Source organism: Myiozetetes cayanensis, unplaced genomic scaffold (genome assembly GCF_022539395.1).
Source record: "Myiozetetes cayanensis isolate MyiCay16 unplaced genomic scaffold, myiCay2020 scf2-11, whole genome shotgun sequence".
Taxonomy (NCBI): domain Eukaryota; kingdom Metazoa; phylum Chordata; class Aves; order Passeriformes; family Tyrannidae; genus Myiozetetes; species Myiozetetes cayanensis.
In genome coordinates this window covers 85,699,445-85,843,623 of record NW_026087411.1, presented here as the reverse complement: position 1 = coordinate 85,843,623, position 144,179 = coordinate 85,699,445, and the positions used below count along the sequence as shown (strand labels likewise).

The window sequence follows — 144,179 nt, the reverse complement described above, 5'->3', positions numbered from 1 at the left end:
TAACAATAATAAAATGTAACAAACCAAACCATGTGCAGGGGAACATCTGCTGCAGAACATGAAACTGCTCTGCTCACCTTTACGTTAATGGGCAAAGATCATGAAAAATGGAAAACTAATCCAAAGTCTTAAGCAATTTTCATATACACACACCCCATGCACTTCCCCTCCCCCCTCCCCCCCAGTCTGACACTGTTCTAAAAGCATTTGGTATCCTGTCTATGGGATGTGTTTATAAGCTGTTTTCCAATCCATTGGCTGATGATGATATCAAATACAGTAAAAACAGACCACACCACCAATATCATCATCAGTCTCTTTCTTTTAATTAAAACATTGTAATTCTGTTCTGTATCCCAAACAGCAATGTAAGAGGAGCATTTTCAGATGCTGAGCATAACATATGTTCTCTTAGTCTCCCTTTGATTAAGAGTCTTTATTCAGGTCAGGTGCCCTCTTCACCATGATGCTACAAATTTAATCATCCAGCTGAAAAAGCACAATAGATAGTGTATAAAGACGCAATGTATAAAAAATGTATAAACTTTATAAAGTTCTCTTTTTTTAAATAAAAAACGGGGGAACTAATATGCAGAGGCCTTAATCTTGACTTGACATGGGTTACACCTGAGTTCTTTGCTGTTAACTTTCAAATGAAAGATGGGGACTCAGTAAGTCCTATGAGAATCCAAGAGTTTAGAAAGCAACAATGTCTAACATGATTCCAACAGATTCCATCCAAGATCCTGAAGGGATTTTACAAGCAATAACAAACCACAACAGTACAATAATATGTCAGAGAGGTGTATTTTATTTTGATTTTACAGATGGAAAAGCTCAGGTAAAGTAATGTACCAAAGATCAGAAAATGCATCAACAGTAAAAACCAATACAGGAGCTCAGAGTCACCAATACTATAGTTAAGAGAAATGTAATTTGCAAATTCATAGCATGACCATGTAGGCTGTGAAGAAATTTACTCGTTGAATAACACTATAAAGATGCAACATACTACTTTTAAAACAAGATATTAGGACTTCTGGCTTCTGTGTTGAAGACACTAACTTCCTGAAGAGTTTGAATGATTGTTAAAGTAAAAAAAAAAAAAACCACATTGAAGAACAAGTGAGAAATTTTCATTGCTTATGGATATAAAAGGGTTGGGAACATTCTTGTCTTTTCTCATGTGCCTGTGCCTCAGACTGCATCTGGAGTCACGTTGCAAAAGAAAGGTGACAGGTGAGGAAGTTCTTCTCCCATAAATGTTTTTTTTGATCCAGTGGGATGAGAAAGTGCATGCAGTATTCCCTTTATGACAGCTATTTTATTAACTTTCCCAGTCTTTTTCTTAATGGTTTGATAATTTTTTTCTCTGTGGGTCTTAGGTATTTTTCGATATTTCATTCGTTTGGTTTGGTTTATTTTGTTTTGTTGAAATCACTTTGTTAGAGGTGGGAATGGAGAAAAGGAAGATGACAATGGAAATCATTTATAGTGCTGTATTGACTGTAGCTACTGTATTGGACAGTTTTTGCTGAACTGCAGCCAAAGTGAATCCATTTGGAGAATATAATCTTCATCTCTTTATCTTTTGATAAGCAGCTACACTGCTGCCAATACCAATTTCAATGTTAGTATATGGTTTTGTGCTTAATGCTTTTAGCTATATTCTCAGCTACCTAAATTCAGGTACTTTTTCATTATATGGGTAAACACTCTTGAACCCTCGAACATCTGAGCAATTCTCTGGTTTGGAAATAGTTTTGTGCCAGGTAGTATTTAATAACTGCAACCACAGGATACCTGTCATGGAGCATCTAAACAACCTCAGCATTTCAGCCTGTAGCACTTACGAAGCTCATCCCAGGCAAAGGTGGGGATGTCGGGGTGGCTGCACCAGGGCAGGCCAGGTGTGAAGGAGGGTCAGGCTGCACAGTCAGACCACGCCAGAGGAGGGGAGCAGCTTCTCACACTCACATTAAATGCAGCAACTTCCACACAACCTTTCTCTTCTACATTAGTAACTTTCATCTTTCCACTTTTGCCACATGAGCTCTTGAATGGAGTTTGCACCCCAGGGATTACAAGCCATCTCAACAGACTCTAAATCCAGTCTAGACTGGAGATGTTTTTCTCTGTCACATCATTAATCACTCTAACATCTTCATCCTCCTTTGCCCTTTCTTTCATGGTTCCTTCCTTTTATCCTTTTTCTTCATGCAAAAATAAAACTGTTTCTTATTTTCATATTATTAAATCTCCTACCCACAGTTCAAGTTCCTACAATGTTAAAATTTCTGTTCCCTAAAGAGGACCCAAAAAAACCCCAAGAATCAGCACTACATATTTTATTCACATCCAGATACCTCCCTTTGTATGTTGCAAAAGGTTTCTCATTCTTTCTCCACACTGTCTGTTTAAGGTTTAAGGTCCAAGAGGCAGGAGTTGCTTGTGGGTACCCCAAGACTAGCTGGGAGGATCAGCACTACTCTAAAACTGCTATTAGAAGTATATTTATAACAGTGATACCTAAAGATTATAATTTAGTAAATTTGTTAGCAATTTGCAAACATAATACTGAAAAAAAAATCCCAAGGCTAGAGTGGCGAAGCTTAAAAGCTTATGAAAAGTTACTGAATGATACCCTGACACATTACAACCTATAAGGGAAAAAGATCATTCAGATCTTGAACAAATCTTAGAAAAAAATTATGGCATAGATTTCAGTGGTGAGACAGAGTTCAAACATATACTCCTCTTTCTCATAAAAAAATTTAGTAATCTTGTAATCAAACATACTTCAAGCAAAACCCAACACACCAAAAGTCTGTCTCTGAGGAGCAAAACCACTCCTGTCAGGTGTAGTAAGGCTGATGGAGTTCAGTTGTGACTTCTTACAGTAAATAAACTCTACGAACTGAGACATGAGACAGAGGATTAAATGGATTAAGCAAACATCTTGATTGTTATCATGCATACACTGTTTGCCAAAAGACGAGGGCAGATCCTTTGTAGCAACTCATAATTCCTATAGGCTGTGTACCCATTGAGATGAAAAAATATGAGATGCTAAGCATAGTTTATTTCTTCTACAGAAATTGTTTCAAACGTTCACTGGGTTTCTCACACATCAAAAGCAAGTAAATGACATACAGAAGATCGGTGAATTATGTCCTCAGAAACTACACAGGTTTAGATTAACTTTAAATGCAAGCATTTGTTTATACAGCATCGTATTACACTGCAAGCAAACCACATTGTCAGCAGCTCTGATGTGTGACACATCCTCACGTGATCATAGATGCTTAAAGACAGGCATCTCTTCACCCAGGTTTTAACTTTACATATTTTTATCTACCTCTTCTACATAGTGTCACTGCACAACCTTACTGCCTTATCTTCATGACTACCCCCTTCCTCAACATTGAACTTGACCTGAAAGTGCCACGTGAACAACCGAGTCCAGGCAGCAGCAGACAGTCCCACCCAGCAGGTACATCCAGCTCTGGGGCAGGAGGTATGTGCCACATGGGCATGGCCTTCTACTGAATAAAAAGACAGTGTCCATGAATGAGAGAAATTCAACAATGTGTGAGTAAATACAAAGAGCAGCCTCCTACATGACATACACTTGGAATGGCGTTCAATGTTTTTGTTTTTCACTATTTCCATTTTCTTTTACTCTGACTGTTCACTGTAAAGCTTCCTAACTGCTTCCTTCATATTTTCTTCAAACCATCTCAATTCAGATGCCCTCAGCATGTATTACTTCCCTGTTGCCTTCCTCTCCTCTGGCCTATTCCCTCATCTTTTTTCCCCTATCATTACCTTTCTGTCACTAATTCTCTTTTTAAAAAATCAGCCTCAGAAACTGAAGCATTCTTCTGTTTACTTCATGGAGAACAAGCTGAAAATTGTGGAAATAGCAGGATATTTTCACACAGTCTCTCTGCTTGTAGGATTTATCCTTTCCTCAAACAGCTTCTCTTTCTTGAATACTTTGTAAAAAATGTAGAAAATACGAGTTTTTCCTAGGGTGGTTTGTGTGATGATGATATTTGGTAATGAAGGATCATCCAGGATGGTCTATAATTCCCTGAAAGATGCTCTAACAGTTGTTGTTTTCCTAAGAATATAAGGAAATATATACTGCATACCTGTACATTGTTATACACTAATATTGCTATGTTAATTGGTGAATATACAGTTTCCAACAGCTTTCATTAGAAGTGTTTCTCCAAGCTATTTTTTTTCCTTTCCTTCTTATTTCAGCTTCTGTGGGAGAAGCTCAGGGAGAAAATATTATCCATCAACAGCAATAAATTAAACAAAACAATAAGAATGGGTAAGAGCTTTCCTTATGTGAACAAATGATCATCAGAGGCTTTAGTGAAAGGGTATCTAATGTGAGAACTCCAAATCTGTCCACTTCCTCCAGGGCTGAGTTCAGTTTTGCAAGACAGCCACTTTTTGTCTTCCATCTCCACTCCACATGCTGCCTCATATGCGGCACAACAGCCGCACTCCTGGTGGGTTTCAAATTGCTCATTGGGAACAGATTTATAAGATAAAAAGTAGGGGAAAAAAGCACAAGTGACCACGGGGTGCAGAATATACAGCACAGATATAGATGGGTATTTTAAGGGACACCGTGGTGCAAAAGCCAGCTGCTCTACGATGCAGATGGCAAAGCCCAAGCCAGAGTTCAGGTTGCCCTTGTGGCAGCTGTCACACAATACTCTGCAGCTGCTTCCTACTGCAGCTTCTCAGATCATCACTGATTGCATAGCCCAGCTGATAAATATCTTTAGTACTAAGGGGGAAAATAATTACTTGTTTACAAGTTAAGGCATGCTTTGAAAGTTCATATACGGTAAATTATGCAGTCTGTTTTGTCATACTCTGGTGGTGTGGTTAGAGAGTAAGTTTTGATAGCTAAAGTGTTACAAAACATCCCTATTAAGCAACCATGGATTCAGATGACTATACAGAGACAGACCAATTCCTGTTTAGTTTTAGATAAGTTCATACGGTGAAAGAATACCACTAGTGTGAATTTTCATAGTTTTGTTGCTATAGTAATGTCATAACTTCAGCCCATGGGAAAAATGGGTCACCACTACCGTGTCAAGAAAACATGGCAAATAAATGGTTCATACAGTGCTCACTGGTTGTTTTACGAAATAATTTCATGCTCAGATCTTGTATAGAGTCAGAAATACTAGCCTATATTAACTGGCTGGCTCATGTAGCACACACCCTGACCTGGGATACTCTAATATGTTGACGTTCCCCTTACACACAGGAACAGCATGTTTACCTCTCACCCCTTCTTTTCTGCATGCAGCTTTTGGTGAGGTCATTTTAGGGAAAAGGGAGATAAGTGGTGCACCTCAAGGTGCTAGTTCCTAGGTTGTTCAGGTCAAGGACCTTAACTGGGAATGTCATTGCTCCCTACTAGATCTTATCACTCGGTTTCCTCATGAAAAGTGAGGTTTTCTATGAGAAAATAAGGAATGGGTGAGAAAAGGGAAGGTGTGGTGAATGATGAGATCTCATTCGGATACTCAGGTAACCCATGAGGAATCAGGTGATGTGGCTGGAGTTACAAGGCTGGAAATATTCCCAAGTTCCCCAGGATAGGCATAGGTCAGGTCCCCTGACCTGTTCTTAGGACTTTAGTTTATCCCAGGGCTGGGACCATTCTGTTTTCAGTGCTGTAATAATCCTTTGGATAAAATCCTGGCTTTACTGCAATCTGTTAACTCCTCCAGTCCTCAACAAGGCTACAGTTTTAGCCTTCATTATTTTTTCCCCTAAATACATATATGTATGCAAAAAAGAAAGAAATCAGGGATGTTGCTGTTCTATGTCCATCAACTCACTGAACACATTTAATAGATTTGCTTCCTTCTACTCAAACCAAGAACTTAATTGTTCATTTTTATTTAAAGTGATATTGTGATTATTACAGAAGAATCATGAGGTGGGTTTTTTCATAAGAAATTGGTATTACATTTTTGAAAAATATATTTGAAAATCAGAACTTTTTATTCAGAATTATTTACACTTACTAGTTTCTGAATGGCAGTATTTTGTCTCAGCTGGAGAGCAGAACCATCACAGAAGCAAATAGAAAATCTAATATGGGTAGTACACTTGCTGTGACAACTGTGCTAACAATCTTTTGCAATGAGTAGATGTATAACTGTGTTTGGAGAAGGACCTCACCACCTGCACGTTCCATACATTCACTAATTATAAATGTCTATTACTAAAATCCTAAAAATCCATCTGAGTTTCACACCCCTTTTTTCTTACTGCTCCCAGTATCCTTTGTACTTTATCTGAATGGGCAGTTGAATATACTACTGTTTTCACAGATGGCAATAGCAAAGAATATTTTGTTATTTCTCATCTTTATTTCCAGAGACTTTCCCCTTTAATTAACCAGATGAAATTACATTTAATATCAGTTCAGAAAATCTATAAAGTCATCATTAACTTTATTTTTTAAAGCATAAACGCAAGTCTATTGTAAAAAATATATTATGAATAAACTTTTGAAATAAATATTTTAAATAAATATTGAATTAATTTTAAAACCTTAAATCATAAATTATTAAAAATACATTAAGAAATATGTCACATCTTAATAGTCCTGATTCTAACTTCTGATTTCCTTGCATTCATTTTAAAGCTTATGAAATACTGACATTTTTCAAAGTCAAACCCTACATTTAAGTAGTAAGGAAATAGTGTATCAATATTGCAAAATCCATAGACTGTGTTCCTCTGAAGGCAACATGCCTTTGCAGTACTTGTTTTGCTATGCTCACATGTACATAGCATTCTAATGCCAGGAAATATCAGCGTGATAATAACTGCAAGTATGTAATAAAATTTAGGATGTAGAGCATGTCTGTGTATTCCAGAATCACATACACAGAATATTCTGAGATGGAAGGGACCCACAAGGATCATCAAGTCCAACTCTTATGTGAATTTGGTAACATCAGACTGGCAACTGGGGTTCCACAGAGCTCCATTTTATGCCCTGTGCTCTTCAACATCTTCATAAATGACTTGGATGCAGAACTGGAAGGGATACTGAGCAAGTTTGCAAATGACACAAAACTGGGAGGAGCTGTCGATTCCTTGAAAGCAGGGAGGCCCTGCAGAGAGACCTGGACAAATTAGAGGACTTGGCAATCAACAACCATAGGATGTTCAACAGGGGGAAGTGCCGGATTCTGCACCTGGAATGGGGCAACCCTGGATGTACGTACAGACTGGGAATGAGATGCTGCAAAGTAGTGCCATGGAAAGGGGCTTGGAGGTCTTGATCAAAGGCAAGCTGAATTTGAGTCAACAATGCCCTGGCAGCCAGGAGGGCCAACTGTGTCTTGGGAGGCATCAGGCAAAGCATCTCCAGCCAGTCAAGGGAGGGAATTGTCCTGCTCTGCTCTGCACTGGGGTGCCCTCACCTTGAATATTATGTGCAGTTTTGGGCACTGGAATATAAGAAAGATATTCAGCTGTTGGAAGGCATCCAAAGGAGGGCAATGAAGATTGTGAAAGACCTTGAGGGGAAACCGTATGAGGAGTGGCTGAGGTCACTTGGCCAGTTCAACCTGGACAAGAGGAGACTGAGAGGAGACCTCATTGCAGTCCACAACTTCCTCATGAGGGGAAGAGAAGGGACAGACACTGGTCTCTTCTCTATGGTGACCAGTGACAGGACCCAAGGGAATGGCCTGAAGTTATGTCAGGGGAGGTTTAGGTTGGATATTAGAAAAAGGTTCTTCACCCAGAGGGTGATTGGGCACTGGAACAGGCTCCCCAGGGAAGTGGTCACAGCACCAAGCCTGACAGAGTTCAAGAAACATTTGGATGATACTCTCAGACACATGATATAATTCTTGGGGATGCTCCTGTGCAGGGCTAAGAGCTGGATTTGATGATCCATGTGGATCCCTTCCAAATCAGCATATTCTGTGATTCTGTGAATGGCCCATACAGGGATAGAACGTATTAGTAAAAATGTTAACAAAAAAACCCGATACATTCATTCATTGTAAGGTATTAAACAATATGATGGTGACTACACTTATTCTGCAGGCTATTGGATGGCCACATTTAATGCTTTTGCTAGCTCAAGTAGAGCTTGATATCTGTTCAATCCAGTTTGCCTTTCAGGCATTTCTAGAGATACTTATAGCCTCTGCACATATATAATGCTTTCTGTCTGAAAATGAAACCCTTATCACATTGATTTTTCAAAACTGCTGAAGTCTTAGGCATTTGTGCAGCCTGCAGTATTTTGAGGAAAAGTCATCCTAGTTTAGGAGTTGTGAACAGTTCAACAGTTTTTTTGTGAACATTGAGATCTGCAAAAGGTACACGTGATACGCTGAGCATGGAAGTATATGGAAGACAGACCAAAGTATATATGCTACTTTCTCTTTGTTTTTATGGTATAGAATTGTATTTAGGATTTTTTTGTTAGTAGCACTGCGCTCAAGTTATAAAGTCTTTAAATCAATGTGATGAGATAGCACAAACTTACCATGTGTGGTAACCTTACACACACACACACACACACGTACACTGAGCCTCATATTCTGCTACTTTATTGGAGGCATAAAGGAGCCAAACTTTTAAATTCACAGTGTAAAAAGAAGTTCTTCAGAGTATGTCAGATATCCTGATTTTTATAATTGCCTGAAAAACACCCGTCAAAACTGAGAATGACCTACTGGTATTGCTGTTATGTTGTATTCTTTCTGCATTACCATAACCATAGATCTGCCATAAAACCCATTTTTTTCCCATTAAGTACAACATTATTTTTGTAAGGCCATAACTGAGGGGGGTTTAGATCCAAATCTCCTTTTTGCACAGTGTAATATTCATACATACAGGATCCATCCTAAAGATTGCCAACCAACTACTTGTGCCAGATCCTTCTTTAACCTTGCAATTCTGTTACACCCTAAAGACTCCTTTATTATACTGATATTTTACATGCACAACTTATGGCACTGATATTTTTCTCCTTTTCTTTAAGGTGGGATGTCCCATTATGCTGTTGATATACCATGGTAATCATCCATCAGAGCTCTACTCGCCTTATCTTTGGTAGAACATTTCTACCCATTTTTATAATTGAGATTTGGTTGACACTCCAGATCCATATAATATCTTTTAGAAAATTACATGACTGGTCAGGGAAAATTCGTATCAAGCTGCCATCCATACTAATTTTTGACAAGCCTAACCTTTTATCTGCCAGCTCATTGCATGTCCTGAGAATTCATTACAAAGACAGAGCTAATGTTGACTGGGGCCTTGAACTTTGGAGTCTATGCAAAGTGAGAAGGGGCATATTTGTTTTCATACTGAGAGGGCTGTTTATGCTAATCACACAGGAAACAGAGAAAAACTGAAAAATGGCTGGTTTACTGGAAGAGACTTGGAGTGATGTTCCACTATTACCAAACTTGTTCTCTGTGAAGCTGGCATTTATAATCTTGATGCTGGCACTCATATCAGACTCTTAAGGGATTTGAAAAAACTGTTGTCATGTTTGCTCATATTCTATAATATGCTTTGGATAGATGATTCCCACAGGTCTAATACGTTTTTCTTGCTCAAAGGAAGGGTGGGATTACTTGCTTGAGCCAAAAAGGATACTCAGCATAAAGATGCTGGCAAACAAGTGACTGTGGAGTTGATGATCTTGTTACTGCTGCAATGAACTCAGTGTTACTGTTTTTACCTAAGCCAAAAAGTTAAGACTGTTTTCTGCAAACTGAGATGAGAAAATTCACAGCCTATACTTATGTTCCAAAAAAAGAGACTTTTTTTCCAAGTTTCCTTTGTAAGTATGCATTTTCTAAGTTCATCCATAATAAACAAAGATAGGTTAATTTGAATAATAAATACTGAGGCAATGGGTCTGGGAGATAGGTTTCTTAAAATTGCTGACCAAATTATTATAGAATTGGTAGATAAAATATTTAGCATGTCTCTTGTGGCGGTGAATTACAATTTTACTCAGCAGTGTATTGAAATTAAACTGCTACACAGAGAAGCCTGTCTTCTCATTTAAATAACTATTGACCTGTGGGGGTTTTCTTTGAGTGAACCTGATGGCAACAACTGTACATTGTCAGTAATAACGCAAGGTTATCTTTCTGCATAAAATGACTGGCTTCATTTTAATCAAGCAGAAATGAAAAGAATTCAGGGTAAGTGAAAACAATAATTAGACTCAAGGAAAGACTTCCATATGAATGAGAATTGAAAAGTTTAAATTACAAAGGACATGAATAAGAGGAGACATGAAGAAGTAGACTGTTAAGGACTGTTATATTTGCCAACTGCAAGCTGTGGGGATTCTCCCACCTTCTTCTTCTTGAGAATCTTTGTGGAAACCTAGAAACTGAAAACATGTTCAGTCACTTGTCTAACTCTGCTATGTCAGTCCAAAATTTGTGTACTTCCCCCTTAACTTAGAACGCATACGCATGCTGCACCTTTTATGCCACAAAATCTGGAAGTACCTTGTTATCCACTTCATAAACATTTTCCATAAATATTTTAAATGTTCATCATTACAGTTAGTCTGGGAGAATGAATGAAACACCTCAGAAGTGTTTGGCAGAGCCTCCCACTAAAAACTTAGAGATGGTGCCATTGAGAAGACAGAAGCAGAGAAAGGGAAAAGTAAGCCCCAGCTTACCCAGTTTGGAATGAGCCCAAGGTCTCTTCTTCCTGATATGTGGGTATGGCTACTGCTTCCTCTGCCAGGAAAAATTCTCCCTTGGTAGTCTCTAAGAACTAAGGAGAAGCATCAGATTGCTGGTAGATATGTGGGTAGGCATATTGACCTTTCTTCTCACAAGGGTTGCACAACGTACATGGCACAGGATGACTGACAACGTATGCACCTGAGCTAAGGCTTTCTGCATCATGTGTGTCAAGTATATTGCTCTCCTTAAGAGACAATATGGACATAGCCCTTATCTATTTTTTCTTGTCATTGTCACACTTGCATGCAGTCAGCTGTTATTTTTTGAACACTGTTGCGCAAATCTCCTTTCACTTGGAATATATGAATGATATTTAAGAACATATTCCATATGAAAAACTGAGACAATAATACACTAGAGAACTGTTTCAATGTACTGTGAAAGTCAGAAAATGAGCTTTGTTTCACCAAGTTAAAAGACCTTTCTGGCCTGAGCTGTTCCTTCTAGGACCACCTCAATGCGGATGTTCCTGCACATTGGTGCAAAGAAAACACAGGAACCTCTTTATATCACCATTTTTTTAATCTCTTTAAAACATGTTTTGCACAAGAGACTGTTTAAGAAAGTGCAACACAGAAAAGCAGGTGTGCAAACAAAAGTGTATGAAGGAGGTGAGCATAACTCCTCATCTTTGTACTGTCAGAATTTACAGTTCTTCTATGATCTCTGTACCTCCTCTGTCTCTTATCAGGCTACCAGGCCACACTGCATCATGCATATATGCATACACATGAGTAGGTGTGCCTGTGTGGGTGTGCAGGAAGCAACAATTATGAAGTAGGACAGTTGTGTTGATAGTAATGGCAGGTTTGTGTGGGTGAAGGTAGATGGACTGTGTAATATAAACCTAGGACAACAGGAAACAATGGCTCATTAAAGCCGTATGTAAGAAACAGACAACTCATCTATTAAGTCATGATTGATTCATGTGCACCATATCAAAATTCAGACTAATTACTGTTGAGTCATGCAGACAAGGAGACGAATCAGAGCTGGTGCAGGTATTGCCAAGATGGGATCCAGCAGCAATTACCTAGGGTGGGGAGAAGGGAGGTGCCACTTCAAAATCGTGGGCAAGGCTGAGGGCCATAGGATGAGATCAAAGTATCAGTTTTTATTTTAATAGAAAACATTTCCTCTTCTGTCTGGATACAAAGAAAACCTTAAAAATATAACAGGTTACCTGCTGTTTAGTGTACAGCCTGAAATATTATCTTCATTAGGAGTAAACTGTCATGCTGGGCCTCTTTCTGAAACCTGTTGCCAGCTAAAGAAGGAACATGTATTGTGGGGACAAGCAGGAGGAGAAGCAAGAAAGTCAGACCCTGCAGGTTTATGCAAAGCTTGGCCTTTGTTTGCCTCTGGAGGGGCCCTGCCCATCCTGGATGTGATAATCCTCATGGAAAAACCTATCTGCTCACATTTTCTTTCTTCCCTTTGCATGGTGACTTTGCAAAACTATGAAAAGATGATTTATGCATGACGTACAAGAGGGCTATGAGTCACAGTCAAGCAGTACAAGTTCTTTCAATGACATGTACCACACTAGACCAGCTATTATTTGAATTCACTGCCTTGGCTGAAGATTCCTCCACTGCTTTGCACAGCAAACAAATAAAACACGGAGTTAACTAAGCTACCTACTGGGAACACAGCCACATGTCCCTAGGAGACTTGCCCCAACCCAGTGAGGGATGAAATTAAGTGCACTTTAGGGAGCTGGTAGCACTCAGGAGAGTTCAAAGTGTCAAAGTGTTCTGTCAGCACTGCCTAATGAATCAAGTATTTCCCTGTGTCTAGTCGTTCTGCAGCAGAGGCACAAAGCTCACACAGTTGCAATGGAGTGAAGTCTCACTCCCAAACTGGGAAGTACTGTGATTCTTCCTTGGCCTGTTGCCTCTCCTGTGTCCACGTGTGCCACGATGGAGCCTGTCACTGCAGACCAGGTTTTTGTGGGTCTTCAGCACCTGTTCTTTTCTCTATCAGAAGTGTGACAGTCCTGTTGGCTACTCAAACCAGTATTGACAGACAGCCAGGCTTCTCCTATATGTGTTTATAGTGGCAGCTCCTAATTTTCTAATTTAAAATTTATGGAAGTATATGGAAACATATAGAAATACATACACCTTGACACAATAATGTAAATTTAAAAAATCATACTTAACAAATATATAACATATTGGAAATAAAACAAGCTTAGTAAGATTTTTGTCTTGTTAGTATGTGATTAGATGCATCTTTGGCTAATAGATATCCATTATTACTTTGAAAGAAAAGTTAATTCTTTCAGTCACTGTCTAAAATAAAAGTGATATTGTTACTTCATAAGTAACTCTAACTTCACAATCTTTGCTTAGGGAGTATTGATTTGAGATTTTGAGAACCTGGAATTGAAAAAATTGAAAAATAAAACAATTCACTGAGAAATGCTTATGATTAGCTTTCCTTTAGTTAACACAAAAATAAATATAAACACAAAAGTAACGTTGTTAACTTAATATCTGCACTGTGTAATATTCCGTGCATGTTGCCTTTTTGGTTGTATCTGAATATAGGAATAATGATCACTGATGGTTTTCAAGAGTAAAAATTACCTGAAAAGAGGTAAAAATATACAGTGTGTAATAACAAAAGCAATAGGACAAATTGGAATAGCTGCTGCCCTTGCAGGTTGTTATCTTGAGCTAGAGAGACTGGTTAGGACATGTTGGTCTGCTTGTTGAACATTAGGAATTACCATAACTGGAATCAAGCAAGCTAATCACCATTACTAATAATGACTGTTTTGTTCTTAACAAAAGGAAGGGATCATTCAGGATAAGCAGCAGTGCAAGGAACAGATAGTTCCTTCTTTTTCTTACTCCTCTGTAGAAAGTTTATGCTGCTGCTGGTAGCCTTGCGAGTGAGTCTGTTCTTGGTGAGCCTAACAAATCTTGGTCTCACAAGGAGACAGGGAGATAAAAGCTGTACAGCTGAGGGTGGGACAGAAATCCAATTATTGGTTACCCTAGGGGACACGTCTAATCTGTTTGTTCCCTTAATAAAAAGAAACGTCTAATTTGAACATATCACAAATACCTGAAACAATGTGTAGAAGGACTGATAATTTTTACTGTGAAAAGATAGACCCTGTTTGCTATATTACAGATAATTGATGCAGTTTATTACCCTTATACTGTTTATTAACTTATTAAGTTATCTATGAAATTGCTGAGAGAAATCATGAGGATTGACTTTTCAATAAACCCCCTCCATTTAAACTGTATTCAAGGGAGTAACTTTTTATATTGTCAAAGTTGGAAATCTGGTTTAAATAAATCCAAATAATATTGCTTATGCAAATCTTGATCTCACTAAATTAATGAAGGGTTTCTGACTTATAAGTAGCTATTCAAGAATGCATTATCTTGTTTTCATAATCTTTTTTCTGTTAGAAGAGTGGGTGTCATGTGAGTCATTTCTTTTTGAGTTGCATAAGCCAAAGGCTTGTGTATGACAGCTGGCCAAATTAACTTTCTAATTAATATCAATATTCTAACATAAATAGCTACTTTTCTTAGTAGAAAGAAAAGCACCTTGCTATATTGTACATAATATGAAATCAGACAATAAGAGTACCAAAAAATTACTACATGGCATTTGCATCTGTAATCTGAGAAGAGATACAGTCTCAAACATTTAAATAAAGAAGGTTTCAATCCAAGAAAGAGAAGACAAATTACACAAACAACCTTGACAGAAGATTTTGAATGGTCAAGGTTTGTTTTGAGATGAAAGCATTCAAAATGTTCCCAGCAGAAAAAGTTTCCACTAAGAAAAACTTCTGCACCTTTTGAATAAATGGAAAATTGGTGCCATGAAGTAGTCACAGCCCTGGGGACAGTAACAGGCCTGACTGTCCCTGCCCACCTCCCTGGGGCTCCCCCAGCCTGGACCAGCACCCCATGTCAGCCCCCTGAATCCATCAGTCCCTGCCCCAGGGATGCTGTGGGCTGGTTTCCAGCCCTCCAGAGCCCTGCCCTGCCTGGCCATGGGCCTTGCTGAGCTGGGCCCCACATTCTGGGGTGGCCACAGCCCATCCCTGGATGCCACAGTGGCCCTCAGCTGCTCTGCTCCTGGCCGGCGCAGTGGGATGGGCCCGGGCTGCCAGGCCCTTCCCGGACAGACCCCTGGGGACTCCCGGCTGTTCCCAGCTGCAGGGAGCTGCCCTGGGGGCCAGAATAGGAAGGCTGCATCACAGAGCTGCTTTTGGTTCTGCAAAAGCATACACCTACATTCCTCAGCCAGATTTCTTCACAGTGTTTTTTTTAACCGACAAATTTATGTTTAAAACATAAATGCATTAGAAAGCCTGACTTCCTGAGATAAAGAGCATATGCATGCCAAAGCTTGAAAGGCAGACATTTCTCATCCTTCCCCTCAATCAGAGGAACAGTGGCTGTCAGATTTTATGGACTGTTTCTTGACCAAATAACAGGTACCTTCAAAATCTGATTTTTTTAATAATTTTTAACTTCCAACAGAAAACTTCCAGAAGGTATGTCAAATGAATCACAATGCCCAAGGCTTGCCTAGTACTTCTAATGCAGATTAGAGAGAATGATAGGGAAAGCTGAAGCAAATTAAAACTGAAATATACAACAACACACAGTACCCCAAATGCAGCCTCAGAAGCACCGAGTGGAAGGATGCCCTCCCACAGCCACTATCCGTGCCCTGGGCAGTGCCACACAGTGCGTGACAGGTCTTAATCCAGGGGCTACCTTCTGACTTCAGCTCAACTTCTTGTCAGTGAGGTCCCCTTCTGCAAACTTGCCTTCTATCCAGTCAGTGCCCCAGCTGCATGGTTGCATGATATATTCACATCCCAGCTGCAAGGCCCAGCATTTGTCTTTGGTAATCTTTGTGAGGTTTCTGTTAATGAGGTTTTCTCCAGCCTTTCAATGTTCCTCTCAAAGACAACCCTGTCCTTCAGCACGCTGCCTGTTCCTTCCACCTTGGAGTTACGTGCCAACTTGCTGCGGGTGTGTTCCACCCTATCATACATGTCATCAATAGACATGTTAAACAGTTTTGGCTCAAGCATCAGTCCCTGGGGAACACAATTTATAACTAGACACGAGTTGTACTACAAACCTCATGAGCTCGTTTCTTCACCCATTTTACAGTCTACCCACCTGGAAAAAACCTCCTCAGTTTGGCTATGGGAGAATGTTGCAAAAATCTTGCTAAAGTTGAGGTCAGTAACATTCGCTGCTCTCCCATTACTCACAAACCATTACAGCCATTTCCTTACAGAAGACAGTCATGTGGACCAGGCATGATTTGTTCTTCATAAATCCATGATGGCCATTCACAGTCCCTTTCTCAGCATTCATGCACTTGGAATTGTCTTCCAAGAAATTTGCTTCATAACTTTCCCAGAAACTGACTTTGGGCCAAGTGTCCTATGGTTGTCCTGTAGATAGAGTTTTCTTTCTGCACTTTTGAAAGTGCCTTTTTCTGATGACTGGGGAACTCCCCTGACCATCATGGCCTTTCAAGGGTGATAGAGCTTGGTTTTGCAATAAAGTTTGCCAGTTGTGCTGTCTGGGCCTCTAGGTATCTTTATATCCGAAGTGATTAAGTAGTCCATAACTTGATCCTCTTTTAGTATGGCAGTATGTCTGTCCCTGAAAATCATTCAGCCAGCAGAGACCTAGAGAAGCCTGAGGAAATACCTACTCAGTAAAGACTGAGACAAAGGTACTTATTTGTGTTTCCCAACCTCTTTTTCAACCACTCCATTCAGCAGCCAGTCACGTTTTTGCTGATCTTCATTTTGCTGACGATGTACCCGTACAAGATTGTTTTACCTTTTATATTTCTCATCAAGTTCAAATCCAGCTGAGCTTTGGCTTTTCCCTGCATGCCTGGGCATTGCCTCTGCACTCCTCCCAGGTAACCTGGCCCCACACTTCTGTACCTACATGCTGGCTCGATTCCCTGCTTAAACCTTTTCAGGATTTTTGAAAAAAACCCAAACTATAAATTTGTTAAATACCCCAAGCTTCGTGGTTATAAAATGAGTAGGTATTATCAAGAGCTATTTTGAATAGCTTTGATGTGCATGAGTCAAGAATATATCATTTGCCTTCCAGATTCATCAATAAAAATAATTCTAAAGAAATTAAAATACCTATCTAAAATTTGTCATCTTCCTAGATTTCCTATACATATTTTTTACAATTAAGTCTCCAAGATTCTCTCCTGCTTCCCTTGTGTACAGATATAAAGATAAATTAACATGCCATCAGCCTGTGTAAGGGAACATAGTGAGTCATCCAATAAGTAACACTCCTTTACCATAGTAATCCTATTTTGTTGACTATTAGAAATTCAAATTGCTTAATTTTTTGTCTTCATTATTCATCTATTTAATTTTATTCTAATATGTCTTTTATTCTGATACATCTTGTATTCTGATACACCTAATGTGTTTTAATATATATAATATGCTCTAATACACTTTAGTACAGATACAAGAGTTGTCATAAAAACTATTGAATCACCAAATGGTGGAATCATGCACATTTTTATGGTTTGTTACAACCATCATAAGTCAAACACAAATCATCTCATTTACTGCTTTGACTACCATGTAAAACAGGAAAAAAATCCTGAAGAAAGTTACAGAAAAAAAAAAAGGAAATTGCACAGCATTTTCTTGCAAGTGTTGGAAAAATCCATAGAAACCAAATTATACAAACCATGACATAACACATTTTCAGCTCTGTTATTGTCTGCATTTATGGCATGAAGATTATTTACCCTATGAACTGTAAAACTCTTTAACCATGCATTGTGCCTTCCATCACCTGCTCACATCTCACAGGCTGAGCAGGAGAAGGATGTGTCACTGTGAAGCTATCCAGGTAGTACCTAGGTAAGGACAGCAGCTGGGAGGATTAATTGTTCATAGGTGATGTATGACTCAGTGCTTCTGTTTGGAACTGCTGCACCTTTGAGATGAGGGAATGAGAGAGAAGCTGTCTCTCCCATCTGAGTTCCCACGGCAAGCAGCTCTGTAACCAGCGCTGGACTTGCATCCTGCTTTTCGTTCTGCTATGTTGCATTGGCCCCTAATCCTGACAGTCCTAGAGGAGCTAAGAAAGCTATTTAGCCTGATCTCCCATTCCCAAAACTGACAGCAATATATTAATGTGACATATATAATTTTTTTAAAAGGTACTTAGGGTATGTGGGTTACAAAATGTTACAAAATCCAGATACTTTCACAAGGTAAACTTGTAGCTGCAAGTCAAGTCAGAGTGTGAGCTAAAAGACATATGGATGTAGAGTCAGCCTTCTGAATCTCCTCTGCTTATATCAAGGGAGGGCCACTGCCAGTCAGACTGAAGGTGTCTCATTAGGATTCCCATTGCTGATCTCAGGGCATTAATGTAAAATCTTTAGCAAACAAATATTGGTAGATCCATTCTTTCACCCTAGATATGCTTTGGTAAAGATCAGAGATGTGTAAAACACAGAGATTAATGGCTGACCCTTTGAAATGAAAATCTAAAAAAATGAAAAAAGAAAATGTATGTGTTTGGCAGCTGCAGCAGGTATCTGCAGCAGACCCACCAATAAGGACAATGTTGTTCATATGCACTCCTAAGAAATGTATGAAGCAACTATTTCTGGAGTGTTAGATACATATTGTATTTATGATTATTGAGGCCACCACAACTGTAGGCTATGTTCGCCCACATTTTTTTCTATTTCCTCATAGTGATACATCCCAGATGTCATCACTCACCAAGCACACAGCTGTGGATCATCAGCCCAAGCTGTGGATTCTCCTGGAGAGTCAAGGACATGAAGGTTCAGTGTTGCAATTATTTTCCAGAAATTATGATCCATGATCAGTGCCAAAGTGCATGTATTGATTTTGCAAGCAGAGGGTTGGTTAATCTGTATTCATGTTATGAAACTCAGGAAGAATATTCATATATATTTGATTCCACAGAAATCTGGATTTCCTGAAGATGTGCGAGGTAGAGAACGATGGATTTCTAGCCTCCTTGTTCTCCTTGCAGGATTAGTACATCATTTCTTCTTCAAGGTATTGAAGTACAATAAATTCTTGACAGAAGAGAAAATTACCAAACTCTTGAACCTTTTATCTGTTACTTCCCAGGGTCCAATCAGCAGAGCTTATGCTGGTGTAGCTCATTACAGGTTGACAATAGGACATTGGCACCTTTTCTGTATCACCTGGCAAGAAGGTGGTGCAGATGAGAAGCAGATGCCAGGATGCCACATGGAGCTCAAATGCCTGGAGCCTCAACATGCACCAGCCCATGCTGGGCATTTGCTTCTGCTGCTCTGAAGTGGGACAACCCTTGCTTCCTAAAACTGTTATCTGATTTTCACCCTGGACTCAGTAGTGCTTCACGTTGCTCAGAGAGCCCGGCATTGCCAGGGAGGGCTGATCCTGCTGTGTCTGTGCAGGACCAAGAACATGCATGAACAGTAAAGTTGCTGATCCCAGAAAGTGCCGGAATGATGGCGTGCACAATTAGTTCATCCAGTTGAAATAGTGAGGATGGTGTGAAGCATCTTGGCTGGGATGGTGCTATGCCCTCAAGCAGTAGGGTCAAGGGCCAAGTTTACCTTGCAGACTGACTTTCAGAGTGGCTGAATGCCACCAGAGATATTTTTTTATTATTTATCAGGAAATTATTATTTATCAGGAATTATCTATTTTTTATTTATCAGGATTTATTTATCAGGAAATACATTTTTAAAGAATTCCATAAAATTATACTCTTCAGTACACAAGTCAATTATTAAACAACATAAGAAAATAGAGTAATCCCTGGTATTGGTGTCAAGGTGCTGCATAAAGCATTTAAAATTCTGCTGTAGTTTCGGTGAGTACCACTTCCTAATACTGTTGAGGTACACATGAGGAAGGACCCAGAGTTTGAACCCAGTGCTGGGTGCAAATAGCAATATTTTTATAATTCAGACTGTTTAAGCAAGTTACGGGCTCAAAATTTGCTCAAAGTCTACTGAAAGATTTTCTTTGTTAGAATGCCTTAAATTTCTAGTAGTACCAGCTTCTTTATGTTAGCTGGCTGTACACATTGTTCTTAAAGGTCCATTTTTCCATACTCTTTCATGGGAAAGTTCCACTGACCTGACACTTCCAAACCAGTTTGTCGTCTCTCTCAATTCTGGTACTAGCTTATTTCTGAGGGTAAGTCCTGTGCAAACAAAAACATTACCTTGTAGAAACAGAGAAAATACAAAGTTGCTGATACAGTGCCATCATTTTCTAGGACTATCATTGCTTTTGGTCTGTTCTGCTGGATGAGTCCCTTTTGTTAAGTGTTCATACACTTATACTCACATCCAACGCTCCTTGTGCTTATCTCATGTTTGTGGTAGTTGTTCCTATCTATGTCACACTTTCAGAGATTACTGGGTTTTCACTTGACTGTTCAGATGTGGTTAATAATGATAAACAGCATATGGTAACCTGAGAAAATTATCTAAATACTCCTTCATGCCTGAAGAAAATACTTGAGAGAGCTCTGGTTTCCCCCAGAAATTCTATGTATTTCTTTCACCTGGCCATGAAAGTCTTCATGAAAAATGAAGATATTCTTTCGATGGATGTTACAAGAACTTCCTTAAAAGAAACTGAACACACGACTTCCAAGAAGAAAACAAAACTGGACCCATCATCTTTGGTAATCAGAATTAATATTTTAAACTGATAAACAAAAAAAAGGGCACAAGTGACCTTGAAAATTTGACCCATGGTTGTTGTGTATACTATGCCAGATTTCCAACTGTGCTCAAGATGAGTGAAAGAAGTCTTCTCTTTTTTTGCATTTACTGCAATGCAGTTGACAGTATTTAGCTGACTTCTTTTCCCTAATGAGGCCAGATCAAACTGATACCTGTTTAATTTCAAGACGTGAGTAACTAACTCCACTTGCTTCAGCACCACCAGGCATTACAAAACCAGGTTCTCACCAGCTTGTGGATGATAACATGGAACACCTTTGTAGCAGATCCCAAATGACAGCATAAAATCAGAGAAATGCTAAAGCAGACAGCATGTTTTTTCCACGCCAGTTTAACTTACCATCAGCCTTGGCAGCTTAGGGCTTTCCTCCCCGCCACACACCCTCCACGGCACTGGCAAACCACTCACTGGACATGGGCAGTTTGTATAAAGAACCAGTAGAAAACTATTTGTTTTACATTTAGTAAAAGCTGTTCTCTGATCATTTATTTCTTGGGGTAAGCCACCCACAGAAGCAGAAGAAGCCAACACTGTGGATGGTGTGGGGTGAGGGCTATTTAAGGCTTTGGGAGAGAAGAGTAGGAATATAACAGCCCAAACCTGAGGCCAATTTAAGTTGCTGTAGCACCACACTCAATAGGCAAAATGTAACCTGAAATTACTTGCAACTGTTACTAAACTTATTGCCTTTCATACTGATTTCTTTAAACACCAGCTAGCTTCTTTCTTTTTCCCTCATTACTATAGAAATTATTCTGAGAAGTTAATACAGTGAAACAAAACAGGGTGAGGGGAACATTAATGGGCTCATGAATAAAAAAAAAAAAAAATCCTCATGTCTTAAAAGCTCGAGGCTGTTCTAGTGGTAGTGCAGAAGTGGTTTGGGGTTTGGTTTGTTGTTTTTACAAGGCAGCCTACAATATTAAAACAAGCAGATCCATCAGGGCATATGTGTTATAATGAATCTCTGTAGTATGCAAACAAGTAAAGCGGTTTCTTGACCTAACAGTGTTCTTTCAATTTTATACTAATTTCGATTTACAAGAACCAGCTGTTTTGGCTCCAAAGCACTGCTAGAAATCATTAAGCCATTTAGAAAACTTGAAATGACTACATGAAGCACAGAGCAGTAAAGGAACAGGGGTTTGGATCTGAAACACAAAGGGATTTTAGATACCTTAAATGAAAGCTCATTCAATAGTACCCTCTGAACCCCCACTTTGCTTCAGGGGGTTTTTCTTTTCTGCCCAAAAGACAGACTATTCTGCTAGAATCCATGGGTGCCTAGATTTCTGTCCTAAAGATCTTCTGTGTTCCTTCACACCCAGAACTCAATCAGACTCACTAAAGAGTCTCTCCTCTACCTGTCTTAATGCATGACCAACCTGAATGTCATTCCCAAAGCAGTGTCAGTATTTTTTTTTAAGTCTTAATACCTGTGGTGCTTAGTCTAGATGGCCTCTTTCTTAGCTTGCTGGGTTCTTTCAATCCTGTTTCTAGGATCTTCACAAGCACCTAGAGGCTGAAGATGGGGCTAATGCAGAATTTGGGGCTAATGCAGAATTTGGAGAATTGAGATCAGGGAGCAGGTATTTCCCACCAATCATTTTATTTGTTTAAAGTCTTTTGGCTTGTCTATTTTCACCAGAACAGTTCCTGAGGCACCTATAATTGGTGTCTGGAGGTTTGTTTGTTGTTTTTGGTGGGGTTTTTTGTTTGTTTTGTTGGTGGGTGGTTTTGTTTTGTTTTTGTTTTTGTTTTTTTGTGGACTAAACTGGCTTTCTCATTACCTAAAACTGTTTCAATCCACCTGCTATTAATCTTTCCATCAAAGTCCCCATCCAGTGTACAGGTATAGAAGATGTTTGCTAGAATCATGCCTTTATCTTACATCAAACATTATTATAAGTTGCATTATGAAAATGCAACTTCTTCTGTGGCTCTGGCCTCTGATTTCTCAGACATCAATAGTTTTCATGTCCAGACTATGCTTTTATTATTATTATTATTATATTAAAAATATGTGGGTTTTTCATGTTTTTAGTCTTGATTTTCTTGCATCATTTGACTTCCAGAGAACAATTGGCAACTAGAAGACAGTGTTTCCAGTATAAATATTTCTCATAAAATTATGTCCTTTCTTCACTGTTTCATTTCCCTTTTACACCCTTCAGATTCATTATTTTCCACCCTTCTTGATTTTCCTTTAAATACATCTTGCTGAAAACATGGCAGTACTGCCAAGACTCAGGGATCCCTTGCTTTTCTATGATTTTAGGTATTCTCATAAAACAGATAGAGTATTTGTGCTGAAGAGCAGAAACAAACAAAAATATGGATATCAGAATTGAGTACAGAAATATAATCAGAAATCAAATCTTCCTTTAAATGCTCTCAGTATGAGGTACAACACATTGCATGAAGGGGATTCCTGTTGTCTAATCACGCTATAGTCTTTCATGAAGGCTTTAATAGGTCTATCTTTGCCCCCAAATCCAAGATGTTTCAGTTCAGCTTTAAAAACTGAATGTGGTTTCTCATATATATGTGACTGCAGTGCTTAGTTTAGGTCTCAGCTGCAGGCAGATGAGCAGTTCTAATGCTACAAGGACAAAAAACATGTATGCAGGCAGAGAAAGTTAAAATTAGATGGGTTGTTTGTTACTTGTCACATGCTGTTGTGGATTGCATCGGTGGCTCCATGTATGTTGTACTATAAAAAGATTAAAAGCCAATGAAAGGAAAACAACGAAACTGTAACATACTAGAAAGGAAATAGAATAATAACTGTACCATTAACAGTCTAAGCATTTTTTTTTTTTAATCTTTTTATTGGTGTTTTGCCAACTTTGTAAATAAAGATAGAGTGTGTCTTCAGGGAAAGGAACTAGCTGACAAGATTACAGCATTTAATTATAGGCCAAAAAATAAATTAAAAAAAAAATTGTGAATATAGTAGAACACAATGCTTCCATGGAAAGAATAAATAGTCAAAATTAGTGTACACGATAACACATAAAAACCTATGTTTGAATCACTGATTCCAATAAAAGAGATGTGTACAGTCAGACCAAACCACGGTGACATGTGATTACAATAAACAGATACAGTAAGCCTTTCACAGCAGCAGCAGGTTAGAACACTTGGAAGAAGTAAGTGGCTTTTTAGTAAAGACATTTTAGTTGATGACTTCATCTTTCTCTGTTGCCCTTTATATAGCTAATGAGTGAAATTGCAGTGAAAGAATCCTGAATAAATCCATGAATAAGTACCAGACCCAGGTTTCCTCAGGAAATTAAGAGGGATTGGGGCAGAATCTTGGCTTGGTTGGATTCAAGCTGCTTGATAAGGTTGATTTAGTTAGAAAACAATTTTCAGCATTAGGGAAAGTATTTCACATTCCAATCCTATGTGTAAAAAAAAAAAAAAAAGCAAACCAAAAAGTGCTTTGAAATGATAGTTTTGTCTAATTTTCCATCTCTCCTGGATTTAAAATACTAGCATTATATTATACCTTTACTCACATGGACTCTTCCAAGACTCAGAAGGAAAGTGGGGTCTAAAGATGAGTAATGATATCGAACACAGACTTCAAACTGAACTCCTTACATGCTGACTGGTTATAATATATAATAATGGCCAGTCTTCGCGTGCGAAGATCCGGGGAAGGTCTTTCCACCTTCCAGCCTGCGCATTGGATTTTTTAGGTGAGACACAGTGTGCGCGGAACTGAGCCCACCCTTTAATCCTAAGGTTCATCTGCCGGGGCCAAGCGAGCTTGGACGGTGGCAGTGAGGTCCTTAGGACGTAGGTGGGTTGCCTTTAAGGGCTAACGAGCCCCACCTGCCCGGGAGTGGCCCTGACCGGGAATCGAACCCGGGTCTCCGCGGTGATAGCGCCGCGCCTTTACCACTAGACCACCAGGGGCTCGCTGACTGGTTACCACTACTTATATGGGTAATGAAAATAGTGTGAAAATGTACTTTTAACCATAAATACATACAGCATTTTTAAAATTGAAAATTGTAAACTGTTACAGGGATTAGATCAATAAACTGAGCAAAATTTACTGTCCTTTATGAGGGTACAGTATACTCTTTCTAAAATATCCTGTCTTGTATAGTAAGCAGTTTCAGAAGCTTTAAAAACGTCTAAATGAGAAATGGGAAATCTCAGAGATTTATAAAGGCAAAATGATAAGAAATTACTTAAATATTTATTGATCAATGAACTGACAACAAAGTCTTCAACTGCATATATCATGTTCCCTATTTACAATTCCATTATATAATTAAATCAACAAATCTTAAAATACGTGCATGGTCAAAATTAGCAGATGGCCATCTTTCTCCGCTCAAAAATCCCTTAAAAAGCTGGTCTCTGAATAGCAGTTGGCAGGAAAAATATGCAGATGGCTGAAGTAACTTTAATATACATCTATAACTGATACTAAATTAAATGGGATAATTACACATCATAATCACTGATGATTAATTACAAACAACAGACAAAATCTATGTATATATATAATTTCATATGTTAGTTTTTAAAGTGGACTACTAAGGCAGCTACGCATCAAATAAAAAGATTAAAACCCAAATTAGATATGCTGTTGGCAAAAACAAAACCAAGGAAAAAATCCATAAGCAGTCAATCAGCTGCGCAATAGGCATCTCTTGCACTGTGCCCTGAAGGTCAGCCGTCTGTGACTCTGATGGCATGTCAAGAGGAGTGATTTGCTTCAGCTGAAAAGAAGTCTGCCCATCACTGAAATATAGCCAGTCTGTTTTCAATTTAGATCCTTCTTTTTCCCTCAGACAAACAGGAGATAATCTGTATTGTGTACCCACAGGCATAATAAAGAACTTGGCAACTGAGCAGACATCCCAGTGGGCTGAAATAGCTTTAGGCTAGCTATGCTTGGCCTATAAAAGTATAGTAGTGATTCCTAACACCATTCAAAATGGTCAAGGAGGCCACTAAATTACAAGTTGCATTCTGGTCTGTCGTATCACTGTTCTATCCTTTTATCTCGACCTACTGGCCTCCACACCAATGTTACCTCATGCCAACATCACATACACCTCTTTAAGGTCCTCAGCAGCCTCCTCCAGGTTGTTATCAGGGGTATCAGAGTTTGTATATCCCTTTAATGTAACGGAGTTCTTTCCTAAAATAGCTGAATCTGCACATAGATCAAACACAGCATAAGCATATAGATGATGCTCCAGCTAAAATAATTTCCTTTTCTGATGGGAGACTTATACTGTATTATCTACATCCTTATTAAAATACATCTTAATAGAGAACAAGAGAAAACATGGAAGGGGGAAAACCAATGTCTTTCACTAAACTTTTATCAGAGAAAGATTCAAAACAATATACCATGTTTCCTTTTTCAGTAAGGACGTTCACCTTTCTCTTTAACAAGTGAACGTCAACTGTACTCATTGAAAAGGGACCTAACGTATCTTCACCACTTTGCTTATTTTATCAAGCAATTTATCTGTGGCAAAGTAATTACTGTAGTGCCTTAGCACAGCATAAGCAATGGCAGCTTCACCCTAGTGTGATGAACAGCACATTGATCAGTGGCAGGTACTTCAGCTCAAGTCCATTTCAAATGTTTACTCACATCTTCTTTTGGTCACCGGCCTCAATTATTAATTCTGTTGCTGTAACTACACAAGTGACATACTGCAGACACTGGATATTTATCAAAAATCCTATCCTGGTCCCACAGGAGTCGTGAGTTTGGGTTTGGGATTCTTCTTGCAGATAAAACTCTTAAAAGGCAGAGGTGTGCATGAACACAGTGCACACAGGAGCTGCCAGCAGAAAAAAACAGTTCAGGTACAAAGAGCCATGGTATTTACCTGTCTACTGACGACATTTTCTTCCTATGGGAAAATCAGGTTTCAGTCATTGTAACACTGTCAAACCTTTCTAAAAGTAATGAAGGCAAAGACACAATTGACCCTGCTTCAGGTTTAATCATGTTTTGGTTTTGATTAATTATAGTTTCTAGGCCTATCTATTTTGAAATGATTGGGTTTTTTAAGGATTTAGAAAACAGTGAAATCACTTTCTCAGATTATCAAGTCTCACAGCCTTTTTTTTTTTTTTTTCTATTATTGCTCTCCATCCCCCAACAGTCTACTCAGTTTTACAATAAAATTTCCTTGAGAAACTTCACTTGAGAAGCATCAGGAAGATTGAATATACCTAGACTACTCAAGAGAATAAGATTAAACCATCTCCACAAGGTTGGCAGGACTCTAATTTTGAAAAAAGATACCAGCTCATAATTTCAAAACCAGCTGTCTTATTGAACAATTTTATTCCAAAATGCTGGATTAACAAGTTTGATGTATGACTTCAGTGGATTTCACCTGATCAGCTGGACCTGTGGCTTATAGCAGTACTGCATAAGAGTAGTTGTACATAAGTGACATATTTTTCTGATGTACTTTTGTAGTGTGCCAATTTGTTCAAGTGCCAGATGACAGAAAAATAAAACTGGGGATATGGAGAGGAGAAGCTGAAATAGGTACTTAAATCCCTTGGACTGTATTATCATTCTGACATTTTAAGACAATGCATTACTGTTAAATCTGAATTTCATGAAAGTTATAGGAGCTTTGCCATTTAATTTAATCTTTATGATTGGTGAAGGCAACACATGTTACTAAACACATTTATTTCTCAAGCAATGATTTATATTTCTTGACTTCTCTACATAAGGAGAGATAAAAGTAGAGATACAAATTGTGCTTATGGACGTGAAACAAAAATTCCTATGTTTGTCTTGAGAATAAAATATACTTGAGGCTATTTAACATCTAGAGGTATGTAAAATGGCTCTTTATATTGTCTCTAGGACAGCTTTATATCATTTTTGCATCTGAAATTTATAATACATACAAATTGCCATGAAAAGTTTTTTTAATACAAAATCTTTGGGATAAATAGTCAGTTTCACTAAAGAGTTCTAATGATTTTCTGCAGAAACAAACAGCAGTGATCAAGTATAATTTAAGAAATTATGAATTAAATCATTATGAGTTAACCTTAGCCATCCAGAATTTTGAAGCGAGAACTCTATTAGGGAAGTGCATTGATTTAATTGCACTTTTTATACTTTTAGTCAAATGTCAGAGGTATGCTCTGAATTGCATATTATCTGAGGGCTTGATTACTTGCTTGTTAATAATTGTATCATTCATCTGGAAATAAACTCTTCTGACATTTAGCTTTACTCTGTTTGCTTTTTAAAGTGACACATGATTTTGCTGAGGCAAAGAAAAGAACATGAAGTAGGAAGCATATGGAATTAATTATTTACTGTGTAAAACTACATTTACATTGAACTGTGTCAGACCAGATCAGCTGGGGTTTTTAAACTCTTAGTGGTTATGGATGTGGATGATTCCCTTTTTGGATTCATCTGTCCTGTGCCTGCCCTCTGCACTTGCTCTCACTGCTGCCCAGCTGCCAAAAGTCCCCTCACATTTCTCTCGGAAGTTCCAGTTCAGCAATGACTGGTTGAATAGTTAGGCTAACAGTTTAAGTCACTGCATTGTCTGGACTAATAAAAAAAATGCAGTACTGATAAAACACTACTTAAGCTAACCCATGTCACCGCAGATGAAATGGATTGAGAGGTCCTCACGTGAGCTATTGCGGCTGAGCATAGCAACATCTTATGCAAAGAGGTTTTGGAAAGGATACAAATTCACAACTAAGCTTTTATATAGTCTTCAGGGTTCAGTGTGGGTAGGTCAAACTCTGGCTAAATCACATCTTTCAGTGATGATGTTCCCATCCAGATATAGAATGCTTTGATCATACAAACCCTGACAACACTGTGCAAGAGTTAGGTGGGAGCAGGGTCCCAGTATGCAGCACAGAGCACAAATCCTAACATGCTCTGAGTTCTTCTGTACTGGATGCCTAACCATGCTGGATTCAAATTAGTTTCATCTGCTTTGACCTGTCTAGGCTTGTTCAGCAAATGGAGAAACTGGGCTGCAGGCCTGCTGACAGCACAGATAAAATTTCAGTGCTGGATTTGGTTGCAGCAAATACTTTGTTTGGGGTATTATCTTCATCATGATAATCAGTCTGGAGAAGACAGGGCTCCAGGAGACCTTATAGCAGCCTTCCAGTACCTAAAAGGGGCCTACGAAAGATCTGGAGAGGGACTTTTCACAAGGGCTTGTAGTGGTAAAACAAAAGGGAATGGCTTTAGAATAAAAGAAAGTAGATTTAGATTAGATATTGGGAAGAAATTCTTTACTGTGAGAGTGGTGGGGCATTGGAACTGGTTGCCCAGAGAAGCTGAGGATCCCCAAAAGTGTTCAAGGCCAGGCTGGATGGGGCTTTGAGTAACCTTGTCTAGTGGAAGGTGTCCCTGCCCACGGCAGGGGGGTTGAAACTAGATTATCTTTAATGTCCCTTCCAATCTAAAGGATTCTATGACTATATAATAATACAATTTCATTTTGTACTACAGAGTGGACTGTCAGTAGTTATCATTGGGCCCAGACTGACAATTTTTCAAAATAATTCCCTATCAGCTTACAAAAAGACTGTATTCTGTTAATTTCACTCTTTACTGGCTAATATTAGCAAATAGTTTCTATTTCTTGGGTAATTAGAGGGGGAAAAAGTGATTGTAACACTATTTTTCCTGTCATCGTAACTTGTTCCTGCATGGATGGACATGATAGAGGAGAAACATTGCACTTATGTCCTTAAAAGCACTACTTCTAGTATTTTATGTAGCAAACTACAAAAATTAATACATTGTCTCAAGTAATTAATTGTCTTCCAACTCTTTAAGTCATGCCTCATTTCGTGTAAGATCTCACTAGATAAAGTATCTTCAGGTTTCACGGTGATACATGACATTAAAGTCCGAGGTAGAGAACGCCTCACACCTGACTGCCAGTGCTAAGCTCCTCACTACGTCACCTCACAGTCTGAGAGGTACAGAACTAATGAGCTATTTTCCAGTAATATTCAACACATTATTGCAATTTAAGTATTTCCTATTGTTATGCCGAACATTATGGATGTGTTGACTGTCATACAGACAAAGGATGTGCTGATTCTCTTGCTCCAAAGTGCTGATCCCACATTCATCTCTCTCGGTGAGAGGCTGGTGCTGAACTGCCACTGCCTATTTGAACACTGTCAATAGTTTAAGTGTAGTCAGACCCCAAATAAGATAAGAAAATTAGTAGAGTCATGTTTCCAGTTGCTGCTCTCAGAATTACAAAGCACAATCTCTTGTTCTAAAGGGAAAAAAACCCAACCAACCACAACTCCCCCCAAAAAAACAACAAAGCAATTAAAATGAAAAATTAAAACAGATGTTGCTAGGTCCTAGAATTGATTACTGTGTCTGTCTGAGCTCAAATGTCAAACTTGCTACTTGGATGTGGTCTCAAAGGTGCTGTATATCACCTCAAAATTTCTGCACTGCTTCCTCCTACTGCCACTTACCTTCTACCAGGACTATGTGTGTCAGAAAATTAGGCCCAATGTTTTAGTTAGAGAAATACAGGAGGCTATATATTAGAATAGACCAATGATAGACATCATTGAATATATTGCTCTGCTTTTTTCGTCTGTATTTAATGCATCAAAGCTATCTTGAAAGAACTTGGATTAAACTTATCCAACATGGGTAAAATTTGTTGCTGGTACTGCAAAGTTTGGGAATTTTAAAAGATATTTTATCACCTGAAAACCTATCTACTTTTTGTATTCATAAAATAAATTTTCCTGTTAATGGAGACAAAGCTCCATACAAGAAATAATTAAAAAAATACACTGTGTTCACTGATCCACAGGAAAACGAAACACAACAATTAAAATAACCCATAAAAAGTGAGAAGAGAAATGTAGTGGATACAGTAATCCCTGGAATCCCTGTTTTATATAAGAGTTTAACATACCCTTCTATAAGTAATAATACGAAACATTCAGAAGAGTTTTATCATGTGTTAAAAAACAACTATAAAAGTGGAAAATAACATCCAATAAAATGTAGAACCATAGAATTATAGAATGGTTTGGGTTGGAAGGACCTTAAATATTGTCTACTTCCAACCTCCCTGTCGTGGCCAGGGACATCTTCCCCTATCCAGGTTGCTCAAAGCCCCATCCAACCTGGCCTTGAACACTTACAGGGATGGGGCATCCACAACTCTTATGGCCACAATACAACTTCTGGATCTTAAGCATGCAAGAAAAACATAATTTGTAATGAAAAAGCTTATTATTCTGAAACGTTTGGGTTTATTATTAAGAGCTGTCAAATAGGTAGCCCAGCAGAGGCAAGACTGTCTGAGTCTCACCTCCCTGGGGGCTGCCAATACTGGGGCTGAGCACAAACACCAAATGGCTCCTGTCACGGCACTGAGGGGCCTGACTGTCCCTGCCCAGCCCCCTGGGGTGCCCCCCTGCTACTCCTGGTCCAAAACCTTATGATAGCCCAGGGAGGTGCCCGATGCCCAGGGCTGCTCCCCAGCTGTCCTGCTCCTGGCTGGGGCAGTGGGACAGCTCTGGCTGCCAGGCCCTGCCCTGACAGACCCTGCAGGAGTGCCCCGCTGCTCCTGAAAGGGACCATCACAGGGACAGGAGCCAAGGCGGGAGCCACATTTCCATGACTAGATTACAGACCCCAGCTACCACAGTTTCTCTGTGCCTCACTTTGTCCAGTGAACCCCAAACAGCAGCAGTGGCACCAGTGAACCTCAGTGAGATGTGACCTCATTCATATCTTCATGGCACTATATTTAGATTATGTCATGTTACCTACAGCATGGTCTTCTTTCCTTTTTTCCAATGAGCATTAAACCTTGAGCCTTCTACAGTTCAAAAGCCAATTTTTGTAAAAGGCCACTGAAATCCTTGCTGCATGGTGTAGGTGTGCATGCACATTTACACATGACAATATAGTAACAGAGGTGAAGAATTAAGTAACTGGTATATGTCTGTGTATTTCATTGACTTGGTTCTGCTAAGGGAAATGCCAGTTACAGCTGGTACTACTGCCATTTTCCTACTTCCCTTTCCTGATACCTTTTCTGATCTTTTTGTCCTGTCTTAACTGGTGTATTTGCTCATGAAGTCATGGCAATCTCACCTTCTACGTGCAGTACATAATTTTTGTGGCTTTGGTGTTACAGATGTAAACTGGAAGCAGTGATTCCCGAAGGTTCAAAACCTGGGGAAAAAGGTTAATAAAGCATAAAATAGTTTATTTTGTTAAAACACCTGGATTTTTTAAAGGTTAGTACTTGTAATTTAAAGAACATATATTTCAGGAGGAAAACAAGAGTTTTCTGCTTTCCTTCCTAACCTTTTTCATATATAATGACCAATAAAGAGGCTGAGAGGTATAGGATCTATCAGGTAAATTCTTCATAGGCATGGAAGAAACCACAGCACTCAGTTGACTTACAAGAAGCAGATACCGAAAGATTAATTGAGCAGGAAATAGAGACAGGATAAAGGAAACACCTTACAGAAGAAAATCTCTGCTCCCCAAATGACTGCCAGTCACATATATTTGGGTCTGTGTTCTCCTTTGATTTGTAAACCTTGTGTTCTTGATCACCTCACTCCAAAGTGAAGAGGACCTTACAGAGTAGGACTAGAGGGAGCATCAGCTCTGAAGAGAAAGTAACTGAAAACCTTCTCCGACTCCGTCTCTCTCCTTCCTTCCTTCCTTCCTTAGAAGACATTCTTGTGCTGTATTTGAGAAAGGTTCTGATAATTGGCCTCCCCCTCAGACTTTAACTGAAAATGCATGCTAAGAGTCATTTAATATTAGTTGCAGATTATTTAAAGGAATAGAGGCCTGATCCACTGCAGAAGGATCATATCATTCATGTAAGTGCAGTGATCAATATCAGCACTCTGTATCTGAATTTGGCTGTAACAAGCAATTCCGCTAAGGGAGTGCATGTTCTCTAACCCTTGGTATCATCGCTCATTGCCTTGCTCTGCGGAGTGCTCTGAGCCAATGTATAGTGAGCATTAAAATATGAAACAGCCTAAGACTTGGAAACATTTCCCAGAACAATGTGAGCTGATGTAGTGGGGAAGGCACACCAAAGGCCTGTATTCTTTTCCCTTTCCCTCCTTTTTTTTGGAAATATCACAGTGAAAATAGGATACAAGCAGCATTGCGGGCCTAAAATTTCTGCAATGCTGAAACTTTTGGGGGTTTAACCATTGTGCCACCACTGCTCATTAATGTGTTGTTTTCACTCTGGAGCCTGGCAAAACAGAGTAAAGTGAATTGGCCATGAATCAAGTGCTGGCAATTCAATCGTTGGCCCAGCAGTCACAGATGTTTTCAAGGCAGCTCATGCTGTGCTGTTCATCAGCATAGTCAAAATTTGAAATATTCCCCAAACAGTTGTCTTTAATTGGGTTTAGAGGGATGGATTATGCACTGAATGCATATGTATCACCAGATATTACAAGCAAGCACATTAATAGAAAAAACCTCCAGAAACTTGGGGGCTACTGTTCTATGTGAAGGGATTCATGGAATACAGGATGCCTTCAGTACCCAGAGATCCGTTATCATGTTCATGCCAATATTTCATCCTCTCTTAGCAGTGTCATAAATGATGTGTCTGTGCCAGCCCTGATTTTAGGCAACCCAAAGAACCATCTGCTGCCTTGATTGCAGACGCCTTGTCCTGACGTGTGCCAGCAGGACGAGTGGCAGCATAATGGTGTTCATAGCACCGTGCTGGAATGTGATCCTGGCCAACTGACAACAAAATGGGGCTATTTGCTTTCTTGTTTGGATACTGGACATGTTCTCTTCTCCACAGTATCTTTGCAAACAAAGAAACAGCTTTGCAGCCACCAAATACTTAAGACTGTCAAAGGTGCATTGTCTGTCTCAGCAAAGACGATAAGGAACACTTGTATGTATTTAAATTCCCAGTCTTATCAGTAACATGTTGAAACTCAGTAAATGAGATTATAGTTCACTGGTGCACTTGCCTTGTATTTAAATTCAGCATTTTTGCAGGCATTCAGTTTGGGTGAAATAGCTGTCTGACTGTGATGAAAAATTGTGGAAACATTGTGTAGAAATTTGTCACATCCTGGTTTTACGTTATTCTTTGAAGAACATCACTAACATTGAAGAATTTGATTCTGTTGCATGTGAACCTGATAGGGGAAAAAACAGTTTTGTAAGGTATAATGTAATTCCTCCTTGCAGTACACAGCCATAAGACAGATGTAATGACTTTTATTTAAAAAAAGGATTGATTATGCTAACTGAATCCCTGAGACAGTAAATTTCTGCATATTGTGAAACTTTGTAACAGAATTGTTTTCCTCAGGAGAGCAACTGGAAAGTTATTTATTAATTATTTGTAAATTAAAAAAAAATCTAAATTAATGTAATGACAGGGCCTAAATCTCAACAAGAATAGCAGTAAGAGTTTTAAATTCTTGTCAGTATGCTGCAACTTCATAAATACTGTGCTTTTCAGATATGGGCATGGAGGAAAGATCTTCCTGAAGAAAGGAAGCCACCTACCTGTGCAGGCCAAACCTTCCCATCTCTTGTCATATAACTAGATATGGAGTTGCAGTGATCGTAGGACACTTTCTGTATCAAAGAAACACAGAAATGTGTTGGAATTTTTAATGGCCCAAGATCTATAATTTATTAATTTCCAGGAACAGGATGAGTAAGAACAGCAGTTGGGGGATATGTCTTAATATTTCAAGTACGAAAATGAGTCTAAGGACCATTACACTAAGTCATGTTTTGCTGGGGTGTGTTCCATGAGGCTTTCTATTTTTGCATTAATGCTTTCTGTTAAAAGTTACTATTGCATTCAAGCAACTGTCTGCTGCCAGTTTGCAGGAAGGTTTTTCCCATCACCGCTCTGAGCAGAATAATAGCATGAGCAAGGAATAAAGACTGAGTGTAGCTGGATGGAAGCATAGGAAAAACATCCTTTGAACACTGCTGCATAAGCAAGGGACTGTACGACAAAACCCATCCACAAATTTCACACGCTTTGAACAAATGAAATATAGGCAAACCTATCATACCTCATGGTGATTATCACTCTTCCCTCTCCTCCTCTCTCATCCCCTCCCTCCCCTCCCCTCATGTTGCAAAATTAGTTTTGTGTCAGAACTGGCTGAAGTAATACAGTAGCATAAATTTGAACAATAACCTGGAAAGCACCTTTTTTCTGTAATTTTAAGTGGCAGCACTTGTATGACTTTTGGCTGTGAGTAGAATTTGTGAGCTTTTTGCTCATCCTTCTTTATAAAATGAGTCTTACAGCTTTCCACTTCAGCAGGTACCTGAGCCAGCTCATATGTGAGGTAGCTGTAGAGAAAAATGAATAAGTGTTCTTCTGTTGGAGAGACAAGATAGCCTACTCGAACACACCATCATCTTTTTTCCCAGGGCAATTGAAACCTAAACCACTTTCGGATTCACAGTGGAAATGAGATGACTTCAACAGTTAGAGAAATTTGGAAGCAGACCATCTATAGTAATAATGAAAGTATTTGCCCTCAGATGCAACTTCCTTTTCACCTTAGAATGACATTTAATGCTATACGAAGGCCAGAAAACTTCAGAATATTATTTCTCATATATTAACACTGAAAAAGACAATATTTTATTGAAAAAGTTCTTTATTTCCACTGAGTCTGTTCAAATGCTTGCCTGATATTAGAAAAACAGGATGTCTCTTTGGACTTCATTGTTTCCAGATGGCATTTCACCTGTGTATTTCCATTTTCATACCTTTCAAATTGTTATGGCTATTAGGATCTTAAAATCTCATCATTTCAGAAGTCCCTATTTAGCAATTCTTTCTTTCTCAAGACATTATTATTTTAATCCAAAATATAGGTATAGATTTAAACAAATCACCTGACAGTCCTGAAATTGCACAATATGATTTCAATTCTGCAAGGATGCATTTTTTAAAAGTTGGGTTCATAAACTTGACAGAAGCTTTGCAAAAAATCAATGACAGACCATCAGGATGTCTTACTGAATTTCATATTTTAACTAAATATAAAATGTGACAATTTAAATAAAATACAACCCACAGCTCTTTGTAACAAAACCCCCATTAACACATTTTAAAACCAACAATATCATAGATTTGATACTATATACAAACTATTTTTCTACTCCTATGCTTCAGAAACTTCATTGCTGACTGAAAGAAGACAGACACCAAAGAAGGTATGAAAGCGCTTAAAACATTTTCACTAAGAGATACATTTTCAGGAAATCAGATAATTAACTGAGGCCTATGCTTTACTTCACCTTCAAATCTCAATAAAATCTTTTTCTTTTTTTTTCCCCCTTTTCTTTGTGATTGTAATCACAGTGGCGGGGATCTCTTGGACCAGTCCTATAACAAATGAGTACAGGACTCATGTTCTTTAAGCTCTGGCCTCAGGGCATACATGACTGTTTACGTCCTTGACAAACACAAAAGAGCAAAGGACTGAGTAAAAACATGGTTGAATCCCAAAAGGTTTTTCTTCTCTGTTCTTCAGTCTTGTTAGACCAAACTTCTCTCTCTCTCCCCACTTTTCAAGCTTATTATGAGAGCTGAGAGCTCATTTCAACCATGATTTCCATGCTGTAGAATAAATCCATATGGATTTATTGTTTTGCTGGGCTCCCCAGCCTCCCCAGCTCTCAGAAGTATATACTTCCATTTAAAAAAGAACAAAAGTAAATCTTATACTACATAATCAAGCAGAAGATTGGGAAAAATACTGTATGCAAAAGACAATGATAAATAGCAACATAGAAAGTTGGGGGAAAGCATCTAGTTCAATGTTTTAACTGTTGTTTTTAGGTTTGGTCTTAAAATTTTCATTGTATTTCAGAAGCCAAATCAAACAACACATTAATTAATTTTAGAAATTATAGCCAAATTGTGGAAAACAATCAGCAGAAAGCAAGCATAGCTCCAGAGGAACTAGGCATATGACTGGCAAAAACCAACTAACAGTGACCTCAGAGAAATGCAAGCAAATAAAATGAGAGAGAAAATACTCCAAAATATCCTGGACTTGGTATTTCATTTGGACTGACACATCAGTACATACAGAGTGGTTTCTCTCCATCTGGCATCAGCCAGATTATACTTTGAATACTGTGTTTTCCTCTATACGAATTCCACAGAATATTGAAATTAACTCAGAAACCATCAGTTACTGAGTGAATTTAACTTAGAGGAAGAGCTGGTAGTCCTAAGCTTGTGAAGTTCAATGTGATACACAGAGATTTCTGGTGGGAACATCAGTCTGTGGTGCTATCCAGGGAAGCAGGCTGCCCAGCAAAGTGGTGGAACCACCATCTCTGGAAGTGTTCAAAAGACATGTGGATGTGGCACTTGGGGACATGGTTTAGTAGTGAACACAATTAACAGTTGGACCCGATGGTTTTAGAGGCCTGTCTTAGCCCTAGAGTTTTTAAACAAATCTTCAAGTAGGTTACTTTCTTAAGGCCTAGCTGAGAGACTCAGAATTACTTTTTTACATCTCCTTCCCTCATTGCCTTTTATTTGATGAGCATATTTATTTGATGTAACATATGCTGTGCCCTTGACTCTTGCCGTACTTCCTTATTTCACTTATAAAGAAAAGCAAAAGCAAATGCAGTTTTCCCTGTAGAATCTGTCTTTCCCAGCATTTCTAGCTGACTATAAGTGTTTTGTTCTAATATCTTATGGACTTTCTTCCATATCCTTGTTTCTTCTGGTTTTGAAGGGTAACTACCATGTTGTATTTTAAGTATTTTTTTCTGCAATCCTTACATTGCAAACTTCTAGTGGCTTTTCTACTTCCCCTTTTCCTTTTCAATGTACTTCCACCTTTGGATCATTTCCTCTCCCTCTATAACTTCAGCTTCTTAATAATTCCTCTCCTTGTATTAATTCTTTACTTGTTCTCATCTTTACTTGCGCACTTTCAACACCTAACCTGTGTCTGTTCATTTAATCCTGCCTCTAGCCACTTTGACACTTCCTGAAGGTCCCTTATTTAAAGTTAGGGTATCTAAACCTAAATTCCTGTTGCTGCCTATGAAACCAGGGACTACAGCAGTGATCTGAATGGTTCCCTGTATTACTGTTAGCATGCTGCGTGTTAAAAAACTCAGTTCCTTATTTTTGCATCAACCTAACACCATGCAAGCTGAAGGTAGCAACAGCACTAAAGGCTGCACATTTTAAGCAGCCTTTAGAGAGCCTCTGCTGACAAGTGGAGGCTGACCCTTTAAATTCTGTTGCCACATTTCTGTATCATTAGTTTGTTCTCTATACTTGATTTGTGATTCTTCACACCTTTTGCTTTGCAGTCTCCAAATGACCAAAAAACTACCATTATTTGTCACAGTAGGAAACAATCACAATTGTTAAAAAGTAGTTTTTAACCAGTCTGTTCTGAATCCTACAAATATTGCATCCGTTTATTATGTAATAAAGTTTAAAAACTACTTTATATTGTACTGATCATATTATTTAAAGTAAAAAATAACATTGCAATTGTAACACTTTCTACTTTAGTAGCATACTAGTTTAATTATGATTTTGTAATTATATATTCTAATGAGAACTTTGCAATCCCTTGCAGTACACAGAGGCATCTTTTCATTTACTGTTTTCAACACACAGTTATCAAAATGTTCTCAAAACGTAATTAGTTTCTATGTTTTCTTATGATTAGAGTCATTGCAGAGGATGTTTCACACAAATCTGTTATCCAAAAATGAACATGTTTAGTGCTGTGTATCCTATATCTGGATATTCATTTGGGGCACAGAGCCAAATCTGGCAGTTGTCTAGCAATCAGTTGAACGTTCATTCAGCATTTTTCCATATTTTGACAGCAAACAAGCACAATCAACAGCTGCTTTTCTGACCGAAACCATTCCTCCACTTATACTTTAAACAGTTTTAAACCTTGGACATAAGTAATACATGAACCATCCCCATGATATAATGTTCACTCCAAATCTGGCAATTTTTATCATCCTATTCTATGTCTAATTTTTTCTTCTCTTGTAATCTTTCTGGGATTCAACCTTTCTTTTTGTCCACCTTTACAGATTTTGCAGAAAAACTGTTTATTTACACCACACTCTTCTTGAATGGCCTCCTGATAGACCAACCACTTGTGCACACTCTTACCAAGCTTCCTTGTCAGAATATCCATTGTGTATTCTTCTCCCAGAACCAAGATTGAGATTCACCCAATTTTCCAAGACTTATATGGCTCCACTCTAGCTCACTGGCCCTTTAACACATTATTCTTCTCCCACACTGTGCTTGCTATACTACACACAGGAACAGTACAGAAAGAGCCTCAGGTTACCACTGGTTAGGGCTGTTCTGAAACTGGAAGCAGTGCTGTTGCTTTCATGGGGCTCATCTGGGTTCCCAGTCCTGCTTCTCAGTTCAGCTACTAGTGGCCACACAGCTTTTGTTTCCTAGTCTGCATGAGTTTGGTGCTAGCTAGAGGACCAGTATTAGTGTTATATTGAGTCATGCAGTTATATCCATGTTTTTTAACATAATCCTGGACTAGTAAAAATGCTCAGCTCAGCAACATGAGCTAAGGATTTAATTTCATTTCACATAGAAAAGAGCTTCAGCAGAACTTGAATTGCAGAAGTGGGTTTCTATGGTCTCTTACATCATATCTAAGCAATTAGTTACTTCCAGGCATCCCTATGTTAGTTATTATTTAGGATAGTCCATAATTTCATGATAGGTATCTCTAACAAGTAATGCTTATCAGTGCATCCAGTCTTAAACAGGGTATTCTTTTTGTGGCAGTTGTTTTATGTACAACACCCAAACTTGAAAAATCTCATGGAAACAAGGGCAATTTTGCACAGAGACTGAAGAAGCTGCTGTTCCCCAAGGTTCCTTCATTCAGGAGAGCTGTCAGACCATTCCTCTTTCCATAAACAAACAGGGAGGCACCAGAAAGCCACGTGGGGTGTGCAGTAGGTGTCAGTGGACCCGTACTCACTGCCACATGCAAAAGAAGGGCATGGTTGGCAGCTGGACTGATTGATGATACATCTTCACAAGTGGATTTTGGTGAAGGAGGAAATTCAATTTCTCTAATGGGAGCTCTGCCATTTATGGGAACAAGCTGCCAGTTTTCTGCTTATATCAGGGGACAAGACTGTTGCCAAGAAAGTCTTCCTCCATTTAACAAGAAAGAAGCCTGCAAGACAAATTCTTCTAATAGCAGAAGTCCAGTCAAGGTTAAGGAGAGATAAAGAAACAAAAACTACAAACCAAACAAGTATTTATCTGTACAAATATATAAAGCCCATCCAAACTGTCAGGCTGGCTTCTGGACTGTTTAGCAACCAGAAGATCAACAAAATCTGGCTCTAATGAGATCCACAGGCACTGGTGCTGAGCATCTTTTTGAACAAAGGTACTGTAGTTCTGAGATAGGTTTGAGGTGTGTTGTGTTTAGGCCTGGTGGGTCCTTTTGTCAGCCACAGACAAACTGCTCCAGTAATTTTTTGTTGTCAGATCTGACTCTGCAGGACCATGAAGCAGTTACTCAAGCCTATCCCAAAATAACCAAGCGTAAAAAAGTGAAATAGCAGCCACTGATGCTTTCAAAGCTGCCTTTTTAAAAAGCCTTGAGACTCACATGGCCTTGATAAATCAGATGCAAGTTTCATTTAAATCATTAATCTCCCATGAACTGACATCTCTGTCATGAAAATTAAATTTCCAAATAACCATGAGTTCAGCCTGCAGTAAGTTTCTGCCAGCAGTGATCAGTACAAACAGATTTTACAGAAACAAACAGATGCTGAGAACTCAGAAGGATGTCTCACAAAGCTGTTTTTGGTATTCCATGGCCATCAGCTTCCCATCCCTCTGTTGTTTTTCCCAACCCAGCATCATTCAGGCTCACTTCTTTCGCACTCAATTTTCTGTCTGCATGTCTAGATGCTAAATCAATTGGTGACAAAATTATTGAAAGAATCCTATTCAAAGACTAACAGATAAAATTTAACATTGCTGTCCACATGACTGGCCTGAAAGAGCCTTTAAACTAAAAGCAAATCTTCTGCTTTGTAATTCCTCTTTGCAAAACAGCTATAGAGTTAGGTTTGGCTTTGAGATGGGAAGGCCACATTAGGAAAAACTATCTTTACGCAAGTTTTCTTCACATCCAAGATTTTATTTTTTTTTTTTTCAATGAAGGTAAGCAGATAGAAGAACAGGATTTTTTTCAGACACACGATCATTTTGCTTGCAGTAGTTCTGTGAACCAACTAATTTTCAAGCTACATGCCACAGTTGTTAATGAGACTGTAGTACCCAGCATCTCTTCTCCTCAGCTTTAAAGACCATCAGTTTTATTAGCACCGCTTACAGCCAATTTACTTCAATTTTGGTACCACGTACTGCTAAAAGGTCTTACTCCAGGAATGAGAACTTTTTCCCCATAAGGGCTCATTATCTCCAGTCCTGCACCCTGGCAGGTGCCCCACGGCCCAGCCTGCGCCTCCGCTGCCCGAGCACGCCGGGGAGCCTTTCCCCCGCGGGCTGCTCCCTGCACAGCCCCGCGCCCAGGCCGGCACAGCGGCTGTCGCGCAGGCACTGGCGGCCGCGGCACGAACGGAGGCCTCCCTCGCCTTCCAGCGTGCGCCACGAAGGGCACTGTAGGGGAGCGGCCGCGGCTGGAAAGTATCCAGGGGCAAGCCCGGGTGGGTCAGTCCCTCCCGCCCCCGGAGGTGTCCCGGCCTTTCGGGGCCGCCCCGGCCCGGCCCCGCGGAGCCGCGGGAGGAGCCCGGCGCGGCGGCGGCAGGGGGAGCACGAGCACGGTCCGGGACTCTGGCTGGCAGGAGCGGCCGCCGCAGGCGCCGCACGGGCGACTTGTCGGAGCCGGAGGGAGGCGGCGCGGAAAGCCCGGCGCGGGAGCCGAGGATGCGGCCGCTGCCGCCGGCCTCTGCCTAGCCGCGACCGCGGCCCCCCGGCGGCGGCTCCAGCACCCGCCGCCCCTCGGCGCCCGAGCGCAGGAAGCGGCGCCCGGCTCCCAGCGCCCCCCCCCTCCTTCTCTCCCCTCCCCGCCCAGCGCAGCGAGGGCGCCGGCGGCTGGGGCCGCCGCGGGAGCAGCAGGCGCTGGCGTCGGATGCCTGCGCTACGCCATCCCGGTGCTGCCGCGGCCTGGACTCCGCGGGGAGCGCGGGCGATCGGCGGCCGCTCCTTTGTGTCCCAGGTCGGTGCGGCTGAGCGGCGAGGGGGGCGCGGGGGCGGAGGGGCAGAGCGGTGGGACCGTGCGCCGACCCCTACCGCAGGACGGGAACAGGCGGTATGCCCGCAGGCATGGCGGGCCAGGGACTTGTTTGTGTGGGGCTGACCTCCCTCCCCGCACCCCGGCAGGAAAACCCCGGGAGCCTCCCCGCAGAGCGGCCGACTGGCGTTCGGCACCACAGGCTCGCCCCCCTCCACCGCCGGGCAGAGGAGGCTCCCCCCGAGACTCTGCCGGGGGCTGCTTGTTGCCCCCGGGAGGGCTCGTGGCTGGGCAAGTTCCTGCCCGGGCAGCGTTTCGCCGCCGCTGTTGATTGTTTATCGCTCCGAGGCGACGCCGAAAATAGGTCAGAAATAATGTCCAGCTCGTCCCCGCCGCGGAGTGCCCGAGTACCGGGCGCGGTATTGGGACAGCCGGAGGCGGTGCTGCCTTTCCCCTCCTTCCCTTCCTGAGAAATACCGGATTCTTACAGGGTTTGAAACACTGTTTGGGGAAGTGGTGGTGGGGGTAAGTTTGCTTTTTTTTTTTTTTTTTTTTTTTAATATCGCTTTTTGCGTGCGGTGTGGAAAGTTGCTGGCCGAGCGTTAGGAGCAACTGTTAGGAATAACTATTTCCTGGTGCGCCGGGGGCGGCACTGGCGGCTCCCGCCCGGCGGTCCGAGCGGGCACAGCCCGTGCCCTGTGGAACGCGGGCGGTGCAGGGCAGGCTGCGGGCTGGGCGCTACGGTCCGGCCGGGCCCTGCCTTCAGCAGATGCTCGCAACCCCTGTTACCGCCCGTGGGATCTCGTCAGGGCTTAGTTAACGACCAGGGTGCTAACAGCGGGATTTTGCGTGATCAGTAAGCGCTCAGGTGGAAATAATGTTTCCTTCTTGTATTATTTTAAGCAAAAATTCCAGCAGAACCTATTTGAAAGCTTTATTTGATGATTATGTGTTACAAACATACCACTTGGAAGAACAGCTGCGTAGCATGACAGATCTTAAAAATTTGTAGTAGGTGGATTTGTAGTCACGTTGATGTTATAACTGAAGAGGTATTTGTGCTGAAGTGTTTAAGCCCACTTCCCCTTTCTCCTGCTTGCAGTGGATTTTGCTGACTGAAAGGTAACAAGCTACTGTTTGAGACCTTACATTTATCAAGTAAGTGGGCATAAATGTCTATTTTGTTTTACTGGGGTTTGCTTTGTTTTTCAAGTGTCATTCAACTAGCTTAATGTTGTCTTATACGTAGGCAAAGGCTGAGCTAAAATCCACATGCACCACTTTTCAGTTTGCTGGACCAATAGCAAATAGTGAATGCTACAGAATCTATTTACTCTGGAAGGGAATGTATTACATTTTCATCCATTAAGTAATTCCTACTTAGCATTTTGATTGTGAAGATAAAACTGCTGGGCCCTTGTTAAGGGATAAATGACACAGCTCAAACCTGGTTCAGTAAAGCTCTGCTTTGCTGCAACATTACAGCTTTATTACAATGAAATAATTTTGGGTTTGTGGAGGAGCAAATTAGGTATTTCAGCATAGTTTTTATTATTTCATTCAACAATTCATTGCCCATTAGAACCGAAAATACTGTTTTGTAAGAAGTGAACAGTAATCCAGGCTCTGGCTGTATCTTTGCAAATACTTTAAATGAACGAAGCACAGAACCGTCATTTTGTTCTGTTTCTTCCATATGACTGTGCCAGTAATCACAGTGTGAATACCTGCATTTGGTATGTCAGAGCACAGCTATAAATCTTAGTCTGCATTTTCCTTAGATGGACCAACTTGTTTTCTGTTTCCCACCTCTCATTTTTCCTCCTGTAGCTAGCATAAGTCAATTCTTCAGCTTTCCTTCAGTAACCAATAAAAGTCAGAGAATATGATTTCAAGCTCATTATTTGGAGGGGTTTCAGTGTCCCTTACGTGAAATACAATCCTACAAAGCTGGTAAGAGTTGACTGATATAACATGTGAAAATACTAGTTTTGTTCTTAAATTAACGCTTTATTAATAAAATTGATTTCTTATCCCACTTCAGATTACAGTGGCCTGGGTAAGGTTTGGCATGAATAATATTCAGTAATATAGTAATCAGCTACACACAGCAGCTGAAATCTGTCTTCAAAACTGTGGTTTTGAAAATGTGCCAGACAACCCAGCATATTTGTCGATTCAGTTTAATTCCATTGCAATAGAATTTACTTCTGTTTTGAGTTCAGTAAAACTGCAAAAATAACACCTTGGGCTCAGTTCAGATTTCAGAAGACCTCTTGCGTCTCTTCTGAAGCCCTGATGATGGACATGACAGTATTACCTGACGTTCCAGTTTTGTGGTTTTAACATTTCCCCTGGAAGTACCTGGGTTTCAAAGCTCAGTTCCAGGATTGTCTCTGGCATTTTTTTCTCACATAGAAGAATTAGTGAATGCAGTTCCCAAGCAGGGAGAGAGATGAAACTGAGGTCCGTTGCTCTCTCTAGCATTCCCTGTTGACCTCACTAGTTAGTTCTCTGCTGAGAAAGACTGACATGTTCTGGTGGACTTGATTGTTGTTGATTTGAGACATGACAAACACTCTGATGTTTCTATCAGTATCTCATTCTCACTGGTTTACAGTCTGGTGGTTTGATGTGAGCTCTCTTACTGGAAGTGATTAGATTGGTATATGAATGCCACAACCATCTGTCTGGTTGGGAAGGTGCATAGGAAAGCAAATCCTGGCAGAGTGGTGAGGCAGATTATTGTGAGTGGCAAGGTTTTGAACTACTGTAGGTGAAGATATGGGAGCCCTGTCTGAGCTCTGACTCTTGTACATTTTTTTTCTTTGAAGAGAACCTATCTGCCTATACCAACCTAGGAGGCAGATAACTAAATATTTATTAATGTGATGCTAAGAGTACTGGTGTCTCTCTCCTGGGCTGGGTGTTGTCCTGAAAAACTATGAAAGTTCAACTTGTACCAAAGATGGACCTCAGTGTGAGAATTGTAATCACTGGTTGTGAACCTTTGTTCAACGGTTGTGAACGGTTACTGTTGGCCTTGTTTCAGTGTTTGAAGTTGTTATTGATAAAGACGGATACTTCTCATGCTTGCTTTGGAAATATTTGGTCCTATGCTTTGTGTGTCCCCTTTTCCTCTATATGAAAAATATAGTCTTACTAGAACTTTAATTGCTCTCATGACAGGATAGATGAGTAGCACCTGTGTGTTGACCAGCAGTTGTTCCTTATGGGTATTTGTTTTGCCAGCCTGCTGTTGTATGTCAGGTACTTCTGACAGGCCATTGGCTCAGAGAGCTTGTAGCCAAAATAAGTATTCCTGGTCCAAGTAACAGCACATAAATGCTTTTGGTTAACTATGAGGATAACTTGAATTACTTGAGTTTCTTGAATTATGAATTATTTAATCTTGCCTTTGTTTTCCCTCCTAATGAAAAAGCTTGAAAAATGTGATTTTTTGGTTACTGAAAGCTTTGTGTAGCAGCTTTCAATTGCTTTAAATGTAGTATATAGGATCCTATAGGAATGTTCAAGTTCCTTTATCCTAGTTACATGGTTTAGTGGTTACAGTGGTAGTGCTGGCTTGATGTTTGAACTTGATGATCTTAAAATTCTCTTCCCATGTTGATGATTCTGTCCTGTGACTGTAAGTCGCAATCCTGCTGCTTTAAGTGAGGAATGAGAGACGGGGTTTAACTGGTTAAATCCACTCAGTAGCCACTTTTTTGGTCCTTATGAGCTTGCTACAGTCAGGCTACACTTCTGAATAAATGCTACTTCCACATTTTTCTGCCACAGCTAGGCAAAGCAATAAAGTGTCCTTACGTTCTGTTGATGTTAATGCACCGTGTGTTTTCTCTGTGGCAAGACATGTGATTTTATGTTCATTATGCATCTGCTGTTTTTGGCCTTCTCTAGCATTTTACTAAGCACCTTTTGAACACATTCATTCCTGGGATACATCTCATTAAGTATTGTGTATAGACAATTCAGTCACTGCAGAAGTACGAACATAGCGGTTAAAAATATTTATGCATTCATTTCTAGCGAAGGTAGTTGGTATGTTGGTAATGTAGTGTTGCTGGTATTTGTAAAAGTCTGTTGTACAAATTATCTTCCTCGAAGAACAATTCGTGGAACCTTTGTGGTAACAAGAATATACAACAAAGAGTATACAAGAAAAAAATCTGAAAGGGAGGAAATAAGTTTGCCATGGTTTGAGGTCAGGAAGAAGTCAGGTGAGCAAATTGTGTTTACTTCAAGCAGGACAGCACTATTCTTGGAAAGAAAAGGCAGAGAAATAAGACAGAATCAAACCTTACAGAGCTCAACTTACAAGAAGAATAAAAGTTGAAAACGCTAAAGCATTTTGAAATTACATCAACTCTACTTTTTGCTAAATGGTTTCAGTACTATTTTTTTTCTGAGTGGATTTTCTGTAGATATTTTGGAATTGGGAACATTATCATCGCAAAAAATCTTGAACTTTATATTGTGTGAGCAGTTTTGTTGGAAACAAGATACAAAATCTCACCAATATTTCTTACTAAAAATAAGTAAAACATGTCCACATTTCTGAATTGCATGTCTTGTCTCAGAAAAAAAATACGTTTATATTTTGTGGTTTTTTTAATTTTCAAGTGAAAAGTGAAAAATTTGTTACCTCTAATACTGTATAATTATAAATATTCATACATACATTTATATGAATATGGTTTTCTGAATCTCATTTATGAAATAAATCACAAACCTCTGCACACCACACCCTCAAATTCTTAGAATTAAGAAGAAATCTACAGCATTCGTCAGTTAGTTGTGCAGGAAGCCTTACACTTGACTTTTGATATTTGAAATAATAAACTTGTTTGTTTTCCAGATACAAGTCTGCCCACTATAATCACAATCTTGTTCACGTACTGTGACCTCATGAATTAATCCCTGTTACTGATCATACCATAAATCACTCATTACCTGTTGCCTAAAGGATGTCAAGAGACATAAGCTTGTAGTGCTTTTTAGCTATAAAATAAACTGAATTCTCTTTATGCTTTAGATGATCTTCTAAATAAGTGAGGTTTCCCTTTAAATTTTCATATCAGAATGGCTTGCAGTGTACCTTTTGTCTTCTTTCTATTGAAATTTACAACAGAAATGTAGTAGTGTTTGTGCTTCTGTAGAAGAAGCTGTACTTTCTTCCCAGGCTGTCAGTTCAGTTATCACTTGCTGATTTTTCTGCATAATGATTGTGTATTTCCATGTAAAACAATGTGTAATTAATGCTGCTGGGTTTTAGTAGTAGAGGTAGTAGTATTTGCATATCTAGTGCTTTTAAACTGAATTAAAATTGCTCGCCTGCCTATTTATATAGGCCCATCTAGCTTTCTGTAAATGCACATATATGTTTTTAAAAGATTTTCTGAATTTTTAGGGTAAACTCTTGACATTATACCAGCTGTCAGTTAATTCTAGGGCCTATACTTTCACGCACCACTGACCTTCAGTCCCTCACCTTGATGAAATAATCAGACCAAATTATGCGAAGGTATTGAGGGTATTTGAAGTACTGAGACACTGAGGCATAGTATAATACATATGTTTCACTGATTTACATGTAAAATAGCTTAGAGAAAAAAACCTTGTAAAGGTGAGGTCAAAACTAGACCTGAATGTGGAAGTGAAGACTTAGATCTCAAAGTTTGCAGCCATTCTATTGTGCTGGACTTCTTTTTCTAATGAGAGCCCTTTCTAATGAAAGCCCTTGCTGCTGAGGCAGAAGCTCTGAGCCATAGGGTTTTACCTGCTGTTAATCTTACTTTGCATATTCTTAAGAGACAACCTCTTCTGTGGAAAGTGCATTGTATGTCTCTGAAATTGGATTGAATGCCAGCTAGTGCTGCAGATGTTTGGGCTGAATTTGGGTTGGTGACTAGAAACTCTGACAGATGTGATGCCTGCCTTTTGATTCAAACATGTAAAAGCTGTTGGTTTTTAGCTAAAAAATGAATTTTTGTGGCGAGTCGGTATGGTGAGCTGTCAGTTTGTTCTTCTCAGGTAGGAAGGAACAATGAGCTGTTTGGAAACCAATCAGCAACATTGTCAGCAGGGTGGGGAAAGCCTCTGATGACTTCGGTTCCTAGTTGATGGGCCTTTTTCCCCTGGATGTGTTATACTGTATTTAATAGGAGGTTTTGCTTATTCTACTTGTAGCAAATTTGAAAGCAGCATATAAGGGATTTAATGGTTACAAAATGTTAGTACAAGAATTTCTGACTAAACGCGACAAGTAAATGGTAGGAGAAAAGGAGTGAACGAAAACTGTTCCATGTAAAACATTGTCAAAAATGGTTTAAATAGCACTAGTGATAGTTCAAGCTAATTCAGAAATCAGTTTGCTGATTTGTTTTGATGTAACCCTTCAGATCTACCCATTGAAGTTACTGAAGGAGATCATTGTATTTGTTTTGTTTCCAGTATGTTATTTTGGGAACAGAGCTGTGCCATTTTAGGTTTGTGTCAGTGCTTTTAGCAGTTTCTCACACATCAGCGTTGTTCTGTTAGTGAAATGCCACACGGGGAGCAGAAGGTGAGAGGGGCATGAAGCCTTCAAGCTGCAAAATAAACAAAAGCAAAACTTGAATTTGAATTTGGTAAAGCTGGTGTATTTGTCTATTTAACAGGGACTCTTTAAGTAAGGTATTCTGGTGCTGTAGTGAGGAGGGAGGAATGCCAGTGCCATGAGGGGGGGTTGCAGCCTGTGGAGCTCAGGTAGAGCAGGCTGTGGTAACTAAGGTGGCCCTGTCTCTCTCTTTCTTCCATGACAGGAAGTGGAAGAGCCCTTCTTCAGCAAAAATTGTTCCTGTCTCCCGATGCCAGCTGTCGGTTGGTAACTGCAGGCAGAGTGTGTTTCTGGGTCTGTTGAGACAAAGCTGCTGAAAGCTGCTCTGCTTTCCGTCCTTCTGTGCCTCCTTCATGAAAGAAATGGTCTGGCTTACCAGGCAGGGTTCCCAGGTGAGAGGTTTCCTCCCTGGGAAGCCAGACCTATGAGTAGGGAGCAGAACATGCCCTATGGAACAGGTCAGAGGTTAGACTGGGCTGTCACTTGGGCTCTGGGGTTGTGTCCTTCCATGGAGGAAATGGGATGGGGGGATTACTGTTCCAACTTTTGAGGTGAATAAAAGGAAGGAATAGAGGATAAAAATACTGACTCAGGAATGGCTGTGAAAAGGGGCTGTTTCTCTTACCTTGATACTCTGCTTTGCTGTGCCAAGGCTGTGGCTTATGGAGGCAGGCAGGATGGGGGTACAGTTTGCCAAGGAACTGCCGTGCTGTGCTGCCGCTTGCTTCCCTTCCCTGCGCTGCGATGGCACTACTATTTGTGGAGCTGTGCTTTGAAACCGGATAAGGAAGTGATCTGATCAAGCCCTGCAAAAATAGATTATTCTAAAACGGTAACTAATTAATTTTAAAATGCTGTCCCTCAAGCACTGTGTTGGCAGTGTTGTGGGGGCGATATACTGCTGCTGTGAAGATGTGAATGAGCACCTGGGGTAGAAACTTCTGAAGCTGTTGCTGGTGTGGAAGATTTCATTTAGTTTCATAGGCAAAGTTGGCTTAAATTCTTGCTTTGCCCTTCCTCACTTCTTCAGGGTTAGATGTTAATGTAGGTTCAGATAGATCAGTGCAGCTGTTGGTGGACCTTTAGGACCTGTATTTAAATCAGTGAAATGTTGCTGTTTAAATTATTAAAAACAAACAAAAAAAACCCCAAAACCAAACCAAAAAACAACAACCTCCCAGAATTTACAAAGTAACCTCCAAAATAGCTGTAAAGGTTTGTTTCGATGCTGGTGGACCTTTTTCCCCCCACGCATGCCAGTACAATTGCAGAGATGGCTGTTTGTGGCATAAGGTGCAAGCAAGTCTGCAAGGGTAATGGAGAGAAGTAACTTAAAGACTTTGCTGCTCGTGATATGTAATGTACTATTTTTTCGTGGTGCTTGCTGACATCCAGTCTTCCGTGTATGCCTGAGCTCTGCTCAGTTTGTTCAACCTACTATCACAGTTATTTTTGATCAGTGTTGTCTTTACTTGGCATTTGTTTCTTCAGAAACTTCTTTTCCTGAGTATTTGTCAATAAAAAAGCACACACAGTACTCTGTGTACTGTGTTTATTCCATTCCCTTCTAAAACAGCTAAAGGAAAGAAGGGAGTGATTTAATTTTATTATGTTTTTTTCTTGGAGGGGGGAGTATGTGTTATTTGTTTGGTTTGGTTGTTGGGGTTTTTTTGCTATTGTGTCAGATCTGTTTTGCTCCAGGCTTTAGTAGTAGAAAAGAGAATGGGGGACATCGAGACTAGAGCATTAAAATTTTGTGCTTGACTTGTTTTAGTAATAGCTATGTGAACTTAGAAGAGTAGATATGTTTCAACTTAGTACTCTTAGATTTGGAGGTGAGCAGCGTGTAAGTTGCTGGAGGTGCTATCTGGTGTTGCAGAGAGATGTGTGGCTCTTCCTCACCTGGTCAGTATGAAGATAAGCAAGCATCAAGAGAGCTTAAAGTCTTTGAGCAAATTGACACGTAGATGTTTATTTGCTACAATATGTTTTTGGAAAGCTATAATGCACATTCTGTGACATCATTAGGTCATTGATTGCAGTGGTAGTCTGCCTAATTGTCCTTCAACTTTACACTTGTGTCGTTCATCCATAACTAAATTGCACTTTGTACTAGAATAATATGGATTTGACTTGTCGTGGTTTTGCCCTGGCTCAATTTACTTTTATACCCCCACATACAATTACTATTAGTTGAGAGAAGGTTTATGCAGACAAAAAGAGACTGAATTGAAAAAAGTATGAGTATTTATTATTAACAAACTAAAACTAAAGAATTATATTTACAATAATTTTACTTAAGTAAAAGGTACTATGTATTTACAAAAGATACTTCTCCCCCCACCTCCCTTTATATCAGTCCAAGGAGGAGAAGTAGTCCTTTTCTGTTCTCAGAATTCCAGCTCTCTCTCTCTCTCTAGTAACTCTGCAGCACTTTCGTCGCAGTTGGAACTTCTTTATCTCTCTCTCTTATTCTGTGTTGGCCTCCAGGGCTGGGCCTACCCCCCTCCTGGGTTAAAACCGAAGGCTGAGGGTTACCCAGGTCCTGAAGGGTCTCCTTCCATAGACTTGCAAGGGGACACTTGCTTACTATGGATCTTCTTCCACAGGGTTACAGGGGATAATGGTTTAAGAGTTCACCCCTGTTTCCCTATGGAGGTCCCTCCCCATGGGAGAACAGTCCTTGATTGACTTCTCGGCATGGGTCTAGTCTGGATCCCTTACTCGGATCCCAATATCCCACCTGAGCCATTTTCTGCTCCAGCGTAGGTTCTCTCATTCCCCTCAGGGTCATAAATTTCCAGTACCAGCAGCACGGATCCCACACATGGATCCCAACATCCCTACCTGAACCGTTTTGTGTTCCAGCGTAGGTTCTAATACCCGTCAGGGTCATAAATCTTCAACAGCAGCAGCATGGATCTCTCACTGAGATCCCAAGCTTATCTGAGCCGTCTCGCTCCAGCATAAGCATCGATCCCTTCGAGGGTCACAAAGTCTTTAACAGGACTCTGCCTCATCTGAGCCGCTTTTACTCCAGCATAAGGCTTTCTCTGTTAAAGTCACAAATCTCTGGTGCATCCACAAGCTCCTCTGTGAGCCGCATGGGGGTCTCTTCACCCCAACAAACTTTCTACAGGTGGCAGGGTTTTATTTTTCAGTCTTTACCCTGCTGAAGGGAGGGAGAGCGAAAGGGAGAAAAAGCAGCTCTCCCCCCTTCGAACTTTTCTTCTCTCTCCTGTGACTGCCAGCTTCGACCTTGAAAGTCCTGTTATCTCATGGCTGGAATTCTTCTGCAGCGGTTTCTCATCTAAGCAGTTCGTCTTTTAAACTTTTTTTTTTCTTCACTCTCTCACAAGAGAGAAGGGAGGTTTCAGTGCTGCACCTGCCCCCCTCCCCCGGCCCAAGCCGGGGAGGAGGGGGCCTTGGCCCTCCTCGGGCCCGCTACCTTCTCTCCTACATGGCTGCTGCTCCTAATTTCAACTGCGCAACCAACCTTCTCTTCCGTTTTCTTAAAGATGTAATTAGCAAAGGCGTCACTGAACTTTTTGATTGGTTTTTTGTCCGGAAATCACCTGGACAAAACCATCCTCAGCCCCAGGGATGGGCTGGTGGGTAAAACCACGACATCTTCCCCCCTTCGCCTTTGCGAATTACATTTTAAGAAATCTTAAATTTTACAATAAACATACAATTATAAATAAACAAACTATAATTAAAAATTACTCTATTAAAAATTAAAACAACATCACTATAATATTTAACTCTATTATTCTCTTTTTACTACAACTGCAGTACACATGGTTAGTCTATTTTTGTCTGCAGACCTTTCTCTCAGTTATTTTAAAATCATTATGGCCAATTCTTCACATGAGGTACTAGAAATGTTGGGGTTTGATTCAGTTACTGCCTTTCTGGGCAGTCTTTGCCCGCATTCTCCACCAAAAAATGTCGTGGTTTTGCCCTGGCTCAATTTACTTTTATACCCCCCATACAATTATTATTAGTTGAGAGAAGGTTTATGCAGACAAAAACAGACTGAATTGAAAAAAAGTATGAGTATTTATTATTAACAAACTAAAACTAAAGAATTATATTTATAATAATTCTACTTGAGTAAAAGGTATTATGTATTTACAAAAGATACTTCTCCCCCCCACTTCCCTTTATATCAGTCCAAGGAGGAGAAGCAGTCCTTTTCTGTTCTCAGAATTCCAGCTCTCTCTCTCTCTCCTAGTAACTCTGCAGCACTTTCGTCGCAGTTGGAACTTCTTTATCTCTCTCTCTTATTCTGTGTTGGCCTCCAGGGCTGGGCTTACCCCCCTCCTGGGTTAAAACCGAAGGCTGAGGGTTACCCAGGTCCTGAAGGGTCTCCTTCCATAGACTTGCAAGGGGACACTTGCTTACTATGGATCTTCTTCCACAGGGTTACAGGGGATAATGGTTTAAGAGTTCACCCCTGTTTCCCTATGGAGGTCCCTCCCCATGGGAGAACAGTCCTTGATTGACTTCTCGGCATGGGTCCAGTCTGGATCCCTTACTCGGATCCCAATATCCCACCTGAGCCATTTTCTGCTCCAGCGTAGGTTTTCTCATTCCTCTCAGGGTCATAAATTTCCAGCACCAGCAGCACGGATCCCACACATGGATCCCAACATCCCTACCTGAACCGTTTTGTGTTCCAGCGTAGGTTCTAATACCCGTCAGGGTCATAAATCTTCAACAGCAGCAGCATGGATCTCTCACTGAGATCCCAAGCTTATCTGAGCCGTCTCGCTCCAGCATAAGCATCGATCCCTTCGAGGGTCACAAAGTCTTTAACAGGACTCTGCCTCATCTGAGCCGCTTTTACTCCAGCATAAGGCTTTCTCTCTGTTAAAGTCACAAATCTCTGGTGCATCCACAAGCTCCTCTGTGAGCCGCATGGGGGTCTCTTCACCCCAACAAACTTCTACAGGTGGCAGGGTTTTATTTTTCAGTCTTTACCCTGCTGAAGAGAGGGAGAGTGAAAGGGAGAAAAAGCAGCTCTCCCCCCTTCGAACTTTTCTTCTCTCTCCTGTGCTGCCAGCTTCGACCTTGAAAGTCCTGTTATCTCATGGCTGGAATTCTTCTGCAGCAGTTTCTCATCTAAGCAGTTTGTCTTTTAAACTTTTTTTTCTTCACTCTCTCACAAGAGAGAAGGGAGGTTTCAGTGCTGCACCTGCCCCCCTCCCCCGGCCCAAGCCGGGGAGGAGGGGGCCTTGGCCCTCCTCGGGCCCGCTACCTTCTCTCCTACATGGCTGCTGCTCCTAATTTCAACTGCGCAACCAACCTTCTCTTCCGTTTTCTTAAAGATGTAATTAGCAAAGGCGTCACTGAACTTTTTGATTGGTTTTTTGTCCGGAAATCACCTGGACAAAACCATCCTCAGCCCCAGGGATGGGCTGGTGGGCAAAACCACGACAGACTATAAAATTAATACATATTTTGTGTAACAGAAGAGTTGCAGAGAGGGTCTTGGAAACTTATGGTCAGAAAATCATGAACAAAGAAAGAACAAAATAAAGATCTTTGACTTTTCTCTGATGGGTATTGAATAAAGGCAGTGGACAGATAAGAGACTAAACCCAATGTTTTATATTTCTAGAGTTTTTTCGGTTTGGGGTGGTTTTTTGCATTTAAAAAGTCAAAGAATCAAACTTAGATTTATGTGCTGTAATGCTTGCCTCAATTTGTTTTGTTAAAATGGTAGGAAACTGGAAGCCAGACTACAAGGAAATTGGAAATAGTGTGGCCAACGGGGCCAGGGCAGTGAACATCGCCCTGTACTCGGCACTGGTGAAACCACATCTCAAATAAATAGTGTATTCAGTTTTGGGCCCTCGCTGTAAGAAAGACATTGAGGTGCTCGAGTGTGACCAGGGAAGCACAACAAGCTGGTGAAGGGTCTGGAGCCCAAGTCTTAGCTGCAGAAGAGGAGACTCAAGGGAGACCCTATCACTCTAGAACTACCTGAAAGGAGCTTGTAGCCAGGTGGGGGTTAGTTTCTTCTCCCAGGTAGTAGCAAGTGACAGAGTGAGAGGAAATGGCCTCATGTGGTGCCAAGTAATGTTTAGACAGGAAAAATTTCTTCACTGAAAGGTGGTCAGGCATTGAAACAAGCTGCCTAGGGCAGTGGTGGTATCACAGTCCCTGGAATTATTAAAAAAAATGTGTGGAATTGGCACTTGAGGACATGTTTTAGTGGTGAAGATGACAGCGTTAGGTTAAGGATTTGGATTTGATGATCTTAGAGATCTTTTCTAACTGTAATGATTCTGTGATTCCATGGAAAAAAAATTAAATCAGGGATTATATTTTTAAAGATGTAGTAACCAGCCCCAAATCAGCCGACTTTATATTCTGTTATTAACATTAGGTGTTGAAAAATAAAATAGGTTTTGATAGAGTACTCCTGTGTATTTCTGAAAGAACTTATATTTATGAAACTCCTGGCAGTCACTATTTTTCTGTGTTGACCCATCCAGCCTATCACCACAGATGCTATTACTGTAGGAACTACCAAGGAAGTGGTTTTATGACCACTGATCCTGGATCAGATTTACTATCAGATTATCCCCTAATGTAACTTTGATCAGGCAGCCAAGCTATCACATTTCTTAAGTTAATAAGAGTACGGAATATATCATTTGTGCTGACTTAATGCCTACTGTAGGAGGAAATACAGTAACTATTTGGCATAAAACCTTCCAATACAAAATCAACCTGTCAAATCTAAACTTTATTTACTGTCTTGTCAAAGCATGACCTCACAGCAGGTATCGGAACAATGACTCAACTCTGTAAATTGTGATGTTTTATATGCAAAGGACAATAAGACAGAATTATTACCTATTAAAAATAATTTACTGATCATATACAGTTAGATTTTTTTTTCATTTCTCTTGAAATAAAAGCTTTATTTTTTTGACAGTAGGTTTGCTTGGAGTGGGACAGAAGTCGCAACTTTCTTTTGGAGACTCTTTTGGTTCATAAAATACGAGAGTAATGACATTAACAGTCATTGCAGATATTTTAATTCCACATTCACCCATATAAAAGTTATTTTTCATTTAATGACATTGCTTAAGACATGGGATTCAAATAGAGAGAGCTTTCTTCCTTTGTTTAAGTAGGAGAATGAAGTATATTTTATGTACACTTAGGCAGACCCTTAATGCTTTATGAAGAACCTATTCAGTTGGGCAGAATCAAATTAGTTTAGTAAGCTTCCCTCTCCTACTTTATTAATTCTTACCTGGTGCATCCTTCATAAATTCTTGAGATTATGAGAAGGTGAATATATTAAGCTATGGAGTTTAGGTTTTTTAAGTGAAAATACTGCAGCCTGCAGTTTGTCTTTTGTTTGGTTTGGTTTTTTTGTTTTGTTTTGGTTTTTATTTAAATATACTGTAAGATCCTTATATGCTTTTCACATGAAGTTCCAAAATACTTTTATTTTATTATTCAAGCACTTCATTTTGCTTTTTCCCCTATATTGCTCTTTGAGTAGGTTGTTAGGAAAAGATAAGTTGTGAGTTCATTCATGGAAGATGAAAACCAAAACAAGGAATTAATTTATGGATTTATTTCTACATTTGCAGATGTATTTCTATATACATTGCTTCTGCTGTAGTTAGATGTGGTTATTTTCTTCACTGTTTTTGAGGTAACTCAGCTTTAATGCTGATTTATATTGTCCACTCTCCCTGGTTCTTAGCAAATAGTATTTGGTTCATTTTTCTCACTCAGCCACTGCATGGGACCAAAGTGGGACAAACTGGCTGGCATAATGTGGTAGCACATATCCTGAACTGATACTGCTTTTCATCAAAATGCTCCATTTTAGCAGTTTCTGACTCAAAAGTCAGTCACATTTGTGCCAGTTGTTTCATTGGCTTTTAATCATAACTTAAAATGTGGGTTTTGTTTTTAGGTTAGTCTTTGTAAAAGGCAAATAAAACATTTAGTTTGGTTTGCTCATGTTCTGTTTCAGTTTTCTTTGCAAGTTACTATGAAACCATTGCTCAGTTCTGCCTAGTGTAAAAGAGGAGAAGGGATCTCAGAGATGATGCAGTTTTTGTTTAGTGTAAATTGTTGGCTGAAGAGAGAAGACACTGAAGTTAGTGCCTATACTGGGAGGAAAAATTCGGGAATCTGCTAGCATGGGGTCTGTTTTGCAGCAGGGGTTGTTGTGGAGGGAGGAGGACACGTAGCTAAGACAGCTTTTAACTGTACTGCTCACAGAACTTTTCATGTTAAACTTTTTAATGGGGAAGCTTAGAAATAACATGTCATTAATCAGACAGACAAAGCCCAATATTAGCATAGAAGGGAATAAGCCTAATAAATGTTCAAGATGAATTATTGTATCATGGGTATGATCTATTAATAGGGGAGAAAAAAGAAATAAATGCAACATCTTAATGACTTCTGTTCTCAGTGGGAATAATCAAGTTGTCAGCTCAAACTAGTGAGTGTGTTGTTTTTGTCAGTGTGCTGCATAGAGGATGAGATATTGGTGCTAAATTTAAAGCAAAAAGTATGAAAAATTGAATTTTAATGCCTGATTAAGTTGGTTGTTTATATAGCCCATTTAAGTGCCATAGATATTTTGCATTAACTTGGTTAGAATCAAACCTTCTGGTTGGCTGGGTAGTAGTCTGGGCTTAGAGAACCAGGAATAAAGAAAACTGTAATAGTTGAGTTTTTACCCTGAGCCCATGAAATTAGGTCACTCTTCAAACATACTTAAGTGTGGTTATTTACTTCACATAATTATGCATACCTGAAGCTTTAAAAAAGGTAAATTAATAAATTCTGATAAAAACCAGTCTGTTCTGAAGTATTTTTCTAGTGGTGGTCTTGTTATCTTTTTAAAATCGGGATAATAAATTGAATAAGGTTCTCCTAGATATTTCCACTTAAGGGATTTGTTTGTTTGTTTGTTTCCTTGTTTTACAGCATGATGATTATGCAATTCAAAATTCAATTACCAGTTCTTTTCTACCCCCTCACCTTTTTAATTATGGAGAAGCAAGGTTTATTTGTAGTGCTGGGAAGCTCTAGTCTCAACCAGAACACTGTGATACCGCGTGCTACACAGCTGCAAAAGGATTTCAAAGGGCAGGGGGAGTTATGCATGATGCAGTAGTCCAGGCTCTCTCTGCAGGGGATGCAGAGAGAGAGGTGAAATGATCAAAATAACAGGCTGGTTCTTTGCAGCACCATGCTGAACTAATACATGCAGTGAATTACGCTTTTTCAGCCTCACGGTAATTAAAATAAAAGAGGATATTAGCTTGGATGAGTTTTGGCTGCATGGATAGATGGGACATATCTCTAATCACATGCAGAAAAATTTGGCAGGTCTTCTGCATAGTCTTGCCAAAGTCTATGAGAACCCAGAGAAAACTAAATGAAAAATATTGTCTAGCTTTACAGTCAGATTGTACTAGTATGCACACTCAGAAAGTAGACATTAGGAATAGCCCTGTTGGTCAGGTTAAGAACTTTGTTTTTGTCACACTAAGTTTCAGCTGCAAATGGTGTCCAAGAAACAGCTAAAATTGGAATTGAAGGCAGTTCTCAGGTGGGGGGACAAACCTGTGAGTCATCAGCACAGAGATAGATGGTGGCTGAATTTCTGTTGGCATGTGCTGGATCTCTGAGCATAAAGAGGAAGAAGACGGGTAAAAAAAGGTCAAGGATAGAGATGTACAAAGCTCCTACAGCAACTTAGAGGAAAAATATTACTTGAAGAATGTTAAATGAGCAGCTAAAAGAAGACTGGAGGAAAATGAACACTTTGCTGTATTTTCATTTGCAGATTCTGCTTTTGATTGCCACTGAATATAAATCTAAGGCTAGAAAAGATAGTGTGTTCTCTCTCTCTCTCGCTCTTAAAAAGGAACTTAGTCCTCTTTAAAACAGAACTGGTACGACACAGGTAGTAATGCAGTGTTAAACAGATGGAATAAATGTTGGTGCCGTTTCTATGCGGTATTATGGTATCAGGATTTTACTCAGTCATTATTGGGAATTTATGGTATCAAAGATATAATACCACACATGACATGCACAAGTAAATTCTGTTTTAAAAAATTCTAGATAATGTATTTTTTTATGCTCTATTTTCTCTATATTCTTTGCTCTGAAGCTGAGGCAAAACCAGTTAAGTTTCACAGCTTGCCTGCACAAGCTGTGATAGATTTTGTGTTTGTATTTCTCTGAAACATACATACAGAAAGGATGCAAAGTTCCTCTAAGAGGGGAGAGCTAAGCATTCTCTTTTCTATGTGTTTGGAATCTTAAGGTCATCAGGTGAAAGTGAGATTTTGGATTTTTTTATTGTATTTTTTTTAAATACCTTAATGGTGTCAGAATACATAGGAGATGAACTGATTCTTAATAAACAGTTTTAAGGTAGTGCTTGATCAGGACAGGGAGAGTTGTGGTGTTGACCTACCTGTAATGTTTGCTCTAAGAAAGTGGGTTCTTGGTCTTAAGACTCTCTTCCTTGTCCCCTGAATTTTGTCTCCTGTGGAGAAGAGACATGAGACTTGCTGGGAGAATCTCATCAGGCCTTTTTCTATAAGTTGTCTCCTCCCTGGTAACTATGTAAGACTGCGTGGGGGCATGAGCTGTATTTGATGACTCAGGCCGGAATATCTTCCTACCTCTTCATTGCTGTGTTGCTACTGGTGAGCTTAGATCCTCTCTGAAGGTTGGGGAGACTGTTGAGTGGCTAGGGAGGTACCAGAGTCCTCTGGGAGCTGGATTTTAGAATTTCTAGGTGAAGACAAGGATAGTTTGGCTAGACATGGCAGTGTCAGCTTTACCAGAGCATTGGCTTTACGAGAGGTTCTTTTTTTTCACTTTATTTTGTAAAAATATTTATCAGACTGCTACACTTGCAAAGAGCTGAAAATTACAGTGCAGGACCCAAGGGCAGATTGGAGAACACTCATAGGCAGCACATGTATGACTGTTGAAGTCATGATAAAGGTTGTTCTTAGGATGCAAGAAAAGAGATCAAATAACATGAGTACTGAAAAGTTCTAGAGATACTGGTGTTAGTAAAACATTTGTTTGCTTGTTTGTTTTTTAGTTGGAGCAGTATGTTTCTGACAGCAGTAGTGAAGAACTGGAAGACTGGTTGATTAACATACTAAAATGGAGTATTTACCAGTGCAGGTAAGACATTCTTTGAACATCTTTTTGCGGTTTCATTTCTTAGTGTTGCCTTGCATTTCCCAATACAAGTAGCTAGACTAATGGCAGTGTTACACAAGCATTTCTCTGAAAACAAGGCTGGCTTAGGAGTATTCTGTCTTTTCAGTACATTCACAAATGCTCTGATGCAGCTCCTGTAAAGTAGCAATAAAATACTCAATTTAGAAAAACCATAAACTCAGGAAAACATTTTTTCCTTCAGATGGACCTTTAAAATCTGATATCCTGTGATCCGTTTTGTATTGTGGGCTCAGGAAAGATTATTTCGGATAACTAAAGAAGTGGTGAGCGAATGTGGGAAGAGCATGGACTGTCCACAATCCGTAGGGAATTTTTCAGCTTAGGAAAATAACTAAACCCCCAGAAATGTGAAAGGAAGGTTTGGCCCTCAACCTAGGATCAGGTGGCTTTAACTGATATTTTAACTATTGGAGATGTTTACTCTGTGCTGTATATTTTTTTGAATATTGAAATGTTTGTTTATAAATATTAAATAGCCACCAAAAGTTTAAAAACCTTCTGTGTATTAGGTTATTTATTATGAGACCTTTCTGAAATGGCTTTATATGCTGCATTAAACTCTGTTTTTCATATGTGGAGAGCTCCTACTGAAGGATTCTTTTGCTTCGTACAGGCAGACAGAACAAATGTGCAGTTTAATAGCTTAGTTTCTGAATGCTAATGATGTGCTTTAAAATACAACAATAAACTCATTAAGTATTAAAATGAGTTGTGGAGTTTTGTTGTAATTAAAGTGTGTGAAATTTAGCTGTTGTGCTGATATGAAAAACTTGGGCAGAAAAGTCTGTGCTTTGTGTCAGCCGGGGCAATGGATGTTCCCCTTCTCCCAGTTTAAGGTGCACGTGGAACAAGCTGATGCTCGACAAAGAAAAAGCCATTCTCAGTAGTCAGGTGACAGACTGCAGCCCTGGTTACCTGTAGCAGTGCTTACTGGGTGTGTCATTCTGTGAACTGGACCTCTGATCTCTTACTGGTTTTCCAGTTGATCCTGGAGCTTGGCACGGGTGCTGCTTTTCTGGATACTGTTGATAGCAAGGGCTGTGTTACTGGATTAAAATACATGGTGGTGTGTCGTGCAGGCTTGTGTTTGCTGGACTCTGCAGGGAAAAATTGCCAACCCAGGTGATTTTTAGTGGGCTAGTTGGGGGTGCTAAGTAAGCTGGATACAGGAGGGAGGGAGTGGCCCCAGCTAGAACACTATTAGACACAGTAGGAATACGACCAGTTCACTGGACAGCTCTTTTGGCAGTAATGCAAGATATAGCTCTCTTAGGTTTTTTTTATTAACTCATTCATAAAATGGACCTTCAAACTTGTCTAATTGGACTAGTTTTGGATTGTTCTGAGTTTTCCTGCTGCGGTCTGGAGAGACACTGAACCATTGCCCAACAACTCTTGCAGGAACAGTCTTCCCTTTTCTTAGTGGAGGCAAACTGTTCAGGGATGTAGCACCACTCATTGTGCCAGGAAGTCAGAGCCATGTGATGTCATCTTCACATAAGAATGTAGTTTCATTAAAATGCAAACTGGATGAGACTGCCCCATGGCATCCTTACTTTAAGTCCTTTTGCTTTTCCCCGGGTATTTTAAAGTGGGTTCCTTTCTGAGGTATTGGACAGTTTCATGCACAACCCACAGGATTTGTTGCTCAGCAGCCCAGGGTTATGGTGGGATTAGGAGCTCTGGATACTTTTTTTCACAGAGCATATTCTTGCACTTTGGTTGGTGGTGCCCATGTGATAATGTGGTATGGTAACCCCAGAGAATTAGAGTGCAGAACATCTTGATTACAGCTTTTAAGACCAATAAGGACATCCCTACTCAATCCTACAGACAAAGCAGTGGAAGAGGGAATTGCTACAAAGCCCTGTAGGTTATCAGTGCCAGTCCTAACACTGCAGTCTGTAGCAAAATTGTGGCATCATTCAATTAATCTTTTGACTTTCAAATTGAAATTTGAATGATGACAGGATTTATAGGCAAACTGGGTTAATAGCGTGATCTAGATGCTGTAGTAGGGGCCCTTGATCCAAGTTCTTCATGTTGTTCTATCTCAGCTTCAGCAGCAAAATTCCTTTTCCCCTGTCCACTGTTACTTCAGTAACACACTGTTTCTGTGGTTTTGTATAGTCCTTGCAGGGTCCCTGTATTGGCTCTTAAACCAAGGTCAGAATTAACCTCTTGTTTATAGTTAAAAATCTAGACCTGTGCTGTGGTGGCTGAAGCCTTCCAGCTCCTCTAGAGTGAGTACAGAGAGGTAAATCTTATCTTGAGTCATATGCTAAGATAACTTAGCTGGTAGGCTAGAGGTTGCCCTTAAAGATAACTTGCTTTCAGGTGCTGTGGTGATGACACGTTTTGCTAGGTACTCTGTTTCATTCTCAGTAGTAGTGCCTGCTACATAAACAACCAAATGCATGTTGAAAGTTTTAGGAACAAAACCCCCCATAATCCATTCAAGCTCCATACAGGTAAGTTTTTCTAATGTTTACTGCTTCTGCATTAAACCCAGCACAAATGTGCTAATATGCATAAAAGATAGTCTAGTTTAGTTTTGGTTTAGTTTGTTTGTTTGTTTTTTTAACTTAGTCCTCAAAACAGACAGTACTTTCAGGAACTGGTAAGTTTGAAGACAAGTGTTTGCAGAAGGTGTAGTCTGTTCTATTAATCTAGTTGGTATTGTTGAAGAAAAACCAGAAGAACTTGGAAAAGTCTATAGATTTAATTTAGGTATCAGCAGGCAGTTGTAAATTAGCAGGAGCTCGCCAGTCTGTGGCTGTGAAGATGACAGTGAGTATTAACACCTTACTCTTAACAGAAAATTGACTATAAATAGACGTGTTGCTCTTGTTAATTCCTACCTTCCCTCTAGAATCTCTCAATCTAAAACCCTGTGTGACATGGTCAGACACTTTCTCTTTACTGCTTGGCTACGCTGTAATTCAGCTGTCCCTGTCTTCATGCCAGCATTGAGGCACTGCTGCCTGCACGGTCATTCTGCATCAACAAGGGCTGGAAGCAGCCTATGCTCTTTATCTCTTTGTTGGCAGTATTTTTCCCTATCCAGCCAAATAGCAGAGCAGACCTGCAGTATGCAGGTATCAGTAAATGCCAGGATTGTATTATGCTGACAGTGCGTTGTGATGCTTCTGTGATAACATTTGATTCCTTCACAACACAGGTAGAAATTACTGTTGACTGGATTTGGTACAGCCTGTATTATTGTTTACCTCAGGGTCTGCATATTTAAGGAAGCTGTGCAAAATTGTATATAAGTATTGTCCTTTTTAGGACCAGATAGGCATTATCTCCATCTTGTGTTCTAAATAGTGTGTTTTCTGTTTGTTTTCAGTAACTGAGGTGCTGACAAGTTTTGACTTCTTCATCCTCTTAAACATGAGTGAAGTTCAGGCTATGGTAGAATTCTCCGTGGAGCTCCACAAATTCTTCAATGTCGATTTGTTTCAAAGAGGGTAGGTAGTGCGTTCTTTCAAACTTTACTGCAGTGGATGGCTGATGTTGGAAAGACCTTAATGGGTAGTCTGTCATGAAGAGTTGCTTCATGTGTTACTGACTGCTTTTATAATGATTTGAAGTTTTTTATTCCTTATTGGTGTTACAAGTCACCCCTGAATGCATGAGTAACTCAGGATTTTGCCAGTAGGTCCCTTGGGGTGGATTAGAGTGAGACACTGAGTGATTGGTGTTTGTAGATATATACATATAGGGTTTATTTTAGAATAATTTGTTTGCAATGGAAAGCAGGTATGTGGCCGTTTTGGTTATTATTATCTACAGTAATATGGCAATATGAAAGCACTTAAGAAAATATGTGAGGGAAAAGAAAGAGGAAGGATACTAGTAAGAACATATCACCACCCATAGACTTTATTGATGCAGTTTAGTTGTCCATTGGTCTAAGTGGTTATTGAAATCTTGATCCATCTTGTTCTGTTGGGCATGGGGGAAGAAGGCCGTGAAACACAAAGTCTGATGGGTTAATATATGTTCAGGCCAGTTGGGAATGCCTGGTACCTCCCCTGGGTCGGGGAAGTTTTCAGTACTCTGGTGAAAGGCCTCAGAAAATTATTCTGGGGGTGCTTGGGGGGAGTCTTTGATGGTTTATGACCCCTTTGAAGACATGGCAGCTGCCTCTCATGTCAGTGCAGTTGAGCCAGTTGTGCTCCATCAGACCTTCCCCAAGGAGGGGGAGGAAGTCTGACAACTGAGCAGAGTTGGGTAAGGGACAACAATTACCATGGTAAAAGACACCATCTCACCTAGCTTTGGCTAGCACACTGGTACTTCCACAATTGTTTTAAGTTATTAACCATTAACAGTCCAGTCTCCCATGACTGGAAAGTCATATTCTTTCTAGGAATTAAAATTAAATACTCAAGTAATTTGGCTTAAAACTTTGGTTGTAATATGGTATATTTGTCTAATTGGAGAAGAGGGAAAACCTGTAGATATGGAGAGTACATTATATTCTTATCCAGGCTTTTACCTTTTTGTATCTTAATTTCTGTAATCCCTTTTGTTTGAAATATGATAGATGTTTGTCTTGAATCTTTTAAAAATGTTATTGCCCCAATTAACTTACTCGTTTATCAGTTTGGCACTGGAGAACTTCAGCTTCTTCTCTCTTCTCACTGTGCTGTGCCTCCACGGTTACAGAGGACTCCATCCTGCCTCATTAGACTCTCCTCTGACTCCACCTGGACTCTGTAGAACTCTTTTTCACATTCCTTTCATTTGATATTACCTGACTGTCCCAGATTACTTTCTAAGGTCCTTGTTTCCCATAGCTATGCAGGAAATAATCCTTTGTAGCTTATTTTCAAGTTATTAGAGATTATTGGTCATCTAGTATTGTGGTACATTGCCTTTCTGTCAATCTTCCAGCAGACTACAGTAAAAATACATGTTAGTTCTTGTGGTGTTAATGTTGTTAATGAGGCCGTGTCAGTGCTTACAGAGAGGGAACGGTGTATATCTATTGATTTATGATAGCTCCTTTTTCCAAAATGTTGTAGAATAACTTTCCTTAGGAACATTTTAGTAATAGGAAAATACAGTGATGTTTTTAGTCTTGTCATCATTCAGGGCATGTATGTGTGTGACCAGGTACTGTTTTTGTTGGGGTTTTGATTTTTTTTCTTTTTTTTTTTTTTGATGTGGTGAGTTGATAAAAGTTAACAGGATAATTTTATTGCTTTGGGATGCACATAGTTCTTCCACTTTGTATTAGCCCTCTGAGGTGGAGATTTTGGGCAAGAGTGATATAAAAAAAAAGGTAACATTGGAAAGGAGCTTAGGAGAAAGAGGCATAAAATAGTTACGAATCATATCTTGGCTAGCTAGCCTCCGTCTTTGCCATGTTACTGTTAGTTCTCATCTATATTTTATTAAAGCTAGTTTTTCTCTAAGTTTGACCTAAAGCTCGTACTGACAGAAGTGATGACCCATTATGGTTACTACTACTTGCAGTCAAAGTATGTGCAACAAACATCTATGTCCCCTTTTTAGGAAAAATCTCAATTTCACTGTTCATTGGAAGAGGAAGACTAAGGAAGGTCTAAGAGGTCTGGGAAAACAGTGAGAATATTCTAATTACTTCAACAAAAAAGCACTGTCTGTTGAACTATAGCCTTTTTTAATCTCATGAATTAGTGGGGAACAAGAGGGTAGAACATGGCAGCATGTTTACACCCTAGTAGAGAACCGGAACAGAAGAAAGTATTTTGGTTGTCTTAACCTTACAATTCAAATGATTCCTCAGAAAGGTAACTGAGAAGCAAAGCACAGCAATATAATTACCAGTGCCTTACTTGCCTTGTTTCTTTTTAGCTTACTCTTGAAAAGGCAGTAAATTCACAGGGCAAGTTCGGAGAGGTAGAATGCTGACATAATGAGAAAAGTGACATGAGGAGATACTACCTCTTTGGTTTCAAGCTGAATCTTTAACTCTGGGCATGTTCCCTTAGCAATTAATGTCAGGAAGAAGAGAGAGTTTCCAGAATAATTTGAAAGACCAAGAAATGCGAATATTGCAATAAATTCAATTTGGGTAAGTTCTGGTATTTTTCTAGGGAAATGTCTTTGTATTTATTTGAGACAGGATATAATACTTACATTGCTGGAGGAGCGCTGGGATAATGGATTAAATGAGCAGAAAAGGAAATCTTTAGTTTCATTATTGGCCTCCTATTTTTGAGCTGCTGCTGTGTTTCTCTCACCAAAAATCAAGTACAAAATTGATTGTATTCTTTGTTTGTTTTGGACTGTGTTCATTCAAGCCTACCCAGCTTAGCATGCTTGTCTCATGTGGTAGAAGCATCATGACCTTTTGAATTGTATAGGGTAAAATGTTGGCTGTTGTAATTAATCACATCGAGTTCATCAAGCTTCTTCTTAAAACTTAGTAGATTTTTATCCTTGCTGTTCTCTTGGAGAGCAAGTCCAGATTGTCACTCGTTTGATTATTGGAGACGTCATAATTTCCAGCCTAAGTTTGTCTGATCAGTTTTGGTTTTTCTTAACAGCTTCATCATGTGCTTTGAATTAATCTCTCAGTCTGGAAGTTCACCCTGAACTATTTTTAGATGTCAGTCTTTTGTCTCTTTTATTAAATATGAACTGACTGAGTTTGGTTGTTGGAATACGTGGTACATTCCCTACTGCCTTCCCTGTAGGGCCCACGTACCCCAGTATCCAATCAAACCCATTCTTCTCTCTTTCTGCTTTTATAACTGTTTGAAGAAATCTACCAACTGCTGCGTCCAACTGTATCATTTTTTCTTGGATCTGTATCTGCAGTGACACTACTGTTGCCAGAAGCGCTTACAACTGTTTTTACACTTAAAAATTAAATTTGGTACTTAAGGAATGAATGACTAGAAGCAGTGTTATGTCCCTATATCTGTGTGGTTCCGAGGTTACTTCAGAGCAGATTTTTGTCTCCTTCTCTGGACCAGATGTTTTATATCATGAGTGTATTTTGAAGTTGTGCGTATCAGTAGTTGGTTCAGACCTTTTTGTCCCCCCAGGGCTTGAGGTGCATTTTGTGACAGGTAGATCAGAGTAGTTTAGCTTCCTTCAGGAGTCATCCATGTTCAGTGAGTGGAAAGTTCTCAGGGAGCTGAAACAGCTTGCAGCAAAGCAGGGTCATTGGGGAAGGTGCCTCAAAACCACTCTGCTGATCTAAACCAGTTAGTAGTGCAGACTGAGCCAAAATTTCTCATAGTATTTAACCCAAGATCAGATTTATCTGAAGGGTTATAACCATATTATTCTCCTAAGTAACCTTTTAAAGCATACTATTTGCTTTACTTTTAGTTAATTGTTACTACTCCAAGGAGGGGAAATAGCACAGACACTTAATTCTAATACACTACTTCTCTGGATGCATGGCTCCCTCCTTCTTACCTAGTTCAAGAAAGGTTGTCCCTGTATCTGCAGTTCTGGTGTGTCCCTGTATTCTAGTGGTTAACTTCTGAAGGTGGCACTGTAGCTGTAATTTGAAAAAGTATGTATAATAATAGTTAAGTACTGTCCTTATCTAGTACAGCTATTTCATTATGTTTTCTTAAAACTCTGTGTCACTTGCTTAAAGCCCAACTTGCTTCAGGTAGTTCTGTTGGTTTATTTTTATCTGTTGTTACATTCAAATAAGGCTTCACACAATTTTGATTTTGAACTAGTGGGATGTGATTATAGGAATTTTTGCCCAAATAGTGATTGATATGTGAGTATTGTGTGACAAAATGAATTAAAGAAATGTAATTGTTTGGGTCCTTGAGAATGATGGTCTGAGATAGTGAGGCTTCAGGCTGTATTGTCATCTTAGCTCATAAAAGCTCCAATAAGGTTTGGGCTCTGTAGTACTGACCTTGTATAAATACAAAGGAAACATAACATAGCTTGACTGTACAAGAGGAGAATAAATTTAATGGAAAACTGATTGGATGATTGGGCTCAAAGAGTTGTGGTCCATGGTGCAAAGTCCAACTTCCAGCTGATGACCAGTGGTACGTCTCGTGGATTGATACTGGGTTGGTAGTCTAAGCAAGTTTGTCATAGAATCATAGAATGGCTTGGGTTGGAAGGGATCATCTAGTTCCAACCCCCCTGTTATTGGCAAGTCCACCTTTTACTAGACCAGGTTGCTGAAGGCCCCATCCAACCTGACCTTGAACAATCCCAGGGATAAGGCATCACAACTCCTATGGGCAGTCTGTGCCAGTGCCTCGCTACCCTTGAGGTAAAAGAATTTCTTCCTATTATCTCATAAATGACTTGGACTCAGGACTGGAAGGGATACTGAGCAAGTTTGCAGATGACACAAAACTGGGAGGAGCTGTTGACTCCCTCGAAGGTAGGGAGGCCCTGCAGAGAGACCTCAACAAATTAGAGGACTGGGCAATCACTGACCATGGGAAGTTCAACAAGGGGAAGTGCTGGATTCTGCACCTGGGATTAGGCAACCCTGGATGTATGTACAGACTGGGAATGAGATGCTGGAAAGCAGTGCCATGGAAAGGGGCCTGGGGTCCTGGCTGATGACAAGTTAAATATGAGTCAGCAGTGCCCTGGCAGCCAGGAGGGCCAACCGTGTCCTGGGGGGCATCAGGCAAAGCATCACCAGCCAGTCAAGGGAGGGGATTGACCTGCTCCAGTCTGCTCTGCACTGGGGTGCCCTTGCCTTGAATATTGAGTGCAGTTTTGGGCAGATGAGGTTTTCATTTCTCTGGAGCTGTGTTTTGCTTTTTTATCTGTGAAATGGCAATGAGCTAAAGAAACTTAGCTAGTGGTTTGTAGTTTAGGATGGTGCATAAATTGCTGCAAGATCTGCTTTGAAAACAGCTTTAATCTACATTTTCCCTATCTCTGCATTCTTACAATCCCAGTATTAAATTCTTACTTTGTTATTAATCCTTTGTTACTTTGTCAGTAATGTGCCTGTATTTAGAAAACTTTTAATAGTAATGTTTCTATGTGTTTTGTCTTTTTCTTTTTGGGTTTTTGTTTGTTTGTTTGTTTTTGTTTGGTTTGGTGTTTTTTCGGTAGCATTTTTCTTTGGAAGGTACAATACCTGCTCTTTCATTGTGGGTTTCAGAAAAAGAACTTCCTAATGGGTATTTTGGCTAAGTGTGAATTTGTTGTTAATTCAAGTAGACTATGAGGAGAGGAAGTAAAATAAAGTGTTAACAGTAGCTCTTTGCTACAGATTTACTTCTCAGTGCCTCTTTTTTATCTATTATTTGACTTTTTGCAGGGCTAAAGATGCTTATAAAACCCCACATTAAGAGTTTACATTTTTGATGTAAGTTTACCATATTTTTTAAAGTGTTTTTGCTTTTAAATACTGAGTAATGGAAGACTAACATTAAATACATTCCATAGGGGAGACTTCAGCATATTCTAACATAAACCACAGTTTTGAAGATGTATCATATCTGAAATTGGGTTATTGGTAACATTGCAGTAGCATAAGTTGCTTGTGAACCTAAGTCCTGTTGAAAGTCAAAAGAATTTAAGCTTTATAGACTACTGAAAATTTAACCTAATGATATTCTTCTGTTCCACAGATTTATGTTTTTCTGTGTGCAGCATTGACATTTTATGCTTCCATGCATGTGATTGTGTTAATGTAGCATAAAAGAAAATGCACTGAATCAGAGTATGACATTTAATGAATTGTATTATGATGACACATTAATTTCATGAGAAATAATGCAGTATATGGAAAGCTGTATTTTTTTCTGTATCCAGTGAGTTGTCTACATTAGTTTTATAATTTTTAACAGGAAATTAAAATCTGAAACTCACTTCTAGTAGGACCATTTTTCTTTCTTCTGGCTTTATCATGAATGAAAAGATTTTGTCCTTGAATAAAGAAGTAGCCCTTGCTAATGGTTTGTGTTGCTGTCATATGATTAAATAAACTCTGGATGGACAAGGAACATTCAGACTCAACTGTTTGGTTTTCGTTTTAATTCGTGCAGCTCAGTCATACTTTTACTTTCAAAACTACATTTTTTGTATGACATACCTTTCTGGAAATAAGTGTTGTGAATTACCTTCTGACATGATAGCTTATCTTTTGAAGTATTATACTGTGATCTTTGCTTAATGTAATGCAGTCTTTGCAAAGGGAGAAGAAAGCTGTCAAATTTGTCTAACAGTTGTAAGATGAGCTCTGTTCTTCAGCTCGTGGTTTTACACTAATACAAATAGCAATAATACGTGTTTAAGATTTGTAGGCTCAGCTGTAAACTCAAGAGAATAGTTTGTCTAGGGAAAATAACACAAATACTTTTGATCTTGGTTTTTATTGTTGTTAAAGTGGATCAGTTTTGAATTCTAGTTCAATAGTGAGTACACACACAAAGGTCCTGCTTGCTTTGAGGCAAGAATGGGTAAGACTGGGAATGAGCAGTTGGGAAGTCGTTTTTTAAGTTGACATTGCTTCAGAAGTTGAAAGTTAGTATCATCACGTATCCTTCTGATCCAGAATGTCTGAGAGACCAATGACATGGTCTGGTCCCAAGGAGGAGTGACCATTTAAAAGACTGAATCTTATTTTTTAAAATAAAAGCCTTGTATACATTGAAAATAGAAGTTGGAAAGGTAATTGGAAAACTGAGTACTGTTTCCTTTGAGTTAGCTGAGAAATTAATATTTTTGAAGTATACTAACGAGTGAAACTGAAGACATGGGGAGCTTGTACTACTTGTCTTCTTCAGATATCTGATTACAATGCTTGTAGTAGGAGACTTGTAGCTGCTCAGGGAGGTTTGTCTAGGGGTCACATAGAGCCATTGTAAATAGGGCTTCTAGTTTGAAGCCTAAAGAATTCTCCTTCCCCCGTCCTCCATGTTAATTCCTCTAAGACTACCCTCTAATTTAAGAAACTGAATGAAATTCTGAATCTGCCTCTTTGAGCTGCATATTCCCATGTGTAAAGATGACTGTTCTGGTGTTTATTTCTTCAACTGTTATCTATAGAGATATAGCTATCAGTTGGTAGTTGTAGTTGTCCTGGAGGTGTCTTTTTTCCTGCATACTGGCTATATTAACAAAATATTTCTTCAATTTTTTGAAATGCTGATGGGTGTATTCTAGACTTTTCTGATATGGGGTACAAATTTCAGATTGCCTGAATTTTGTTCAGATTTTACTCTTACACTCATGTAGTACTTTTGGAAATTTTAAGTATAATAAATTTTGCAATTGAAGTTATTATTTTGCAATTGAAAACATTTTATTCAACTCAGAATTAAAGCTGTCTAATGGCATCCCATTCCCTCCAGGCATTCCATTTGGCAAAATTCCATTTTCTAAGAACAAAAGAGAAAGAGCTCAGATGCCTACTTATGCCATCTTACTGTCTTGCTGGACTTGGCAGTGCTGTGATAGGTACAACTCTCTCATGTGACAGCAAGGTTATATGTAACTGTCATATGCCTTACATCATTTAGCCTCCTTTTAGGATTGTATTTGGAGGGGGTCTGTGTAATTCCTTCTTTATTTATGCAGTTGAAGAAAGAGGGCTCTTGTCTCTGTAAGACCAGGTGCCATTTCACACTGTAAAGTAAAAATTGTGTATCAGCATGCATTGCCGTGAAGACTGTCAGCAGAAACATGATCAGTGAGTTGAGTTTAGTGAGGGAGTAAATGACAGTGTAAGACAGTATTGAGTATGAAAGGATTTTGTCTGGAGAAGGCACAGTTTTTTATTCTGTAGAACAATACAGCTGGCTTATTTGGTAGAATGGGTGTAGGTGCTAGTTGAAGGCATCACAATTATGATTTCTTGACTATGAACCTTCTCTTTCTAAATGTGAGTTTTAGTGAATTCAGTATTCTGGAATAGCATGTGACAGCATTAAGAGTTTTAACTGTGCATTGAATATATTTTTTGTCACTAAAACTCCTACTTTTGAGCCTCTTTCTTGTGTCAACTCTCTTGTGCAGAAACACATAGCTCGTGAATAGGCTTACAGTTCAGACTGTTGCTGTGAAAAATCTGTCATTCCTGAATGTTTTGCCCTGTTTATGTGGGCTTGGTTAATACATGACAGTTACAGAAGAAATTTGGTTGTATTTGGCCTTTAAGTTAGTTTACCATCCATAGCTATCTGAGGGAAGGGAGAGAGTAAGATGCTCATTCTGTGTTTTAAAGTCTTGACTGCCTCATGATATGACAGAGGTTTCTGGTATGGCGTCTTTTTGTCTCTTTTGCTGCACATGCAGCCTAATAATACCTTTATGTATACCTGTATCTGTAATCACAAACAGCACTTGACTGGATCATCACATGCTGCAGAAAGCATATGGCTTCACCAGAATAGGGAACCATTCTCAGTCCCACCACCAAACTCCAAGTCAGACTTGCTGTCTCTGATTCATCAGGTGCTTGCTCCAAAATGTCTTCCTCTTTGATGTCTTACACCTCCTACAAATTACTGTACTCCATATAAAGTAACTCATCAGATTTTTTAATATTTTTTAACCTTATTTTGCATCCCCAACTTGTTCTCCCTTTCTCAGATTCTGACTTATGTTGGCCATGGCAGAAGATTAAAAAACCTACAGAGACTGAGAAGCCCTCCAGACTTGACCATCCTGTTCATGCTTATCCATAAATAACTACATTTGCTGATTAAGACTTCTAAAATTGCTTTAAAAAGTCTTTTTTCTCCAGAAAGGTGTTAAATAACTTACATTAAGACCTCTGCTGCTAATCATTTTGTATTTTAATATGTTTTTAATGCAAGAAGTAGTTTCAAGGCAATTGTGAGACTGAGGAGAAAAAAAAAAAGGAAAAAAAAGATGTATTTCTCACTTGTGCCTGAGCACTGGTTTTGGTGGAGGGAGAGAGGATAAGAGAGCCCACTAATGCCATGAACCCAAACCTGTTGTGAAACAGCATTCTCATCTATGCATTTATAGTTGGCTTGAGCCAGTACAACAGCATGTATCTGCCAAAAGGTGTGATATGCACGGTCTTCTGCTTTGTTTGCTCTTGCAGTCAGGCAGTTCAGTGGTCAGTAAGACAGGCTTGCTTTTGGCAGCAGTTAGAGTGGGTTAAAGCCAGCAGGAACACCGGGCTAAAGGAGTAGGTGTTATAGGTGGGGACGGTCTGTTGATAGCAGCTGCCTGAACAGGGTGATCCTGCTTGTGGTGCTTCCAGTGTGCTGGCAGTAATGCTTTCTTACCTTACGATTGGTCAGCTCAAAATGGTAAGGCAGCAGAAAAAAACCTGGCAAAACCAGAATTATATTCTGGTTTATATTTTTTTAATCTCCCTGGCTCACATCAGCATCAGATATTCTATCAGTGGTGATGCACAAGGAGTATAAAATACACAGGAGGAATGGAAACCCTGCTTCTGTTACCAACTAGCTTTTGGGTTGGTTTAACTGTAATCCTGGACTGCATCCTAAGAGAAATGTCCGTAAAAGTTCCAGCCTCCGTATTAGGAAGACATCTCTGAAACAGGAGAGGCTGTTATGTCAGTATGATCTGCAGAGTGAGAGCAGCCCAGAGATTAGTATGTTTTGAAACAAAACCTCTGTTTGAACTTGTGCATTCATCTCAGTTGGCATCCATGCCCGTAGGATACAGAGTTATGACAGACGTCAGGTATGTCAATTCTAATTTCCCTAAGCTCTCATGTAGAGATACAGAGCTCTCCTGGCGATGCCAGTTTGCAGAGTTTCCGCCTCCCTTGCTGCTGGCAGCTTCATCCCGCTGCAGGGCACTGCCCTGTGGTTGTGCTGGCTGGGCTGATGGAGCAGCTGTAAAGGGAGCTTCTGGATGGGACCAGTGTCCAACGTGCTCTGCGAGCAGTGCATTGCTGTAATTGAGGAAAGGGTCAAATGTATTGTAGCTGAGGGGCAAGAGTGAGTGCCTGGGAGGACAGGACAGAGGAAGAGAGGGAAACAGAAGTCCTTAAACTTGATTTCTTGCAAAACTTTTCTCATATTGTAAAAAGTCTAATTTTCAATAAATTACTCTTGACGTTTCCTTACTATGAGGAAGGGTATGATTTCCCAGATGCCGGCTTGCATGAGTGACGAAGAGAAGGACTCAGATAATTTCAAAAGACAGAGATCCAACCCTGTACTTGCTGGGGAAAGGGCCCTAATCGCCTCCAGAATGCCAATTCCGTTTCCATAGTTCAGCTCTGCAAGGGAGAAGGAGGAAATGATAGAAAGGTGAGTCTGCAGCCATCCAGAGCAGCAGAAACCCTCAGCTTCCAAATCCCAAAGGAAAACTAGGATTCTTCTTCAGTGGATTTTGCAGATCCCAGCTTACTGGGAGCAGTGGTGGGAGGTCAGCCTCATAAGGGGAACAAAAGGATTTAATACCCAGGCCTATGGGAAGTTTGAGTCTCTCAGTGTATGTAGACAGTAAATCATACAATCACCTTGATAATCATCTCTGCATTTCAGTCATATTACTATAGTTAGTGCTGATTCCTTGGAGTTTTTCTCTTTTCCCTATCATATTGTTCTCAGTTTTCATCTCATAGTATTTTTGCATGTCTTCCCTTCACCAATTTGTTTCCTACCTTTCCTGAATACATTCCTACATACCATTTATTTTAAAATATTTCGCATACAGTCTGAGGTTTTCTGCAGTGCTGTTACAGTTTTCTCAGAACAAAAGGCTTTGAAAAAACGTAGACTTTGAAAAACAATTTTTTTTTGTTTTGCTTTCTTGTTTATTTTTTTTAACTTGTTGAACAGGTTCAGTGTGCACTCTGTATCTTCAGGGTATCCAGCTCATGGAATCTGGCAGGAGAAGAAGGGGTTTGGCTACTTAGTCTGTTTGTGCCCATGTAATTTGCTTCATTTATTTAAACTGGCATCAGAAGTATAACTTTTGTGAGTTTGGATTTTTGGCTTTGTTCTTTTAAGGGTATATTTGCTACCCTGTACTAGAGAGAGTAGGTTTTAGGAGATCAAACATATTTTTGCTATAAGAGGTGGCTCTATTGTGGCAAAAATAAAAGCCTAGTCAGGAATAGCAACTTCTTCCTTTTTTCTGAAGAGGTAAGAAGTGGAGTTTTTGCTTTCCATTCTTGAATGCTCACTTTACTCTTTGACGTTCATGAACTTTTAGGATCATCTTAATTTAGAGAAACAGATCTTGACTTATGCTGCTAACTCTTCATAACTTGCTTGGGACATTGTTCTAGTAATATTCCCTGAGATTATTTCTTAAGAATCATGTTAGTAATGAATGCATAAATATAGTGCACAGTCAGCAGATCTGCTTCTCAATCTTTTTGAAATTGAAACTCTTGAAGTTGAGGAAAAAAATAATTTACAGGAAGTGGCAGTACAATTTCTTATTGTTTCTGCGCATGGAGCCCCACCACGGAACCTGACCCAAGAGCATGTCCTGCCACTGAAGGGAACACTTTCTCCCCTGTGTGATCCTGCCATCTTTGATAGACCCTACCAGATTCTTTTTTTCCATTTTGAGATGGATGAGCGCATTGGTTTGTGTTACCATGCAGTTGGTGGAACATCAAAACTTATTTGAGGAGGGGCAAAAACATGTAAAAGAGATTTTGGTCTACAAAAAACTTCTGGTTCCTGCTTGGCTTAAGTATTGGCTTAAGCTACCTTAAATGAATCATGAAAATATTCCTTGCTTGAAGGAAAAAAGATAGATACTTCTGAGAGATTACTTTTCTTTCTTAATGTCCTAATAACATCACAGAACAGTATATTATATTTGAAACTATAGTGTTTCAGTTTAAAAGATTTAACTAGAGGAGCTAATGTCACTTCCATGAATGACATGGCTTTCTGCAGGGGAAAAGACAGAGTTGTTGGTAAGGGTGATGACCTTTATTTTGATGCATCTTGCATAAGGCACAACAGTTCACATGGACTCTTTCATCATAATTTTTTGCAACAGTTTTCTTGGTGGAACCTGAATTTTCAGCTCTGGTTAAATGTATGGTGTATTTGCTATTAAAACAGAGATTGCCCTTCATTAAAATAAGACGCCAAGTGAATTGTAAGGCTTGTATACTTGTTTACTTGCAGATCAGAGGAGCAGAATTGCACAGCTGCAAAACTCATAAAATTTGAAAGACCAGTAAATGCCAGAAAATGAGTTGTCTTCTGGTCTCCCATCTGTTGTATTTGCTAAACCTTGATTTCAAAATTAAAATGTTATGATGTGTCTTACTAAAAACTGATGCCTGTTTGCAAGGGGTGAAGCTTTGTAAAATTGTGACTCTGGATACCAGGAAAAGCTAGCATCCCATACTTTTTTCCGCAGAAAATAAAAAGTTCCAAGCCACACAGTGGTTAAACACATTTGTGAGGCTACTATGCTGAATCAAAAAGTCAAATAAAAAATACTCTCCAAGATAAATAAGTTGAGTTGAAAAGTTTTTATGAGAGAAAATCATTATTCCTGAACATGAGCTTTATGAACCTGTTGTACTTAAAAGATGCAAGAACATTTAGTATTTCTTTCTTGTTCCCTTCAGTGAAAACAGGAAATGAAAGAGGAAATAAAATCATAAAGATAGACTAATATATGATTTATTTGATTAACTAAGAACTCACCTACTATTGCATGTTTATGTGTCTCTTTTAAAAAGCAGTACTTGTTTGAGACTATTTCCTTTTCAAATGTTTAAATATATGTTCATAATGATTGCAGGAATTCTGCTTGAGTGTGCCTTGTGGTAAGAATGTGGAGAAAAGGCTTTTGTAGTAGAAAGGCAAAATCCCCAGCTGCATTTACTTTTCCCTCTCTCCTGTTTTACGTGCTTAATCCTGTTTCATAACAAGCAGCTGTGACTTAGTTGAGGTATTAGTCTCCCAAATAACTCTCATCAAACTTCTGATCTAATAGCTGTTTTGTTTATATATACCCTTAGTTGTCAGAAGTAATGTGTGCCATAGGCATGTGAGGTACTTCAGAAAAGTAATTCACTTTCAAGGAAACTTGCTTTCAAATAAATGGGAACCTTTTATCTGTTTCCTGTAAGTTCACCCATTGTGTTATTCAACTTAATAAAAACTGTTAGTCAGCTGGGAAATATGTGAATTTTTCATAGATGGGATGGATAAAAGATTTTAAACATGATCTCTTGGGCATCATAATTTTCCTGCTGCTCAAGTATATGAATTAGAGTTTCTTAGACAAATCCCACAATCACAGTAGAGTGTAATGTCATATTGGTCCATATTAGAAGTACTTACTACAAAGTCTACAAAGTGATTGCAAGATATGAATATTTATTTGTATTCTATACTTGTATTAAATAATTCCTGTCTTTATAAGCCCTGTATCTACTTTGGTGTCCATTCAGTATTCTGTGGGCCCTGACTGGGTTTGGTAGGATTAAATTTTTATAGATGACTTTGCATGTCTCCTGGGGGGGGAAATTAAGGAACAAGTCTAACCAATTCTCCTTTTAATTTGGCACTTTGAGAATCTGCATTTCACTGCCTGTGCTTTATTCTGTGTTGATTTATATTCTCTTATTTCTGTTCCCTAGCACCTTATTTTACTTCCTTTCTGATTTTCCTCTTTACCCCTTGTTTATGTGCCTTTACCTGGATTGCATTTTTGCAGAATGCTTATGAGGTTACAAAGAACATCTGGCAAATTTGTGGTAATGTTTAAGATAAAATATTTGTGTTTCGTGATCATGTGAAATGATTTAAACATTACAAGGGTACACAGATTGCCTAGAAAAGTATGCTGGCGTTTATCAGTACCAGCTTGTGACTGTGTGAAAAGCTAAATGTCTTCACTGCTTTTCAGGTGGACTTTTATAAATCCATGAAAGAATTAGTAATGCAGTGTCTCTGCAGTAGCAAGGGCCTTAGCTTGTAGGACAAAGGGGTGTTGAACAGAAATAAAGGATTGTTTTCTCTCATTGTTAGAACATTTCAGTATTTTGCTGACTCAACCTCTCACCGCAGCAGGAGTTTCTGTTAGTGCCGGTTTGCTTCTATGGGAAGAGGTGTGATCTGTAGAAGCCACAGCTCTGCCAGGGTCAGTCTGACACTGCCTCTGTGGAATCGCTGCCCCCAGAGCTGCCTGTTCCTCTGGAGACTCACTCCTGTGTCTGTTTTCCTTGCAGTTCCTCATTCCAGTGTCACATTCCATATTTGCAAAGCAGTGCTTCATCTCCTGCTTTGTTTCCTCATGCACCAGAAGAATCATGCTGTCCTGAGCCACACATTACCTTGGAAAAAGAAGTCTTAGTGGTGGTCTGCAGCAGAGGGTGTGTTTTCATTAGGGCCCTATATTCAGCTGATCCCAAGACCTCCCCTGAGGTTTTGCATATGTGGAGTCACAGCTTTTCCTCCATTTGGTGAACTGATAAACTTAGAATCTGCCCTGCAGGTGACCCAGTGTGCATGTGAGTTTTGCAGTCCACAGTGTTCAGTGCTTGCTCTTGTTAATGTGACTGAGAGCATTTAAGCGTGCAGTGAGTGCACTGGGAATTAGAGAAGAGGAAAAGTCAGATTCTGCCATACGTGCCTTTCCTCTTCCCAGTGAGAGGAACTGCAAAGAAGTTTTGCTTCAACGATGAAGTGTTTTATGAAGCTTTTTCAGAATGCACACTTCCCTTTAAATGTTCTTTAGCTGGAAAAGTGAGTGGTTTTTTGAGTAGTTGCTTGTGGAGCTAATGCTGTAAGTGCTCATATTCTTTTTTTAATGCATGAGATTTTTTTTAAATTATGGTTGTCCTTTATGACTGCGTTTGCACACATTGCTTCCTGTGGTTCAATGTGGGAGCATTAAAAAGTCAAATCACCATTACTTCCTGTGTTTCCTTTTTTGTCAGTAGCAAGATACATTCCAGTTATTGATAAACTAAACCTGTTTCCTGGTAAGATTATAAATTACCATTTTCCACAAAAGCGATGAAAAAAAGTTACTTTTGCCTACCTGAATGATGATCCCAGTGGGGAAAAAAAAAAGAAACGTCAATTTTCCTGTGTAGGAAAGTATTTTCTGGCACATGTCAGATCTTAAATTTTCAAGATTTTAATGCAGCTTGATAAAAAAGATTAATCCTTCATACAGAAGGAACAGTAAAGGTGCCTACAGGAGAGGAGTAATTCTAACTACTTTTTTCAGAAGACCTTTTCCTACAAGGTCTGTAGTAAGGACACTGAGCTCCAGATATCCTTGAACCTTTTAATATCATGATTTTGTATTTGCATGTGATTACACTGAGGACCAAATGACATAAATGGTCATGAGCAGGTACACATGTATATTTACTGAAGAAAGACTGCATAGACTGGGCTTGACAGAAATCACCTGAATATTTAGAAGCTCTCCGTTGGTGACTTTGGCTTTACTTGTATATGCTGTCTCAGTAGTCATCTGAAATACTTAGGCTCTCTCCCACATTGTGAAGCAAAAACAAAGGTTCCTTTTTGGGGATGGATGTGGAGCTATTTCAGGACAAGTCTTTTAAGCAGTACAACCAGAGCAAGAGATCTGGTATTCATCCTAGAGCTCATGTCTGTGGTCAAGCTAAGGTAAGTGCTGTAAGCATTTGGAGAAGGGGTTGGAAAATTTTCAGAGGTGGTGTTGTAGATCGTCCCTTATTTTTATTATTTTTTCCTAAATCTATGACAATGGAAATTTGATAGGAAGTAAAAGATGCTACCTTTCAGAGAACTAAGTAAATCAGCTGTTGAGAGGTATTTTCCCTGTGTACAACTCAGGAAAGCCAGGAGCTGGAATATGCTCTGTTCACAGATGTGTCTGTAACTTGTTTTGTATACCAGCTCCCAACTATATGCACTTTTTGCTGTTTTGCCTTTCAGTCATCATGTTATAAATTGATCAACCCTGTTTTTTAGGTTTCCTTTAACCTCTGGGATCATAGACTGATTCAGGGTGGCAGGGATAGTAGCATATCATATAGTCCACCTTCATGCTGAAAGGAGCATCGACACTTGATCCGTGTTGCCTGGAGCTGTATCCCCTCAGGTCTTGAAAGCTTCCATGAGAGGAGATTTCACAACTTATCTAGATAACCCGTTGGAATGCTTAAGTATCCTTAAGACTGTTTCAAGTCTCTTTTACTTAGTCTCATTGTGAAGCCTGTCCTTCGAATAACATCAACAACATAACATCAAGCAGTGGCAACCTGTTTGTTGTCTTGTTTGTTGGTTCTAAAGATTCATTCCAAATCTATTCTTTGTGTGGTGTCAGACCTTCATCAAACTGTCAGTCTACTGTTCCCTGTACTGTTCTATGTGTTCTCTGTACTGCAGTGACTCAGATGAAGCTGCTGTTTTAGCTCAGGCTTTTCAAGTGCCAAACCCTAGTTGTATCATCTAAGATCAACCAACTGTATCTTGCTGAATTATCAGGTGGTGATTCTAAACAACACAGCATAATCTTATCAGGGTAATTTAGCAAGTAATGCATATCAGGCTCTTGTTTGTGATTCATTTTTAGAACATTTTTCCATCATACTGTAAATTGCAGTTCTTGGTGGTATTTCTGTTGCTTTATTCTCTGTTTAGTGAAATCCGCAGTTATCCTACTTGAGCTAATGGAGCAAATTATAGCAAAAGGTCTGATGGATGTTGCTTTTGTTACGGGTGATTAATGTGTGTTCTTACAGTATACCACCTTTCTGAATACTGTTTATTCTTTTCTTCAAAACAGGGAGAGTGGCTTTAAAGCACTGTCAAAATATTTCTGACTTCTTTGTTATCTGAAAAATGTCAACCTTTAATAATCCAAAAATGACGTTTTTCTCGTGTGATGCAGTCAAAACAGAGGTTAGGGGAGAGGTTGTAACAAATTTTTTCTAATTATTCTCCAAAAATTATCCCAGAAAAATCACTACTAGTCTAAGCTTTAAGAAGTCCAGCACTTTTCTGGAATGTTAACGCTGACTGCAAAACTTGAGCTGTTTCCTTTTTCTGGAGAACAGTTTTAAATAAACCTTGCAATGAACCTGGAGCCCTTATTATCACTAAAGCATTTTTCCAGGTTGCTGTCAGTCAAGACTTGGCAAGGAACCAGACTGGTACAGGTCAGTTTGATTATTCCTCTACCGTGTTCCTAGAACTTAAAAAGATGTGTGTTAAAGAAAGTGCACTGTACTGAGGTTGGGCATGTGAGTCTCACTGAATGTGCTTTAGCACAGGCCATACTCTGAAAGGTTTGTGCTGGGTTCTCCATTCCAGTGGGCTTCGGGAAGGTGTTTTAGTATAGACACACTGATGGACCCTGACTGAAAAAGTTCTAGTACTAAGACTGCAATTGTATTGAGTAGGTCTGCATCTGCCACCTCTTGGAAGATGCTGGAGTGAGTCTTGAAAGCATTGGTAAACTGAAGTTACTTCATCAGTTTGGCCACATCTGCTGTACCAGTTGTGTGATCTGTATAGCATTGTTATCATCTGGGATTTTCCACTACACAGGATACCTTCATTCTCTTGTTACATAAGGTAATGGAGAGCTGATACATGAGACAGTGAATTCAGGTTGTATTCAGATATTATTTATGGAGCATTTTAAGGATATTTGGGACAGTTGAATGTGATAGGTGATTCACAAGTCCTTGATACTGAATGTTATGTGGAGGCCCAAGCAGATACAATAGATTGGGTTTCTGAGTCAGTTGTCTGTATAAGAACTAAACAGTCTTTATGGTACAGCTGGGAAATAGCTGAAAGTGACTTGGGTTTGTTTTGTTTTTTTGTTTTTTAACAGAAATGGAAACATTGCAGCACAAATTGATTAGTGGGTTGAACAAAAGATGGAAAGAAGATGAGGAGGGTGGGGCTTGGGGAAAAAAATAATGAGGTTTGATGCGTTTTTTTGACATTACTTTTTAAATTTTCTGTCAAATGAGGAATGTATATCATAACTTTAAAAAGCATTTCCTTATGTATTGCAAATATAATTACTTCTTGAGTCAAGTACTTTGTTTCAGTATAATAGTATAATAGCTCTTCATTGGCAGATAGATCCTTAATATATACATGGCATTTAAAAGCGAATGACAGTGAATAGTTGGGGTAAATACTGTGTAGGAGTCTGTGTTTCTTATTTAAATATCTTGATGCAGTTAAATGATTGTTTCATATATCTAGGCATATATCTAGTTAATGTTTTCATATTTGCCCTGACCTGAATTCCTACAGGATTTTATTATTCAGATTAACAAGTGAATGTTTTATGCTATAAACCGCCTAAAGTATAAATCTGCTGAAAGTCCATGACACCTGTCTGAAACAAGCAAATAATACACCTTCACCTCCTCATTAACCCAAATAAAAATATTGGGCAGGTAAAGGGTTTACTGAAGAAAAAGGATAAAATGATCTGCTTTTGATTAATCATAAGCAAATAATTTTAGGAAAAAGAAGGATGTTCTAGTAGCCTTTTGGTTTCACAAATTACATTTTAAGCATGAACAATTCTATTGATTGCTCACTTTGAGGCACAAATTGTAAACAGTCACTTAATAGTATCTTTAGGGCAAATGAGTCTTATTGCATTAAGAAATGGGAATATCATATTGCACCTTTTTTCTGTTTGATGCTCAGTTTTTATTTTGCCTTTGCCTTTCATTTTACCTTGCTACAGTTCTAATTTATTAATCTATCCACAGTTGAAGTTGTTAAGCCTTAGTTAAATTTATGCTCTGTAGAACTGAGAATGATGTAGATTTTTGGATATTTTAAAGTCTAATAGAATGACTCAGTTTGGTGGGTTAGGGTGAGATGAGTTAAAACATGTGGCGTGTCTCTGACATGTCTCTGTACTTACCGAGATGTAATGTTTAATAGGAAACATACTGAGGCATTATATTTCATGTAAACCATGTAAACAGTTTTGCTTTCTATCCTTACTGCCTCAAATAACAAGCAGCATGTTTTGCCATGATGGGCTAGTCATTTGGATTATGGGGAGATGCAGCTTGTAGTGGTAGGGCATCAGGGTCTTGGTGAATGTTTACTGCAGATCCAGAAATGACACTGTGAAGCTGGGGCTGGTGGAAAGTATCTCCTTGTTGAAGCTATTGTACATTATATTGTATCACATTTCCTCAGTAGAGGTGAAATGAGTAACTAATTGAATGATGGAAGTCACATCTGATCCAGAGAAAAGGAGTACATCAGTGTACTGCATTGCATCCTTCTGGGTTAATGTTGAGTGGGGACTCTTATCTGCTCAATTCCTTACACTGTTGGAGATTACAGTGAATGCTTAATGTTAGTTTTTATTTCTTTAACCTAATACAAAATGAATTAATGTCCAATTATTCCTATCTTATCATTAATTTCCTATTATTCCTATCCTGTTATTAACTTCCTAATCACTTAAGGAGTGTGTATGGAATCATGTTTGACCTTTTTCCAAAACCAAAGTATATAGCTGGTAGTTTGCAATAGGTTATGTTTTAGTCTATTTTTAAAAGGTAGGAATCACTTCATCTCTTATGTCTAGCAATATTACTGGTTCACTCTAAAGCATTCTTTGATATATAGTTTTAATCAAACTAAAGTTGACTTTTAAATTTTGTGAAAGGATTAAATTAAAAATTTTTCATTGGTTGATTATTAGGCCTACTATACAATTGCGTCAGTTGCTAGTGAAGTCCCAGATGGTCAGCTGTAGCTGAAGTGTCAGAAGCCAAAATCGGAAAACCACAATAGATTGGTTTGGATTTGGATAGTAGGGATGATGAAACCATCATGTGATTGGCTGTACTCTGTGAGGGGAATACAAAGGGTAAATGTATACTCATGGGCATTTAGGACCATGGTTCTGCCTAAAAAGGCAGTTTTGTCTTCCTCTCTCTGCTTCTGAATGTTCTTGCTCCCTCCCTTTTGGTGGTGTTAGTGTTTCTGGAGCTGTGTGGTAGCTCACATAACTCACTGAGGACCTGAAGTTAACTCCTTCAAACGAAAATAAGTTATCTGAAATGGGATGAGATGGTCAGAATGTGTCATCTAAGTGTGGTTTTGGGTGCTTGTTATGTAGAGGCTTCCGTAAAATCAGTCTGGTGACAGTTACAGATTTCATACATGAAAATCAAAGTTGGAAACAGTATAGAGCTTAATAAGATGAAAAACTGTTTAGAGATGGAGCAGAGACCCAAAAGACTAGTGTTGGGATTTTTTACTTTTAGGCTAGAAGCCTGCAGTTCCTGCCTTTGATAGCGAAAAGATACTGTCACATTTTGCCTAGTGTGACTGTTTACGCTTTTTAATAGCTGGTGGCCACAAAAAATAGAGAGTGTCTGATAAATGGTGTGCTTTCTGGGGATCCTGGAGGGGGAGTTTCACAAGCTGCAGTTTCACAAATAGCTCCTTCAGTGTCAGAACTGGTTGTAGCAGCCCTATAGATGTGCTACATGGTGGATCCTTCCCATACAGTTGCAGCGTATCTGACACTCCCGATTTTTCATTCCCACCAGTGTAGTTTACCATGTGTCTCTACAAATATTTGCTCCAGCTCTGCGGGGTGTGAGTTGAGACTGGCACTGTGTTGGAAATTCTTTTTATTCATGTGTTTGGCTGTCACTCTGATTAATGATTAAGAAGAAAATATAACAGGATAAAGAGTCAAAGGACTGTTTTAAACTTTGTAGACTTTCTTGCTGTGTTCCTCTTTCCCACTCTCCATTCCTACCTCTGTCAGTGTATGTGTATATGATGAGTTGTACTGTAATGCATGTGTTGCAAATCATTATCTTTTGTTTTAGCTTTTACCAGATTCGTGCATCTATGAAAATTCCTCCAAGAATTCCACACAAATTAGAAGCTAGTTTGTTACATGGAACTGGTAAGTGCCAACGTTTTTATGAAATGTAGAACTTCTAGTAAATGAGGAAATTATCTTCCCTTTCTAATTAAGGATCATACTTTTTGTCTTATGTTGTTGTAACTAATATGTAAGTCCTTTTAATTTTGTTACTAACACAATAAAAATATACCTTGTTCTTAGCAGTGAGACTTGAAAGTTGGTTACAGAATTTGTGTTACTGTTTTTCCTCTGTTGATTTTCTTTGCTGGTAGAAAACATGATGATCCCTTAATATTAGTGTCTTCTGGTTTTTTCCACTGACCTGCTCAGTCTTCTCCATGTCCCAGGGTAAGATGACCAAGGGCAGATCTCATTTAAGTAGATACCTCAAAGTTGTGGAGAACTTAAGATACAGGCTCTTATCCAGATTGATAACCCCATTTTTTTTCTGAAAAGAATATTTTGAAAGCGTTCAATCTTGTTCTATTATTGCCTGGTAATAAAGTTGAAAATTTATTTAACCTCCTGAACAGAATTAACCACTTCCTCATCTTTTTTCTGTTTTAACCTGACACTCACTTTTAGTTTCTTTGTCCAGGCAAACTGAACCCAGAGAAAGCTGTTAGTGCTCTCCTAATTCTGTGTAGCCCACACCTCAGCATGCTGTAAAAATGTGAAAAGCAAAAAAATTAATCAAGTTTTCAAATGTCAAGTGGAATTAATTGGAATTGCAAGGAAGAAAACCTGCTACAGTCTGAGAAAATGTGATATGATGTTACTGAAACCTGAATTTTTGAGGCTATTTTGAAAGTAAATGAATAGAGCAACAATGTAGATACAGAATTTTGGTCAAGCTTCCTGAATATTTCTTGGGTTTTGTGTGAGATAAATAAGTAATTCTTATGAACCAATATTGCTCCACTTCAAAGGCAAGATTTAATGTAGTTTGGAGAATTTGGCTCTGGTAGATTTCCTTTAGTAAAAAATATTGTTTGAATAGTGACACTTATTAATATGTTTTATATTGCCAGAAAACATTTTTTCCATTTCAAGATATATTTTAGAATGAGCTTAGGTTATTTTTTTGGAAAGCTTTAATCTTGTTATTAATTGTGACATATGTCAGTTTTTCTCTCTCCTGTTACTAGACATAAAGGATATAAATATATAAATGTTAAGGCTGCAGTTCGGTGTGAGTTTAGATCCCTTGGCCCCTGTTTCTTACCTTCATGTTGCTCTGTGTGCCGTGATGCAGGTGTCTGTTTTGGTCAGGCAGCTCAACAGGGGAACTCATTCAGCTGACGAGCAGCCATTTTACAAAAAATCAAACCCCTTCAAACCCAAAAACTTGGGGCCCTTTTTAGATCAGTCTCTCAGTTTGTTTTTTTCAGGTAGTTACTGATAATGTTTGTCCCACAACAAAGCAAAAGAAAGGATACAAGCTGGTCAGTGAAGGGGCATTAGTTTGTCCTTGTGGACATGATAGTGCTTGGTCTTGCTGAGGATTCCTGCTTTCCATCCACTTCAGCTGCTTGCTTAATTTAGCAGAGCTGGATGCTGTAGCTCAGACTTGCAGCTCTCCTGCTGAAGGTGGAGGAGTAGCTGATACCAGTTCCTGAGCCTGCTGTTATGTGTATAAAATAGCTGCTCTTAGGGTATGTGTGGAGTAGCACTAAGAGTGTTGACCTATGTGGAAGCGTTGCTTGTTGACCACAGAGGAGACTGGTCAGGAGTCCACTACTCCCACTCTTCAGAATGATGTCCTGTGTTGGTCAGGTAATTCTTCCCATACTTTTCTCTCTCTTCTCTCTTTCTCATACTATTCTAAATCATATTTGCTTTGATGTGTCATGATTTTCCCACTCCAAGTCTTTTTGCCTATTTCTAGCTCTCCCTAGCCTCTGCACAAGTCACCTCAGTTTCCTTACCTTAACTATTTTCTCCCCTCTCCCACAGACAGTTTGAACTTCTCCTCCTTTTATTTTCCCAAGTCAAATATAAAGTCTTAGTTTTTCCTCCTCTTTCTCTTCCTTTGCATCTTCTTCCATCCCTTGCCCAGCCCTTCCCAGCTCTTAGCGAGGTCCTTTGTTAATAGAAATGGAAAACAATTTATTTAAATTTCCCACATCTACTGGTTCACTGAAATTGCTTGCTACCCAGAATGAGTGTCATTACAGATATCATAGGGTAATTCACTTGCTTTAGCTCCAGCCTTGTGAAGGTCTCCTGTTATTCTTGTCATTTGAAGGAAGATGTCATGCTCCAGAAAGTTAAAAGAAGAACCTACGTATTTCTAGCCTGTATGATGTTGTTTCAGATTTTAGGGTGTTCAGAATTCCTCCTTCTCTCAAAAATTTGTGTCTGGTTTTCAGAGGAAAAAAAGATGGGTTAGGAAGTAATGAGAGAGATTCATCTGTTTTTATGATGCAAGTGTAAATTAATTCCCACTATTTTCCCCCTTCATTGAGGAAAAGGCTTTTTGTGGGGATAGAAGCTTCCAAAGTGTCTTGACCAGTCAAGTCAGTGCACGGTTGATTTATAAAACAGTAGTTCTGCCTTATTGACCTCATGTTTGTGAGACCTTGCTCCCCATGTGGAAGTGGCTCAGCCTGTTCCTGACGTCAGCTTTTCCTCTGCAGTTCCCCTCTCTCTTTTGAGGGTGCGGATTCAGTTACACTGGAGTCAGCAGAACTGATGGCTGTAACTCAGGGCTGGACGGAGCACAGGAAGTGGGACCTGGGCCATTTGTCTCCAGCTCTTCTTTTCTATCAGATGGGAGTGGGGGATCCCTTTTGCTGATGCTGTGCAGTTATATCAGATTATATGCCATGTGAAACCATACCTGCTCTGCCCTTCACCTGGAACAGATGACACAGATGGGCATAAGCTGAAAGTGGCATTATATGTAGGGGAATTACACTGTAATGGTTCAGCCTTTGTAAACATTTTGTCCAGGACACCTAAACCAAAGATATGTATAAAAGCACTTCAGCAAAACCCAGTATTTGTACTTGTTTCTAGTTTCCGAAGGGAAATAGAACTAAGATGTTACTAAGGTATAGAGTGGGAATGTTTGCCAAGGGTAGTGGTACTCTATCAGAGGCCCCAAATCTGTAGAGTGCAAACAGCAGATTCCTTCCCCCTGTGGATTCCATTGAAATAATTTATTAAGAATAATAAAAAAATTTTAAAAATGTTTTACATCCCAATTTACACAATTTCTAAGACTTTGTATTCTGGTAGAGGTTGATGTTATTGAGCCTTTTTGTAAGAGGAGTGATAAGAAAGTATCTGTATTTCTCTTAATTCTGTTCTTCAAAGTTACATCTTCTTTTATCTATTTTTCTTCAGAGGACAGTACCCATCACAATACTTCCTGTGTGAAAACCCCTTGTTATTACGATAAATACTTCCTCAGTAACTGTTTTAAAATATTCCCTTTCTCATTTCTTCTGCAGATCTTTTAACACTTTTTTTTTTTTGGCAAAAGATTCCCCAATTATTTATAACAGTTTTCTGAACTCTTTGATGACTAGTCTTTGGATTGAAAGCATAAGTGTCATACTGCAGGAGAAATGTAAGGTTCAGTTGATAAACTTGGAACTGGTCTGGCCAGAGTAGGATGCAAAGATGTGGAAGGCAAGAATGAGCCCCCTCTGTCCTTGATTAATTCAGTGGAGTGGTATATGTCATTTAACCTCTTTGTCTCATCTATAGGTAATTAAGAGTCCTCAGTGTGGTTACACCCTGCAAATCAACATGAATGCTGGATGAAACAGGACAGATTTCAGGACTTTTATTTGAATTTTTGATGCCTAGAATGTCTAACTTCCATTTGTAACAAAGAAAAAATCCTTCGGTTCAGAACTTACATTTAAAAGCAAATTAAATTAAAAATATTGATGCAGTGTTTCTTTGAAACAAAATGTACTCCTTCAAAGTTCAGCAATTGCTGACTGAGAACCGCTGGTATTATTGGTGTTACAGTTTTAATAGTGGTCATGAAACTGATGGAAATGATAGTTCCAATTACTTGCTGCTCTGGGTTTTCCAATCATGTTAATACTTGATTCTCTCTTTAGGTGCAGATCTTGCCTTTCCTGCTTCAGTCCATGACAATATAGTTTGCAGTAAAACATTTCAGATTCTTTACAAAAATGAGGAAGTTTCTGTGAATGATGTGATGATTTTCAAAATAAAAATGCTGTTGGATGAGAGGAAGGTAATCTGCCATTCAACTTTACTATATTCAGATAATTCAGTCTTCATTATGTACAATTTGAATTGGTACAAATAAGGGACCTGAAAGTTTTCATGCTTCTACAATTTCTTTGTAGATTGAGGAGTCACTTAATGAAATGAATTTTCTACTAACGTTAGATCTACACTTCACGGATACAGACTATTCGTAAGTTTTAAATATGGAAGTTTTTATTAAAGCAACAATATATGTTAATTTTTTAAACTGATTAAATCTGTATTATTTCTAGATGTAGTGTTTTCATATTAGACATAAATGATGGTTAAAAAGAAATGCAATGCTCAAGTCTATAAAGATTTCATAACTAGTTTGTCTCATTCTGATAATTTTTTTTTTTCTTGGGGAAATGCCTTTGCATTCCAAAGTATAGACCTATGATAAATTGCCAGCTGTGTCAGTTATTAATAACTTGCACTTTAAGTATAATTGTTCTAATTGTATGTTGATTTCTTAATTTCTTTTTAGACCAGATGACCTGAGCACACTACAGCCAATTAGTAGCCGAACTTTAAAGTTGCACTTTAACTTACACCAGGGCCTTCATCATTACGTCAATGTTATGTTTGATTACTTCCACCTTTCTGTCATATCGGTTATAGTACATGCTTCTTTGGTTGCTCTGCATCAGCCATTGATAAGGTAATCTCTTATTAATAAAATGCAAATAAATTATTCAGTGTTCAAATGGAAATGTTATACAAACAGAATAATTAAGAAGGAATTAAATCTATGGCCAGAATTGTTTTCTATGTGATGATTTTAGAATACAGGACCCAGAGGGATGAGAAACTTCTTGTTTTCAAAGTTATCTGAAAAAATTTGGAGGGTTTTTTTTTTTTGTTAGAAATAAGAGCATGTAATGTAGGAGAGAGATAATACGCAAGACCAGAGAAGTGGAGGGATGTATAAATATCTGCATTTATACATGTATATTTGTATGTATAAATATTTATGAATTTTCCTAATCAGGCAGATCTGCTGCTCACTCTAGTTGGTGACTGAAATAGCTGCCATTAATACGAATAGGGCACCTTCTGTTAGCTGTCTTATCTGCACAGTTTTCAGTTACTGCTGGAATGGCAATGTTGTCTGCAAATGATGCATTTACTGTTTTCCTTAAGTAAATGAAACTGGCGAATTTACTTTTCTCTTTAAAAAAGTTTTTGCCTCATTTTTGCTGGAGCCTTTTTTATTTCATTTACTTGTGTCACCCTTTGCAATCTCTATTTACTTCCCTCTCTCAAAAGTAAGTGTGAAAAAGGGCTGTATAGTCAGACACAGTCACACATATGAAGTGTTCTTTAAACAGCTTTTTCTTTAGCATGACTATCTTTTCCTTCTTTCATTATCTTCAAATATACCATGATACTGCTCCTAAGTTTCTTCATATTCAAGTTCAGTCTGTGCTGTAAATGCCCAAACCTTTAGCTTAAGGTGTTCCCACTGCTTGTGCTTGTCTTCACATCATGGAGAGCTATATCTCTGTGTATATTAGGCAGCTGTTCTGTGCAATAGGGCTGTGCTGGTGTGGAGAATTCAACTGGCTTATGTGCTTTTTTGTTCTTTTCCCCCCCCCCTCCAAGTGGTTTGAATTGTTTCAGTGGTGTGTTTTAGGCATGGTTATACAGTAAATGAGCTGACACATCTGAACGGATGGTGCAGCATTATAAGGGATACAAACAAGTACTGAGGAGGTGGAAATTGTTGTTGGAGACTTCATCTGATAAATGCACTTAAATGCACTTTTTAATGCACTTAAAGTAGCACTATGTATGTAAAGTGTACATTGCCACACCATACTGCAAGTGAAATTGAGGTGTTTAACCTGTATTTATCCCATAGCTGGAGGGCTGAACTTAACTTCATTGTCAGAAATTGAAAACTAGGTTTTGTTACTAATTTACAGTCAGAAACTTATTTGTCCCTGCTGACCTTTTAAAAAGCCGTAGTTAATCTGAGGGTTTTCCTGCATACTTTTCCTCTGGTTTTGGCTTTTCAAGTGATGATACAGTAATGCAATTTAATTGCAAACCTCAACTTGATACAGCTTGTTGAGTATTGAAGAGATATTGAAAAAAAAAGCAACTTCTATGCTGCTTCCAATATCTTTAGAGTAGATTGTTGCTTCTGTCCACAAAATTATTTTAAGGATTCAGATTCTCCCTTAAATCAGCCTAGGATGGAGAGAGGAAGAAACTTCCAAATTTATGGTGTTTTGTTTCTGCTGGGCTCCCCCATATTTAAGATGTAGCAAATATTTGATAGTTACAGTATCCACATCTGGCTCACTTTTCTGGAGCACCTCTTGCCGAAAAACCTGAAAACTGTAGACATCACTCCTCTTCATCCTTTGGGCTTTCATGGGTGACAGTTTTGCTCCTCTGTTTGGATCGTGCTCACGTTATTGGCACCTCTTCCTTTCCTATGGGGGGTTTACTTTTTGAGTGTTTTCTTCTTCAGAGTAGCATCCAGGTTCACCTTCTCTTGTGAACAATCACTCTTAACACTGAAAGAGAGGAGCTAATTTTACTTGGTTACAGCCCTGGAGTCCTGTGTAATCTACTCTTTTTATTAACCTGTCATTGCTTATTTCTGCCCGTTATCTAATAGTCCTCACTTTCTGCATTCATTCATTTTTCATTCATTTTTTCTAGTTCTTTGTTCTTACAAGGCTAGTGTTGCAGTTTGCTCTGTTCTCCCAGGGGTTCAGAATGGGATCTCCTCCTCAGTAGCCAGAGGTCAGGCATCCCTTAGGAAAACAGGAATGGCAGTTTGTGTGACAGCTTTTCAACTTCTTGCTACTGCTTCATTTTTAAGAGGTAAAGTCCTATAGCAAAGCTGGCGGAAAATGAACGCTTCTTACCTGTTAGAGTTCAGAATTTATCTCTCTGGCTTAAACTTTCTGGAATATTGTTTAAATTAATTGAGGTTTGCCTTAGAAATAATAAGGAAGAGCTTCCACAATCTCTTGGCCTAGTCTGCTGACCTTCATGGTGAGAGATGGCCACAGAACAGCTGAGGGTAATAATGTGTTAAATTTCTCCAACTAGCTGGAGACCTGTTTTGAAGAGAACTACTTCAGAACCACTTCTCCCCTGGCACAGCATCAGAGATATCTGGGTCATCGTGAAGGGTTCTGTAGAGGCAGACCACCATGCTAGGAACTTCCAGGGTCTTACTGAGGGTCCTTGTTTCTGCTACTTTTCAAGAAAAATCAAGAATCTGTTTTAACTGTGATAGCTTTATGACACGTAGTATGTTCAAATTATCCATTCATTTGTGCTTTTTGCAGTTTTCCTCGCCCAGTGAAGAATACATGGTTGAACAGGAATGCACCAGCACAAAACAGGGACTCTGTGATTCCTTCTCTTGAAAGTGTGGTCTTTGGCAATAATTACACAAAACAGTTATCAGCAGACGTAAGAATATATCAGTTTATGATTTTATTTATATTCTGTTGGGAGGTGAGAATATTATCTTTTCTACAGGAGTATTACTCAATAAAGAATGAATTTTGTTGGAGTTAGTTTGGGGTTCCATGTGATAAGAGAAAGGAGAAAAATTGTTCCAAAAGGCTGTGTTCTATGCTTTAGGAACATACAGGTGAAAAGTTTACAATATTAAGTGTTTAAACTTCTTTTTTAATGTCTTGCAATCTGTTGAAAATCACAAAAATGACAAGTTCGTGAAAAGAGGCAATTGCTGATCTTTTTTTTAGTCATTCTGCTAACACTTCATTTATTGTACAATATTAACATGTGCCTTTTTTCTTTGTTTTAGGGTTGCAGCTTTGTTGTTTCAGAATCTTTCCTCAACCATGCTTATAATTTCCACTATACACTTTGTGCCAGTTTACTGCTTGCTTTCAAAGGGTTACACAGCTATTTCATTATGATAACAAAGGAGCTCCCCTCTTCTCACCGAATTGAACTGGGTATGTTCAGTTTAATAAAATGCATCACTTTCTTGTCAGTGTTCATTAAGAATACACTCTTCTAGACTAAACTGTCACTGATCTTATTCATGTGGTATATCTAAAATACTTTTGCTTGAAGAAAAAATAAAATAGAATTACTGTCACATTACTAATAAAATAAGGAGATAAGAACCTAAGTCTATGCAAATATATTTTTTCTTGTTGGTCTTGATTTGTGCAGTTATTTCAAATCACTGTGTTTAGTGGTGAGAAAGTTAGAGAAGCTCTTAATCCAAGTAGCACACTGCACTTCTTTGTTTGTTACATGGAAACTTTGCATATTTGTACAAAAATTTGTAACTCTGTAAGCTTTGATTTGAGAGAAATATTTTAATGGAAACTTACCTGAAAAAAGACCTACAAGAAAAAATTGCTGCTGGCTCAGTTTGTAGTGTAACTTTTTAAACAGATTCAGGTGCCACGAAGACTTCTAGTTAACCACATTTGATGAAAGTAACTGCGAAAGTATTAAATGTAATGTATGGAAATGCACATGTACATTACACTTCTGTAGAATGCAGAGCCAAGCCTCAATTTGTGAAGTAGAAGAGCAGTGCAAGGAAAAAAGGAAAATACATTGGCATCGAAAAGAGTGATTTAAACTTGTTCCTCAGCAAGCATATACCTTTTTAGTCATGTTCTGACTTTGGGATTTACATGCAGACAGCATTCATTGATTTTTGTATTGTTTAATTTTAATGTTGTCAAAACCAAGCGTAGTGAAACAGTAAGGTTGGAAATTGAGACATGAAAGCTATTTTAAAAATTTATATGGTCAATTAATGATTCAAACAAAGAATGTTTCACTTGTGTATTACAAAATACAAAGCTATTTTTAGGGGAAAAAATTTTTTAAGGGAGTGTATCAGAAATCTATGTAGAAAAATACTAGAAACTGAGGGTTTTCCTTTATGGAAGTTAAAATACTGCGACACTTAGGCTGCAGAGAACATGTCTGTGTCCGTTATCTTAATATTGAGGGAAACACCTTATTAAAGGTGTAATTCAACTCTTAGTCTTCCTTTTAAGGTCAAAATGTGTTTTTTCCAAATCATAGAACCATAGGATCGTTTAGTTTGGAAAAGACCTCTAAAGATCCTGGAGTCCAAGCATTAACCCAGCACCACCATATTCACCACTAAACCAAATCCGCAGGTGCCACATCCACATGCCTTTTGAACACCTCAAGGGATGGTGACTCCACCACTTCCCTGGGCAGCTTGTTCCAATACCTGACCACCCTTGCAGTGAAGAAATTTTTCATAATACGCAATCTAAACCTCCCCTGGTGCAGCTTGAGACCATTTCCTCTTGACCTGTCACTAGTTTCCTGGGAGAAGAGGCTGAGACCCACCTGGCTACAACCTCCTTTCAGGTAGTTGCAGAGAGCAGTAAGGTCTCCCCTGAGCCTTCTTTTCTGCCAGATAAAGAACCTGAGCTTCCTCAGCTGCTCCTCAATGGACTTGTGCTCCAGACCCTTCAGCAGCTCCATTGCCCTTCTCTGGACATGCTCCAGCAGCTCAGTAGAGTCTAATGGCACTGTTGTTATTATAAGGATAGGCTTAAGTGTTTCTGGATGCTTAAGTGTTTCAGAAAGGCCCTTCAATTTCCCTAAAATATTCCTCCTTTTTCTATTATATATATATAATAGAAAAAAGCTGACCATTGAGTTGCATACTTGGGTTGTATCTTTCAACCTCATGGAGGGCACCAAAAACATTCATAAGCTTTAGTGGAACTTGAATCGGATATTTACTCATCTCTATGGGTAATTTAGCTTACCTTTGGGAATGGAAGTTTGAACAGAAATGCTCAAAATAAATATCTGAAGAGAATATTACAACTTACATTTAACATTCATTATATGTATTCTGCTGAGAGTTTGTTTCCTGTGGGTTTGGTTTTTTTATTTTTATTATGTCTCTGCTAGAATTACTTTTTTTTTGTTATATTTGTAAATATCTTTTTCATTTATTTCAGTTATTTTATATATATACTGATGGGGACAATTGAAGTAATAAAAAGTACTAATAATGTAAATACTAATTATTACTTTTTGCTCATGAAAAATAACTAATGCCTACCATTAACACTAATTTTTCTAAAATCCATCAACAGTAAAAATAGCTGTGTTTCTGAAATGTCTGTAAAGAAATTGAAGCTCACTGGACCTCACAAAGTGCACTGTCATTCGCAATTTTTTTTTTAATTTTTAAATTAAATTAACTATTTTATAGTGGATATTTTATCTGCGAGGTTTAAATGGGCATTGCAGAAAAGAATATCCAGGCCTGTTTAAACTCCAGAATCATCACTTTTTTGGTTTAGATTAAATTACTATCCCTCTAATTTTGTTTCTTCTGTTTGCTTTGCTATTGCTCTGTCATATAATTTTAACACAAGAAAGTGATTTTGCAGAAGCATGTGCAGACAACTGTTGGACTTGATAAGTGTAATTGAGCATTTAAGTATTACTGGTTTCAGTAATTAAAAAAATGCTACCTTAATGTGTATCACAAGTGACACTCTAGAAACTACACTAAAATGGTATGTTTTCATGTACTGGTCTAACTGCACTAATTGCTAGGCTAGCAATAAGCTCTTTTACTAACTTTAAGGCAAATAATAAATCACAGATGAAAACCAGAGTGTAGTAACTAGTCATGTGTGTGCAATCCCTGTAACTAGCCAAGGCCAGCATGCAGGTCCTTTATGAACGCCTTCTCAGAAGAAAATACCCACGAACCCAGAGAGACGCCTACCTAGGTATGTTTTCAAAGCAGGTGATATAACCCCTCAGATTTTTATTGATACTATAAAATATTCTATTATTAATAATGATATAAAAGATTACATTCTTTGGTAGACAGGAACACTATTTCACTATTCAGCCATTGTAAACATATGATAAACTCTGAAGTCTGCAGAATTGAGCTACTTACTTCTAGGCTGAATATAGATAATAAAATAAGACATTATTGCTCTTTTTTAATTTAGCATTGTTCTCCTTTACTAAACAAAAATGATTGAAGAGTTCAGTCAGTCATCAACATTTTAAAAAATAGATAAAAATTGTAGTTCCATTTAATTCAAAATTGAGTATCTTTATTTTTATTTTTAGATAATTAAAGACTAATACCTTTTCTTCCTGAGAAATCTTTCAGGTCGCTACATTATCAGAGCTTAGGGTGCATTTGGGTGTATCTACATGGCCAGTTCTCCCTTTGGAGAGTGTCAGTATTGGCCTGATACTGGACAAAAGATGACATGTTGTTTAAGCACAAGAAAGTTTCTGATGGGAAAAGGATATAATGGCATTTCAGTCTTATAGTAGGTCACCAGCTTAATCATCTTTAGCTGCATTTTGGTTTTGCTGTAAAAAGAAAACAAAACTATTTTTTAGCAGAGCCAGCAAAAATGCATCAGATGGTTGCTGGGTGAACATGACATTTAGTGCTTGAGTTTCTTTTGTCTTGTGTTATTTCTGTTCCTTTTTTTTTTCTTAATATAGCATTGTAGTTTGGGGTTTTCCATAATGATTTTAGATTTCAGTTTTAAATCTTGTTCAAAAAGCCTATTCTCAATTGAAGTGTGACAAACAAGATAAATAATCAGTATTTTGTCATAAATAAACCATTTAATTTTTCACGAATGACAAACTTTGGCCACACCAAAAGTAGTATCATATTTTAAACTGTTCTCACATATTTTCAGAATTATTATCATCAAGTGCTCTTTAGCAAATACAGATATATATAGTTTCTTTCAGCAACTTTTGTAAATTTGTTTCTGAGAACTTCATGCATTTCTTCAATTTGCATATTTTCTCAGAACTTTGAGTTGTGTGAGTTAATTTGTGTGGCATTAATTTTAAACCTAAGTATGTTGGATGCAATTAGTTGAAAATCCATATATACTTACCAAATCTATGTTGTATAATTCAAGGATAAGTTGAATTGCTGCTGTTTTGTAAACCTGTGTTCATTATCTGTATCCTAAGCTTATTATTGTTGGTTTCAAGAAATGTTTTGTTGATGTGTGTTTTCAAGAAAAATTGTAGTTTTTTTCCTTAATATTGTGTTTCAAAAATAAAAAAGAAATACTTGTTACAGACCATTTTGGGGTTTATAAATTATTCCCTTGTTACTGGTACCTCAGATGTAAAAGGAAATTAAACTTAGTACCAAATTATTACTTAATTTATCAGATACCCTTAAGTCAACAGGAATGATAAACAAGGAAAAACATCTACATGAAGGAATAGATCTGTTTTCTTCATAAATGAGTCATTTAAGGTTCAGAGGCAGTTTAAGCTGCCATACTGTGGAAGACAAATTTGCTCTTAACATTGAGTTATTGAGAGAAAGATCAGTTAAAGAACAGTTTTATTTGACTAAAATATGATTCCTCAGACAATTAAAGAATTTTATTTATATTCATGTAGCTAGCAAATCAGAGAAATAATATACCTGTAGAATGATGGTAGAATAAGGTTTCTCTGGAAAATCTGGTAGAAGAGAAATTTTATTACCTTGGTTGTGAATGATGCTGCTGAATAGCTGAGGACCTCTAAATGAATAATCTGCAAAGTGTATCATTTAAATTACACTATTTTCAAATTTAATTTTTGAATGGAAAATCATTATCCTCGACAGTGTATTATGATAAGTTATCTTGATAATTGCAAACTTTTTTTATTAATTGTTTCTGTCCTCAATCTCAAAAATTGCTATGAAAATATTTTAGTGGGAGTTTACAGTTTACTTGATTGTGGTACTTACTATGACTTCAAGTTTTATTTGATGGATTCTTTTTAATGTTCTAAAATTGGTTTGTGATATAATTGGTTTCACTTTGCAACTTGGAAAGTGCATTGCTCATAGATGTGTCCTCTCGTCTTTCCAGAAAACATTGATGTAGAAGTCCGTCTTACAGAATTGTGTGAGGAAGTAAAGGTACAATTTTTTAATGTATTAAATATGTGAAATAACTATAAAAGTAGAGTGTGGTGATTTCATATGCTACTTGGGAATAAACCATTTCAGGGATAACAGCAAACACTTATTTAAACTCTTCACCCAGAGAGAAACTGCTCAGCTGACACCAAAACTTAACTGATTTTGTGTGTCAGTAGTAGCCATGATAACTTCTGCATATCATGAAAATGTATGTTATAGAAAGGTTTCTGTAACTTTCTATGTATTTCTTACATGTAAGAAAATCGCATTTTAAATTTTCTACATTTCGAATTTGAATTCTTTGGGTTTGATGGTATCAGATCACAGTGTTACAAGATCAAGCAGTAGTAGTAGGTTGTACCAAAGCAGATTCTGCAAATGATCCTCTCATCTGGAAGGACTTGTTCTGTTGCTGTCTCCTTTTCCTGTTTTCTCGACATTCTTGAGGATACACTGTACTTCAGATGACTTAGATTTGTCTCCCCAACTCTTTCCCTAGTCAGAACTAGCCCCAGTTGAATAGCTAATCTCCTTGTCACAACAAAGTTTAAAGAACAGGTTTTAAAACTTTTTTGAAAGATTATCCCTGCTTTACTTCTGAGTGGGCCATCTGCCCAGCTTTGGAAGAGCAGTGGGCTTACCTTTTGTTACAGGAGAAGTAGAATAACTGCAAGAAAATGTAATACTGCCTTTAAAAGGATGTAATTTGTGCAACTGGATGCAAAGCCAGCACTGTTATCTCTCTCTGGGCCACTAAAAATCTTCCTTTATGTATTAAAATATTTTTTACTTTTACATAGCTTCTCTGAATTCTTTAATTTCTCTCTTAGCTTGCTAAAGTATGTTTATATTTTTTCTGTTATCTCTTTTCTGTTTTTTGTATGGTTTGCGCAAAAGTTTCTCTGATTTCCACTCTCACTTGTTAAGTTGGTGTTTCAATATTTTCAATCCTTTTTTCTACTTGCTTTTTAACATTGCTAGAGCTGGGTCTTTACGATCTTTTCTTTTTAAATCCTTTGCTTCAGTGTCTTATATGCCTGCAATGAGTTTCTGAAAAACGGTATTTTTTTCTAAAATGGTAGGGAACATAAGCCTAGCAGTCTACAATTGACGGGTGTGGGACTGTGTCACAGGATTACAGTACATTGTTAAGAAAGAAAAACTTGTTTCACACTGAATTTGTCTTGGTGTGCTCTGGTTCTAGGAAGCCTGTGCTATAACACTGCTTCCTGACTATGCTTAAAATATACATAGATATATAGCATCTTATAAAGGTTATTGTGAGTTGTGACTGTTCTAAAATGGAGATGTCTTTTACTTTGATAAAAAAGTTGGATGAACATAGCAAGTATCGATTTTTAGTTTCCTGATTCCTGTTCCTTTCAGGCACACTGTATGTTAGAAAATTGCATGTTAGAAAATACAGCAGCTGAACTCAGTTATCTTCGCCATAAATGGAATTGTTGCTTTAGTTTATGGTCAGGAGTCCTAAAAGGCGACTGGATAATATTAAATACAACATAAAATAATCTGTTGTTGTTGTAACATGGATTGATTTAGTTCTGATACTTAGTCAGAACAGTTCTCATTTGGAAGTTGGTTCTAAATGAAAATTCTCACTGAGATAAAGGACACTTTTTTTTTTTAATTCTTGTCTGTACATTATGGTTTGATCAGTGAATCATATAACTATTTTTTTTTTACTTCAGAAAATGGAAAATCCTGATGAACTGGCAGAACTTATAAATATGAATCTTGCTCAGCTTTGCTCACTTCTGATGGCTCTCTGGGGGCAGTTTCTGGAGGTCATTACCTTACAGGAGGAGGTCACAGCTTTACTAGCACAAGAGCATCACACATTAAGAGTAAGTATTGACTTAGGTATGTTCATAGCTATTGGGACACATTGTTAAAGAAATGTGTATCAAAATGAGACTCCAGATTATAACTTTTCTACTTATAGTTGTAAAAGTTGGTTGGAATCATAAAGGGAGCTGTTGCATTGCATTTGTTACCTTGTGTATAATTATTATATTCTTGGAATACAATACCAGAAATATATTTATGTTTATGAACCAACTCATTCATTGTTCTTTTGAATAAGAAATGCAGTTCAGAAGGCAGATTGCATTCTGTAGAATAAGTTACATTTGGGCAAACTGTTGTATATTTCTGTGGGAGCCATGCCTAGTGCCCACCCTGCATTTTACTTCTCTGCTGCGTTTAGGCTGCCTGGTTACATCATAAACCAAAATGCATTTCCTTCTGAACTAAGAACTTACAGCATTCACAAGCTTTGAAAAGTCTCTTAACTTGGATTTTAGAAAAGAAGAGATATGCATGATCTGGTATGTGAGTACGTGTCTGTATCTATAAAACCTCTCTAGTGAGTGCCTGTGCACACAGCTGGTCTGTGTGTGTGTGTACAGTTGCTGTGGGCTCTCTACACACCAGACCACAACAGTGCTGGTTCCCGTAGTGAAATATATTCAAGTATGAACTAAAGCATTACTCTTACTTGATAAATCACATTGTTTAATGAGGGAGTCACAGTTGTGGAAATGGCCTATTCTGGAGAATAAATGGAACCTTCCAGAAAAAACACAAGGCTTATTTGTTAGACGTGCTACCCATAGGAAAGTGATCATTTTACTGTCTATGAATCTTACATACCTTTCTGTACATTTCCTAAGTTCTGAAATCCTTCAAGTTAACTGGTAGAAAGTAAGAACAAGAAAACTGTTTCACTTAATCTGCACTTGCATTAAGCTGCTTATATGTTAGTGTTTGTACGAGTTTATAATTATAAAACGGAAGGAAGAATGAATATTTTTAATTTTTACAGCTCCAGGAAAGATACTGCTAATGATTATGTATTCAGCTTCTTAAATGTGGTTCTTTTTAAAATCTATGATATAAGTCATCTTCCCTAGCTCATAAACACCTTAATTATTGAATTTTACTGTAGTTATTGTAGGGAGTATAAATCAAAGTATTTAATTATACTATATGAATTGGGATATTGGACATATTAGAAGTATTTCTGTGATGCTTTCCAGTTTGCAAAAATTTCCTCCCTTTAAAAAAAAAAAAAGGTATAATTTGATTTCACGACCAATGAAATGTTTGCATGACCTATGTCCTTTTGAGTTGCTGTTACAGTCACTTCTTTTGTTATCTGTCACTATACTTTTATGGATACTTATGGTTCTCCTGAGAATTTACATTCTTAGAGTTTGTATAACCTCACTTTGAGAAATCTACAATGATAATGTTTCAGTAGAGCCCTTATCTGCACATACCAAATGATGCAGGTTTTATGGGTATTGAATTTAGTTGAGATTGGAAAGATGACCTACTGATTCTTCTCTTGAGAGATTTCATATTTAGAATCACAGAATTTTTTAAGTTGGAAAATATGTTTAAGGTCATCAAGTCCAACTGTCAACCCAGCAGTACCGTGTTCACCAGTAAACCATGTCCCCGGGTGCCACCAGGGATGGTGATTCCACCACTTCCCTGGGCAGTCTGTTCCAATGCTTTACAACCCTTTCTGTGAAAAAAAACTTCCTATTATCCAGTCTAAACCTCCCTTGGTGCAACTTAAGGCCGTTTCCTCTTGTTCTTTCATGGCAAAAGAGACTGACTCCCAGCTTGCTTCAACCTTCTTTCAGGTAGTTGCATAGAACAATAAGGTCTCCCTTGAGGCTCCTTTTCTCCAGGCTAAAGATGACCTAATACTTCTCATCTTAAGAGGCTTATCTGTCCTTTTTGTAATAAGGTTTTTGTTGTATACAAAATTCTGTTCCTCTGATTAAACATTTTTATTTTGGAAAGGGATACTCTGATGTGTTTGCTACTGGATGCTAAATCTCATTTTATTTTATCTTTTCTTCTTGCAATATTTCCAGACTATACTTCCACAGGAAATTTTTCCCTGGGGAAGTTTTTATTTTTAATCTAAGATAAATGAACCCTTTTAGAGAGTGATTAGTCTGATTGGTTTTGTGTTATTTGTGGTATTTTTTGTTACTTTGTGGTGGTAGTGTTAAAATACCCCTTGGAAATACCTGCCACCTGTATTTGGTCAAATGGCTTTCACCCTCCTTGTGTAGATGCTTATAAAACAGGTATTTCTGCTGAAGTGTTGTTTAGGTATTTAAATTATTATTTTAATAATTTTACTCAAGTTTAATTAAATGTTTAAATTTTTAACTATTTTCAAATACTTGGAACAGTAAGCACTACATTAAAAAGTCAGGAACACTTTACGTATACTGGAACAGTCAACTGCATCATCATGCTGATAAGGTTTACAACTGTTTTATTGAAAAAACTGCCCACAGTATGTTACTTTATATTACCAAATGTTTGAACACTAAACTGGTTCATCTCTGTTCCCTAGTGACATCTTCTGGTAGGTCTAAACATACTCTTCCAAAATTTTTTCTTTCAGTTTGACTAGTCCTAAAATAGGAGAGCTGAAAACTAAGATTTCTGAGTGCTACTAATAAATGTGCAGAGACACAATATATATTCCACAGCAGTTTTTGTATAAAGTTCTTCTGTTTACATTGGGAGGACCTTAAAAACCATACTTTTAGGAAGTCTGTAGGGATTAGGAGTAGCAGATACAATTTCCTCCTGCAGAGTCATTGTGGAGTCAGCTCAAGCCCGTAGTGCCTGCGTCACTGGCACCAGTTGGGAGTCGTTCTGGTTCTGCAGAGCCTGTTTAACAGCATCCTAGCAAATGCCTCAATCCTTCAATAAGTTAAGCACTGATCAAACATAATAAACTACTGTTGATTGAGGGTTTTTTCTTTCTTTAATACAGACCTATGTGGACTTTTGAGCCTGCTTTCAACTAGTTTTATACTGGTGCTGTCCTACTCAAAGCTGTCATGGAGCTGCCAATCAGATTTTCTTCAAAAGCACTGAGATTACTGGGATTTACTGAAAACAGAAAAAAACCCTTCCTTCTCTGTTTGAAAGAGTGGCAGAATTCTAAAAATTTGCTTTCCATATAGCTGTGGTTATTTTATGTGGTAAAGTGCTCACAATCTAAAGTCAAAACTATCTTGCTTGCTTCCTGGCAAACAGCTGTGTTCTCTTTTTATGACATAAACCACAGACTTCTACTAATTTGGCAGTGTTCCTGTAACTATTACCTGATTGATTAGGATCTTCAATTCATTTTTAAATTGCTTAGTTTAGAATAATAACGTCCACCCTTCATGATCAATTGTTCTAAAATTTAGGATTTAGGCTGTAAAATTATCTATTAAGTCTGTTGTATAAGTCTTCTTCTCTATTTCTGGGGGAAGGGTTGAGGATTAGCTCTGACAAAATCATGTATTTGCAATGTAAATGCCTACTGAGAAAAGCCAGCTGGGAAAACGCAGCAGAGTACTTAGGAACACCATTTTTGGTCCCACATGTGTATGCATAAACTCCTAACAACAAATTCTGAAGAAAAGCAGATTGACTTCCTTGCCACTGCTGAGAGTGGAAGTTGTGTTTACAAGAAAGTGTGAAATTTAGTGTTTTCTTTTTACTTCAAAACATTTTCCATGACTATTCAGAGCTGATATTATGACTGAGATTAATTTCATGTAATACAGCTAAATAAATTCTGGGAGGTTGGGACAGGACTTTTCAGCTTCTAGAGCAGGTTAAAGATTGGAGGTTTAATGTTTGTGGTTTGGGGTTGGGTTTTTTCTTAAGCACCTTGGAACAGTTTTTTTCCCGAGATTTTCATGTGTTAAGAAAACAAAAATAGGAAAGTGTAGAAGCCACAGAACATAAACTTCATCCAAATAGTACTCTCTGAAAGTACACTGGGCAGTGTATCAGGAGAGAAGATGAACTCCCCTGCAAGTGCTTGTCTCTGAACAGAGTTAATGTGGTCCTGAATACCTGATGTTTGCCAGTTAATGCACAAGATTTTCCTAGTGCCATGTTTGTGCCCAGGGTGGATGCACATGCTGGCCACAACTCTGAGTGAAAGTGCTGAGAGAATTGAACTAGGTCTGATGCTTCACCAGATACCCTGAAAACTCCCTCAGTCTTGGAAATTCAGTCACTTAAGAGGAAAACACAGAGTATATTGAAGAAATAAAGGAGTAGGAGGCCAGGAAGTGGTTGGTAAATAAATTATTTTTTCAGAATCATATGTGACTCATATGTGATTCTCTAAGTGGGATAGATATTTTGTTTTAATTGATACAAACAAATTGATGTTAATGCACAAGCAGTTGCCAACAACCACTGCACAGCACATTCTCTTTGATTTGATTTTTTTTGATACAGGTGATTGGGCAGTTGCAAGAATAAAACACATAGAATGAATTAGTATCTATATATAATATTGGAAATGTGAGAAATCTCATTTTGCAGAACCTTAACTTTGGGGTTTCTGGATACTGCATTTTTAGTGCATTGATTATAGTTTTATTTGTAGTAAGCTGCTGTACAATTCACACTCTATTTAACACTACATATTTGATGTTAAAAAAATATGCTCCCCTATGTTATTAGTACCCTTTTAATATTGTATTGTTTATTGACCTCAGCCAGTTAAGTCTTGAATACAGTGCTTATAATTAACATACATTCTGTTACTGTCTTCGTCACTTGCAGATGAAATATTTACCAACAAAAGATTTTTTTGCTCAGTAGTTTACTGTGGGCTAGAGACTATTTGTGGAAAGTTTGAAACACTTCTCTGTATTTTGAGACTGCAGAATATCTAATAGGTTTCTGCTAGTGAAGGTAGTCCTCAGGCTCATTCAGAAGTGTCCGTTGAACAGTACTTTCCTTTCTTCTCAATGGCATGTCTCACAATATTTTTGTGTGGTTTTGTTTCAGGGGAGACTGATTTGGATGATTGATTGATTGACAGTCAAGTTTTCAGCAGACAGTTAAATCTAATGTAATTCCAAGTTACCCAGTGCACAAATTAAAATTCTTGTTTCAGTCTCTAGTCTTGTCTGTGGCATCGTCTTCCACATGGATAGAACACTTAAAAAAAAAAATAAAGAAACTGTCTATATTATACAAACAAATGAATAACACTGATGTGCAGGAATGCTGGTGGATTTTTTTAAATTATATGTAATGTAAAATAAGCTCTAACTTCATCTTCATTTGGATCTTGCAGGTGCGCAGATTTGCAGAAGCATTCTTTTGTTTTGAGCATCCCAGGCAAGCTGCTCTTGCCTATCAAGAACTACAGTGAGTAGCCTTTGAAAGTCCACAGTATGTAGATACAGTGTGTTATCCTGTAGCTTTTCTTGAGTAGAAGTAGTCTTGCAGAAATACATTAATTGAAGAGAAACTTATGTTCTCACTACAGATTTAAAGTAATGAAAGTTATATAAGAAGTTATTAAATATTAAAGTTATTAATAGTTAATTAGTAGAAGAGTTTCTATTAAAGTGAATTAAACTGTTGCTGTCAGTGTAAAAATAAATTTCTGTCAGTGTAAAAATAAAGAGTTCTGTTTTTTTCATGGAGGACTATTTCCTTTTTTTCAGTGCTCAAAGTCATCTACAGATGTGTGCAGCTATCAAAAACACTTCCTTCTGCAGTTCTCTTCCACCTCTCCCTATTGAATGCAGTGAACTCGATGGGGATATGAACTCTTTGCCTATTATCTTTGAAGATCGATATTTAGATTCAATTACTGAAGGTAAACACAGTAGTTTCCGTTTTGAAGAAATGAGCAAAAATTATGTAAAAATTATGTAAAACCTGAGTATTTTTCTTTAAATTTCTTTCTGGCTTTAAAGGAGTAATTTATTTGCTTGGATATGGGTTTTTAGCTTGAGTTTTGAGGATATGTAACATTCTATAATTGTTAGTGTTTTATAGCATTGGTTATCTGCATAATATTGATGAACAATCCTTTTCTTTCTTTGTTCCCTTTTTTGGTGAAAGATCTGGATGTACCCTGGTTGGTAGTTCAGAGTCTTCCAAGGGCAGAGTCCAATAAACTGGATAAATTTGAAGCTGAAGAAGGTTTTGTTGCTGGTTTTACTAGCCCAGAACTGAAAATAAGACCTGCCGGTGCCTCCATCTTTTGGCATTCAGAAACTGAAAAGATGCTATCAAAAGCTTTGAAAGGGAAAAATGAAGATGCAAATAAATCCAAAGTTAAGGTTACTAAGCTCATGAAAACAATGAAACCTGAGAATACAAAAAAAGTCATAAAACAGAACTCAAAGGACTCTGTGGTCTTAGTAGGCTACAAATGTTTAAAAAGTGCAGCACTGGAAGATGCCTCTAGAAGCTCAGAAGGCAAGCCTTCATACAATGCTAATGAAGGGCTGGACCCTACATTAGGTGGATTTCCTTGTGATACAAAGACCTGCACCAGGCAGATAAGTCAAAGAGAACTTCCATTTTTACCATCTGGAACTGAGGAAAAGACTGCCAAGACTGAAGGTGACCAACCAGGTCCAAGTAGTCCTGTGCACTGTGAAAATGAGGTTATTTTTGATAGACTGACTATCTCCCAGACAGGTTCTGAAACTAGTCAAGCAGACAGTGCTTTACAGCAGAGAGGTACACTTGAAGGTTGTCATGGTGGTCAACCAGCTTCCTCAGGAGTCAGGACAATTGAGGTCAAACCAAGTAATAAGAATCCTTATGAAGGGGGGAAAGTAGAGGTTCACATTGGACCATGGGCTGAGTTTCCGCAAAGTGGAGTGCCCGGAGAGAATTTGCAGACACTCAGTTTTCAGCCTTCAGAATCTGGAAATAAATTTAATTTCGGAGAACAGGAACCAGTCCTTGAAAAGGAAGATGCCCATGAGAGAAACTGTCATCATACCAGTGACGTCTTAACAAAAATGAAAAATAATCCTCCTACTCTTTCTTCGAAAGAAAGTCAACTTTCTGCAAGTGGAGACATGACTAAATTACCTGATGTTAGTGTGACATGTGCCTCTTCTCGGTTTTCAGATTCAGGTGTAGAAAGTGAACCAAGTTCTTTTGCAACTCACCCCAACCCTGATCATGTTTTTGAAAATGTTCAAGGGCAAAGTGCAAACAATGGTGAGAGAGTATTTCCTCAGCCTTTACTAAAAGTAGACTGTGCTATAAAAAATGCAATAGAAAGCCACTGCACTGAGAGTACGAGTGCTGTAAGTGAAATACAGTCATCCCTGACATCCATAAATTCACTGCCTTCAGATGATGATGAGCTGTCACCTGATGAGAATTCGAAGATATCTGTTGTACCTGAATGCCAGCTAAGTGACAGCAGAACGGTACTGGACCTAGGAGCAATTGACTTGACAAAATGTGATGACAGTAAAACATCAAACAGCAATTTGCATCAACAGTGTGTTGTATTTTCAGGGCACGTGGATAACAAAACTCTGTCTATACATTCCTTGCTCTCAGGAACAAAAGATCAATTACAGTTAGAGGTGTCCTCGTCTGAAACAACTACTGATGCGAAAAGTTATAGCCCGCAGGCAGACCCTGGCACAACCTGCAAGGATTCTCAGGAGCTTGGTAGGCATCCTGATGCTACAGAAGAAACAGTAAAATTGCATTTGGAAATTACTTGTATGGGTGAGCCATCTGTTGTTTCAGGTTCTTCATCTGTAAATGCAGCGTATGAGGTTGAAAAAACAAATGAAGGAAAACATAACGAGCCTGTAGAACCAAAGGTGACAACTGAAGAACTGTCAGTAGCTAAAAGTGAAACTGGTACAGATAATCCTTCTCCAACCGGTAGTGCTGACATGGTAAAACAAGGGCTTGTTGAAAACTATTTTGGCTCTCGAAGCAGCACAGATATTTCAGATATTTGGCCTGTGGACAACAGCAATCCTGTTAGCCCTCAAAAGGAGGCATATGAAAAACAAATTATTTGTTCTTCCCAACAAGATGAGGAAGAAGAGGAGGATCAAGAAATGATTGAAAATGGGTATTATGAAGAAACAGACTATAATTTATTAGATGGAGCCTCCAGTGCTGACCAGGATCATGGCTTAGCAGAAGAGAGAGCTCTGAGATCTGAAAGGATTGATAGTGGACACCTGCAGGATATAATGACTGTGCCTCCTGTCTGTACTCCTGGTTGTCTGTCTTTTCCATCTTCTCTGAGAGACTCTCCTTGCAATGTTATCTGTTCTTCAAAGAATAAATCTGATGCAATTACACAGCAGCCGGGCAGCTCATCCTACAGCTCAGCATCAGCTGTTTCCTGGTATGAAAGCTCCCCAAAACCTCAAGTCTTAGCGTAAGTGATTGTTTTAAAACAAAGTTTTTTCCTTTTAGAAATTAAGTTAGTATAGTGTAGAGGGGGGAAAAACACATGGTTAGGTTGTAGGGTGTCCCCAGGACTGTGGCTTGGGTTCTGCATGCTCAGGTAACAGCGTGTTTTAGGTGTTCACTTAACAAGTGTGCTAGCACTGAATTCCTTCTGTCACTTATCTTGTAATTTCATGTAGTTTGGCAAACTTCAAGCAGAATACGAATTTTTTTTGTTTCTCTAATATGTTACTTAAAAATAATTCAGCTGAAAAGTGATATTGTAATGGATACTGAGCATAAAAATAGTGTTTAATGAAATGGAAACTTTAAAATAGCAAGCTTGAGAAAATACACTTTTTTGAACAAAACCAAAAACATTCTGTAACTCGTTGTCCATCTGATTAGTTAAGTGAAGCAGATGTGCAGTGCAAGCCATGGTGATGGCTTTATATTTAAATCTTAACTTCAAATATCAAAAATGTAACAGCGTGGAGATCACAGTTACACTGCAGTTCAGATACCAGGAAAGCCAAATTTAGAGGAACATCAGGGATCCCAGGGATCCTCTTGCTGTAAACATAGGAGTTTCCCTGATAACCCCCACCTGCTAACTGAACATGGGAAGCAGCAGCTTAATGTGTTGTATTGGAAGTAAAATGTTGCTATCAGAGAGAAGAAAATTTAGAAGATAGGTAGAAACAAGGGGAGTGCTTTGGAGGCAGAAGAGAGAAAGGCCCAGATAGTTTGTGAAAAGCAGCTGAGAACAGGAGGAAGGACTGAGCTGTCAGTTGTGGAGGAAAACAGGTTCAAAGTGAAAAAGTAGCTTCTGAAATAGTGGAGAGTGTGGACTGAGAGAGATGAAAAGCAGAGACTACTCAGGTTGTTCTGTAACAATAAAAGAGTGAACTCAGAATAAAATCAAGGACTTGGCCTTGGGAAAAATGCAGAGTCTTCTGGAGCATGAGGTAACTGTAAATCTAGAAGACATGACCTGCTCTATTGAGAACCAGCCTTCGTATGTTCAGTTCAAAAAACGTGCCTTGAGTATGAACTTGGGAAGCTTCTTTTGCAGAGTGTTAAGACTAGCTGCCAGCAGTGGTTTCTGTTTAGGCTGACTTCACTGAGGCTTGTGCCTGCCAACTAGTGAGGAATGAGCTAAAGATAAAACTGGGAAAACAGAGAACAGAAAGTAGAATTGGAGGGAAACAGTGAGCAGGCAAAAGAGGACAGCATACAGCATGACACTGTGAGAAGGAACAGAAGGATTAAGGAGGGAAAGAAGTACAGGAAAGCATAAAGCTTGAAGGGCTGCGGGAAAGTGATACACAATTAATTACGTAGGAAGGTCATACACAAAAAATGAAGGGAAAGGGAAGAAAGGGAGGAACATAAGGAGCTCCCAGCACATGGGGAGCTCAGCTGTTAAAAACCTTATAGTGTATTAAAAACCTTTCATGCTTTCATATAATATGTAGAAGATCAGAAGTCTGGATCTGGCTATTCAGCCTACCAGAGGGACCTCATGGTGAATGATTAGAGCACTGACTCCAGATCTCTGTTTACCTAGGAAATAGGTTTGGTAAGGATTATCAAAAGTCAGTGGAAATCTTTACCTTGACTTCTGATTGGTTATAATTCCTGTAATTTTGTTATTGCATGTAAACAAAACTGTTGTTTGGTCAAGACCAGAACTAACGCAGAGTCTTCGGCGGTTTCAGAAATACTTCTGAGTTTGCAGAAGTGTCCAAAGGAAAGATGAGAGTAGAGCTTGAGATAGTTTCTGTTGCAGAGGAAAAGGGGCTGTCAGAATCTGCAATAAAAAATATTTTGAGGAAATGGTTGTTTCCTGAAAATAGTAATTTGATAAATATATTTTCCTTTGTATCAATTTCATAGAATACAAAGCAAAAAGACAGTAGAAAGCAGTTCCATAGAAGACCCTACATCTGTCTAGCAATAGTAAAAGTTGTTTTATCATAAATATGGTTTTGTTCCAGTTTCCTACAGGCCAAAGAAGAATTGAGGCAACTTAAACTTCCTGGATTTATGTACAGTGATGTTTTCAAACTGGCTTCTTCGGTACCTTATTTCAGCATGGAAGAGGATGATTGTTCAGAAGAAGGAATACATCTCATAGTCTGTGTCCATGGCCTAGATGGTATGCTGGGAAATGTGATACTGAATGAGATAGTGGTTCAGATTACCAGTGAGGTTTAGCTTGTGTCATTCGGACTCTGAACTGAACACTTCTGAAATAGGTTCACTGGAGGGAAATGGGAATCTGACATTGGCTGTTATATCTGACAATGTGTTCCATAAAATCTTTTAAATTAAGAATTCTCTGCAACATTTGTCGTTAGTAAAACTTCCATGCATATAAACCTGTTTCATGCCATAGTTCACATTAGGTGCCTCTTTTATGTCATAAAGGTATTTATGACATATTTACCATGTTTGGTAATAGAATGGAGTTACTGACAAAACTGTGTTGTTTAGAATTGTCAGTTGTCAAGGACAATGAAATAAGTGTACCTTGTTAGGAAAGAGAATAGTACAATAGTAAAGTGCAGTCAAGTGTCTGTAAGGTTTTAAAAGATTAGGTCACTGAATCACAGAGTAGTTGATGCTGAAAGGGATCTCTGGGGTTTGTCTAGTCTACTCCCTCCTCAAAGCAGGGTCAACCTACAACAGGTTGCCCAGGACTCAGCCCAGTTGGGTTTTTGAGTATTTTCAAGGACAGAGACTTTAATGTGGTAGAAATGATAAAATCTCTTGCTAATTGAAAGGGTTGGAAAGTTCAAATAGCTTGAATATATTTGTGTGCTTTTAGTTCAAAGTGTACATGCACGATAAGAAATAATATCCCCTCTAGTTAAGATATTTCTGCCATCAGTGTTTTTGTGGGGTTTTGAGATGCTTCTAAAATTAACAATGTAAGGAAACACAAGAGGGCAGTAGAATAGAGTATTGGACTGGACTGACAGAGCCACCTTCTTCATTTTTCAAATTCCTAAGTTTAAAAAAAAAAAAAATAACAGCATAACTTTTCTCCTTTGGCCAGAAAGCAGCCTTTGCTAACCACTTTTAAAAAAGGAACTCAGAAGTATTCCTTCTTACTAGCATAGATATTCAAGTGCTTTTGTGGGCCTATAATTGTCACAAAAGTTAATTTGACCAAAAAACTGTTGTTGAAACAAAACCATGTGTTTGAAGCCTTAAAAAAGCCCACATAGTTGGACTTTTCTTATGAAATGATGAGTTCATACAAGTTATTTCCTATAAGTGACATATTTAAATAAAAAACTTGGTTTATAATTAATGCAGAAAAGGTAGTCTTTCTTCAAAAGCATCCAAGATTATTGACATAGAAAAATCTTCAGGATGCCAGTTAAACTAGCATTTTTTGTCTTGGGTACCAGTCTAAAAGTATTTTTATCTGCTGACAGTCCCATCTGCCTTTTGATTCTATGAAAATGCTCCTTCATTGAATTCTTTAAGCTAGCTTTGAGTTGTTTAATTGATTTTTATCAGAATTAATTAGGTTTCCACGAATGTAATGTTCACAGTCCTACGTATCTGTTGGATGCTAAGAAAAATCAAATATGACTTCCTACATCCTTGCATTTTTAAAAATGTTTGCATTGAATGTCATTTTCATAGACCATTTTGTCACTTAATTTGACACTGCAGTTTATCTTGTGAAGTCTTAATGAATTTTAATTAGGGCTGAGAATATAATTAGCTGTGTTTAAATATAAAGTTGTGCTGTAGATTCGTTTCAGTATTCTGAGTACTTTTATTCAGGTTAACTTTGGAGGATCTAACTTTTGATTGTTTTTTCTTTTAAGGTAACAGTGCGGATCTAAGATTAGTGAAGACTTACATTGAACTAGGCCTGCCTGGAGGAAGAATCGATTTTCTTATGTCTGAAAGGAATCAGGTATTTGCCACCTAAAAAAGAATTTTTGTAAAGCAATAAGCAGCATACACCTTCAGACATGTTTTATTTACTTATTTACCACATTTTGTGTATTTTGATTGTATTCATGGAATCCATGATTTGATCTGTGGCTTAACTCAAAGTAATTACAAAACCTTGTATGTCGTTGAACATAAATATTTAAGGAGTAGCATTTGTTGTTGCCATTTTGTTTTGTGTACTGTGTCTCCTGAGTTCCCAGCATAAGCTATTTGGATTGTGGGTAAAATGTGCTCAATAATAATGTTAAAGATGGTGATAGTGAAAACTGTTGTAGTAAGAAGGGAGATGTGTTATTTCAGAGGATCTGATATATTTTTTATTTATCAGATTTATCTCTCTTGTTCTTTCGTCAGTGTACTGCAAGATCCACAACATAACATTAAACCAATATCAAGCTGCCTCTTGTGTTAACTTTTTTGGAATTTTATTATTTTCAGATGAAGTAAACTTGGCAAAGCTCAGAAGACCAGTTTTTACTTTTTGTTTGTGTGTGTGTGTTATATTGTATTATATGTACTTCAGCAATGAATTAGAACAAAGTCTCTTCAATGGCTCAAACAGAAGGTTCATTTAGTGCAGTAGCATTCTTCTGGCGGTAGCTCCTGGGATGCTTTGTGACATGTGCCAAGCCATGCCTTCTCTTCTCTTCCCCTATAGGTTTTGTCAGTCAGCAGTTGTGAGACTGATTTGTGAGCTCCACTGAGACCACTGAGCGTAGTAACTACTGACAGACTTCTCCCTAATGTTGGCTGACTCTTTTTGAAAGTTTTTACTTCCAGTTTCCACAGCATACAGTTGAGATTAATTCTGTAGTTCATATACATTAGTAATTCAGTTGCAAAAAAGGAAATTGAAATCATTTTCCCTACAGCTTGTTTTGGAAAAAAATACTTAATAATCATTCCTCATTCTCTGCTTTAGTTAATCAAGTATTTTATAAACAAGTGTAATTTCTCACTCAGGAGGCAACTGAAGAGGCTTAGTCCATTCAGTATTTCTTAGGATTAGATGTGAAACAGTTTCTGTTCATCCATGATATCCTTCCCTGCCTACTTGAAAGGTCTTGTCATTTAAAGTTGGATGATCAGAACTAGAAAGAGCATTTAAGATGATTGTGCACTATGGACTGACAAAATGCTATACTGATATTTTCTTTCCTTGCTGTCCTAATGTAGCTGATTATATGCAGCACAGATTATTGTTTGCCTATACAGTTAGGGCTGGTTTTCCCTGTGTAACATTGGTTTGCATTCCTCACCATTTTATCATCTAGGTATCCAGTACTATAAGATTCTTCTGAGATTCTGCTTGGTTCTGGATTTGATTATTCTGGATATTTGGGTTTGTTTACAAACTGACATCTCATCTCCTTCTTCCCTTTCCCAGATCATTTACAATATGCTGAACATGAAAGATTTTAGCACAGATCCTTTGGAACTTTTGTTGAAAAGTTTTAGGCAGCCTTTGCCTATATCTTTTAATGTCTCACTGCTAATCATTGTGGAGAATCAGCTATGAACTGGAGATCAGGCTTTAAGGACTTTGTTTATTTTTTCATTTTGAATAAACAGTGCTAATGTAGACTCTTTCTGCTGTTGCCATAATTGTCTCACTTCTATTTCATGGGCAGTGTGATTTAGTTCTGAATATGCAGCTTGGTCTTCTGTCTCACTACAGATAATCTTATGTGTAGAGGAAGGCTTAGAAGTCAGGCTGGCTGTGAGTTAATGTTAAGATTTGTTTGGATAGTCTTACAGTAAAATGTGTATCACTATTCCTTGTTAAAAGAAGACAACTTGAAAAAGTTATAATTAGCTGTAGTGTTTGTATTCGGAGTTAATATGGATGTTTTTATTTGTGTGCTGTTGATTAAAACACTGGGATATAAGAATTCAGACTGAATGCAGAATGTATATTGCTGCATTAGAAAATACAGTTATTATTTTTTATTTCTTTTATTTTACAGAATGATACCTTTGCTGATTTTGATTCCATGACAGATCGTCTTTTAGATGAAATTATACAGTATATACAAATTTATAATCTAACTCTTTCAAAAATCAGGTAATATCTGTTCTATACTATTTATAGAAATAAACTTAAAACTAGAACCCTGGATTGTTCTGAACTGTGATGCTCAGGAGCAGGCCATAAGAGAGATGGGAAAAAACTTTGGGATGGGGGAGGAGTAGGGGAAAGGAGGACAGTGGAGAGACAGGGAATTCCCAGCTGAAAGAAGACTAAACAATGTTGTAAGCTCGCCTAGTCCTGTTGGTAGTTTTAGGTCAGAGTTAAGCATTACATTTAAGGAATTGCTGTCCTGTGTTTCCACAGATCCTGCATGATAGGGTTCTGCAGAAAAACAGATAATATTTTGAGAAAGTTGAAGGAAATGTAATAGCATTATGCCAGGATGAAGTCAGCTTCCTTCTGATTTTATAATCTCTTCACCAAGTATGACATAGTAGACTGTTTGTCTTGTCATTCCTATAGGGTAATTTCATCTTGTGACGTTCAAGGGCAGCTGCATGAGAACATATTTCATCATTTTTAATGCTTTCTGATTATTTCATCTGCTAAAGGACATGTTTTACATCTTTTTAGAAGACTCACCACAGTCTATGCACTCCTGTTTTCTTTTTTCATTTACTTCCAGGGAATGTCCATTTATTTACACAAAACAGGGTGCACATTTGGGCAGACTACCTTACTAGGTCAGCTGTGTTGTTGGAATTAGCTCATCGATAGCTGAAAGGAGCTAATTCAAGCCTGACTTCATCCATTTGTTTAGACATCTCAAATTATGCATCTGGAAGGTTTTTTGACTTGCTAGTCACCTGCATTTGCTACAAGTTTCTGCACAGACGTGTTTGGTAGGCCTTACTCAGCTAGAGAAAACATCTGACATACTTGGACATAATCTCACTGTTTAAACAAATATTTCTGCTTTGAGATAGGCAAGATTAACTTTGTCTAAACTGTTGATCTAAAACTTAACAAAGCACTGTGATCACACTTGTGTTACGCAGACTACACACTAGCACCCTTGGACAGGATAGTTCTGTAAGGTAGAACTACCAGCACCAGCACACACCAGTGCCTTCTCTCCCATGCTGTGGTCTGAAGGCTGTAATGAGCAAACCAACCCAGTTACCTTCTCCTTGTTTGTACCTGAGAACTGAACTCTTGTTTGCTTTTGGTTTGCTTCTCTCCTAAGACTTTCAGTTTGTAAATATTTTTTCACTTTTATTTATTACTTCTCACTTGAAAGAAAAAAGAAATTACAAATTTTTATTTTAGTTTCTTTTTCAAGGTGTGTACTTGTCTTGGGCCCTGCTGAAGCAGAAGTTTTCATTTCTTAATTTTAGCTTTTCTTACAAGAAAGTTAAATCTGTCAGGAAATCCTGCAGCTGTTTCCTGGTAGCTACATGAGAGTGTTGGCAGAAAGACATGTGCTTCCATGCAATTCCTTGAAGAGATGACCTAGAAAGCCCAGAAAAGTATTATTAAGAAATCCTCTCTTCCAGTAGCCAATGCTTTCCTGCCTCGTTCTGGTTATGCCACTGTAGAAAGCAGACTTTGTGGTAGTTATGCATGCTCCTGAATGATGCTGGTTTCTCCTCATAAAATCTCCCTGTCTCCTAAAGGAAGTGTTCTCCCTACAAGTGCTGCTCAGTAGCTCAGTCAAATCGGACATCAGTTTCCAGATCTATAATGATTTTGTATGGCAAAAAAAGCTGACATCCTAAGATTGGTAGATTCTGTCTTGCTTAAATAGTGGGATGGACTGGAGCTTCAATGTGAGGAGAATGATGTTCACAGTGGGTGTTTTGGCTTTCTTGGCCTTGGATCTGGATGGATTTATTTTCATACTTCTGTATTTCCAGTTTGCCCTTGTACTTTTTCTTTTGTTTCTCATTGACTCTTTTTTATTTCCCATTCTCTGTTATTCCTAACATTGGCTTTCTCTCCTGAGTTACAAGATTGTGCTCCTGCAGTGTCCATTAATAGACCATTGGGGACCTCTGCCATGTGGTACCTGTGTCTGCACTCTGCTACACTACACTTTATTCTGGTGATGCACAGTTCAAGCTGCACAGAATAACTGCTTGTTATTAATAGAAACTATAGTGAAACTAAAGCAGCTGTAGACCTGACTTGTTACTTCACTGCCAGATGATTGTTGTCACAGAGAAGACAAAATCAGCTCAAGACAAGTCTAGGGACGTTCTGAGATTCTGCACTGTCAGGTAGATGTGAAGTCTTGTCCTTCAAGTAATGGCAAAATCCTGTTTCCTGTGCTGCATTCTTGTACTGAGAAAAGAGAATGCACTCCCTGTATCATCATAACACAGAGCCATATTACAGTGTCAGCTTCAGTAAACACTTTTGGTACAGCCATAACTAAGAGCAGGTATTGCAGCACTTCACTGTTTAACACCTGTATTCATCTCTGAATAAAATCTTTGTGCTCACTACAAGCATGTAGCAAGCATGAGCTGAAAGCTTGATTCAAGCCAACTACAATTTGTCTTATAAAAGAACTGTTTGGTAAAGAATCACAGGAGGCTTTAGGTTGAGGGGACGTCTGGAGGTCACTGGGACCAGTTACCCACTCATACCAGTGCCACCTTCAAAGTTAATGCAACTTCAAAGCATGTCAAATTGCTCAGTTAGACCCATTGAAGTTTTGAGTGCCTGTGAGGATGGGAGCCCTCCCAGGTAATCACATAGCCAGGAAATAAAACACATGGTCTTACAATGTAGTTGTCAGAAACCATTTTGCTCATGTCAGGTCTTACATGAATTTCTGATGACCTGTATTGGACTTTGACCTCGGGTGGATTATATCTATTCATTTTTTCAGCACATTATTGATTATGGATTTTGATTGATTTTTCTTTCTTCCATGAATTTTTATAGTTGGACAGGATTTTTGTTTGTTAGCACAGAATAATGAGGTTTTGCTATGTCTAATTTTCTAGAATGATCTGAATTGGTAGACTTGTGTCATAAAGCACATATAAAACTTGTCATTCTGTAAGCTTCAGTGTGTTAATGGTATCTTATATTCAGAAGACAGTAATATTGCCACCTGGTGTTCAGAAATGCATTGCTTTTGCAGAGCATCCCATGAGTAGGATGGATTCCATTTTTGTCCTACACTTTCAAGATGCTTTTTGAAGGGTTTTCCTTTTCCTTTCCTTTTTGATTTGACCAAATTCTTAAACCTTTCTTTATTAGAAAAGAATATCAATGTATTACATGTTCACCTGAACATCTGAATTTGATCACAACATATTACTGTAACCTTTGTTCTTTAAAGTTTTTTCAAATTAAGTACAGATGTTTAATCTTTGAGGTACGTTCATATTAGCTAATTGTGAGCACCCTTTTTTCTGCAAATGGATCTTTCATGTTTCTGAAGTTTTGGTTTAGGGATGCCCATATTCGTGAGGATGATAGGACTGATTGATGGATTGCTGCTTTTTTCCAGAAATTGCCATTTGTTACGGTACAATATAATAGTTTCTCATCCGTTTTGTGACCTGTAGTAAATACTGTCTGAACTGTTACAGAACTGTCAAGAGAACATCTCTGCTAATGTTCAGATCTTCTTTAGAAAACAATCTCTTTTATTCAGGAGCAGTTATGTCATGCAGATCATCTTCAGGATAAACTCAATTTCTGTGGGCATTTGTTTTTAAATCTGTGCTTTTGTTGTTCTTGTGTGGACTTTATGATATACTCTGAGAAAAGTTTTAAATTTTAGTATTCAAGAAAACAGCTCAGTATTTTGTTTTGCAAATGCACTGCTGTTGTGCTGACACCACAGAGGATGCATAATCTTTCATTTCAGAATTAGTTAGGCAAACACAGCAAGCTGAGGCTAAGAATTTCACATGTTGAAGCAATTTTGAAAATCTAGTAGTAAAAGCAAACAGGAAGAGTATACTCATATGTTTAAGCTGTGTATTGATGATGAACAAAAAGTCTGTTCTGTCATAGAAATACGTAATTATTTCAGAGTTTAGGAGTTCAGGGGCGGTTCTGCCATTCCATAACCAAATGTTTGAAATTTTTCATTTACCTTTAAATTGGAGTTTTCTGAGTCAGTGATTCTTGCTTGAGAAGCATTCAAACAGTCAAATAATCTTTTAGCACTGGATTTTTTTACAGATATTACAGATATTAGCTATTTTTGTTGATTAATGTAATGATACAGAGCAAATAGGAAGGATGATCTTACAGGTATAGTGTTGTGGCACATATGTGATCCAGCCATGATAGTTCTCCTATATATAATCTTGGATGGTTTTCTGTTTTCTGCATGTCCAGAGATTACATCTGTGACATAGGAAAGAACATTTTCCTTCTGATTTTGTGAGTCTGGTCTGTAGAATATACTCTTTAAGTCACTGCCTAGTGTGGTGTGGTCCTTATCTTAGCAGGGAGCTGTAAGCATGATAACTAGAATTGTTTTATTTGTAGTGTCCCTTTTAAAGAAATGGTTTATATAGACTTGTGGGGACGACAGTAGGCACCTCAGATTAAGTACTATTTATTCTTAGATGCATCAAGCTAAAGAGTCCCATCTATCTTTTCCTTACGTTGCTTAACCAGGGAAACAACCAAAAGTAATATTCTCCTGGCAGAATATTCATATTCTTCACTTGCCCATTCAAGCTGTTAATCACTTCTTTTGGTCCAGCTGCTAAGAAGATCTAAGATGTTGCTTCTACTTTTAAATAATCAGGTTCATTTAAGTTGGCGTTCCCCCTTATGGGAGTACTTTTGGAATCTGTCTCCACTAGATTGTTTCAGTAATGCTCCTACATTTATCATACTGAATGCCATCACATGCCAAAGTAGTGGTTTTTTCAGTCATGCACAGCTCATAAAATATTTTCTGAATACTTGGTGCTAAGAGAAATGAACCCAGAAATAATCTTGGGTTTGGGTGGGAGATGCTGGTGGAAGGATAGTTTGTTTCTGCTAGGTTTTAAAAAATGCTGTACAAAGTAATTCTGGAGGAGCTCAGAACATGTTTGTAATGAGTTTGTGCAGCTTGAGTGATATGGACAAGCTATGCTTGCTTGTGACCCAAAATACAGGTATCTGAATGGCAAATTTTCATTAATTTTTTCCTATGCTCTTTCAGCATTTCATGACACCAGTTTTCTTTTTCTCTGTCTAAAAGAAAAAGATTGCCATAAATATCTATGTTATACTGTTTTTTATTTTTAAACAGCTTTATTGGACACTCACTGGGTAATTTAATAATCCGTTCAGTGCTTACAAGACCTCGATTTAAGTATTACCTCAACAAACTTCATACCTTCCTGTCTCTGTCTGGACCACATCTTGGTACCCTCTACAACAGCAGTGCTCTTGTTAATACAGGTGAAGTATTATTTTCAGTAGTATAACTTTAGGGGAAAATATGTATTTGAGATACATTTAGCAATTTCATGTGAGGTACCCATTTCTTCATTACTGTGATAATGAGAAAGTGCACATTTCACTGTCATAAGAAGAAAGAAAGTATCAACAGAAGGATGTGTCAACCATACAAGAGATGGTTGACCTAAGTATTTTCCAGTGTTTGGTTCTGGTTTTCTGTTACACTATAAATAAATTCCAGCTTTAATCTGTTGAGCTCGATTTATTATAAACTGAATTTTCATATACTTAATTTGCCAAACAAGTAGATAAGATGCATTGAAATTATCTTGAATTACTAGTGTCTTTTCTCTCTGAAAAATGCCTTACAACCTGCAGTGTGTTTCTGCAGATGTGTTTGTGCCTTATGAATGTCTTTTTTCTAAAGATTAAATATAGTTCTAGAACTTGGAGAAATAGATGACTTTTGAAATAAATGTTATAAAATGCTTTTGGGTAGCTTCAAATTTTTATATGAAAACTTGTTTCTGAGACTGCCATCTACCTCGGAGAGCCCAGCCCCAAAACAAGTAGCACTTTTTTCACTGAATAGAAACATGGTCATTAAACTCTTTAAAAACACTCTCAAAAGTGATACTTTGTTTAGTGCCAGTTTATTTATTGATTATTATTTTGTGTCATGTAAAAATGAGGAGCTAAAAATTAACTTGTGTTGAGCTTAAGAGAAGTGGACAGGAATTGGTGGCTACATGGAGTTACTCTTTGAGTTTATAGAAGGAGGGAGAACAAGAGATTTTTTAGTTTGATTGAAACGGTTTCTAGCCCTCAATACGCTGCCAGGGAGGTTCACTTCAGGATTAAGACATCGACAATATAATTCCCTGTGGGCACCTACTGAGCAATCCTAGTGTACACTGAATCCTAGTGTATCTGTGGACAGTGTCTCTGAAGTACTCTAGTCTGTAACTGAATCTCACCCAAATCACCCAGAAGTGTTTAGCATCAGTTTGCTTTTAGAAATTGTTGTTTTCTAGGATGCAAAGGCAGGGCTGTTTGCTTGTTTATATAATCAGCAGCAAATGACTTTCAGTCAGTGCAGGTTAAATTTATCACTTTGATAATTCTGGATTATCAAAGCATAATCCAGAATATATTCACTGAAAAAAACAAGGATTTCTGGAATATTTTATCTCTTTTATAGTTGAAAAATGTCCAGAATGTCCTTTTCTTGTAATGGTCTTCCTTTATTTTTAAGATTGTGGAAAACACCAAGATAATAATAAGTAATGGTTATTAAACTCTAAATAACTATACTGCATGTATACATTAATAACTACCAATAAATTTACTGGAAAAGGTTTCCCAGAGAAGTCATGGATGCCCAGTCCCTGTTCAGTGTTCAGGACCAGGTTGGATGGGGCCCTGAGCAACCTTCCTGGTTTAGTAAGTGGCATCCCTGCCCATGGCTAGATGATCTTTGAAGTCCCTTACAACCTAACAATTCTGTGATTCTATTCTGTGAAATTTCTATTTAAAAGATAAGTATTTCTCTGAGAGTTGAATCCATGCATAAAGACATTCCTGAGGCAGCAAGGGCTTGGTTGCCTGCTTTGCTTTTGCATGGAGAGTGAGGTAAGATTTTCTGAAAAGCCAGTTAGCCCCCTGGGTCATTGACTAATAAAGAGAACACAGCACCATAGAAATATTCCTCAGAGAAAATTCTGCTTCCTTTTTTCAAGCTATATGTAATGAGTTCAGTTAGAAATCTGAGAAGTAATGCCTGTTGTTTAGTGCTACATATTTGAACATCAAAATGTTCTAATATTCTAAGATTATTGAAATAGAATGTGTACATTGCCTTATGGCTAACATTAGTAAGGATTTTCACTTTTTGCAAGTGTAGTTTGTCTTTAGAGGCAGGCATGTACATTAGTGGAAATAAAGGCCTTCATGTTTCATTATACAAATAAACAGGAAAGAATAATGAAAAAAACCTGTTTCTGGGCTTGACAATGCTTATGAAAAGTAGAATTTACATCTGAGAGCCTAAATTATGGATTTTACATACTGTACTCATGTTTAATTAGTTTTTATGTTTTATTGTGGATCTGTACTCATGTTGTACCTAACAATGCAGGACTGTGGTTTATGCAGAAATGGAAGAAGTCTGGTTCTTTATTGCAATTAACATGTCGAGACCATTCGGATCCACGACAGACATTCTTATATAAACTTAGTAAAAAAGCAGGTAAGCTTTGTTAATACTTCCTGTCTTTAAAAGGGCACTTTGTATAAATGTGAATAGGAAACCTAAAAAAAGAAATTGTTCCCAACAAGCTCCTGTTTCAGTTTATTTAAGAGTTATTTTGGCTTTAGTCCCATATTCTTCAAGTTAAGTAAACAGTAAACCATTTTTGTTGCAGAGGTGTGGACCATTAGTTTGAAAATTTGCTTCCTGACTAATGAGCAAAACTGAGTGCAATTACGGAGAGACTGTTTTGGGTTTTTTGTATCTATCTGTCTGTGAGCCACTGTGTGATGAGTCAAGTAAATATGCATACATTTAGGATTACCTGTTTCTTTATCTGCCTTTCTTATCTGTGTTTTATTGGGGGTTTTTTGTATGTGTTACATAGCATGTGAGGATGAAGAGAGTATGTTTAAATGTTGATCGACATAGACTGATGTTCCTCTAGACATTCCCCAGGATATCTCTTCCTTCTTCAGGTTTATTGAAAGATCTAGGCAGTTCACTTAGAATCACAGAATAGTTTGGGTTGGAAGGGACCTTGAAAGGTCATTGAGTCTTCCTTGTACATTTTATATGAATGTTAATGGACATTTCTCTAGGTAAAGTGTATGTAAAAAAACCCTCAATACAAGATAAGTAGACTCCCAAGGAATTTGCAAAGCTATTGCAGATTAGCCTGCAGAGAATTCCTGTCCTTGGTCTATTTATTCCAAATTCATTCTTTTCAACTCAGTACAAAGTTTTGGAACTGGCATCTGCATCTTCATATAAGATTTGCTTCAGTTATTTTTCATCAGCTGTGAAATAAAAAACTCCAGTGATTTGGCTGATCTTTTGAGGCAGTGTTGTTTTTTTTTCCTGTTTGAAGAGAACTGGAACCAAGATCTAGTTTGGATACATCTTCTCTATGTTTTTATATATTTACAAATTACTTTTTTTCCCTCATTTTCTGTGAAATATGGGAAGATACATCTACTTTTTGACATGCTAAAGTTCTTTGCATTGTTTCTGTAACTGACTTGATTTGGAGATCTAGTCTTCATCACATGGAGTGTTAAAAAATACTGAAAATTAAGAAACAAACTTTGTATATTAACTGTAGGTGGCTATGGTATTCAGAAGGGGCTGTTCTAAGGCAAAGGCAACTTATTTTCCTGAAGTATTCCATTGTATTTGGCCAAAAGCAGATGGGCAGCACCAGAAATCTACTGAACCTTTCTGGGGAAAACATAACAATTAAATGCCTTAAGGACTGTAACTGTGTCATTTCTGGGGTTTCCTACCTTTGCATCATCTTACTATTAGCATGTTTGTCCAAGAAGTAGGAAGTCTGAGTTTAGTTATAAAGGTTTCATTGTATCTGGGGGGTTGTGTAGGGTGGACCCCGCACCTGTGCTCGAGCTGGTTAAACCTCACAGTGAGGCAGTGCCTGAGAGAGGCACCTGCATTATGTGGGCTGTATTGTGTATGTCTTGATGAAAGGCATGAATTCTGATGCAGCTGTTGACTGAAACATCAGTGAAGGCAAGGCACCATTCATCTTTAGGTTTCTTTAAGCCATGTGAAGGCTTGACTCCTTTCTGTCAGCCAGAAACCAACCACTGTATTCCTAAGAAGCAAGATGGGTATTTGAACCATACTTGATTTAAATGGGAAACATTACAATTGGGTCATGCCCATGTGCATTAAATATGAACAGAGGAAAGGCTAGTACCCAACATCTTATCATTTTGTAGCTCTACCTATTGTAATTGATTTTTCTGCCTTTTCTTGCAAGATCTTGTAATGAAACGGTACCAAATTTTGTTTTAAAATGCTTAATTATTCTGTCGTAATTGTCAAGGGATTCACTGTAATAGATCTGTTTTTCTCTTGTAGGTCTTCATTACTTCAAAAACATTGTGTTAGTAGGATCTCTGCAGGATCGTTATGTTCCTTATCACTCTGCTCGCATTGAGATGTGTAAAACAGCTTTAAAAGATAAACAATCAGGTAATAAATATCCTGCAAAAGAAACAAACTACTCAGGTTAAAACCTCACAGCTATCAGTCTCATCCCATTTAATTTTGGGTGGTTAACTGAGGCACCTCTATTATGTGTTTAGACACTCTGGACTTACTTCGTAGTAATGAAGAGAGAAAATCCATGTTAGAGCTGAATTGCTCTTTGGATCTGTCCTGTTCTATTACATGCAGGAGGAGATAAGACTGAATAAATTTCTAGCTTACAGACTTTGCTTGAAGTTAGGTGGGATGGACAGAGTCTCCCTCGGTGAACAAGGAGGACAAACAGCTTTGATTTTTGAGGATATTAAGCTGTAGTGTCAAGCCCTGAGCTGTAGTTACTTGAGGCTTAATAGAAACACTAAAAGAAAAGGTAGTTTTCCCATTTTCAGTGAGGGTCAGTTGTTGTATTTACTGTTGAGACATCCTAGCACAATTGCATTCTAGCATTATATATTGACAAATAAATAACTTTTACATAGTGTAATAAATACTGATGAGCACATTCTCACTATAAATGTACAAATACTAAATGCATAGCTTAAAATTATTTTTCCAGCATTTCCAGGGGAAATTAAACTTCCTGTATAATCTACCTTAACAGAACCACAACTTAACACATTTCATTACCTCTCTTACTCTGCAATGTGTTCTTTTTGAGTTCAAGGTCAGAGAATTGTATTTGCTTCTGGTGATTCACACAGTACAACTTTTTTTTTCATCTACAGGACCAATTTATGCTGAAATGATCCAGAACCTGCTTCTGCCAGTTCTTCAAAATAAGGAATGTAATTTGGTTCGTTATAATGTAATTAATGCATTACCCAATACAGCAGATTCTCTCATAGGGAGAGCTGCACACATTGCTGTTCTTGATTCAGAAATATTTTTAGAAAAATTCTTTCTTGTTGCTGCCCTAAAATATTTTCAGTAAGAAAAGCATTGTAAGAGACTTGGTTATTACCTCATTAACAGATGAATTCAAATAATGTGTGGTGTTAAAGTATAGCCTAAGCTGTATTTTAAGAGATATTTATACTTTTTATATGGAAGATAATTTATATCATCCACACTTAGGGCTTTTTAACATCAACTTTACTTTCTAGGTAATGTGGCTGTGCAATATTTTTTTATTTTGTTCTTTTTACTTTTCTATTACTTTTTCTTAATTTGGGGTACCTAATTATTTAGAGATTAAAGCACAGTGTGTACTTTGGTTGGTTTGTTATTGGCTCTCAGACTACAGAATTCAATGTTACTTGGCTACATTTTACAAGAGGCTTTAGATGCCAAAAATAAATTGGATTTTAAAATTCTAATAAGGTCTTATGTGTTCAGTTGTCGTATTTTAGCACTGTAGGAAATTTAACTGGAAACACAATGAGCTGCTAAAATACTGGATATTTGAAAATGACAATACTGCGGGTCTCACTACAGCTTAACAGTTTTCTACAAAATCATTATCGTCATTGTTAAATATATTATGCCTGTGAGAATACATTTTCTACTGATCTCAAAAACATGTTAGTTTACATACACGAGTTTTATTACTGGAACTTTCGTTTTCAGAAGCAAATGGCAACTAAGGATTTTTGAATGTTCAGTGATAGCTGCCTTCAAATAATTGAGGTTTTGCAAACTATTAAAATGGCTCCCTACTCTATCGGTTCTCCAGATGAACATGGACAGTTTTACATGGACTTCCTTGTATGTAATTAAAATAAGTAAACATTTTAAGTTTCTGCAATACTTTTATGAATTTAAGCAATTTTTAAATATTGTTAAAACATTTTATTGACTACAAAGTATTGTAAATATAAATCAGTACATCCTCAAATGGGACAATATTGTAAACTTTACCTGTCTGGTGACACAGATAAAATGTTTTTTGATATACAGGAATGTTAAAGGTCTATTGACTTTCTACTGGTGCTGAATAGCATTGTTTGGTTTCTCCTTCCTTCCCTTTTCTCTGTTTCAGACAATAATTCACTACAGGTTGGGGAAAAAGAGTTACATGTGCATTCACTAATTGTACACTAATTGTAATGAACATTTTTTGAAAAATATAAATTTGTTGTATAATGCATGTTTATTTTTAGCATTGTGTTATTGCATCTGGTGTTAATAAAATGAACAAATGACTCTAATGGAAGCAATTAAAGAAACTGAAATGTTATGCTAATTACCAAAATTCTGGGGAGGCTTTTTTGTATATAATTAATAATTTTGTACTTTTGAAATTAATATAGCAATAATAGTTTATAATGAAGTGATTTTGCATTTGATATGGTTTATTGTATAATAGTCTTTGTAATATAAGGAGGGGTTTTTTGCCTGTAGCATACAGGATGCTCAAATGAGTACCTACAGTTCAGCAATGTGCACACTGTAAAGAGTATTTTAATAGAGTTGTGTTAGGCAAGTCCTTCTGACACAAACATGTCTTAAATACATTCTCACTTTAAAAATGTCTATTTTTATTAATAATTTTGTATTATAATGGTACTACTAGTTCTAAATGTTTAAATTATGTTCTGGTATCTCAACTGTCTTTTTTTTAAGAGCATTATAGTAGTTGTCTAGTGGCTAAACTTTGAATATCCATTTAAGGGCGCTAAAGCTACAAAATATTCCTTGATTTACAACGAGGGTGTTAAACTGCTCTTAGTACACAAGTATTTAGATGGTTCTGTCACTGTTGAAAAATGTCTGTCTACCTTTCTGTCTCTGGAAATCTGAAAATATAAAGCATGCTTTTGTGATCAGCAAAGCAGAAATATCCTGGCAGAAAGTCTTTTTTTTTTTTTTTTTTTAATAGTAGATCCCATCCACTTAAGAAAGCTTGAACTAGGTTTGTTCTTTGAGGAGAACAGACAGTGCAGGAAATCATATGATATTTGCATATAAGTTTATCAAGGAACGGGGCAAATTAAGACAACATTAAATTCATTTTGTCTCCCCTCACTTGTATTGCACAGTGCAGTCCCTATGTGGTCTGGTAGCCCAGCATGTCTGCGAAGCATATGAAGTTCATATTTGCACTTACAGACTCTAAGGTACACTTGGTCTCTGAGCAACACATTCAGCCTTGGATGTTTTGGGCAACTCTGCATGTGTTCTGTGGCATGTTCCCCCTACTTCTGCATATTTCTGCCTTCTCTTTCCTTGACAGAAATAGAGACTCATATATACATAATTGTGTCATCTGATGCAGTAGCAGCTATAAAGTGCTCCATCTCATCACTCTTCCCTTTGAATCAGGGCTTCATCTTCCTATAGTGATAGTGACCTCACCTTTATGCAGGTATCCTACAGCTGCTTGAAGAATTATTCTGCTTACAGAATGAGAGGTAAGAATTGAGGTTGACATTCCTTTAGAAAACTGCCACTCTCTTGTTCCATGAAGGCAGTAGGCTGCCACTGTTATTTCACAAAGCTCTCTGGGGTATTATTAGTAGGTCACTACATAAAATTAGGTAGTGTCTGAACTTCAGTTTGCATGTAGTGTATATAAATTAATTCCTTGGTTTGTGTCTGAATCTTCATCAAAATTAATCTTTCTGGTCCTGTAGATCGAGCAATTGCTACTACTTCGGAAAAAGAGCTCATGTTACATGGAAAATCACCAGGCTTCACAGCAGGCCCAGGAGATTTCACATTCACAGAAAACTTACCCTGTACCCACAGAAGCCCTTGATTCCAAGCCAGTTTTATTTGCCCAGCCCTGCCCAGGTGTGGTGTTCAGATAACCAAGCTTCTTGAAGGGGTCTGAGAGGAAGAATAGGCATATAGGCAGTATCAGAACACTTGCTGCCTGGGGCACTGCTGGTTGTGGTGCATTCCAGATAGCCCTGTGGCCATTACATTTGGCTCATCTGAATTGACCTGCTGCAGGGCTTGTACTACCTATAAGTCTTTTACTTCCCGCTTTTTAGAAAACCAAAGCAAAATACAGCACTGTTTGTGTCGTCCTCGAGAGGCAAGCTGCAGTGCAACAGATAAATGATCAGTAAACAGAGGAAGGAAAACAAAAAAAAAAATTGAACTTAATCACAAAGTAGAATATTCCTGTGGTGTATGCTGTGTTTGTTTTTTCAAGTGTTCAGATTTATTACCTCCTCAGTCACAGGATCTAGAAATGCATAATTCAAGAGTCAAAAGTGAATTTTGCATTTTTACAGCAATACAATATATGAAGACTAGGAAAAAAAATGTTTTGTAGACCTCAACTTATTTTTGGGTGGATAAACAGTACCTCATTAATCCTTCATTGCTATTCCATCCTTACCATTTGAAATTGCACATGTATGTATGCATGTGCATACAATAGATGCATGTATGTATGACTTTCCATGGATTGTGTTAAGCTGTTGAGGAGCAGAGCTTAATATTACTTGGTATCTGCAGACAGCCTGGTATGAGAGTCTTTTTTAAAGGAAGGATTTAATTTCTTTTTTTCTGTATTGAACACCCTAAATGATAAGTTCTTGAACTTCAAAGAGATCTGTTGGGGTTTTTTTTCTTGTTCCTTTTGGCCAGAAGAGTATTTTTTTCTGCGTTCATGTTTATTCTCTCTCATCTAGAGGCCCAGCATCTTGCTGTTAGAATAAAGAAAAGGATTTCTCATTATTTTCAGTCTGTAATGTCTAATTAATCATGTTATAAAAAGCTGATTGAGAAAATGTCACTTGTAAAGCAGTCAGTTATATTTAATCACTTCCAGTGTGCAGCCTTTGCCAGATGTAGAGCAGTAAACTCAAGGGAGCATTGCTGTTCTTAAATTATCAAGATTTACTTTCTTAAACTCTTCAGATGTGAACACAAAATACTATTTTAGACTCAGCTCTCCAAGTTATTTTCTGCAGTTTAGTACCTGTGCACAGAGAGCTTCAAATTCTGTTTAATGGAAGAACAAGGTTAGCTGGAGAAGTTTGAACAGTGACAAAAATCAAATGTTGCCATATTCAAATCATTAACTGTGGCTAATTAACTGGAGCTCCACTCCATGAGCACAGGTGTTACTTATCCCAGGGTTAGGGTTACACTGAGAGAGAGTGTTAAAAGCACCTTCACGCGTTAAACTGGAAAACTGAAAAACTGCCATCCGAAGTCCCCTGGTCCAGCAGCCAGGGTTGCTGGAATCACAGAATCAGATGGGTTGGAAAGGACCTCTGAGATCAAGTCCAACCCTCGATCCACTACCACTACAGTTACTAGACCATGGCACTAAGTGCCACATCCAGTCTCTTCTTAACCTACAGGGACAGAGAATCCACCACCTCCCTGGGCAGCCCATTCCAATGCCTGATTACCCTCTCTGTAAAGAATTTCTTCCTAACATCTAACCTAAACCTCCCCTGGCAGAGCTTGAGACCATGCCCTCTTGTCTTACTGATAGCTACCTGGGAAAAGAGACCAACCCCCACCTGGCTACAACCTCCTCTCAGGGAGTTGTAAGAGTGATGACGTCTCCCCTGAGCCTCCTCTTCTCCAGGCTAAACAACCCCAGCTCCCTCAGCCTCTCCTCACAGGACTTGTGTTCAAGTCCTTTCACCAGTTTGGTTGCTCTGCTCTGGACCTGCTCCAGCCTCTCAATATCCTTCCTGAACTGAGGGGCCCAGAACTTTCTTACTGCTTTCATGCTGGAAGGGTGAATAATGCCTGGTTGAGTGCAGAAAATGCATCGAGCTGGCATAATGGACAGAGGGAGATGAAGTTTATTTGTTAATAAAGCATTTAATATTAAAGTATGTTTTGTAACCTTGAAGTTATGTGGCCTTTAATTTGTAAGGATGAACACTTGGTCCATACATCACTGTGGCATCAGCCAAAGTTCCTTCACGTCCTAGACTGCCTGTTTCAGCAATGTGTTTTTATTATTAAAACCAAAACTAGCAGGATTGTACTACACATGGGAGTTGGGGGCGAAGGGGGGAAGTGGGTCCTTTTAGCGCTAAAACTCTTTAATAGCAAAGGAGAGATAAACTGCCAAAGGTTTGCGGGGAAGGGTGGGGAGAGAGGAGTTACAGCTGATTTCCTGAGCACCCCCATGAGTCCGGAGCTGCCTTCGGGTCCGTGCCTCCCGAGGCGCCGTTCCACTCCGTTCACCGCAGCCCGGGAGCGCGGTGGGTAGCGAGGCGGGAGCGGCTCCGCTGCCCGGACCCTCCGCCCTCACGGGAGCCGCTCCCCGCCCGGAGCCGCCGCCCTCACAGGAGCCGCTCCCCGCCCGGAGCCGCCGCCCTCGGCGCCTGCGCGGCCTCGGCCGCCCGCCCCGCTCCCGGCCCGGCCATGGCTCTGCGGCTGCTGCGCGGAGCGCCCGGCGCAGCGAGTAAGAGATGGGCGGAGGGCGGGAGGGGCCCGGCCGTGCCGCGAAGGGGCTCCTCGGTTTCCTCAGCCCTTCCTCCCGCAGGGAGGGACGGGCGAGGGGGACAGGGCGGGCACCGCCCGGAGCTGCCGGCGCTGGGGGGGCTGGAGGGCGCCCAAGATGGCGGCGGGCGCGGGCTGTGACACCCCCGCCTCGTCAGCCCGGGAGGTCTCGGAGGGTCTCTGTGAGGTCCCACAGCTTTCCCCGCATCCTCCGTTTCCCTACAGCTGTTCTGCTGTCCTCCTGCCCCACCCCACGGATATGAATTAATTATTACTCTCCCCTCTATCGCAAGCCTGCTATCGGGCGTATCTGTTATTACGCAGGTTTTCTTGCCCTGTCGTTGCTGCGAACTTTTTAACGGCAGTGAAATGTTAGACAGTGGGTTAATGTTTGTAGAATAGCTGGAGGGAACTTAACTGTGGCCTTGAAAGTTATTGGTTCATACCCTTCACCTGAGGAGGTTCATGTGGTTTGTTTATAGAGAAATAAGGCAGCCTGGATAACAGAGCCAGTCCCACAGGCCTGAGCTGCGGGTTGGGCTATTTCCCTCTCCAGCAAAACCTGAGGTTCTCTGATGCTGTTGATAAAATACTCCTGAAACAAATCACTACAATATGTGTTAATGGAAGAGCTGGAAAAAAATGTTATTAAGTATTTGTGCTCTGTCAGGTTCATGGCAAGATTCGGCTGATCTGAGCATCCCAGTGTGGGCCCAGCTTCCGCTGCATGCATGGCTTTGTTACGATAAATCATGATCTGTAGGCCACTTCAAAAGATAGGATATTGCAGACGCTGGCAGTGCAGCACCGTTAGAGACTTGGAATTTTCAAATTCAGCTATATCATTGTGTAACTCATATATGTACTTAATAAATGGGAGGGCTTTGTGACAGCCTGCAGGGGATGAGGGAATCAAAGATCACTTTGTAGAATGTGGTATCAACTGATGATAGTTCATCTCATCTTTTTCAGAGGTATTGAATGTTGAACATTTGTTGTTTCTCTGTCAAGAAGAATGTATTTTGGTCAAGAATATCAAGTATTGCAAATAGGAGAATGGATTTTGCGTCTTCTCTGGTGACTAATTGATTTCATACCAGTACCTTAATCTGAATTTTGTTTGAATTTGGACTAGAATACCAGCTATAATTTAATTTTCTAGCTGTCTTCTTTTTTAGCTTGCTGAAGAATGACAGGAGTAGAAAGATCCAGTGTTTGCAACAGATCAGATACTTTGCTGTTGATAGTTTATGTCATTCTTAAACTAAAAAATACTCCTTTGGGGCATTGGCAGCAGTTGGTAGACGTAATACAGTTTATGTGGCTCTAGGGTCTAATGTTAAAGCTGTGGTATTTTAAAATGAGTGAATGAATATGCTGATTCTGGGAATACAGGTGGGTTGTTGGTTGGTGTATATTTAGGTGAGTCAAATTCATGCTGCTTGAGAAGGTTTCCTGATTAAATCTCCTCAGCAAGATAGAATAATATTTCTTTCAGGCACTTTGCACCCTGCTGGTACAGGGAGGATTTCTGTTTGAATGTTCCTTCTTAAGTCAGAGTTGCTTTAGGCTCCTGTCCATAGCCAAAATATTTTTAGAGGATAGTTTATGCTCACTGTGGACACTTGGCTTTTTAACCAAAATGTTAGTAGAACTTTAAAGGAAAAAGTTTATGCTTCTAATTAAAGCATTTGCATGCAGTTATATAATTGAACTTTTATGTGCTCAAAGTTTGTCCTGCTTTTGACTACCAGCTGAATTATTTTACCATCCTAAGGGAAGCCCAGCTATCCTCTGCTGACATTCTGGAAAACCTGTTACTAAGGGAACAACGTTTATTTTACTTTCCTTTGAGAAAGCAGAAACCTTTTCTGACTAAAAAGCTGCTGGAAATGAGCCAAGACCTGGAAATCAGCAGGTTTCTTGGGGGAGGTTAAGCCTTTTCCCAGAAAGCAGAATGTACTGGTCTGTGGTAGCATAATTACTATTTAGAGTCTAAAATACAAGAAGATAACAGCAAAGGTAAGTTCAAGCAATTTAAAATACACTGTTTATGGAACTGAGTTACACAACTAACACAGTTTTGCCTACATATGTTTCTAGGGCCAAAAATAATTATCTGTGGTGATTTCTTAGGTGTTCATGAGTTAAATGTTAAATAAATTTTAGGGCTTGTTGTCCTCTCCTCTGCTCCCTAGTTTCTGAAGTAGAGTTTTTTCAGAGGTGCTTTGAACAGTCCTAGAGTTACTCGATGTTAAACTCTCACATTCATGATACGTGTTCCATTTGCTCGATAGAGTCATCACTTCTGTGCAACTTGCGGAGCAGCTCCAGCTCTAAGGCAGAAGGAAGATCTGAAGCCACTAAGCAGCCACTTAAGAAACCAAAGTTACCAGTGGGCCGATTTGATGAACCAGAAGAGTCCAGTATAGAGAGGGAACCCCTGGAAAGTAAGTCATGTTTTACAAAACTGAAAGCTGTGTTTTAGAGGCAAGACCGTGAGGTGCTGTGCTGATGTCAGTTGAAGAGGATGGCTGGCATTCAGCACTCCTCAGAAATACTTTTTAAGCTTAATGGTTCCAAAAAAAAACAGGCAGGACAATGGGAGAGAGTAATGAGTTGCAGCAAATGGAGTATAAGAGAAAAAGTCTTCAGAGCAAAAGTGGTCAAACATTGCAACAAGTCACCCAGAGAACCTGTGATTCCTCTTCTCTTGGAGATATTCAAATTTGCCTGGCTGTCCTGACCTAATAGCAGCCCTGCCTTCAGCAGGGTTGGGGCCAGGTTCCTGCAAAAGATGCCTTCCACCATAAACCATTGCATGATTCTGAGAAATATAGCTGCTATTGGTCTGTAATAGTACTGTATAGCTGTAAGTGGTGGCAGTAAACTCACGAGGGCACTGGCTACTTTTTATTATTCCAAAAGCCTATTCTATTTCTTAGTTCTCAAAATATTTTTGATTCATGCTGCATTTCTTCAGCAGTAGTGATGACCCATGTTTATCTATTTTGAGGTCTCTAGAACAAGCTTTTTAATATATCAGTATCCAGATGACAAAATGACTGAAGAATCCCGGAATGGTTTGGGTTGGAAGATCATGAAGTTCCAACCCCTTGCTGTGGGCAGGGACACCTTTCATTAGACCAGATTGCTCAGAGCCCCAATCAACTGGGCCTTGAACACTTCCAGAGATGGAGCATCCCCAGCCTCTCTGCACAACCAGTTCCAGTGCCTCACCACCCTCACAGTAAAAAAATTCTACATAATATCTAAACCTGCCCTCTTTCAGTTTAAAGCCAATCCCCCCTGTCCTCTCACTACCTGTCCTTGTAAAAAGTCACTCTCCAGCTGTTTTTTATAGGCCCCCTATAGATACTGAAAGGCTGCAATAAGGTCTCCCCAAAGCTGCCTCTTCCCCAGGCTGAACAGCCCCAGCTCTCTCAGCCTGTCTGCATAGGAGAGGTGTTCCAGCCCTCTGGTCATCTTAGTAGCCTTCTCTGGACTGATTCCAACAGGTCCACATCTTCCTTGTGTTGGAGGCCCCAGAGCTGGACACAGTACTCAGTGTGGGGTTTGTTTTTCACTATTTTTATTTAAAAAAAAAAAAAAAAAAATTCTTATGTGTGGACTTAAAAAGATACAATTCAAAGAATAACTTGCAACTATTTGCAACAAATTAAACACAAGTTTCTTCTGCCCAACATAAGTCTTCATGAGTTAGACATTAACAGGTTGATGCGATATCTTCTCATTCTTCTATATTCACTGTATTTTGTGCCTTTACATGTAAACAGAAAGCCAGGTCTGAAAGCACTGACATCCTGGGGAAAAGAAATACAGACTGATTCATAATCTCCAAAAGGAAGGCAGCAGAGTGCCTGTTGGAAGCAGAATTTCCTTCTGCTGTAGACATTCCTTTGGTAAATACTTCAAACACGTTAAAGGACCCTTCTGTACAGAGCTGGTAATTGCTTCAATTCTTGGGATGTAGTCTGCTTGGATAAATAACATCATTTTCCAGAACTGAGTGTGCTACTGTTTCACGAGAGCATTGCCACACACTTCCAGAAAATTAAAAAGCAGTGTAGCTGTCATATCTGTCAGGGACTCTGTATTCAATATCTGAGTGAGCCAGTGCCATCCACAGTTCAGTCCCTGAGGATGTGCCCCTTGTTTGTTTCCATAAGGCCAGCAGAGCTGAATGATAGCAGCATAAAGTTGAATCATTCCTGACATTCCTTTAAGAAACTGTTCTTATTTTTCCACCTTCAAATCCTTAATTTCATATCCAAAATCCTCAGATACCCTTCCACAGAAGTACCCTTTTTCCATGCAGGGTAAAATGGCACAGAATAGGAGCAGGTTTTGTTCAAGTGTACTAAAAAAAGATCTCTGATTCAAGGGTGTATTTCGCAGATTCCTGAGGCCTCCACAGCAGTTGGGGAAGCTGCATCATGGTGAAAAGCTTCTTGTTTCACAAATTTCTCTGCAAGTTTGTAGTTGTATTATTGTATTACAGTATCATCATTATTGTATTATGGAATCATCTCCAAAAGGGTTGCACTCAGTTTCAGATTGTGACTCACTTGAGAACTGATTCAGAGTTGGAGTTACTGTGTAAGCAGCTATTTAATTCTTGTCTTTTTTTCCCAAGGAAATAAATACCATCACTGCTTCATTTAAAACAAATGCGTAATCAATATCTTTTGCTTTTTGCTTAGGTGTTCTAGGTTTAGAGCAAGACTCAAAGTCTCTTTTTCCTTTAAATTGAGTTGTACCTGTGTATTTTTTACATATAACACAAGCAGTAATTTGCAGATTGCCTATTGTGTTATTAGGAAAAGACTAAGAGTTTAAGCTGCCTGTTGGAATTCCCACTGCTATGTAGCTCCCATGGAGAAATCTTTTGAGTATCTGCATCCACTGTCAGCACATCAGTAGTACTTGGGAATTGGGATGATGACATCTACAAAATAATATTACATGCGTTTGTGCTCCTTGTACTGCTAGAGGTGCTCCAATACTGACATTTCCTATCCTGATGTGCATCAATTTTTAAACAGGCATCCCAGTATGTCATCCTGTATAGCCTCTAGCTCCATGAGTCTTCCTCCATCACTGTTCTTTTTCTCTGCTATTCAGGATTTCTGTTGTTGTCTTTTCTGATTTTCCACCCTGTTTCTCATTACTTGTGTTGTCCACTGGGGCTGGGTTAGGGATATGACTGAGGGAGCCCCAAGCTACATGTATATGTGGGAGGCTTTGGAAAATCAGTATGACAAGGGGCATGTGGAGTATAGTGAGCTTCATGGAGGCCTGCAGTCTAGTGCAGGATGAGAAAAGAGCCTAGGATGGTGCTGTGCCACAAGTACTTCATGGTTTGGTGGCCTGAGTTAACTACTCTTAAGAGACAGCCCTGAGTAAGGGAGCACTGAGCAGTGTAAGCACACTGACCGATGTGCGGAAAGCTCTATGGGGGTTGAGAAAGTGGCGTAAGCTGGCAGAGTGCTTTTTGTAGCAGGATAGGGGGTTTTCATGGATGAAAAGCTGGACATCAGACACTCCATCAGAAGCAGTGTGGCCAGCAGGTTGAAGGAGGTGGTTCTCCTCCTCTACTCTGCCCTTTTGAGACCCCACCTGGAGTACTGTGTACAGCTCTGAGGTCCTCAGCAGAAGAAAGACATGGACCTGATTGTGCAGGTCCAGAGGAGGGACACAAAGATGATCAGAGGGCTGGAGCACCTCTTCTGTGAAGACAGCCTGAGAGAGTTGGGGTTGTTCAGCATGGAGAAGTGAAGGCTTTCTGGGAGACCTCATTGTGGCCTTCCAGTACCTTAAGGGGGCTTATAAAACAGAGGGAGAGGGACTCTTCATACAAGTAGATAGTGACAGGATAAGGGATTCTAAACTGAGAGAGGGCAAGTTTAGATTACAGGTTAGGAAGAAATTCATTACTCAGAGGGTGGTGAAGCACAACAGGTTGCCCAGAGAACTTGTGGATGACCTATCCTTGGAAGTGTTAAAGACCAGGCTGGATAGGGCTCTGAGCAACCTGACTTAGTGGGTGGCATCCCTGTCCATGGCAGGGGAGTTGGAACTAGATGATCTTACATGTCCCTTTCCAACCCATTCTATGAATAGAAGAAGCACTGCTCATGTGTAAACTTAGCACATTGCTTACCAGAGAGAGATGAAAGTCCCTTTGTACCCCACTTACAAAGAGCGTCTCTCTCCTGAGAGGGCATCACAGTGACTTAGTGAGCTTAAGTTAAGTTTTAGAAGGTAAAAAAGGTCCAATTTCTAGCCTGATGTTGATGAATATCAACGTGCCATTTTTTGAAAAACATACCAGCATCCAGGAAAAACAGGTTTAAATACAAGAATAATAGAATCTTGACTAAAATTCAAGTGAAATTTGAAACAGAATGTTTAAAATTAGAGACCTAAACAAACAGAAAGTGACCTGAGGTTTTAGATTTAGTGAACCTGTGTACAGTATGCCTGAATGATACAAGTTCTGACTGCGAATTCATGAGAAATTGTGTTGCTTTAATGCCTCTCGATATTGAGTTGCTTTTTTTATTACCATAACTGAATATGATCATACATATTGCTGATTGTAGTCCAAAAAAATGAAATTAGTTTTGTAGGACTGCAAAATGCTTAACTCAAAGTTGCCTTTAAAAATGAAAGAGAATTGATTTTGTATTTGAAAATGAAACTAAGAGGCAGACATCATAAATGGTGACATCTTTATATTTGTCAGCGTTGTAGGAATTTTAATGAACTTTCCCTGTTATTTTAGAATTTCCTGATGGAATCAATCCTACTACAAAAGAGAGGGGTGGACCTAGAGGCCCTGAACCTACACGTTTCGGAGACTGGGAGAGAAAAGGACGCTGTATAGATTTTTAATATTTAAATGTGTCCATATTGCTAATAAAATATTTCTAGTTGTTGGAAAATATAATGTACAGAAAAAAAATCTCACCTGGATTTGTTGTGAAGCTTCTTGTTTCTGTCATGCTTGTGGTGAATTTTTTGAGTGATATAATGTAAATAAACACAGTGCTGCAACTCAGATTGTGGAGCTGTTGCTTCTCAATGTCTACCTGATCTTTAACACTGCTTACAGTGTGCAAGTATAAATGCAGATATAGTGATGTGAAATTGGTATTCAGGAGATTACTGGGGTGTATAAGGGCTTGGACTTCTGTATGAATGTAAACATTTATGTAGTGTTGTAAAAGTGTTGAAAGAGCTTTGCAGTTCATGAACCTGGACACCATTCATCAAAAGAGAGGCAGCTCTGAGGAGATCAGTAGGTCCCTGGTTGCACACAGTGGTTCACTGGTAACAGCCCCTTTACTCAAGAACCATCCCCTCTGTCCCTATCACAGCGCATTGGGCATTTTTTCCTGTGTGTTGAGCAAGGATGGTCTTGTCTCAGACTGAGGACTGTAAACAGCACAGTGGAAATGGAGGCTTGATTCCCAGAGATCAGCTCATGATGGCAAGTAGTACAGGGGTGCTCTATGTGCAGTTCTACAACACTGTTCTTTATCATCATCATGGCTGGGCTTCGTGAACGAAGACTTGAGAAGGGTTCTACCCACGCTTGCTACAAGAGTGCTGATGGCTGAAAAGGCCAATGCGAGATAGACAAGTCCAGTTGCAGAAGGCACAGCAGAAAGACTCCCCAGGTGATATCTACGAGACGCGATTCTTTCTGCGTTGTCTTTTCTCCTCAAGAGTGATCCTGCGTGTGTTCTCAAAAGCAGCAGCAGCATCATAGATGGTGGTGTTCTTTATAACCTGGCTACTTCCATGCCATTTGCGTTATCTTTTCCTTTGTAAGTGGAGATGCCCACTTTGCAAACAGGCTGCTTGGGGAAAATACAGCATGACTTTCTGACACCTTATGGTCAAAGGGGACTAATCTAATATTGCAGGTCTTTAAGTTATCTAGCATGACACTAAATATCTTTCAGTCAGACTGAGCTCAGTTCTTCGTTCAAGAATTTGCCCAGTTATAAATGCTGTAGTAGAGTGCAAATCTACCACTTATGTGGGTACTTATTAATCAGAATAAGCTGTCATTACTGAAATGTGTGAACACGTGCTCTATTTCTGTGCAAGTTCTTTTTGATAGCCTAAACAAATGGATCTTCTCTAGTCACAGAAGCAGAGAATGGTGTGGGTTTTGCATTACTCTGGCTCTGTGTGGGCTTTGCTTAGCTTTGTGTTTGCACGGTTTTATTAGAGCATTAAAGCGTGTCGGTCCTATCACAAATCTCTGCAGCCTCCCTAAAACTCACTCGACTGGCAGCCAGTGGGGGAGCTCCTTGTTTAAATTTGCTGGTTTGTGTACCTGGTGTGCATGTTACGAACATAGGATTGCACTAAGTATGAGTCCAGATGTTTGTCTCACTGTGATGACATCCTACAGAAGTACTGAAATTGTTCAGTTACAGGTTTACCTACCAAATACCTCTCTGAGGAGCAAAATGAGATTAACTAAAGCTGTTTCTCATTAAGTATGTTATTTAGTGGTAATTACATTTTGAACCTTTAATCTTTAAATTCTGCAGCATGGTTTGGATATTGGAAAATTGGTCTGTATTTATATCTAATTCATTTTAGTTTCCCTTCTGTAGTGTGAGAGTTAGATCTTCCCAAAACCTATTGGCATTTCCAGTTACCTAAAGATATCCTGGGTCAACTATCATTAAACTAAATATATGCTGTTTATTAACATAGTTATTTCTAGTAATCCTTTGCCTTTTCAGTTGCTGTTGGGTTGGAAAAGAATTCCTCACACAATACACCACCTTTTTAACTGGGGAGTAGAAATTTTAACTGGAAGCTTCTGCCTTTTCTGCATCATTATTAAGAGGCTTAACATCTTAATTTGCAAATGGGCAGTAACACTACTGAAGGTATTTTATTTTTGAATTCTAAATCTTCTTCTCCATGGATTGTTGCATGACTTCATTATCTTCTCATACCAGGTTTTACCCTTCCCAGCACACATTCCATGAACGTTTACATAGTTCTACTTCTTGGCATTCCTGATTTTCAGATCAGTTGCTTCGTTCAGCATAGACCAGCTGCACTCCTCCCTGGATGCAGAATTACATCTTTTTGATTGAGCATACAAGGAACTGGTCTCACTTTTCTGTCCTTTTCTTTATGTTTCAGTTGGTTATCTTCAGTCTCCCTCAGCTTTGTTAGTAAGGGCTGGCCTGAGTGCTGTCCAGACCCCTGCTTGTCTTCTTTCATGAAAGTAAAGATATTAGATACTGCCACCATCCATGGAACACCTGGATTTGGAAGATAATTCCGAGAGCAGTGTCTGTACCAACAAGACAGAGTGCCTCATAAAGTCAGGCATTTTTCTTTCTTTTGTAGAATCACAGAATCATTTATGTTGGAAAAGACCTCTAGGATCATCAGGTCCAACCGATAACCTGGCAGTGCCAAGTCCACCACTAAACCATGTTCCTGAGTGCCACATCTGCACATCTCTGAAATACCTCCAGGGATGGTGGCTCAAGCACTTCCCTGGGCAGCCTGTTCCAGTGCTTGACAGCCCTTCCGTTGAAGGAATTTTTCCTAAAATAAAAAGACTCTTGTTAACCCATATTGTAAATAGCTATCAAGGAATTGGTGCTTGGGAAATAGAGGATATCACTTCAGTCTTTGTTTGCAGAATGTGTCAATAAGAGATAAGAAACTGAACATTTGGGCAAAATAGCATGTAAGAGCCATAGAGTGAATGCTAAGGGCCCTGTTGTGTGGTCTGGCAACCAGACCACAAAAAGAGGAACCCTGGGCTCCAGTAATAATTAAACTCAAAATGTTGTGGTGCTGCAAAATCACTTGTGGTACCTGTCAAAACCAGTCATGGTTTGAATGTAACAACTGATATAATGTTATCATAGGGTGCAAGTTATCATTTCTGTTTTGTTTTCTTGCAGTGCCTGCAGTTAGGAAAGCAGCATTTCAGCACTTTTACAATACTCTTCCCAGATGATTACTGTTAGCGATTCACTGAGATACAGCATTAGGGTGAGGCAATGGCTTGTGGCATTAGCCGTCCGATCAGTCACAGGTATGTTTTTATCATAAATACAGATTGAATCTATTTTTATAGTTCTTTCTGTTAGTATAAACAGTGAAAAGCAGCAGGAGTTGTATCCATTTTCTGTTAACTTTCTGGGAGACAAAGGAAAATTGTTCTGCCTATGTAAGCAAATTCTTGCAATACTGGAGGATGCTTGCTGTTCTGTTTGGTTTTCTTTACTAAAAACCTGTATGTTGTGTTTCTGCAGTGGATTGTCTTTTAAACTTGTTGCTGCTGCTTTGCATAGATACACTTTGTACATTTTTAAAATTATGAAACCTTTATTGTTTGAAGAAACTGCTCTGTAATGACTCTATTACAAAATACATGAAGTTACACCGAACAGTTAAAGAAAATACTTGCTATATATTACCTTGTTTGGAAAGTTTGTATTTCGGTGCTGATTTTACTAAGTTAAAATGCAAGATCCATTTACCCTTGATGGTAACACATGTCTGTAGGTAGCACTGTAGAATGCTGTTAATAAAACTTTACTACTTTTCCAGTTGACTGCAATAAATGATCAAAAATTCCAGCAAGCTGTAGTGACAGTTACATTACTTGCCTTTTTATGGCCCTTATTTTGGTATTGTTATTGAAAAAGCAGCACACCATGTTCTTCTGAAATGTCAGGAAAAGAGCAAATTCATTTATAAGAGCACTTCATTTTGTAAGAGAATACGATTTGGGTGTTCCATGGTTTTTGTAATTGTTCATCTGTCAGTAACATGGCATCAAGCATATTAAAGCGTAAGGAAATGATTTGTGTTTCTGTGTGCCCATGGTGATTAAAACCATACACACTTGTGGTTGCTTTCATGCTTTTGTAACATGCAATATAAAATACCTTTTCTTAGCTGGTGTTTTGTGTTGGCTACGTCCTAATGTGGGTATGGCTGTGCTCCCTCTTAATCTCAGTAACTGGTGGTCGGGGAGGCAGTCATGTATAATCTTACCGAGGACTTTTGTTGCAGAAAGGGTGGCACGGTGGAAATCGAGTCATAGTTACAAAATGGCAGATTCTGAGAAAAGATCTATTTAAAATGAATGCTGTAAGAAGTGGAACTAATGAAGTGCTGTTCCCTCTCAATGTCTTGTGCCTTCTGCAGATCAAACATCTTTCTCCATATTCCCCTGTTGATTGACATTGTCTCCACCAGCCAAGAGAAGGGCATCTTTCTGCACATCTTTTCTCTCTGAGAGGAATTATTTGGACCTCTTTCCCAACCACTGATTTCCACAGAGCTTGCAAGAACTTAAGAGTACCTTGAGAGCTCTACACTCCTGGACACCTTTTCAGAACAGGTTGGAGTTACTGACTTCTAAAGTGCTGAGGCAGTGCAGAAATTGGCCTCCCATCCTTTGGAAACCAAGCTGATGAATTCCTTTGAACATACATATTTTCTTCAGAAATATTTAGCACCGCTCTGCAGGTTTTTTTCTGTGAGAATTCATTTATTTTTTTTCCTTCAACATCAGAAGTGCCACCTAAAGCTTACAGCAGCAGGTTCTTTGACATGCATTTTCCAAGCATTAAGTCTCTCAGTCAGCTACGGTCTTGTGCCTGTAAAAAACCCACATATTTTAATGTTGCCATTTTTAGGATGAGAGTGTCTAAAGAAGCTCTTTAAGGTCCTTACTTAACACATTAATTTATATTAAAGCTGATATACCTGGCCATCAAAACACAGTTCTAATTCTCAGGTTAAAGTCTCTGACAAAATCAGGTGAGCTATGATGTGAAGTAGTGGTCAGGTTAGTTCTAGAAGACAGATATTAACTATTGCTTAGGCCTAGGACTCTGTTGTAATCAACTGTTTCAAACTTAAGTGCCTTATGTAACCATCTGTGTTTGCTTCGTAATTAGTTGCAATGGAGTGAGATGCCTCTAAGAAGTAGTTTGTCTTAATAGGGAAGATGAATTTGTCCTTACAGATGGTGAATGGAGGGGGGTGAAGTGCATCCTCTCCATTGCCTTTGAAGGCTGACTGAACAGCTGTCCTAGGCGAGGTGTGAATTACTGGCTGCCTTCTCAGAGGGAGGAGCTTTGCAGTGAGGCAACAGCACCTCCAGTGCTTTTGCTGCCTATGCCCTTCCCGAGCCTTGCTTCCAGGGAAGGGATTGTCCAGGGCCAGCTCTTCGACACGTTGTAAAAGGGAGTTTGCTTACCTTAAAATGAGAGGAAAAAGGCTGAAGCTAAGACTTTGAATTCCTTCTGCCTATCCACCTCCAAAACAAATACCTAAAGCATAATATATCCAGGAGGGTAACACTGAATGTAATTACATCTGGGTGATAAGACGTATCTCAAACCTACGAATTTGTTGGGGTTTTTTTCCCTAATAAGGAAAGGGTGAAGTGCATCAACTAACAACTAAGCAGCCTCCTTCTGATATGCTGCTGACAGGGAGCCAATATCAAAATAAAACTGGCAGACTAGGAAAAAGAATCATATGTTTGCTCAGCAAACCTTTAGTGTATGTGACTTCCTCGTGAGAGGTTAAAGAACAAAGGATGGTGTGTTTCCAATTCCCATTTGAAAGCTGGGAAAATTTCATCATCTCTTCTAAGAGAGATGAGCAAATGTTGCTAATCTCAGGGAATATCCTGCTTTTAGCCTATTTTTTTTACCCCAGGGCTTTTACTTGCAAGTATGTATGATCTTCAGACATATTTTTTTCCAGATGATTTTCTTGAGACAGAACTGCAGTATAATGATATGTAGCTCTTTGGACTGGTGGGCATATTACTTCGTTCTCCCTGCTTTTGGTGATGTCATTTTTTTGGCTTGATAGTGACAGCTACAGCTCTTTTATTATTGAATAGCATATCATTTAATTCTACTTTTAATTTTTGCCATCCTTAAAGCCGTTTTTTGATATGTACCCTTAGTTCCACTGGAGTAGTAATTAACAGGATAGTTCACAAAATTAATCAAAAATTTCAGGTGTTTCTCCCTCTCCTTCCTTTCTCTGAAAGTAATATTCTGATAATCTGGGGGGTTTGTATGTGAAGATCTTAATAACAGTCAAGTTCCATGGACTGGAACTTCTCCAGTTGCATTTGAATCTCAAGTTCAAGTTTATTATTCTGTTAAAATGTAGCTCTTTTGGGAAGTCAAGGATGCAGAGAGACGAAAAGATGCCTCTAAGAAGTAGCACCAGTCTCCCTGAAAGTTTTTCACATAAACCCAAACTCATTTCAGTGTCTCCTCGGTAAAGGTTACTTTACTTTCAGAGCATGTGGCTGTGGTCCAGTCTGTCCAGTCAGGACACTCCAGTCTGTCAGGGCAGTCCCAAACTAAGTTTTTAATGCAGATGGATGGCTTAGTTTGCACAGAGAAATCTCATCCTAAAGTAGTACAGGTCTGACTGGCAGGTACATTGCAGGCTCACCTGAGTACCGATGCAGTTGCTTGTAATACTGCGAGGTTGATCTCTGAGCCAGGTATTATCCTTCTGGTCCTATGTGTCGTTTCCATTTTGAAGATAAGCTGGGATTTATTCCTCCTTAAGAACAGAAATCTCAAAGAGGTGTCTGTACCTGCTGCTGTTTTGGGAGATGTGCTGCGTCCTCTCGTCCCCTTGCTCAGGAAGACCTCTGATGGGAGAGCACCTGTCAGGGAGAGGCTGAACAACACACTGAACAGGTGCAGGAGGCAACAAATACGCCTTTGGACAGCTGATCACCAGATGGTCCTTCCTGTAAAACCATTTGTAGTGAAGTGTATGATAATACTGGCCGTATCACAGAGGCCTGCTGGGTTCCACAAACCCTCCGTGAGGAGGAAAAATGGAATACTCAGTGCAGGATCCATGCACCTATTCTGGTGCTTTGCAGGAAGGCACAAAGCGAACAGCACAAGAATGCAAGGAAAGAATAAGTATTTTCATTTCACCATATTATTGATATAAGGGTGGAGAAGGAGATGACCAG

The 144,179-nt window shown here is 38.7% G+C and overlaps 2 protein-coding genes across 5 annotated transcripts; both read left to right on the top strand.

The window, feature by feature from the left end:
• Positions 1–41,595: 41,595 nt before the first annotated feature.
• FAM135A (family with sequence similarity 135 member A) lies at positions 41,596–126,539 on the top strand. Of its 4 annotated transcripts, XM_050314425.1 has the most exons (22): positions 41,604–41,934; positions 59,697–59,782; positions 63,195–63,315; positions 84,600–84,679; positions 88,723–88,862; positions 88,978–89,048; positions 89,367–89,540; positions 92,194–92,320; positions 92,682–92,835; positions 95,566–95,643; positions 97,783–97,832; positions 99,545–99,700; positions 104,995–105,068; positions 105,371–105,525; positions 105,774–108,090; positions 110,102–110,262; positions 111,953–112,044; positions 114,053–114,150; positions 119,339–119,490; positions 121,628–121,738; positions 123,620–123,733; positions 124,474–126,539. In XM_050314425.1, the coding sequence occupies exons 3-22, from the start codon at positions 63,239–63,241 to the stop codon at positions 124,677–124,679; spliced, it is 4,587 nt and encodes a 1,528-aa protein (XP_050170382.1). In that variant the 5' UTR covers positions 41,604–41,934; positions 59,697–59,782; positions 63,195–63,238; the 3' UTR covers positions 124,680–126,539. The 4 variants fall into 4 exon arrangements, 3 of the variants coding, with proteins under 3 accessions (XP_050170382.1, XP_050170383.1, XP_050170384.1); XM_050314426.1 differs by lacking the exon at positions 95,566–95,643 and having other exon boundaries at positions 41,606–41,934; XR_007628833.1 differs by lacking the exons at positions 114,053–114,150; positions 123,620–123,733; positions 124,474–126,539 and having other exon boundaries at positions 41,596–41,934.
• Positions 126,540–129,974: 3,435 nt separating this feature from the next.
• On the top strand, positions 129,975–140,782 carry SDHAF4 (succinate dehydrogenase complex assembly factor 4). Its single transcript, XM_050315507.1, has 3 exons — positions 129,975–130,076; positions 132,412–132,564; positions 136,923–140,782. Exons 1-3 carry the CDS (start codon positions 130,037–130,039, stop codon positions 137,030–137,032), a joined length of 303 nt encoding a protein of 100 aa, XP_050171464.1. The 5' UTR covers positions 129,975–130,036; the 3' UTR covers positions 137,033–140,782.
• The last annotated feature ends 3,397 nt before the right edge of the window (positions 140,783–144,179 follow it).

Coding starts and splice junctions, on each gene's coding strand:
- FAM135A (XM_050314425.1), top strand. CDS start 63,239: ATGAGTGAAGTTCAGGCTATGGTAGAATTCTCCGTGGAGCTCCACAAA. Junction 92,836..95,565: donor TTCTCACCGAATTGAACTGG/GTATGTTCAGTT, acceptor CCCTGTAACTAG/CCAAGGCCAGCATGCAGGTC. Junction 105,526..105,773: donor TTTAGATTCAATTACTGAAG/GTAAACACAGTA, acceptor TTTTGGTGAAAG/ATCTGGATGTACCCTGGTTG.
- SDHAF4 (XM_050315507.1), top strand. CDS start 130,037: ATGGCTCTGCGGCTGCTGCGCGGAGCGCCCGGCGCAGCGA. Junction 130,077..132,411: donor CGGAGCGCCCGGCGCAGCGA/GTAAGAGATGGG, acceptor TTTGCTCGATAG/AGTCATCACTTCTGTGCAAC. Junction 132,565..136,922: donor AGAGAGGGAACCCCTGGAAA/GTAAGTCATGTT, acceptor CTGTTATTTTAG/AATTTCCTGATGGAATCAAT.